Genomic DNA, 134,749 nt, shown 5'->3' with positions numbered 1-134,749 from the left:
ATGGTCAGAGGGGGGTGAATGGAAACCTGCCTGAGGACCCAAGTGTCAAAAGGATGGGGGTGGGGTAGGCAAAGGCAAGAAAGTCCCCTGAATACTGTGTTGGAAACTCTTGTGTCGTGACTCATCCTGCAGGACAAATAAAACCTCACCCATCGCTCTGTCTTCCTTGTCTGTAGCAGAGGAGCAAACAGTGGGGCCCTGGAAAAACATCAGCAACTTCTTGTAGCATCTGTAGGTGGGGAAGGTTTCCAAGCCACAGAGAGGGCTGTGAACACAGTTAGTTACTGGGGCTCCAGTTTTTCTCAGCCAAATAGGAAGGACCTCCAAACTGACCTTGGAAAAACATACTCACAGAAGGAAAAAATATTGTAATCTCCCCCTGTGTGTTTGTAGTAAGAGATTAAAAAGAAAAAAAAAAGAAAAAGAAATACATTGCTTTCCAGTTTTCCATGAAGAGGCTGAATGTTTTTGGATCACAGTGGTAGAGCCCTTAGTGTGGGGGCTGCAAAGGACTCAAGCTTAGCCATCTCTTAATGAATACAAGGTCACCTACACAGCACAACCATATTCATATTAAAACGCCTGAGGGGAAAAGCATTCTCACCACCGCTTTCAGCAGAGACTGCAATTAGCATTTTTATGAAGAACATAAACTCCGCGTATCAAAGATGCACTTTTATTGCTCTGAAACTGGCTTGAATAAGCATCCCGCAAACATTTGGCCCTTCTGCTTCTAGGAGGAGGCCAATTAAAACATGGTTTGTCTAACTGCCAGTCCCTACCCACCCCTCAGTGAGGCAACAACAATACTGAGGCAGTGGCATTGGCGCCCTCAAAAGTGGCTTTTCAGCTATTGGGCACCTGGAAGGAAAATAAGGATTTCTTGGCTCTCTTTGAAAAAACACAAATATAAAAAGAAAATTTTAAAAAACCCAAAAAACTCAAGGTTTATTTTGCTTGCTCCTCCCCACTCCAGTTTAAGAATTGCATGGTTCAGACAGATGACTTCACTTGCTACCAATCATGTCAGCTGCTGTTTTGGGTCAGCCACACACTGGTCGCAACAAGGCTCAAGGAGAGGAAGCAGTGGCCTGTGGCTCAGTGGTACCAGAGAGCTTTCCTATGTTGTGGTGACCAGCCAGAAAGTGGCTGGTGCCAGCATGCAGCGCTCCCAGAGACAGATAGTCTTGACAACTAGAGTTGTCATGTCCTGATTTTTCGTCAAGTGCTGCATACTAATATAGACTCTCTATCATGGAGAGCTGAAAGGACGCTGTCTCGGCTCTCTTGGCACTGAGCAACAGGATTTAATTCATTGGTTCTACCATGAGGGGAATGAATGAATGCAGTCTGTATTTTACAATAAGTAATCACGCTCAAGACTCGGGTTCATGACTCTGTTTTCCATTTCATGGCAAGGGCCCTGGCTGAAATATAAACTGTGTCGATAAATGTTTGTTGACTAAAGAAATTCATATGCCTCAACATGGGGAGGGAGAACACTTTTCTACTGGATGACTTTAGGTACCATCTAATATGCCCCCACCCCTACTCCATTTACCATCATCCCACTCTTTTAAGATTTCTCATAGGCATAAATGTATTTGTGTGATTGCTACAGTCATGACTTAAAACGAATCTTCCATATTCCAGACAAAGAAGGGGACCAACCTCCCAGGAGAAGAATGAGTGGGATTCTTAGAGGGGCAGCAGTTTTGATGTTGCTAGCTGTGATAAGAGGGCACACAAGAAGAAGGCTAAGACGGGATAATTCTGGGGTTGGGTTAGTAGTAACTTGTTGCAGTCAAAAGTTAAAGCTAAGGTTCCTAAGACTTTCGTTTTTGTTCTTTCAAATTTCAGTGTCTGTAGATCCAGACATCACGTCTTCATAAAATAATATGTACAGCAAAAAAGAAGAGGCAATTTTTTAAAGGACAAAAGGCTCCCCGTGTACCTCGCTCTCTTTAATAGGCAAAAAAGAAAACGCTGAAAGAACAAAATTGCCATGGTTGATTAGAGCCATTGTCTAAGTTTGCTTAGGACCGCTGTAACATGCATAACAAAATGTGAGCTTTTAATAACAGTTTCTTCCTTTGATTCCGGATGCTAGGAGAGTGAGATTCAGAGGCTGCTACGGTTGACTTCTGAGACCCTCTGTAAGTGGCTGTCTTCTTTGTCTCTTCATATGCTCTTTTCTCTGTGTAAGTCTGTGTCTTACTCTCTTACTCTTAAATCGATATCAGTCCTATTGGATGAAAGCACACCCTAGGGACTCCATTATGCTATTTTGAGATAGTAGGGCCTAGGATTTGACCTGAGTTTTAGAGAGTAAGATCACAATATAGTTTCCTCTGTAATAGGCACCATGAGCAGTCCATTGACACTTGGAATATTGCTGCTTAGACATTGGTGGGTAACAAGAAAGGTGGAGAGTGAGTGTCTTTCATACCTACTGAAGATGGTGATATTTTGAAGAATAGATATTGAGATATTTTTATTTTCCCCTAATGTGACCCCTTTCAAGAGAACAATATTAGAGGTGATTCTGAAAAATCAAAATATCAGAACAGTTTATTAGCTCAGTCTCTAGACTCGGCTCTTGACATATACAGCTTTCTCAAGTGGGTGGATATTGTTTTGTAGCAAGACAAAAAAAAGCGAGTTTTGTTGACAAATGGCACAACTACTTTAACAACTTTATTTTTCAGGAAGGAAACTTATTTGTTCATTAAGATCCTTATCATCTTATTGGAATAATTATGTTCAAGGTCGGAGGCTACCAGGAGGAGAGGTGACGAGAGAAGGCTAAACTTCCCTGAGTCATGAGGATGAATTTGGTATGTGAAGAGAAAAAGCATGTATGTAAGGCTGGGGTGGGGTAGAGGTTAGAAAGAGGAAAGGCTAAGAAATTAAAGACCTTGGAACAGAAAAAAAAGACTGTGATAATATTGGCTGGAGTAGGGTTGGCAGGTGGAGATCAAAGTGCTCTTTAGAATCTGGTGCTCAAGATGGATGGATATATATATGTGGATATATGGACATATGGATATAATATATATATATCTGTATATATATATATATTCCTGATGTGATGGAGTGTTCTCCTCACACAGCCTCTTTTGATCATCCATTCGATGGCACACATCTTTCTCTAGAAAATAGAGTGCTGGACATCTACTGGTGAGAAGAGCTAGCAGATAATCCATCCATGGAAGGCATGCCACTGAAGCAGCATTGCAGAAACAGGCAAGCTGTGATCAGTCTCTCCTCCAGATACAGGCAGACACTGGAGTGGTCTGAATCTTCATGGGATGTTGAGAAGTTGAAGGAGAATATATTTCACTCAAATTTTACAAGATTTGAAGGAGCCATAGATATTGTCTAAGTTGCATACACATTGTAATGTCAATGCTAAGATTATAAGAAGTTTAAAATCACTTTTCATATAATGCTCTTTATTTTCTGAGCTTTACATTCTTGTCACCATTGTACTTGGGAAATACTTTTATTTGATTAAACTGAGATAGGGTCTTGCTCTGTACCTGAGGTTGTCCTTGAACTCATAATCTTCCTGTGCCAAGGTCTTGAGTAGCTTGGACTGTAGTCATGTGCCCTCATGTCTAACTTTTCTACTTCGCAGCCAAAATTAGTGGCACATGTCTCTAAGTCTAGCACTTGGATGATTGAGACAGGAAGTTTACAAGTTCAAGGCCAGCCTGGGCTAGACAACACAACTTCCTAGTCAAAAACCCAAACAACAAAAGTCCTAAAAATTTTTTTAATTAGCAGTATCACAGGGGCTCTTTATTCAGTTTCTACCTATGCAAAGCTATAGTGTAAGACTACCCAGGGTATTAACTCTTATAAAGGTACAGGGCATTTCAGGCCCACAATGACTCCCCATGTTGCCTTTACATCCATACCCATTTTCATCCCACTTCATTCCCCCCAAACCCTGGTCACTACTAGTTTGTACTCTATTTCTAAAATTCCATCTTGTCCAGGACGTTGCATCACAAAAGCAGTGGGTTGGAGCTTCTGGGTAAGACGGCAGATAAGAAGCATCACCACTAAGACTCAATTAAAGGCAACAGACAATGATAACAGACATCAAACTCTTTTTCAGCAAGAGACAGGAGTTGTAAATGAACTTCTAAGCCAGTATAGATCTCTATGGGAAAGCGGGCAGGGCAGGATCACTGATAATTAGTGCCTGATGTAAGTTTCCTTGAAGTCAGCATTCCCCTGGGACATCGAGCTTCAAGGGACAAACTGCAAAGGGAGTGCTGCCCCTCACATACACCAGATCTGCAGGGTCAGAGGAAACCGAGGTGGAGTCCAGATGTACCAGAGAACCACTAGGAATAGACTTCCACTCTCCCCATTCCCCACACCAGAAAATGGATGGTACACAGACCAATTCTTCCCAAGGCCCCTTCCCCGTCAAATCACCAAGTGGAATACTATAGAGCCAGAGGGATCTGGAGAGCTGGACCTTTCCACTCAGCGTGGCTGTGATGTAATTATTCTTTTTTGTGTCTTATTTTCTATTATTTAATCTCCACTCACATGTATGTCACATTGTGGTTTTGCTTTTGTTTCCATGTTGCTCAGCTAAGTTTTAAGGGCTGTCCTGAATGTTTCTCCTCCCAACCTACTGTAAAGCACTCTGCTGTACTCTACATCCACAGCTCACGGTCTTCCCATCTCCTTCCTATGTCTTTTCCTCACTGCTGAATCCTTACTCTCTCTTCTTTGTACTTCTTGATTACAACTGTCCATAATTTTACCAGTCTCTGAAGTTCTGTGAACCTGGACAGAACTGGACCTTAACCTTCCCCTCCCAGCTATTTTTCCATGTAGAATTTTTATTTTAAAAGGAAATAATTAATAAGCCCTTAGCTTTACCTACTCTACTTCCCTCCCATGCCTAACCTTAGTAACCAAGATCCAGATTTCATATATATATATATTTGAAAACAAATATATATACATATATATGTATATGTATACATATATATATGTATATATATATATATATATGTACACACACACACACCTTTTAAAAAGGAAAACAAAACCAAGTAAAACCATAAGGTCCTGTATGAGAACACAAACAATTGAATCAAATAAGTAATATGATGCAAGATACAAAAGAGGAATTCAATAAAGAGATAGAAAAACTAAAGGAAAACAAATCTGAACTACCAGGAGTAAAAAACACAGTTACGTCTGAGGGGCAGTGGATCATTCCACCAGACAGAAAACCTGGTAAAATTGAGAGGATTCAGGAACCCTGAACTTCTCATAGTTGAGAATGGTAAGCATTTGAATCTATTCCAGACCAGGTTCCTATTGTGGAATATATGACCACGAAATCCCTTGGGGAGGACTGTGGCAATCAATCATGTACAGACAATATCTGAAGGCCCTCCACATGCAGATGAGACATCCCTAACGTCTCAGACCAAGCCAATAGAAAGCATCTACCTCTAGCCCCACCCTACCTCAGACTGTTTACAAGGTCATATCCACAAGGAATAGAGTGCATGAGTGATTTCACCAAGGATTGTCCACAAGTGCCTGTCTTATTGACCTGTAGCCCTCCAGGGAAGATTCTCCTAAGGATTTCATTGTTGAAGCTGCCTGAGTCTACTACAGCCACTTCCTGCTCAGTGGCCCTAACCTTGGCCCCTACTCACTCACTGCATCCTGCTACCTGCTACCAACTCCAGAAAGACGTCTGGCAGCCTACCTTGCTCTGATGTAGATGATACACGGTCTGGCATACATCAAATAAAAATCCTCGATGGACAGTCACAGCAGTCAAATGGACAGAAGAACAGAGATGGAGACATTGTGGAGGAGTTGAAATAATGACACAAAAGACAAAGGTATGACAGTGAAAAAAAAAAACAGAAGGAACAAATGATTCCAAAATATACAGAACACAAAGAAGGATGAGCACAAAGGAAAGAGAACAATCGAGTTTTACAGACATATAAAATATTTTAGAAAGAATCATAAAAAGTTCTCACAGGAAGGAAGAATGCATCAATTTAGCTGTACGAGATATGTATGATACCCAGCAAGCAGGCCAGGAAAGAGCTCCCCTCATCATACTTAAATACATCATAACTAAATCAGTCAATGTGTGGAAGAAGGAAAGAATGTTGAAAGTGGAACGGAATCCTAAGTAAGAGCAGGCCTATGAGAGCAGCAGCAGACTTGTCCGACACAGAAGCAATTTGTGACCTCTAGTCCAGTTCTCCAGAATGTATGTGAAGGAATTCTTCAGAATGAAGTGAGAAAGGATCTAGACAAGAGGCCAGAAGAAAGATAAACCAGGGCGTGATAACAATTAGGCAAGGGAAGAAGAGGTAAACAGCAGATGATGTTAAGAAAAGGAGAAGAATCAACGCACACCTTTCAGTAATGACTCTGAATATTAATCATCTTAACTTTCTAATCAAAATAGATTTTGAATAGAAATTCGAGCTAATATAGATGGTAGCTCCATGTTGAATAGAAGAACAATTCCCCGAGTGAGGATTCTAAGTCTCAGTGAGCACACATCAAACACAGGTGCCTCCAACTTCACGTAACAAATACTATTAGACGTAAAAATCAGTTTACCCCAGAACAGTAGCAGTGATAACTTCCACCCCAGACTCTCATCAACTGTCAGATCATCCAGACTAAAACTAAACAGAAAAATATCTGAATGAACTTAACCACAGATCGAATGGTCTTAGGAGACATTTCGAAAACACTCCATCCAACATCATACAGCATCTTCCCAGCCGCCTACGTGACCTTCTTCAAAATAGATAGTCTATGAGGGTACACAAAAAGGTTTGACAAGTATAGCAAAGAAAGCACTGTGCTTCTTGGGGTCTCTTTGATAGGGTTCTTTGTGTTCTATCTGGTCACAAGGGAATAACACTGTAAGCCAACAGCGAGGGAAAATGTCAAACATACATAAGCCAAACGCATTGGAATAGACCACTGAAAGAAATCAAGGTTGAAATAAAAAAAAAATCCATAAACTCAAAAGATAATGACAACACAACATACAATCCCTCTTAGGAGAGAAGTGTATATGAACCCCTTTGGGGGTTGAACAGCTCTTTCACGGGTTTTTCCTAAGACCATCAGAAAACATAGATATTCACATTACAATTCATAACACTATCAAAGTTGCAGTTATGAAATAACATCGAAAATAAATTTATGGTTGGCAGACACTGCAACATGAGGAATGGAATTAAAGGGTCATGGCATTAGGAAGGTTGAGAATTCCTAGTATATATTAAGAAATCAGAGTTTTCTGTTACAAATAACTTCAGGATACAAATTAGGGTCTTGGAACAATAAGAACAAGGCAAGCTCCAAATCAGTTGACAGGAAGAAACTGTTAAGATCGTGGCAGAAACAAATGAAATGGGAAAAACAAAACAAAACAAAGCAACAAGACAGAGTCTTTTCTTTGAAAAGATGAAGAAGATTGTCAAACCCTTAGCCAAAGTAATCAAAAGAAAGGAAAAAAAAAAGAATCAAGCAAATAAAATTAGAGATAAAAGAGGAGATATTATGACAGCTGCCCAGTAAAGTTTAAAAAACCATTAGGTCATGCCTTTAAAACATATACTCCACTAAATTGGAAAATCTAAACAAAATGTGTAAGTTCCTAGATGCGCATAATGTACCAAAGCTAATATAAACAATTTAAACAGGTGCATGACGAGTAGTAAGATTAAAGCTGTAATTATAGCTCTCGCAGCTAAAACGTCCAGACCCAGCTGGATTCATTGGTGAACGTTACCAGGCCTTCAAAGAAGAATTAGTGCTGATGCTTCTCCAAGTATCCACAAGTATCCCACAAAGCCAGACATACTACTAAACTCTTTTTATGAAGTTGGTATTATCCTGATACCAAAACCACATAAATAAACGAACATAAAAGCAGAATCACAGACCAATCTTCTTTATGAACAGACATGCTAAGATGCTCTATAAAATACCTGCAAACCAACTTCAGGAGCACACCAAAAAGATCATCTGACTCGTTCAAACTGGCTTTATTCTAGACTGTGAGGAACGGTGGAGTATGTACACATCAATAAATGGTACATAAATTATATCAGTGCACCAAAGGACCAGGAATCACATAGTCATCTCCAGACACACAGAGAAGGCTTTCAACAAATCTACATCTTCATGATAAAAAGCATGAAGAAATTTGGGACAGGGGGAAAATGTCTCAACATAATAAAGGCTATATATGAAAATCTTCCAGCCAATATTATATTACAAGGGGGAAAATGTCAAAGCATTTCTACTAAATTCAGAATAATATAAAGTGACACTTTACCCATTCTTATTCACTGTGGTACTTAAAGCCCTAGCCAGCACAATAAACTGAGAAGGAAATAAAAGGCAACATGAGGTTCCTTACTTGCTGACGATATGGTTTGATGCAGAGTAAATCCTAAGGCATCCACCAGAAAACTCTTAAAACTCAAAACTTTTTTTGTCTAAGTTGCGGGATACAAAACTAGCATTCAAAAGATGGTGGATTTTTGGTACACCAAGAATAAATACATAGGAAGAAGATATCAGGGAAACAATTCCACTCGCCATTAGCCTGAAAACTACATTGGACTAAATTTACTCAAACATATGAATGATTTCTACAATGAAAAATGTAACACACTATAGAAAGAAATTGAGGAGCGCTGTAGAAGATGGAAAGACCTGTAATTATGGATTGGAAGATTTAATATTTTGAATACGACTCTCCTACCAAAAGCAAGTTCTGGATTCAGTGAAACCCAAATAAAATTCCCAATGCTTTTTCTCATAGAAATTGGAAAAAATTCCCCACGAATTCATATGCAAGCACAAAAGATCTTGGATTGCCAAAACAATTTTGAACAGAAAGACTATGCTGGAAATATTGCTGTAACCGATGTTGCTATTCTTCCATGTCGTGTAATGAAAAGAGTATAATACAGACGTGCAGACTAATGCAATAGAATAGAGGAGCAAGATATAAACCCATGCAGCCATGGCAACCTAAATTTTGAAAACAATAACAAGCAAGGTTGGAAAAAGGCACTTTCAACAAATGGTTCTGAACCAAATGGACAGCTATAAGTAGAAAAACTAAAGTATATCTTTCCCCTTTGCTTTGCACAAAACTTAACTCCAAATGAATGAAAGACCTGACTGTAGAACTTGGAACTCAGAAACAGAGGGACAGTAGGAGAGTACTTCAGGATCTAGGCGTTAGCCGTGACGAGTTTACTAGACTTCAGTTACTCAGGAAATGAGAGCAACAATTGACAAATGGACTTCATAAAATTAAAATGCTTCTGTGCAGCAAAGAAAGCTGTCCATGGAGTGCAGCGGCAGCAAACAGAGTAGGAGAAACAACTGTGCACTTGCATAACTGACAGAGGATTAATGTCTGGAATACGTACAAAATTAAAGAAAAACCCTAAATTTTACGAAAACAAACAATAGGCTAAGAAACCAAATAATAGGCTATGGAACTGAGCAAATAGTTCTCAAAAGTAGAAATATGTGTATATATACATATATTAATATATGTATTTCATTTATTTTAGAGCGTATAATAACACTTCCACCTTCCTTTTCATCCCTCCAAATTCTCTTATATATCCTTTCTTGCTGTTTGGAACTCGTGGCCTTTTTTTTTCATTAACTGTTGTTTTGTGAGTGTTCATGCATGCATGCACACACACATGTATGTATAATATGACTTGTAGGTATGTTTTTGGGGCTGGCCATTTGGTATTTTTAAAGTGTTCAGTGTTCTTACATTTATAGACCCACCTAGGGACTATAAACTAAAATTACTTTGAGATTCCATGTCACTTCAGTCAGAATGGCTGTCATCTGAAAACATATGACAAGAAATGTTGGCTAGAATATGAGAAAAGAGGGAGTCTTATTTACAGTTTGGGAACTATAAATCAGTGAAACCACAATGAAAATCAGTGTGGAAATTTATCAAAAGGCTAAAACCAGAACGAATGCATAGCCTTTCTGTGTTCCTGGAAACAGACCCCAAAGACTTGTCTATCCACGTCCGTTTTCATCATGTCTGTTCCGTACTTGCAATGAAATTCTATTCATCAGTAACAAAAAGTGACGCTGTGAGAAATTCAGAAACATGCATGGAACTGGAAAGGGAGATCAAGAAGGAGGCTGAACAAGAGAAAGCGCCATTATTTCTCATCAGATGCTAGCTTTGAATTGTTAAACTAGTGTGCTTAACTTAGATGTCTACTGATGCCAAGAAGCTGGAAAGGGTCCATGATGGAGGTGGTGGTGATGGAGTCTTGCAAGAGGGTGGATAGTAGACTACATGTGACATAAAAGTAGAGGGGGAAGGATTTGATGGGTAGGGATGAGGGGGATGACAAAACTCAAAGAAATGTCATGAAGCCATAGGGAAATCTACTGTAGTGTAAACGAATTAAAATGTAATTCTTTTCTTCATTAACTTGAGTATTTCTTATTTATATTTCGATTGTTATGCCCCTTCTGGGTTTCCAGGCCAACATCCCCCTAACCCCTCCCCCTCCCCTTCTATGTGGGCTTCCCCTCCCCATCCTCCCCCCATTACCACCCTTCCCCCAACAATCACGTTCACTGGGGGTTCAGTCTTAGCAGGACCCAGGGCTTCCCCTTCCACTGGTGCTCTTACTAGGATATTCATTGCTACCTATGAGGTCAGAGTCCAGGGTCAGTCCATGTATAGTCTTTGGGTAGTGGCTTAGTCCCTGGAAGCTGTGGTTGGTTAGCATTATTGTTCATATGGGGTCTCGAGCTTCTTCAATTTTAAAAGAAGGGTTTAAATGGAGGGAACTTGCCTGGGTATCTAAGGTGGCTTTCAGTAGCCATTGACTATTAAATGAAAATTCCAGTGCTAGATATGGGTATTTCCTTATGAGGGGTTGGCCAGGAATTTCAGAGGCCCCTCAAAGAAGGAAAGATATTGCCGTTGCTCTTTGTTGTCAACCCTAAGTAGATGGTTGCTAAAGATAGTAAAAGAGTGCAGAAATGTCGAGTTGAAACTGAATTGAAAGCATCCATCATGATGAATTACTTTCAGGGTTGTAAAAGATGCTATGCAATCCTTTGGGAGTGGGGAGAGGGGATCTTTCCACAGTCTAATTCAGGTATGGTTAGGCTGCATGCTACAATAGCATCCTGCCAGGCAGGAGATGACTATGCCGCAATAGTGGTATGAGTATTACAGGAATCACTAACCATTTTCTGATCAGATTTGAGATTTGCTCCACAGGAGGAAATTCATGCCTGGTATTGTAAACCTGTTCAAAAGCTGATGGCTGGGAAGTCAGGGGTTCTGGGGAATACATGATTATATTATCAAACTGACTTCTAAATATTTATGTTTCTTCCCATACACTACTGCTGCTCTCAGCCTTGGTCAAAGAAGTAAATTACCTCTGCTCTAGGAAATAACCCTATACTTATGCTCATACAAGCAACTCTAATGAAAACCACTAGATCACAATAAAAGCAAAAGGCACAGGAAAGCAGATGGGAGACTTGATGGGAAGATGAAGAGGTTTAGTGGGAGTGGAATAAGTCAGGGTTTGGGGGTCTGAAATGTAGTCCAGTGGATAAAGAAGTTGCATAGCATCCATGAAGCTCCCTGATCTCCAGCCTTCTAAAAACTCAGTGTCGTGGCACATGTCGGCAATCCCAGATTTGGGATATAAAGGCACATGAGAATTTCAAGGTCATCTTTGACTACACAGTGAGTTTTGGACAATCCTGGCCTACATGACACCCTGTTTCAAACAATCCAAGCTCCAATCCCCCAAAACAAAGAAATGATAACAGGAGATAATAATGTATAAGCATTTGAAATTTTCAAAAGAATAATTAAAATCCTTTAAAAAAGAATGTTGGTAGTGCCAATTCTAGGAATGTTAATGAAACTATATGCAAGATACTTAAGGTTATTAATGATAATTTGGACATTTTATGGTGTTGAGGTGAACCTCAAGCTCCTGACCTGTTTTGAATTAATTTATACACAGGGCCTAAAGATTAAGTTGAGGTTCACTTTCTGTCTTTGGATATCCAACTATTCCCACACTTGTTTGAAAAGACTTCCTTTTCTTTATTGAATGCATTTTTTAAAAAAAATAATAAACTCTTGTGTTTGTGATTCTTGGTTTCTGTAGCTAGCTAACTCATCAGTCCGGGAGCCTACTCCTTTGCTAGCATTACATTATCTTGATTAATGTAAACATAAAACATGGGTCTTAGAATCAGGGAGAATGATTCTTTTCATGTTTCCTTTTTATTTGTGAAGATTCGATTTTTAAATTGACATTTTTTAGACCATTTATATTTAGGGTGATAACCTCAGAGGATTAAGTTTGTGGTTTTAGTTTATTGTAGTTAATTCTATTTTTTTATTCCTACTATCCTATCGATTTCTTAAACTTCGTATGGAATTCTGCTTTGTCCTTTCCTTATCCTTTATACAGCTGTAGTGGCTGCTCTAAGTTGTACACTGTATGTGTAGAACTTATTGTTGATTCCTGGTGCTAGTACTTTGCTAGCTCAGATGAGGGCTATAAACTATGGTTTCATTAACATTTACTGTTATTACTGAGTTATAATTTAAAAAATATATTCTATCAACATTTAGGTTCACATCAGATACTGACTGCTATAATATTTTATATTTCATCAATAAACTACATGGGATATAAAAATCTATTTAATGTAGGCATAGTTTCCCACATTTATATACTTTTCTTTTCTGTTGTTCAAATATCCTTTCTTTAGTGACTCCCTTAGCTATTCTGCCATGGTTTTCTTTGGCAAGTTCTGTTAATTTTCTTGCATCATTGTGAAAAATATTTTCACTGAATATTGGATTTGAGGTTGACAATTTTCTGTAAGCCTTTGAAAACTGTCATTTTCTTATGGCCTCTGAGTTCTGATGAGCAGTTTACTACCACTAGAATGTTTTTCTTTCTTGTGGATTTGGCATTGTTGTTCCTTCTTAGCTGTCAATAGTTTGTAGCTTTAATTTCATAAATGTTTAAATTAGTTTTATATTTCTTGGTGGGACTTCATTCTTTTTCTCATTTGCCTGCCAGGCAATGTTCGTAATTGTTCACTGAAGCACCTTCAGACTGCCTCATACAGTGTCAAATTATTTTGACAACAGTTCCACATTGGTGATGATGTTTATTAATTGTCCTTTTCCCCATTTTTAAGATCTCTTGGCACTTGGCATGAGCATCCCCATAATCGAGTTTTGGACACTTAGAGGGTTAAGCAATGAGGAGTGATATCTGAAACCAATTCCTGCCTCCTTTTGAGATTTACTTTGGTGGGAAAATGAGAGCTGTTGCTTCACTACCAGGCCGACGCCCATTGAAACATGACAGGGTGAGTGGGCACATCTTTCTGCATAGGTTGAGCTGAGGAGCCCAGTTCTCTTGTGGTACTCTTCGATGCTACCTGCTTGGATATGTGAGGCAAGTGTGCCTGCCATATTACTTGTCTCACTGGCTAATGGTGAGGATGATAATGTTCTCAGCACCAGGGTCAATGATATTAGTTCTCTCGGGCAGACATTTTGTGATTTGATCACAGAGGAGAATAAGAGAAGTCCAGCATTTCTACTGAGTAGGCATGGAAGCCTAACCTTTTTCTGAACATTTTGTTCATACTGAAGTTACGGAATGTACTGGGTAGCCAGGGAGACATTAAAGTTCCAGCCCCAAGCTAACCTTGTCAGGTGTTAATTAGGCGGGCGGCTCCAGGCACCTCATTAGAGCCAGGTGAAGGCAGAATGGGGCATGGGTTGTTTTCTATGACATTTAAATGAATGTAACTAGAATAGCTAGCACCATGAACATTCTGTCTTCTATCTAGACCCATGGCTAGCTAGAAAAAGCTTTGATGAGGCTGCATATATATTTCATCTGTGTTCCCCTGACATTTCTGGACTTTCATCTTCTACACAATATAGCTGAATGATATGAGGGAAATAGAGACTTAAAAAAAATTACCACTGTAGTCACTTTAGAGTAGTGATTCTGAACCTTCCTGATACTGTGACATTTACTGCGACCTTTTAATACAGTTCTCATGTTGTGGTGACCCTCAACCATAAAATTATTTTCGTTGCTACTTTATAAATGTAATTTTGCTACTGTAAGGAATCATAATGCAAATATCTGTGCTTTCTGATGATCTCAGGCAACCCCTTGAAAGGGTCACTCAACCCCACAGGAGTCAAGAGCCACGGGTTGAGATATGGTACTCTAGGATACCTGCCTTCCTCCTCCTTTCACATGTGCTTGCTTTATGGATAGTGTGCTGGAGCTTTGCTTGACCTTAGCAGAATGAAAAGGGAAGCATTGAATCTGTCCTGGAAGTGAAGGTTTTATCCTTCTGTTATCTTCCCCTCCTTCCTTCTGTCCTGTGTTCCATCTCTTTGCCCTCTCTTAAGTTCTAATCTCTTTTAATTATCTGAGGCTGAGTTGCAAATCCTAACTTTGATGTGGACACTCTAAAAATAAGAATCATCTTTTAATGGTAAAGCCCAACATAAGGAGGCAAGCTATACCCTAGAAGAAGCAAGAAACTAATCGTCTTGGGAACAAAACAAAGACAAGAAAAGCACACAAACATAACCTCATATCCAAATATGAATATAACAGGAAGCAATAATCACTATTCCTTAATATCTCTCAACATCAATGGCCTCAACTCCCCAATAAAAAGACAAAGATTAACAAACTGGATACGCAACGAGGACCCTACATTCTGCTGCCTACAGGAAACACACCTCAGAGACAAAGACAGACACTACCTCAGAGTGAAAGGCTGGAAAACAACTTTCCAAGCAAATGGTCGGAAGAAGCAAGCTGGAGTAGCCATTCTAATATCAAATAAAATCAATTTTCAACTAAAAGTCATCAAAAAAGATAAGGAAGGACACTTCATATTCATCAAAGGAAAAATCCATCAAGATGAACTCTCAATCCTAAATATCTATGCCCCAAATACAAGGGCACCTACATACGTAAAAGAAACCTTACTAAAGCTCAAAACACACATTGCACCTCACACAATAATAGTAGGAGATTTCAACACCCCACTCTCATCAATGGACAGATCATGGAAACAGAAATTAAACAAAGACGTAGACAGACTAAGAGAAGTCATGAGCCAAATGGACTTAACATATTTATATATATTTGGTTGTGAGCCTAGCCTTTAACGGCTGAGCCATCTCTCCAGCCCTTAACATATTTATAGAACATTCTATCCTAAAGCAAAAGGATATACCTTCTTCTCAGCTCCTCATGGTACTCCAAAATTGACCATATAATTGGTCAAAAAACGGGCCTCAACAAGTACAGAAAGATAGAAATAATCCCATGCGTGCTATCAGACCACCATGGCCTAAAACTGGTCTTCAATAATAATAAGGTAAGAATGCCCACATATACGTGGAAATTGAACAATGCTCTACTCAATGATAACCTGGTCAAGGAAGAAATAAAGAAAGAAATTAAAGACTTTTTAGAATTTAATGAAAATGAAGGTACAACATACCCAAACTTATGGGACACAATGAAAGCTGTGCTAAGAGGAAAACTCATAGTGCTGAGTGCCTGCAGAAAGAAACAGGAAAGAGCATATGTCAGCGGCTTGACAGCACACCTAAAAGCTCTAGAACAAAAAGAAGCAAATATACCCAGGAGGAGTAGAAGGCAGGAAATAATCAAACTCAGAGCTGAAATCAACCAAGTAGAAACAAAAAGGACCATAGAAAGAATCAACAGAACCAAAAGTTGGTTCTTTGAGAAAATCAACAAGATAGATAAACCCTTAGCCAGACTAATGAGAGGACACAGAGAGTGTGTCCAAATTAACAAAATCAGAAATGAAAAGGGAGACATAACTACAGATTCAGAGGAAATTCAAAAAAATCATCAGATCTTACTATAAAAGCCTATATTCAACAAAACTTGAAAATCTGCAGGAAATGGACAATTTCCTAGACAGATACCAGGTACCGAAGTTAAATCAGGAACAGATAAACCAGTTAAACAACCCCATAACTGCTAAGGAAATAGAAGCAGTCATTAAAGGTCTCCCAACCAAAAAGAGCCCAGGTCCAGACGGGTTTAGTGCAGAATTCTATCAAACCTTCATAGAAGACCTCATACCAATATTATCCAAACTATTCCACAAAATTGAAACAGATGGATCACTACCGAATACCTTCTACGAAGCCACAATTACTCTTATACCTAAACCACACAAAGACACAAGAAAGAAAGAGAACTTCAGACCAATTTCCCTTATGAATATCGACGCAAAAATACTCAATAAAATTCTGGCAAACCGAATCCAAGAGCACATCAAAACAATCATCCACCATGATCAAGTAGGCTTCATCCCAGGCATGCAGGGATGGTTTAATATACGGAAAACCATCAACGTGATCCATTATATAAACAAACTGAAAGAACAAAACCACATGATCATTTCATTAGATGCTGAGAAAGCATTTGACAAAATTCAACACCCCTTCATGATAAAAGTCCTGGAAAGAATAGGAATTCAAGGCCCATACCTAAACATAGTAAAAGCCAACCAGTTGCTAACATTAAACTAAATGGAGAGAAACTTGAAGCAATCCCACTAAAATCAGGGACTAGACAAGGCTGCCCACTCTCTCCCTATTTATTCAATATCGTTCTTGAAGTTCTAGCCAGAGCAATCAGACAACAAAAGGAGGTCAAGGGGATACAGATCGGAAAAGAAGAAGTCAAAATATCACTATTTGCAGATGATATGATAGTATATTTAAGTGATCCCAAAAGTTCCACCAGAGAACTACTAAAGCTGATAAACAACTTCAGCAAAGTGGCCGGGTATAAAATTAACTCAAATAAATCAGTAGCCTTCCTCTACACAAAAGAGAAACAAGCCGAGAAAGAAAGTAGGGAAATGACACCCTTCATAATAGACCCAAATAATATAAAGTACCTCGGTGTGACTTTAACCAAGCAAGTAAAAGATTTGTACAATAAGAACTTCAAGACTCTGAAGAAAGAAATTGAAGAAGACCGCAGAAGATGGAAAGATCTCCCATGCTCATGGATTGGAGGATTAATATAGTAAAAATGGCCATTTTACCAAAAGCGATCTACAGATTCAATGCAAACCCCATCAAAATACCAATCCAATTCTTCAAAGAGTTAGACAGAACAATTTGTAAATTCATCTGGAATAACAAAAAACCCAGAATAGCTAAAACTATCCTCAACAATAAAAGGACTTCAGGGGGAATCACTATCCCTGAACTCAAGCAGTATTACAGAGCAATAGTGATAAAAACTGCGTGGTATTGGTACAGAGACAGACAGATAGACCAATGGAACAGAATTGAAGACCCAGAAATGAACCCACACACCCATGGGCACTTGATTTTTGACAAAGGAGCCAAAACCATCAAATGGAAAGAAGACAGCATTTTCAGCAAATGGTGCTGGTTCAACTGGAGGTCAACATGTAGAAGAATGCAGATCGATCCATGCTTATCACCCTGTACAAAGCTTAAGTCCAAGTGGATCAAGGACCTCCACATCAAACCAGATACACTCAAACTAATAGAAGAAAAACTAGGGAAGCATCTGGAACACATGGGCACTGGAAAAAATTTCCTGAACAAAACAGCAATGGCTTATGCTCTAAGATCAAGAATCGATAAATGGGATCTCATAAAACTGCAAAGCTTCTGTAAGGCAAAGGACACTGTGGTTAGGACAAAACGGCAACCAACAGATTGGGAAAAGATCTTTACTAATCCTACAACAGGTAGAGGCATTATATCCAAAATATACAAAGAACTCAAGAAGTTAAACCGCAGGGAGACAAATAACCCTATTAAAAAATGGGGTTCAGAGCTAAACAAAGAATTCACAGCTGAGGAATGCCGAATGGCCGAGAAACACCTAAAGAAATGTTCAACATCTTTAGTCATAAGGGAAATGCAAATCAAAACAACCCTGAGATTTCACCTCACACCAGTGAGAATGGCTAAGATCAAAAACTCAGGTGACAGCAGATGCTGGCGAGGATGTGGAGAAAGAGGAACACTCCTCCATTGTTGGTGGGATTGCAGACTGGTACAACCATTCTGGAAATCAATCTGGAGGTTCCTCAGAAAATTGGACATTGAACTGCCTGAGGATCCAGCTATACCTCTCTTGGGCATATACCCAAAAGATGCCCCAACATATAAAAAAGACACGTGCTCCACTATGTTCATCGCAGCCTTATTTATAATAGCCAGAAGCTGGAAAGAACCCAGATGCCCTTCAACAGAGGAATGGATACAGAAAATGTGGTACATCTACACAATGGAATATTACTCAGCTATCAAAAACAATGACTTTATGAAATTCGTAGGCAAATGGTTGGAACTGGAAAATATCATCCTGAGTGAGGTAACCCAATCACAGAAAAACACACATGGTATGCACTCATTGATAAGTGTCTATTAGCCCAAATGCTTGAATTACCCTAGATGCCTAGAACAAATGAAACTCAAGATGGATGATCAAAATGTGAATGCTTCACTCCTTCTTTAAAAGGGGAACAAGAATACCCTTGGCAGGGAATAGAGAGACAAAGATTAAAACAGACACAGAAGGAACACCCATTCAGAGCCTGCCCCACATGTGGCCCATACATATACAGCCATCCAATTAGACAAGATGGATGAAGCAAAGAAGTGCAGGCCGACAGGAGTCGGATGTAGATCGCTCCTGAGAGACACAGCCAGAATACAGCAAACACAGAGGCAAATGCCAGCAGCAAACCACTGAACTGAGAATAGGTCCCCCGTTGAAGGAATCAGAAAAAGAACTGGAAGAGCTTGAAGGGGCTCGAGACCCCATATGTACAACAATGCCAAGCAACCAGAGCTTCCAGGGACTAAGCCACTACCTAAAGACTATACATGGACTGACCCTGGACTCTGACCCCATAGGTAGCAATGAATATCCTAGTAAGAGCACCAGTGGAAGGGGAAGCCCTGGGTCCTGCTAAGACTGAACCCCCAGTGAACTAGATTGTTGGGGGGAGTGCGGCAATGGGGGGAGGGTGGGGAGGGGAACACCCAAAAGGAAGGGGAGGGGGGAGAGGGATGTTTGCCCGGAAACCCGGGAAAGGGAATAACACTCGAAATGTATATAAGAAATACTCAAGTTAATAAAAAAAAAAAAGAATCATCTTTTATATAAATAAGACACAATTATCAAAATTGGAGAATTAACTTCGATGCAATATTTTTTGCATAATCAGAGTAGTATTAGTCTTTCAGATGCTGTTCTAATCACGTTGAAAGTACTCTATAGCCAGCCAATAAACCTGTTTCTACCTATCACAGGTCTCCGCTGTGCAAATCTTTCTTAGAACAGAAAACAGCGCTATTCTAAGTAACACAGAAGCATTAAAATTTAATGTAGGTATAAGGGAGCCAAGGGAGATCAGAGAAGGTACATTCAAAATAATACAACTGTATTATAATAGTAACCAGTATAAATTTCACTAGAAAACTGCTGCAATTTTTGAGTCTCAGAAAAAATACCTACTTACTTTCTTGCTTTGCTATGCAATAAGTCTCTGGCCACTATGTAGTTGCCTTGCTTTTACAAATTACCTCTGTTTTCTAAAAATTTCACTAGAGTTCTTATTTTTCACACTTATCCATTGGTCTGTCTATCTGCTTATCTATTTGTCTGTCTATCTATCTATCTATTTATCTATCTATCTATCTATCTATCTATCTATCTATCTATCTATCTATCTATCTATCTATCATCTATCATTCTATCATCTTCCCCTCGCCCACGCCCCCCCCCCCCGCTCTCATCCAGTGGTTCTCAACCTTCCTAATGCTGTGAACCTTTAATACAGTTCCTAATGTGGTGATTCCCCAACCATAAAATTATTTTTGCTGCTATTTCATAAATATAATTTTGCTATTGTTATGAATTGTAATGCAAATATCTGCTTTTCAAGATATATGCAAACACCCAAGCAGTCATGACTCACAGGTTGAGAACTGCTGATCTATAATCTATCTAGTGTTTATAGTATGAGTGTGAGTGTGTGTGTGAGTGTGTGTGTGAGTGTGTGTGAGTGTGTGTGAGTGTGTGTGTGTGAGTGTGTGTGTGTGTGAGTGTGTGTGTATGTGTGTGAGTGTTGTGTGTGTGTGTAAGTTGAAAGAAAACTTAGATGACAACTGCGGGAGTTGGTTCTCTCCTTCTCCTCTTGGGGGCTGAAAGACTGAACTCAGGTCGTCTGGGTCAGCTCCAAGTCCTTTACTTGCTGAGTCCTCTCACTGGCCCCTCACCTGGGCTATTACTGGCAGAGTCTAACCAAGAAATGTATAGCAAAGGGGATTCTTAGAAATCTATTCAGAAGTTACCAGGTTTATTCTTTTTTACCTTTAAAGAGTGGGGCCTTTTGAGAGGTAACGGGAAGGAAAATATCCAGCTTGCCCAGGAATCTGTGTTTATGGAAAGTTAATCAAACAATGAGAAATGCACTGAGGAATTAGATCATAGGGCCTTAGATAGAGAAAGCTGGAAATCCACCAGGCATCTGATTCCTCTCACAATACTGAGTTCATTTTTATCCCTGCTTTTCCAGATAGACTTACCCTAGTATCTTGCTTAAAGAGAACACCTACCTGGTCTATGACTGATATATTTTTTTTCTTTTTTCTTTTTTCTTTTTTTTCTTTCTTTTTTTTTTTTTCGGAGCTGGGGACCAAACCCAGGACCTTGCGGTTACTAGGCAAGCACTCTACCACTGAGCTAAGTCCCCAACCCTATATTTTTTTTCTTGAAGGAAGTTCTTTCTCTCCTCATTCTAACCAACTGGTTACTAGTTGAGGAAACCATGATCTCCCGTGTCTTCTCTGGCCATGGTTTATTGTTCCATGATTATCACCCTCTGTAGGTTGTATTGGAGTTCTGTTGTGGTTTGCCCTGAAACTATCTGTATTTTGATGCTAATTCCACTGCCCCAAGGACAGCTGCCTAGTCCTGTACTCAGGAATCAGGTGACTTCACCAGAACCTTTTCCCCATTGAATTTGTAAAGTACAGGTGAGGGGCAGGTACAGGATAGAAGGAGGCCTATCATTGGAGAAGGAAGGATGGGCGGGAGAGAAGTTTGAAGGAAGAGGAGAAGACTAGGACAGAAGGAAAGAGAGAGAGAGAGAGAGAGAGAGAGAGAGAGAGAGGACAAGATGGCAGGTGATGTTAAGATTCTGCTCTGTGTATTTACAGGCTGTTATTAATGTTCTCAAGGGATGGATGGTACTGGGCTATTGTATGTTTAGGTGGGCAATTATATCTTACCAATTGGGTCAAAGATTATTGAGTTGTGTGTTCTTTAATGTGTAGATTTAAGTAATGTAATGGAGTGTGGGGTGACTGCTCTGGGCCGCTGCAGATTTAGGATGTGTTTCCACCAAGATATCTAGCAGATACCTTGGGCACTGCAGTGCGGACCCAGCAGGATAAAAGACAACCATACTTTTTTATTTATATATTTTTACAACAACAGAGTTCTATCTCCATTTTCTCATTGCTGTGATCAAATACCCAAGAAGAAGCAATTTAAGGGATGAAGGCTTTATCCTTACCTAAAGTTCAAGGGGATTATCTTATGTTGGGGAAGGCATGGAGAAGAAGCAGGAGGAGGGAGTCAGATTGTGTCACTCGTGAGAGCAAGAAGTGGGGTCATCCTCAATGGTCCACTTCCTCCAGGAAAAGGTGTCACCTCCTGAGATCCCATAAGCTTCTCCAGAACAATATCACCAGCTGTGGACCTAGTGCTCAAGCATGTGAAGCTACTGGAACAGATCACGAACTTCAACATTGACTGTCCATTCTGAAATCATTTCAGGATTCCTACAAATGTGAGAAAAATAGCTAGTCTTTTCTTACTGGTGAAAAACCACAGAAACTCTTTGTAGCTATCTATGGACTAGAAGGAGCTAATTTACAATAAAAGGAAAGGAAGGTGATTACAGAGAGAAAACTCAGAAAAAGAAAACCAAAGGGAAAAGGAGGTGTGTGGCTAGTTGGCCAAAGTCAAGCTCCATCCCTCATCTTAAAGCTTGCTAGCTCAGTCCTTGCTTCTTTGTGGGAGCCTATTGTCATTCAAGAGTTTAAGCCTCTATGTTTCTGTCGGTTTCTCTCTCATAGAACTAATTCCAATCATTTTTTTCTTGTTATTTGAGAATATATATATGCATATATATATAATGCATAATATAGGTGAACTTTGGAGTGTTTTTAAGCTACTTATTTTGAAACAACATCATTTGTACTACTCACAAACAACATACATATTTCCTGGTGGTATCTTTCAACAGTCAAGAATGACCTTTCTTTCGCAGACAGAATCATATCTAGTTGCTCTGTTTGGCCTGTAACTCTTAATTCTCCTGTCCCAAGCTCCCAAGTGCTGAAATTCTAGGTGGATATAACTACACTATGTTTCAAGCTTCCTTCTTTATGGCTGAGAACTTTATATGTTGCAAATAATATGGGTACATTATAATGTATCTTTAAAGATACAGACCTTTCAGCAGTCGGTCTGCTAATGAATTTTGCCCAGGTTTTATGTCCAAATAAGAGAGAAACTTTAGAGAAGCTACAAGCCTTTTATAGGTCATAGAAAAATGTATCATTAGAATTCATGGTTTTTGCCTGCTCATTGAGAATTTTTGAATAAATAATCAAGAGGCATAGTTCTGAATGGGCCTAGTTCTGAACCAGGTTGCACACAGCTTGATAATCAAAGAATATAGTATATTTTAAATTCCACTGGCCTTTAAGACCAAATGGCTTTCTTTGTGTAGAAAAATACCCTTTTCCACCATTGCCTGGCATCTAAAAGAACTCATGTCTTTGGATGGTTATGAACTTTTGGATGGAATTTCAATATATTTTATTTCATTTTTCCTGGGTACATCTAGTTTTCATTTCTAAAAATGCTTCAAATTTAATATATGTGAGCAAATAAAGGCTAGATGAATCAAGGTAATTCAGGTCATGGTGGCTTTTAAAATCCTATATCATCTCAGTGATATTTTATGATAAAATTTATATCTAGAATCAATTCAAAGAAGTCTAGATCTTTTTCCAGGGCAATGTAGATTGGGGTCTTAGGTTGTATAGATATTCTGGTCTCTATGGATATATACATATGTGTGACAAGGGAAGAGGCAAACTAGAGATTCACATGTCTGTAGTGATGTGCTTCCAACGTACCTCATGCAAATGAACTCACAAAGTCTTGTCCACCTTCATGAAATTCATTTGTAGAATCCTTCAAGAACTCAGAAATGAAGTTTGTCTAGACATCGTTATGCAATAGAAGTGCTCACCAAGGGGGCCAGCAGGGAAACTCAAAAGATAAAGATGTTTGTTATGTAAGTCTAGCTTATGGAGTTCTATCTCTGAAAGTCATGCAAAGGTGAAAAGAAGGAACCAACTCCATAAGGTTGTCCCTCTGACCTCCACATGTGTACCATGGCACACACATGCTTGTCACAGACACACACACTATAATTTAAAAACATACTCAGCATAGGGACCCAAAGCCTTGGAATTTGGACTATTTAGTTGGATTTAATTGAAGATAAAGATTTAATGCACTAATTATAAAATCTTTGATGGAAAAATGTCCCCTCACTTTTTACTATTCCACCATTCTCACTCAGTTTGAGAATCTCAAATACGCTTTGTCCAACATCATAGAGAAGTTATTTGTATTTTTCTGTAATACCATCTCTCAGAGGAAAAGTTAGTGTTCAAGCTAATAGTTGTTTACTGCTTGTTGCCTACCATGGTTTTCTGTGATTCTCAAGTGGAATACCGGCTTCCAAGGGGCTAGGCATAGTTAACGAAGTCTGCAAATACTTTGCTCTTGGAAGTTCTACTAGGAGCAATTCTGGATGACTCTTCAGCTGGAAATGGATTGTTTGACTCTTCAAGGAGCATTGAGCTCCCATTTTGAGAAAACCCAAAGGCTTCTCAGCGTCCTTTAGCACACATTTATCAGATGTAAGGCTTGATGAGTGTTACAGGGAGGAAGAGGGCTCGGGTAGAAGGTAAGAGAGTGCTTGCAGCAAGTCCACAATAAGAATGTGACTCAGACAGAAAAATAAGGGGGCCGGTAACATGAATGCGAGGTCTGCTCTGTGATTCTCTTTAATAACGGAGTAGAGATGTGTTAATGAGTGTGACACAGGGCACACAGCCATCAAGTGAATTAGTCATAGCTTGATTCCTTTATGTGCCCTGCCTAATGGCAAACATTACCCAGCAGTCACAGCCGCAGCATTCTCAAATGGAGCAGAATGTGTGGAGGGAGTAATGAGGCTGCCGAAAACGGTTTTCCAGAGCCCTGCACCAATTCACAACAGATAATAGAACTCAGAGCCAGACAGATGATAGAAGCGACAGCCATTTACTGCTAAGAGACTGTCTGAATATTTGTGCATAAAACATCCCTACTCTAAGTTCTTTAATCACATTTGCTGAGAGGGGGGAGGGGCAAAAAGGAAAGCCATGTGGCAGGCTAGTTTCATTAGTGTGGTCTGAATGAGAGCGGAGAAGCAGAAGCGAGTAGACAGGAAGAAAAGAATACTTACAGAGCCTGCAGATTAAAAGATATTAGAGAACTGGGAGACCTCCTTGTGACTAGGATGAGGCATGGGGAAATGGTTTCATCCTGTAGTTAGTTGCTATTCGGGGTTGTGGAAAAGTGACTGAGATATGATTCCTCCTTGACTCCTAAAAGAGGGGGTGAGCGCTCAGTCCTATCGCTCAAATTTTATGCCTAGACTTTGGCACACTGTAACTGTTGTGGAAGAGGACATGTGTTCTATAACACTCTATCCCTTGATGACTTGGCTAAACTCTAGCAGAAGGCTACACATTATACAAGTATATAAGGAGCACAAGCTCCACACAGGCTCAATGAAAAAGAGGCCATTTATTGGGAAGGGGGCTAGATCTGAGAGGAGCTGGGAAGTGTGGTGAACCTGCTAAAGAGTGTTGCATGAAATTCCAAAGAACTAGCAAAATTTAAAATAAAAGGTTAGAGGACGAATTTGTATATTCTCATACATGTTTATAAAAGCCAACAGTCTTGCCAAAAAGGCTCAAGAGAAGGCCAGGAAGGAGATGGCACAACATATAATGATTCCTAGGTGGAATCCAGAAACCTTGCTTTTCATATATTTTTCTCTTCACCAGACATTCATTTCTCTTATGTTGCCACATTTTAAGAGGAATAAGAGTGGGGTCAAGTACCTTCAAGGTGTCCCACCCATTACCAGGATGACCATATCATTAAAAAAATGATCAGAGGGCCTGAAAACAATTTAACATAGAGTATAGCCATTGATAACACTGTCCAAAGTCAGTGACTCCTCCTGTGCAGAGGAAGGAGGTATATTCTACAGGATTTACATTCAAAGAACAAAGAAAGCAAAGCAGATGGATATTAACCTCCTTGTAAGAATGGCTCAGTGGTTGATCATAGCTATCTAGGAACAGAATAGCTCAAGAAGAGGAGGAGTAGTGAGCTCCCAATAGGTGGGTGTTCGAGCAAAAGTCAAGCCATGACTTGCCAGGAATATTGTAGCGAAGATTTGAGCTTAGATTCGTCTTAGTTGGTGTGATGTACACATGACCCTAACGTGTCTGTGTTATGACCCTCATTATTAGTTTCTTGATACATCTGGATCCTAGGGAATGATATTGAAAACATGGGACGTAAGTGGCTGTATATGAAATGGTCTGTCTTCTGAACTCGGAAAGATTATGTTATTTAGACTCTGATGATAAAGGTGAAACTTACAGTTGAGATAATATGTACTTTCTTATTTCCTGAATTACTGTTCAGACTTGTTTTCCAGAAATCCAATAGCTGTCTTATTTGTTAATTTACCTTAAATAACCAATTACCTGGATGCTTCAACAGTTGCATAGTTATTTTCTTAGTAATTCATGCACAGTGAAGTACACCAGGTCATCTACCAGATATGCACGTGACATTCTACTAGCCAACCATGCAAGCTATAGCCCCCCAAATCCATTATTCTCTTCTGCTTTTGCTAATCAAAGCCTGATATTTCCCAAGCCAACACTATGTCTATGATTGATAGTTAAATTATTAGCATTTTATTTAGCAACTTATTTTATTTAGAAAAAACTATTGTTTATGAAACAGCATCCGAACAAGAAAATGTGTGTACCTATGTGCTGGGGATTTATTTACTGTGTCTTCAGGATGCTGCGTCCATTCTTCCCAACCCCTCAAACCACCTCCTCCTCCTCTTCCCCCAGCCCCTCCTCCTCCCCATTTTTCATTCTTTCCCCATTGTGTCGTTGCTATCTTCTTCTTCATCATCTGAATCTGTGGAGTTTATGTGAGAGGCTCAAGTAGTTTTTATACAAGCTTGGTTGATGATAAGGAAGACATACGGCTCAGAAAATCAGAATCTGGGATGGTCCTAACCTTGCAAAACCTCGTTTGGAACTTTTAAATCTTCAAACCAGTGCTTAAATATAGAAGGACAAAAACCCACTTGATTAAATAACTTTGTTAATGTGTCTAAGATATTCAGGCAAGTATATCCCTAATTGATACCGATGACATTTTAATCTAGTAAATTTCTCAATCAATTATATTCAGACATGTGCCTAGCTGTTTGTGGGGAAAAATGTGGAACATTTGCCTCAATTAATTTTTACCAAACTCAATTCCAGATGGACCAACGGAATCAATGTAAAAAATAGACTATTAAAATTTTAGAAAACCATACGTTTAATAAAATATAATCTTGATTTGAGAATGTTTGTCTATTATGAAAACATCCAAAATAAAACAATCTCTACAATTAACCATATAGAAATTGCTTTTTTTCTACACATCTCTCTAGACAATTGGTTTTTTAATAGGAAGAGAATTGTGATGGCAAAGCAGAGAACTCATTTTCTTTTTTCTCTTTTTCTCACTTCATTTTATTTTTATTCACTTTACATCCCAATCGCTGTCCCCTCTCCCTCTCCCCGCTCCCACAGTCCCTCCCCCACCCCCTCTCCTCTTCACCTTTGAGAGAGTGGAGGTCCCCCTGGGTATTTTCCAACTCTGGCAAATGAAGCCTCTGCAGGTCTAGGCGCTTCTTCTCCCACTGAGGCCAGACAAGACAGCCGAGTTAGGGGAACGGATTCCAGACACAGGCAACAGCTTTAGGGACAGCCCCACTCCAGTTGTTCAGGACCCAAATGAAGACTGATCTGCACAACTGCTAAGCCGGGAGGGCCTAGGTCCAGCCTGTGTTTGCTCTTTGGTTGATGGTTCAGTCTCTTAGAGCTCCCAAAAGTCCAGGTTACCTGATTCTGTTGGTCTTCCTGTGGAGTTTCTATCCCTTTTGTGGTCCTCAATCCTTCGTCCTAGTCTTCCATAAAAGTCCCAAGCTCCATCCACTGTTTGACTATAGTTCTCTGCACCTGTCTGAGCCAGCTGCTGGGTTGAGCCTTTCAAAAGACAGCCATGCTAGGCTCCTGTCTGTAAGCATAACAAGATTATCAATAGTAGTGTTAAGGATTGGAGCTTGCCCATGAGATGGGTCTTATTGATTGGTCATTTCTTCAGTCTCTGCTTCATTTGTACCCTTGCATTTCTTATAGGCAGGGTTAACTTGGAGTCAAAAGTTTTGTAGATGTCCGTATTGCTCCACTACGGTTCCTTCCAGGCTACAGGAGGTGTCCTCTTCAAGTTCCATAATTGTACTGCTGTGTGTTTTCACCTAAGGTCACTCCCATTGGTTCTTGGGATCTTTCCCTATCCCAGGTCTCTAGCATGTTCTCAAGATGTTCCCTACCCTCTCACTTGATCATAGCAGATGATATTTTTGATATATTCCTGGATTCGTCTTGTGAGTATTTTATTGGGTATTTTTGCATCAATGTTCATAAGGAAGATTGGTCTGAAATTCTCTTTCTTTGTTGCGTCTTTATGTGGTTTAGGTATCTGGGTGACTGTGGCCTCATAGAATGAGTTTGGCAGTGTTCCTTCTGCTTCTATTTTGTGAAATAAATTGAGGAATATTAGTGCTAGTTCTGAATGTCTGGTACAATTCTGCCTGAAAACCATCTGGCTCTGGGCTTGTTTTGGTTGGGAAACTTTTAATGACTGCTTCTATTTCCTTAAGGGTTACAAGGCTGTTTAAATAGTTCACCTGATCTTGATTTAACTTTAGGAAGTGGTATCTGTCTAGAAAGCCAGCCATTTCCTTAAGATTTTCCAGTTTTGTGGAGTACATGGTTTTGAAGTAAGACCTAATGATTCTTCAAATTTCCTTGTTGTTTATTGTTGTATCTTCCTTTTCATTTCTGATTTTGTTTATTTGGATATTGTCTCACTGTCTTTTGGTTAGTTTGGCTAAGGGTTTGTCTATCTTGTTGATTTTCTCAAAGAAAATCAGCTCTTGGTTCCATTGATTGTTTGTATTGTTTTGTCTCTAATTGATTGTTTTCAACCCCGATTTGCATTATTTCCTGCATTCTCCTCCTCTTCGGTGTGTGTGTGTGTGTGTGTGTGTGTGTGTGTGTGTGTGTGTGTGTATGTGTGTGTGTGTATGTGAATGTGTGTGTGTGTGTGTGTGTGTGTGTGTGTGTTTACCAGAGCTTTCAGGTGTACTTTTAAATAACTGGTATGATAATTTTTCTAATTTCTTTATTGAGTTACTTAGTTCCATGAACTTTCCTCTTAGCATGACTTTGACTCTCATTGTGTCCCATAAATTTGGGTATGTTGTGCCTTCATTTTCATTGAATTCTAGAAAGTCTTTAATTTCTTCATTTATTTCTTCCATGACCCAGAGTAGGTAGTTGTTCAGTTTTCATGAGTGAATAGGCTTTCTAGATGTTTGTGTTGTTACTGAAGTCCAGTTTTAATCCATGGTGGTATGATAAGATATAAGGTGTAATTTCAATTTTCCTGTATCTCTTAAGGCTTGCTTTGTGACCAATTTTTGAGAAGGAAGCATGACGTGCTGAGAAGAAGGTGTTTTGTGTGTGTATGTGTGTGTGTGTGTGTGTGTGTGTGTGTGTGTGTGTGTGTGTGTGTCTGTGTTTGGGTGAAATATTCTGGAGATGTCTGTTAGGGCCCTTTGATTAATAATGTCAGTTACATTATTTCTCTGCTTAGTTTTTGTCTGGATACCTTGTGAATTGGTAGAATGGGATGATGAAATCTCCCACTATTAATGTGTGGTATTTAATGTGTAATATAAGCTTTATCAATGTTTCTTTTACAAATGCGGGTGCACTTGTGTTTGGGATATAGGTATTTAGAATTGAGATATCTTAGTAGATATTTCCTTTGATGAGCATGAAGTATCCTTCCCTGTCTCTTTTGATTAATTTTGGGTACAAGTCTATTTTATTAGATATTAGAGTGGCTACTCTAGCTAGCTGCTTGGGTCTGTTTGCTTAGAAAACTTTTCTAGCCCTTTACTCTGAGGAAATGTCTGTAATTATTGCTCATGTGTGTTTTCTTGTTTGCAGCAGAATGATGAATCCTGTTTTCACATCCAGTCTGGTAGTCTGTGTCTTTTAACTGGGGAATTGAATCCATTAATGTTGAGAGAAATTAATGACCAATGATTGTTAGTTCCTGGTAATTTGATGTTGGTGGTGTTAGTGCTCTCTCTCTCTCTCTCTCTCTCTCTCTCTCTCTCTCTCTCTCTCTCTCTCGGTGTGTGTGTTTCTCTTGTTTTTGCTGGTATGGGATTACTTATTTCCTTGTTTTCTTGGATTTTGTAATCCTCCTTGAGTTGAAAATTTTCTTGTAGTATTTTATGTGTGCCTGGTTTTATGGAAAAATGTTTAAATTTGAATTTGTCTTGAAATATCTATTTTCTTCATCTATGGTGACTGAGAGTTTTGCTCTGTAGAATAGTGTAGGTTGCCATCTGTGTTTGTTTTAGAAGTTGCAAGATATCTTTCCAGGCCTTTCTAGCTTTCAGAGTCTCTGTTGAAAAGTTGAGTGTCATTCTGATAGGTCTGACTTTGTATGTTACCTGGTCTTTTCCCCTTGCTGCTTTTAATATTCTTTCTTTGTTCTGTAGATTTTGTCGTTTGATCATTATGTGGTGGGTGAATTTTCTTTTCTGGTCCAATCTAACTGGTGTTCTATAAGCTTCTTGTATATTTATAGGCATCTCTTTCATTAACTTGGGAGAGTTTTCTTCTATGATTTTGCTGAAAATATATTCTGTTCCTTGGAGTTGGGACTCTCTACCTTCTTCTCTTCTTATTATTGTTAGGTAAGGCCTTTTCATGGTGTTCCAGATTTCCTGGATGTTGTCAGGAATTTTTTAGATTTAACATTTCCTTTGACTGATGTATCAATTTCTTCTACTGTGTCTTCTACACCTGAGAGTCTTTCATTTCTTATATTCTGTTGGTGACTTTTGCATCTGTTGGTCCTCTTCTCTTCCTTTTCAGTGCAGCTGGGGGTGCCCCAGAAGACTCAGTGGGCAAGGAAGATCCATGTGGGAAAAGATCTCATCTTCTTTTTTTTTTTTTCTTTTTTCTTTTTTTCGGAGCTGGGGACTGAACCCAGGGCCTTGTGCTTGCTAGGCAAGTGAGATCTCATCTTCTTAATGAGGTAAGAAACTATTTAATATCAAGAAGAAAAACTCTTTCATACTAAAAACAAAACAAAAACTGGCAAAAGAAACCTCCAAACTCAACTGGGGAACGAAGAGGTTAACGAAACCCTACCCCCAAACAGAACCTATTTATCAAATAAAGAAGTTATATAAACTAGACCTTGGGAAAAACAAACATAACAGAGGCCAATTTAAACATTATAAATAGCATCCTTAGAGATAAGAAAATATTAAACAAAGTGGGAGTAAGAATATGGTGCTTCTGTATTAAAAAACAAAGCAAATGAAAACAACCATAGGATAAAAATCCTTTGGAACCTAAAGGCTCTCCCACACCACATCTAAACGCTCTGCTCGTCCAAGTTTGTACACCTTTTGTCAGTGTTAAGCCTAGTGAATCTGGCTGATCCTTTCTTCCATGCAATCGCCTGATATAGACAGGGCTACACATCCCATTTCTGGAATAGTCCTATCACCTCTACTAGTATTACCCTAAAATAGTATTTTTATTCACATGGTGTAATTGTTGCATCTCCAAGGTTTATTGCCTCTGCTATCCTAGGCCGAGTTCTGGAAGCTTCTAGCTTTGTGTCTTAGGGCTTTACTGCTGAGAACAGACACCATGACGAAGGCAACTGCTATAAGGGCAACATTTAATTGGGGCTGGCTTCCAGGTTTAGAGGGTCAGTCAATTACCTTCAAAACAGGAGCATGGCAGGATACAGGCCAGCATGGTGCAGACTGGTGCAGACGGAGCTGAGGGTTTAACATCTTCATCTGAAGGCTGCTTGTAGAATACTCACTTCCACGCAGCTAGGAGTAGGCTCTTAAAGCCCACACCCATAGTGACACACCTACTCCAAAAGGCCACACCTCCAAATAGTGCCACTCCCTGGGCCAAGCATATATAAACCATCACACCTCAGTACAATGTTATGTAGGCCTAGAATGCTTTCAGCCTCTGAGACTTACTGCTGAATGAACTCACCCTCTCTAGATCTTTATGAACTCTGGCTGTGGTCAACTCAGCTCTTCTGGCCCAAACTCTTCTCTAAGCTGGCTGATTCAGTTCAGCTTCATTCTCTCAGCCTCTGACTGGATTGCCCTTCCTCTCAAACTAAATCTAAAATTCTGTCCTGATCTTGCTCTTTCTCATTCTCTAGCTCATTCTGTCTTCACCTGTGTCTAACTTGTTCTCTCTTCAACCTGTCTGGAAAACTCTCTGAGTAAAACTGCCTCCTCCCTTGACACTGCTCTCTCTTGAGTCATCTATCTTTCCTCTCTGTTGTTATGAGAGTTAGGTATAGCCTATTCTCTCAAATATTTTTCTGATTCATCACTTTTGTCTGCCACTCAATTAGTCAGTACTTTCAAACATGGATGCTTCCTTCTATGAACTAAATTTACCTTCATTGTTTGGGATTAAAGGTGTGTACTAAGGGCATGTCTGTATTTCAGCCAGAGGGATTAAAGAGAGGGATTAAAGATGTGTGCTAAGGCTGAGTCACACCAAACACAACTAGATACTTTTTTTTAGTAAACAACACAATATCAAGGGTTGCAGTATGATCAATATCTTGCAACATCATCCCAATTTCCAGGTTTTGTCCAGGATCCTGTCATTTGCCCACAACTTAAAAGCACCTCTTGTGCCACATCTAATCTCTCTGCCAACACAGGTCCTGAATATCTTGTGCCAGAATCTAGCAAGGTGAGTTGATCCTCCCTATTCCCAGACAAACCCTTAAACCCCACATTCTAGCCCAGCTCATGTGTCTACCTCATTTCTTTCCACCTAAGCCATATATAGCCTTCAGGTCCAACCCAGTTCTCACATCCTTTTCTCTGTTTCAAAGTGCTTTGTCCTTAGACTTAGAACTAACAAAAGTGGCTCACATGTTCAGTCCAGATTGCATATGAATATATCTGGTATGAAAGATCAGCAGTGTTTCCTACTTTCAGTTCTGCTAGTCCTGTAGAAATGTTCTCTAGCAAATATTATCTAGACAAAAAACAGGACACAAGTTTAAAATAACAACCATAAACTCCATCAAAGATGTCAAGGAGCTTAAGACACAAAGAAACATCTTAATGAACTTTGGAAAGAATGAAGTTAAGCACTATAATTGCCCAAATGATGCCCAAGAAAATACAAATATAAAGGAGATGGAAATGATAAAGGCAATTTAAGATTTGAAAACTGAATTCAGCAAAGAGATAGAAAAATTGAAGAGCTATTAACCCAAGAAGAAGATGTAATTACACGCCTTAATATGCCAAGTGGAACGTATAAAGCATCAAGCAGATGATAGAACAGAATAACAAGCAAAGGAAAGGAAATATTTTTTAAAAGTGAAAACAGAAAAGAGAAATGCATAAAATGTGGTGCACCATCTAAAGTTCAAACCTTCAAATTCTAGGGATAAATGAGGGAGCATCTCAGGTCATTGGCATAGAACAGATCATCAACAAGATCATAGAAGAAAAATGAATGCTATAACCATGCAGGTATGAAAAGCACATAAAACATCAAATAGACAAAAGCCGGAAAGAGCATCACCATGGATGGCATGGCATAGGTAACACACTAAGTATACAGAACAAAGAAAGAGTAGTGAAAGCTGTGCGAGAAAAACCAAAAACCAAAACAAGTCCTACATAAAGGAAAACTGTCAAACTAAGAGCAGTGGACATGTTGGAATTGAGAAAAGCCTGAAGCAATGCATCCGAAGCCCTAAAATCATGACTGCCAACCTGGACTGCTGTAGCCAGGAAAACTATCTGACACACTTTGCATGATATGAATAACTAAAACAAACAAACAAACAAACAATCAAACAAACAAACCCCAATTTCTACCCAGCAGACCAAACCTTAGCAGAACACAGGAAGCCTGCCTCAGGTTGCTGAGAGGAATAAACATAGACAAGAGACTGCAGAATGAAAACAAATGAACCTATAATTACTGAAACACAAAATACCATTGAAAACAAACAATTTTAACAAACCACAAAGTCTGCAGATGACCGCACCTTTCAATTGAAATATAAATATTGGCCGCCTTAATTCTCCAACCAAAGGACTTAGGCTGTTTTAGTGGATCAAGAAATAAAATCTACCTTTCTGTTGTCTACATGAGAGGATGAAGAAGAGATTCTAATTAAATGGGACTAGGAAGCAAGCAAATGTTGCTACCTAATATATGAAAACAAACGATCTTAAAACTAAAACTAATCAAGAAAGATAAAGACACTTCATTATAATCAAGGGAACAATTAATTAAGGAGATATTTCTATCCTAAATATATATGCACCAAAGTCTGGTGCACCCAGTTTTATTAAAAAGTATGTTGCTGGAATTAAAGACACTTATAATAGGTGATTTCAATACCACACTTTCTGCAATTTACATGTTATTCAAACAAGAATTAAGCAAAGAAACATCATATTTAATTGCCATCATATATCAAATGTACTTAACAGATAACAGAGACCACCCAAACTCTCACAAACATGTATTCTACTGAGTTCCCAATGAAAGTTTCTCTAAACAAGACCACATCACGGAACACAAAACAAATCTCAAATTTAGAACAACTAAAATTACTGTGTTTATCCTATGTGACCATAATGCAATAACCCTTACAATGGACAACAAACAAATCTTTATTAAGTATACAGACCCCTGGGCATGAAACAATTCATCACTGAATCATGAATGGATCAAAGAGGAAATCAGGAAAGAAACAAAAAATTCTCAGAACTCATTGAGAATGAAAAGACAACACAGCAAAATCTCTGGGATGAATGAAAAGCAGGTCTTTAAACTTAAAACTTTAAATGCCTGCATTAGAAAATCAAAATGAGAACAAGTAAATGACTTAATGTTGCAATTCAATAAGTTGGAGAAATAAGAAGAAATCAAACTCAAATCCAGTAGATGGCAAGTGATCATATAAATCAGATCCGTAATTAATGGCAGAAGCAAAAGACACAATACAAGGAGCCAAGGATCAATGGATCTGAGATCTGGTTCACCGTGAAGACAAACATAATCTGAAGACACATTAGGATCATGGGCTGTGGATCCAGCCAGAGATTTCGCAAAAGAAGACATAAAAGTGGCTAAGAACTATCTCACAAAATGTTTATCATCACCTGAGCAGTTAGGAATATGAAATCAAACATCTTTGAGATTTCATTTTATTCCAGTCAGAATGGTAACAATCAAGAATACAAAACAAACAGAGCAAACAAACAAAAAACCACTACTACCACCACCACCACCAATAAAAAATAACCAACCAACCAACCAACCAACCAAACAAACAAACAAACAAAAAACAAAACAAAACAAAACAAAAAAACCCCAAACAAACAGGAAAGCCTCATTCACTGTTGGTAGCAGAGAAACTGGTCCAGTCACTTTGGAAATCAATGTGCAGAAGACTCAAAAACTAAAACTAAATCCACTATATGACTCAGCTATATCTCTCCTTATATGGTATATGGCCAAGGAACTGGATCTTACTCCACAGGTGCCTGCTATCTATGTTCATTGCTGCTCTATTCACAATAGCTAAGGAAAGATAGCCTGAATGTCCTTCAACCAACGAACAGATAACAAAAACATGCTAGTTTACATTATAGAATACTATTCAATGATAACGAAGATCAGATCATGATCCTTGCAGGTAAATGAATTAGAACTAGAAAGGATCCTATTGAGTGCTATAATCCAAACCTAGAAAGACAAATGTCACTTGCTGTCTCTTTTTGGTGCTTCATAACTCTGAATCTCTAGGTATGAATATACAACTTAGAGCAACAGCATAAACCAGGACAGTAAAAAGGGACCATGACAGCAGCTCATGGGAGGAGCAATAGAAAGGGTACAAATGACTTGAAGGGGGAAATGGAAAAATGGCCTTTAATTAGGGAAGGAGGGCAAAATAGAAGGAGACACATGGAGGAGGATAAGATAACAATGAGGATGTGCAAAGAAGTCATAAGTAGTCATGTTGCTACCAACTTAAAATTACAGATAATACCTATGAATCTATGTGCATACATATATATTATAAATTATATTTTTCCACCTTGGCTGACAATGCTACCCACATGTAGACTTCCTTTACAGGTACCAAGCATAGAGATTCCCATTTTAAGTTGTTGGTGAGGGGAGTCTAAACAATTCTGAAAACATTACAAACTGTTTCAGTTGTCACTGCTACCTTTCATGGTACCAAAAGGTGCCATGTATGCTTCCAAGGGAGGGAAGCAACCAATAGTACTACCTAGCTATGATTCTGTCTTAGGGTTTCACTGCTGTGAACAGACACTACGACCAAGGCAACTCCTATAAGGACAGCATTTAATTAGAGCTGGCTTACAGGTTCAGAGGTTCAGTCCCTCATCATCAAGGCTAGAACATGGCAGCATCCAGGCAGGCATGGTACAGGAGGAGCTGAGAGTTCTACATCTTCATCTGATGGCTGTTAGCAGAAAACTGACTTCCAGGAATCGAGGATGAGGGTCCTAGAGCCCACACTTATAATGACACACTTACTCCAACAAGGCTACACCTCCAAATAGTGCCACTCCCTGGGCCAAGCATATTCTAACCATGACAGGTGCCTTTGAACTACAATAATGAGGACCATGTACAATATTCCTAAGGGTACACTAGTGGCATGTATACATTGGCAGTAACTAATAATTCTCTAATTGGACTGAAGGCCAACTCAGCAGGAGGGGGAAATCATTCCTGGTATATAGGGGCCCTTGCCAACTACACAAGGCTAGTGAGGTCATGGATCTCAAAGAACTTACAACTGCCTCTTTACTAAATAAGCATCATTCTTAAATGCATTCTAAATATTTGTCCTCATACCCACAGACACACGATTTATTCCTCTTAGGAGAAACTTCCCTTTGGAACAAATGGAGACCATTATAGAAAACAGATCAAAATTCAGAGAACAAGCAATTGTGTGCTGCGGAGCCCCCAGCTGTTACATCCACAGGACAACCCTTGGGGAACATTCTGGAAGAAGGGGTGGAGATCCTGTAATAACTAGAGAAGTAGGAAGTCTATAGTGATGTTGTGCCTCCTATTAATGTTAGGGAACCCATTAAGGTTCAACAACATGGTTGCCTAAGCACGAACCAAACAAAGATGTCACCAGTTGTTGGTAGCCGCCCATACCAGCTGTTGTCTGTTAGTCCACACCGAAGGACGCAGTGCGCATGAGCCAAGCACGTCACAGCCCACTCTCGGGGCATGCAAATTGGGCATTGGGGCTTGCACCAATCAGGTAGTGACACGAGTCTCCTAAGCATATATAAGCAGTGCCTTTTCCTCCCTCGGGGTCCCCTGTCCGTGTTCAAGAGAGCTGTACAGTAAAGGCTTGTTCGCAGAAGAATCCTGTTGCTGTGCGTCTTTCTTGCTGGCGAGACGTTGGGCGCGCGACAACCAGTAGACACGAGAACATGGCTGGGGGAAATTTTGTGAGGCTCCAACCCCAGGCAAAGAACTACAGGCAACTATAGACTGTTGAGAGCAGGAGAAAGAGTGTTCCCAAGGAAGAGGTCTGTGAGTGGTCAGCCCCAAATTCACATACATACAGGTAATGTCTTAAGGACTCAGCTCCAGTAATCATTCCTTTTGCTTCCTGGCTATGCATATAATGCTGTCAGCTGCTGTAAGCCCTTGTCACCCAGCATGACTTTGCTGTGAGAGACTGTACCTTTAAACTGTAAGCCAAAACGAATTCTTTCTTAAATTGCCTTTGACAGGGTCTTTTATCACAGTGAGAGGAAAAGTAATCAAGACACTCATATTCCTAGTCTTTTTAAAGGGTTGTTGACTTTTTTTTGCCCCTGAGTTTCTTTATATAATGTATATTATTGATTTGGGTATATTGTCCCATTCTTGCATCTTTGGAAGAAAGTCATCTTGATTCTGGTGAATGATCCTATCTTTGAAGTGTCTTGGATTCAGTTTGCAAGTATTTTATTGAGAGTTTTCTCACCTATGTTCATCAAATTTGCCTAAAATTTTCTTTCTGTTGTTACTGTACCATTACCTAGTTTTTGCACTATTGGTTTTATACAAAGAGTTTTGTAGGCTCTTCTGTCTAGTTAACAAAATACTGGTGTTAGTTCTTTAAAAGCCTGGTGAAATTCAGAAGTAGATACATCTGAGTTAGACTTTCATTAGTTGGAAGACTCTTGATAGTCTTTTATTATTCAATTTCATTGTTCATTATATAGTGATTTAAATTGCTTGCAACCTCTTGTTTTAATTTTGTTAGGCCACATATCTTGAATTTGTGCACTTCTTTTCAATTTTTCAGTTTATTGGGATGTAAGTTTTAAAGGAATTTCCTGAAGATATCTAAATTTTGTTGCTATGGTGTCTCCATTTTTTCCTCCTAATTTTTTAAATTTTGGGTTTTCTCATTTTCCTTTGGCTAGTTCGGTTGTGCATTTGTGGATTCTGTTCTTCTTTTCAAAAAACAACTCTTTGTTCAGTCGATTCTTAACATGTTTTTATTTCTATGACATTCATTTATGCCCTGATGGGTGAGTATTAAATTTTTACAAGGCCGATTTTAAGTTTGACTCGTTCTTGGTTTTTCATGGTCCTACAGTGCAATGTTATTTCTTCAAAGTCTCTGGATTGTGATATAGGCTCTTATAACTATAAACTTTCATAGGATTGTTCTCATTACATCATATAGGTTTGGGTATGTTGTGATTTTTATTTTCATTACGTTTTAGGAAGTTTTTTTTTTTTTAGAAATTTCTTTCTCGCATTTTTCAATGACTTGTTTATAATTCAACTGTGTTTTATTTGATATTCACAAGTCTTTCGTTTTCTGTCATTTCTCTTGCTACTGATTTCTAGTTTCATTCTATTATGAACATACCTTCCAGAACATGAATGCTAACTTTAACCTTTTATTTCTCTATAGAGGGCAATAGACTTGTTTCTTTTTTCCTTTTCTAGAAGGAAAACTCTGTGGGTTTGGAAAGAGCTGGCATATCTATAAATTTCACACAGGCATTCTGATGTATCTGCTCTTGTGAGATGTGAAATGTAAATTGTGGACCAGAAATACGATGACTTGAGAGGCAATGTTTTAGACAGGGTAGACTGACTTTTCAGTCCATACTGTTTCTGTGGAAAGTACCTATCCTGCCAGGCTATTGCACATATTTTATGCAACAGAGAAGCATCCTCACCTGCAACGTCTCCGTTTCATAGCTATGGAGTGGATGCCTGAAGGGGCGAATCTAAGGCCGATCTATACATGTGACTTTATTTTATTGAACAATGATAAAGAAAAGCTCAGAACCTCAAGGGCAGAAAGTGGTATGAAGTTCACTGGAAAGATGTTGACTAGGGAGTAGCTTTCCGGTGGATGCCTATGGGAGGAATAAGGCAGGCACAGAAGTGCAAAGAGAAAGAACCGAAGCTACATTAAGGAAATATGTGCCTGGTATCTTTGACCAATAGTTAAGAAGTTCTGGAAACACAATGGTCCAAATGATTCATCAGATTTTTCCCAGTTCATGAGATCCAAGCCAGGATAATTTTATAGCAGAGTGTCTATTGCTCCTTTAAGCGAGTTACACCAAGAAGAAAGTCCCTTAGGACAGGAGCTCTGAATCCAAGGCACATGATGACTCAAAGCCATCTATGAAATAAATCTCAGCATGTGGATCATTAAGATCTTTCTCAGAGAATCATGGCTATGGCTCCACACATCCTTCCTGTCAGGCTTTCTGAATACTGTGTCCATGGGATGTCAACTTCAAGTGGCAAGACGTGAACTTGAAGCTGCAAATCTCTGGCTTTCATGCCTTGTTATTATCTGTGCTGTTGTTGCTGTTTGCTTGTTTTTTGGCTTAATTTTTAATGTCTTTCTTAAGAGTTGATGATTGAAGTTGTTGTGTTCAGCTATGAGCCGTTGAACTGCGAAGAGTATTGCTTTTATCTTTAACTTCAGTCACTAAAACTAATAATGTTAGATGTGTCCTTAAAAAGGGTAACGTCCTAGCTTAGGAATGGAATAGTTAATGTCAGCCTTTCCTAGTATATCTGTAAATTCCATAACTTTAAAGAAAGTCTGCTTACTCTGTTCTCCCTGGAGCTGTGTGTTGATAAATGACTGTCCCAGGGACATTTAGGAATCCTCATCTTTCATGTCTACAGACACTGCCTTTCATCTGATGAGCTTGAGCCAGAATTCTCCAAAATAATGGAGTACTTGAAGACATTATGAAGACCTTGTTATCAAACCTCACCAGCATTATCAGGGACCTGGGTGTGGGTGTTGTCTTCTACCCTATTCACTTCACTGACGTGTAGTGTGTTACCTCATTGCACTTACTTAAAGGACACCCTTTTTGGGAAGATAAAGTAGTTTAATACACAGAAAACATTTGGCCATACTTAGCAAATATACGTTCAGAGCTCAATAAGTATTAGATATTATTTTTAAGGCTATCGATTCTTCAAGATGAAATATGCATCCTACAGTTTATAGGTGTTTAAAAAGCACAGTGACACCACCACCACCATGTGCCACTGTTGACTGCAGCTGGGGTTTCTGAGAAAAGTTATGTTTCTAGACTTCTTAATACTCGTCCCGTACCATGTCTTCTGAACTAGTGTTCAAGGGACAAAGATGGTGAGAACGAAAGAGTACCAAAGTCACTCATGTAGCACCAAGTCACCAGGCTTGAAGATGGAAAAGGACTTAAAGAACAGCTTCCTGTGGCATCTCCAATAAGGGCAAATTCAGGACTCTGTGGCATTCCCTCCTCAAAACAGCAAATCAATCACGCTCATAGGCAATTGTGCCGACACCCTAATTTAGGACAGAATTCAACTTCAGAATATCTACCTGGCATTCCAATTGTGTTTTCTGAGACCATACAGAACAAGTTTAACTTCTTTGATATCCTGCTTCAGCTTCCTAAAGTCCTCCTGTAGCTGACTTCAGGAACTCCAGTGTGCAGTTGTAGAGCTCTGTGACTTCAATTGGCTCACTTCAAAGGTTGAGTTGTGATCCATAGTCTCTTGCTTCACTGTTGATGGCCAGATACGTGGATTAGTTTTACTATTAAGTGGACTGAATTACAGATCTCTTATAGATTTGTATTGGAAGTCACTCCTTTTTCTATCTCCTTATCCACTGCATTTGTGAGAGTCTTTGTGTGTGTGTGTGTGAATATATATATATATATATATATATATATATATATATATATATATATATATATATGCTAGAACGTTCCATGCCTCACTATATATATAGTTCATCCTAAACTTGTTGTCCAGATTGGTTTTTGTCAACTTTTCACAAATCTAGACATATCTGAAAAGAAGAAATCTTAGTTGAGAAAATGTTTCTGTAAGATTGGCCTAAAAGCAAATCTATGGTGTGCTTTCTTAGTTAGAGATTAATGTGAGAGGACCCAGCCCATTTTGGGCACTGTCCACATTGATCCTGGGTGGTGTAAAAAAAAACAGTTCAAGGAAGCCATGGAGAACAAACCATTAAGCAGTATTCCTCCATAGCCTCTGCTTCAGTTTGTGCCTCTAGCTTCCTGACTGAGCTCCTGCCCTGACTTCCTTCAGTGAGAGAGTGACTTGAGAGTTGTAAGACGGAATTCGTTTTTTCCTTTCCAAGTTGCTTGGTCATGATATTTCATCACAGCGATAGAAATTCTCACTAAGACAGTCATCTTTGCCTTGATAATCTTGTCGTCTACTCTCCGAGACCAGAGGAAACTTAAACATTGGGATTAAGATACAGGGTTGATTTTGATCGCATGACTACTAACTGCTTAAAACTGACAACACTTTTATCAGAACAAAATTTGGGGAAAACCGACATTGTGAGAAAAAAAAACCCAGAAAACAACTAATGCTACTGAAGAGACAAAAGAAGCTAGGGTGTTTAAATGTGTGAGTATTAACTTTTCCTCACCTCCTGTCAATAGTTGCTATGTCTTGGTCATGGGAAATGGCAGTGTGTATGTATGTTATAAATAACCAGTACTGATTGACATGAACCGAAGATTCAGATCCCACCCCCTTTCCCATCCACTCTGATTTTCTTTCTTCTTTATGTTTGTTTCCTGTGTTCCCTCTCTTCACCTCTACAGTGGAAATTGAATCCAGGTCGTTACATATAAGAAAAGTGCACTAGGAAAGGGCTTTACGGCTGAGCTACATCTCCAGCCCTCTGTCTTGACAGACAAATAACAACACACGTTCTTAACTTTCCCATGATTGCGTAGTGGGTATTTAAGTGGGACCTAGCTGGGCTCACTGATATGCTAGCTTTCATTTACAAAGTGGACACTTAGCTGACAAAACAAGTAGATAGGTCACTACTCAGTAATAGCTAAGTGCACTTAACTGTCAAAAAGACCTTGATCCAGATTTAACATGATGCTGTATTTTCTTTGAGCTTCATATCTCCGCTACAGGATATTGGCACAGAACTTGGAGTGTACCAGAAGGGTATGGTATTAACCTGGGATACAAACAGAGAAGATAGGGACAAAAGAAGACCTAAGAGCAGTAGTAGCAGCAGCATTGAGTTAACTGATGTCCCTTTCCTCAACCCCTTTACTATGAGGCCTTCAAAACACACGTTAAGAAAGGATATAGACTGATCACTTCTGTTTACCTCTCATTTTCTCCTTCTCCAGTTGGTATTTCTGCTTTGGATAGAATTTACTTATTTCACAACAATGTAATATACATATATGTTATAGTATACAATAATATATAAATACAAAGATATAATTATAAATATAATTGTATATTTAAATATATATCTTTAGATTAATGTTACAGTTGGGCTTAAGGCCAACTTTCCTCACATTAGAATCACCTAAATGGGGAACTTCATCTGGTGAATTGTGCTGATTGATATGAGAGGCCCACTAGGCTAGTGGGTGGCAGCTTCTGGTAGCAGCCCAGGTAAAAAGGCTATTTCAGAAGAAAGTTAACCTTTCCTTCTAGTGACTTGGTTTTCCCTGTTGCCCTGCTGCTGCTGCTGCTGCTGCTGCTGCTGCTGCTGCTGCTGCTGCTGCTGAGGATGATGATGATGATGATGATGATGATGATGATGATGATGATGATGATGATTAGGATGCTGACCATGATGATGATGATGATTAGGATGCTGGCCATGATGATGATGATTTCTTTGCTAATTGCAGAACTAGTGTCTTCCTTCTTCCATCATTGGAATATGGATCAGTGACTCTTCAGGAACTTCCTGGGCTCCCAGAGGCAGACTGAGACTGGTGAGGCATCAATAACTACTGGTCATTGTTTCCACCCTTAATCCTGCTGTGCCTGACCCACTCCAGTGAGAGGCAGCTCTTCTGATGCTCTAGCTGTTGAGATACCCAGCTTTACTGTGTACCAGCTTCTCAACATCTCAGATATGGCTTGGCGGCTATTATTATTTTGAAGGTCAGTTAGTAAGCGCTCTCTCTCTCTCTCTCTCTCTCTCTCTCTCTCTCTTCCTCTCTCCCCTCTCCCCTCTCTTCCCCCTCTCCCCTCTCTCCCCTCTCTGTCACACATGCACATGCACATACACACATATCCTCTTGATTCTTTTCATCTAGAGAACCCAATGGAAACAAACTGGTAGATGTTACATGGACCTGCTGGGCTTTGAGTTTAATACAATAATTAGATAGTATTTTGTTATATTATTAACAAACATTCTGAAAAAAAATGGCGAATTTGCTGAAGATGAAAATACCTCAGCATAGTAAGACCTTGGAGTGTTCCTTTTAATTTAAATTACTTTACATTTTCTGAGTAAACAGCCAAACCAATATTTTTATTTTATATAGTTAAAAGGTTATCACATGGCTAAATTATGGCCAAAGAAGTAAGAACTGAAGTACTATGCCTTCTTCTAGGCATGGTCTGTGATACCATTCTTCACACAATCCCTTTCTTTCTTAGTACCTACTGCCTGTATGTAGAGTGTTCCAGGGACTGTCATAAGATGGGCTGGGCAACAAACTTCTCAAACTTACTTTAATGACTTCCTTTTTCATGAGTAAAGTTTCCTTTTCTTTTAGCATCCATTAGCTTCCTTTTCTTCTATACCTATTTGGCCACTGGTGCTCAATACAATTGCATGGGTCACTCAAAATTGAGAGCTGAGATTTACCTAGGAAGCATTCTATCCTAAGAGTAATTCATAGTAGTTGCTTTGAGGCTGACTCCTAAGTTTTTTCTTTGTTATTCTTTAAAAGTTTCCTACCTGTGTACAGTAAGATATGATCATGTACACTAAGAAATGATCATGCACAGTAAGATATGATCATGTACAGTAAGGTATGATTGTGCACAGTAAGATATTATTGTGCACAGTAAGAGATGATTGTGTACAGTAAGATATGATCATGCATAGTAAGATATGATCGTGTACAATAAGGTATGATTGTGCACAGTAAGATATTATTGTGCACAGTAAGAGATGATCATGTACAGTAAGATATGATCATGCACAGTAAGATATGATCGTGTACAGTGAGATGATTGTGCTCAGTAAGATATTATTGTGCACAGTAAGATATGATCATATATCGTAAGATATGATCAGGTACAGTAAGATATGACCATATACAGTAAGACATGATCATGTACAGTAAGATATGATGCTGTACAGTGAGATATGATCACATATAGTAAGATACAATCATGTACAGCACCTTTCCATTTCCTTTCTTCCAGCTCTCCTCATCTCTCTCTCTTTTAACTTCACCTCCTCCTCCTCCTCTTCTTCCTCACTAGGTCTAATGAGTGATATACAGATGAACCTGGGTATTGGGCTGTCCACTGGAACACACTCTCAAGTTTAATTTGTTTTCTCATCCTCAGCAGCTGTCAACTCAGTAAGGGGTGGGACTAAAGATCTTTTGGCCGATCTACACTGGAATTTTGGCTGTCTCAATATTGGGCAGGTTTTATGCGGTTGACAATGGCTGCATGAGTGTGGAAGCCATGTTACAACCAGAAGGCAGCTCTTCACAGCACTCCTCTTCCTCCTCCTCGTCCTCCTCTTACTCCTCCCCTTCCCTCTCCTCCTCTTCCTCCTCTTGTGATTTCCTGATGTTTCCTAAGTCTTGGTAGGTCTGGGCAGTTGATAAAGTTGTTCCATGTAAGGTTGAGCACCCAGTCCCATATTTTTGTTGTCCCAATTGTCTTGACAAGTTATATGGATGTCTCAACAGTTAAGGGTACTTTCTGCTCTTACAGAGGACCCCAGTTCAGTTTACTGCACCCCTATGGCTGTTCCTAACCCTCTGTGACTCTAGTTCAATGGGATCCAAAACACTCTTTTGACTCTGTAAATACCAGGCATACATGTGATATGATAATTGCAGGCAAGCTCTCAAACTCATAAAATTAGAAAATAAAAATAAATAAATAGAGAAAGCCTTTAAATAGCATCTAGAAACAGTATGTACAGAGGCAAATTTTAAAATGTGTCCATTTAGAGAAATTATAACAGCAGGTTTCACCCTAGGGCTATGACTTATAGAGAGGGACATTTTATTGGGTTTATAGTATAGGGCATGGCTTTCCCTCCTGTGCAGTGGGGCTCAAATCCAATCAGAAAGCAGTTATTTACCCCATAATGATTATTATATCAGTGGGTACTTAATTGACTGCAAAGTTGGTATTGTAGCATGGTCCATTGCTGGGTAAAACCATTGATGTTTTTTCTCAGTAGGTCACATAGCACTTATGTCCCTGTGTGGGCTCTCTAGGAGAAAGGAAACTTCCCTGGTAGCGTGAGATTGGTTTTACCACATTCTGCAAACAAAATGTGTGGTGCCTTCAGCAATAGGATCTCATCATGCAGTTATTGTGGGAACTAAGGGGAATGATGATAGTCTGCACTGTTGCGGGGACCTCCAAGGTCTTCCTTGCCAATAGATTGTAGGACAGTCCCAGCCCTTGCACTGTGATTTCTGTTTAACAATTCATGTCTTCTTGGGCTGACACTGTCCACCCATGCAGGGGACCTCTCTTACAACTTACTTTTGAAAAGTCATATCCCGAAATTAGCTTGCTAATTAATGGGTTTCCATACTGGCCCCCCATATATCTATGGTGTATCACCTAACATATTTCAAAGTGCATTTTAACATTCCACATCTGTCCCTCTCAAAAATCAGCTCCACGAACTCAGAGAGCATGGTTTCGCCTCTTTTATCACTTCAGTGCCCAGTAAAGTCCAACACGTCCTGGGTGTATAATGTATCTTCATTTAGCACGCCATCAGTTTCCTAGTGGAGCAGATGAGAAGCCAGCAGCTGTGAGTAGTACTTCCTATTACAAGCGAGCAAATTCATTCTGAGGTCGGGGTCTTGTATAGCATGTATATCACTGTGGACGAGTCTATTAGCATTTGAGGTGCCTTTTAAGAAGAACTTAAAGTAAGGAAAAAATTATGGTTTATTTCGGATGTTTCAAGCAATGCCAAACACAATAAAAACCACAATGACGTTGTAGCTTTTTTGGGATTATATTGATTATTAATTTTAATTAATTTCTGGAGACGTATTCCAATTTAGCCCAGGCTGACCTCAGGATCATTATGTAGCTTAGGATAGCTTTGAATTATTTTTTTATTTTTTTTATTAACTTGAGTATTTCTTATATACATTTCGAGTGTTATTCCCTTTCCCAGTTTCCGGGCAAACATCCCCCTCCCCGCTCCCCTTCCGTATGGGTGTTCCCCTCCCCACCCTCCCCCCATTGCCGCCCTCCCCCCAACAGTCTAGTTCACTGGGGGTTCAGTCTTAGCAGGACCCAGGGCTTCCCCTTCCACTGGTGCTCTTACTAGGATATTCATTGCTACCTATGAGGTCAGAGTCCAGGGTCAGTCCATGTATAGTCTTTAGGTAGTGGCTTAGTCCCTGGAAGCTCTGGTTGCGTAGCATTGTTGTACATATGGGGTCTCGAGCCCCTTCAAGCTCTTCCAGTTCTTTCTCTGATTCCTTCAACGGGGGTCCTATTCTCAGTTCAGTGGTTTGCTGCTGGCATTTGCCTCTGTGTTTGCTGTATTCTGGCTGTGTCTCTCAGGAGCGATCTACATCCAGCTCCTGTCAGTCTGCACTTCTTTGCTTCATCCATCTTGTCTAATTGGGTGGCTGTATATGTATGGGCCACATGTGGGGCAGGCTCTGAATGGGTGTTCCTTCAGTCTCTGTTTTAATCTTTGCCTCTCTCTTCCCTGCCAAGGGTATTCTTGTTCCTCTTTTAAAGAAGGAGTGAAGCATTCACATTTTGATCATCCGTCTTGAGTTTCATTTGTTCTAGGCATCTAGGGTAATTCAAGCATTTGGGCTAATAGCCACTTATCAATGAGTGCATACCATGTATGTCTTTCTGTGATTGGGTTAGCTCACTCAGGATGATATTTTCCAGTTCCAACCATTTGCCCACGAATTTCATAAAGTCATTGTTTTTGATAGCTGAGTAATATTCCATTGTGTAGATGTACCACATTTTCTGTATCCATTCCTCTGTTGAAGGGCATCTGGGTTCTTTCCAGCTTCTGGCTATTATAAATAAGGCTGCGATGAACATAGTGGAGCATGTGTCTTTTTTATATGTTGGGGCATCTTTTGGGTATATGCCCAAGAGAGGTATAGCTGGATCCTCAGGCAGTTCAATGTCCAATTTTCTGAGGAACCTCCAGACTGATTTCCAGAATGGTTGTACCAGTCTGCAACCCCACCAACAATGGAGGAGTGTTCCTCTTTCTCCACATCCTCGCCAGCATCTGCTGTCACCTGAGTTTTTGATCTTAGCCATTCTCACTGGTGTGAGGTGAAATCTCAGGGTTGTTTTGATTTGCATTTCCCTTATGACTAAAGATGTTGAACATTTCTTTAGGTGTTTCTCAGCCATTCGGCATTCCTCAGCTGTGAATTGTTTGTTTAGCTCTGAACCCCATTTTTTAATAGGGTTATTTGTCTCCCTGCGGTCTAACTTCTTGAGTTCTTTTTATATTTTGGATATAAGGCCTCTATCTGTTGTAGGATTGGTAAAGATCTTTCCCCAATCTGTTGGTTGCCGTTTTGTCCTAACCACAGTGTCCTTTGCCTTACAGAAGCTTTGCAGTTTTATGAGATCCCTTTTGTCGATTCTTGATCTTAGAGCATAAGCCATTGATGTTTTGTTCAGGAAATTTTTTCCAGTGCCCATGTGTTCCAGATGCTTCCCTAGTTTTTCTTCTATTAGTTTGAGTGTGTCTGGTTTGATGTGGAGGTCCTTGATCCACTTGGACCTAAGCTTTGTACAGGGTGATAAGCATGGATCGATCTGCATTCTTCTACATGTTGACCTCCAGTTGAACCAGCACCATTTGCTGAAAATGCTATCTTTTTTCCATTGGATGGTTTTGGCTCCTTTGTCAAAAATCAAGTGACCATAGGTGTGTGGGTTCATTTCTGGGTCTTCAATTCTATTCCTTTGGTCTATCTGTCTGTCTCTGTACCAATACCATGCAGTTTTTATCACTATTGTTCTGTAATAGTGCTTGAGTTCAGGGATAGTGATTCCCCCTGAAGTCCTTTTATTGTTGAGGATAGTTTTAGCTATCCTGGGTTTTTTGTTATTCCAGATGAATTTGCAAATTGTTCTGTCTAACTCTTTGAAGAATTGGATTGGTATTTTGATGGGGATTGCATTGAATGTGTAGATCGCTTTTGGTAAAATGGCCATTTTTACTATATTAATCCTCTAATCCATGAGCATGGGAGATCTTTCAATCTTCTGAGGTCTTCTTCAATTTCTTTCTTCAGTGTCTTGAAGTTCTTATTGTACAAATCTTTTACTTGCTTGGTTAAAGTCACACCGAGGTACTTTATATTATTTGAGTCTATTATGAAGGGTGTCGTTTCCCTAATTTCTTTCTCGGCTTGTTTCTCTTTTGTGTAGAGGAAGGCTACTGATTTATTTGAGTTAATTTTATACCCAGCCACTTTGCTGAAGTTGTTTATCATCTTCAGTAGTTCTCTGGTGGAACTTTTGGGATCACTTAAATATACTATCATATCATCTGCAAATAGTGATATTTTGACTTCTTCTTTTCCGATCTGTATCCCCTTGACCTCCTTTTGTTGTCTGATTGCTCTGGCTAGAACTTCAAGAACTATATTGAATAAGTAGGGAGAGAGTGGGCAGCCTTGTCTAGTCCCTGATTTTAGTGCGATTGCTTCAAGTTTCTCTCCATTTAGTTTAATGTTAGCAACTGGTTTGCTGTATATGGCTTTTACTATGTTTAGGTATGGGCCTTGAATTCCTATTCTTTCCAGGACTTTTATCATGAAGGGGTGTTGAATTTTGTCAAATGCTTTCTCAGCATCTAATGAAATGATCATGTGGTTTTGTTCTTTCAGTTTGTTTATATAATGGATCACGTTGATGGTTTTCCGTATATTAAACCATCCCTGCATGCCTGGGATGAACCCTACTTGATCATGGTGGATGATTGTTTTGATGTGCTCTTGGATTCGGTTTGCCAGAATTTTGGTGAGTATTTTTGCGTCAATATTCATAAGGGAAATTGGTCTGAAGTTCTCTTTCTTTGTTGGGTCTTTGTGTGGTTTAGGTATAAGAGTAATTGTGGCTTCATAGAAGGTATTCGGTAGGGCTCCATCTGTTTCAATTTTGTGGAATAGTTTGGATAGTATTGGTATGAGATCTTCTATGAAGGTCTGATAGAATTCTGCACTAAACCCGTCTGGTCCTGAGCTCTTTTTGGTTGGGAGACCTATAGTGACTGCTTCTATTTCCTTAGGAGTTATGGGGTTGTTTAACTGGTTTATCTGTTCCTGATTTAACTTCGGTACCTGGTATCTGTCTAGGAAATTGTCCATTTCCTGCAGATTTTCAAGTTTTGTTGAATATAGGCTTTTATATTAAGATCTGATGATTTTTTTGAATTTCCTTTGGATCTGTAGTTATGTCTCCCTTTTCTTTTCTGATTTTGTTAATTTGGACACACTCTCTGTGTCCTCTCATTAGTCTGGCTAAGGGTTTATCTATCTTGTTGATTTTCTCAAAGAACCAACTTTTGGTTCTGTTGATTCTTTCTATGGTCCTTTTCGTTTCTACTTGGTTGATTTCAGCTCTGAGTTTGATTATTTCCTGCCTTCTACTCCTCCTGGGTATATTTGCTTCTTTTTGTTCTAGAGCTTTTAGGTGTGCTGTCAAGCTGCTGACATATGCTATTTCCTGTTTCTTTCTGCAGGCACTCAGCGCTATGAGTTTTCCTCTTAGCACAACTTTCATTGTGTCCCATAAGTTTGGGTATGTTGTACCTTCATTTTCATTAAATTCTAAAAAGTCTTTAATTTCTTCTTTATTTCTTCCTTGACCAGGTTATCATTGAGTAGAGCATTGTTCAATTTCCACGTATATGTGGGCATTCTTCCCTTATTGTTATTGAAGACAAGTTTTAGGCCGTGGTAGTCTGATAGCACGCATGGGATTATTTCTGTCTTTCTGTACCTGTTGAGGCCCGTTTTCTGACCAATTATATGGTCAATTTTGGAGAAAGTACCATGAGGAGCTGAGAAGAAGTTTTATCCTTTTGCTTTAGGATAGAATGTTCTATAAATATCTGTTAAGTCCATTTGGCTCATGACTTCTCTTAGTCTGTGTACGTCTCTGTTTAATTTCTGTTTCCATGATCTGTCCATTGATGAGAGTGGGGTGTTGAAATCTCCTACTATTATTGTATGAGGTGCAATGTGTGTTTTGAGCTTTAGTAAGGTTTCTTTTACATATGTAGGTGCCCTTGTATTTGGGGCATAGATATTTAGGATTGAGAGTTCATCTTGGTGGATTTTTCCTTTGACGAATATGAAGTGTCCTTCCTTATCTTTTTTGATGACTTTTAGTTGAAAATTGATTTTATTTGATATTAGAATGGCTACTCCAGCTTGCTTCTTCCGACCATTTGCTTGGAAAGTTGTTTTCCAGACTTTCACTCTGAGGTAGTGTCTGTCTTTGTCTCTGAGGTGTGTTTCCTGTAGGCAGCAGAATGCAGGGTCCTCGTTGCGTATCCAGTTTGTTAATCTATGTCTTTTTATTGGGGAGTTGAGGCCATTGATGTTGAGAGATATTAAGGAATAGTGACTATTGCTTCCTGTTATATTCATATTTGGATGTGAGGTTATGTTTGTGTGCTTTTCTTCTCTTTGTTTTATTGCCAAGACGATTAGTTTCTTGCTTCTTCTAGGGTATAGCTTGCCTCCTTATGTTGGGCTTTACCATTTATTATCCTTTGTAGTGCTGGATTTGTAGAAAGATATTGTGTAAATTTGGTTTTGTCATGGAATATCTTGGTTTCTCCATCTATGTTAATTGAGAGTTTTGCAGGATACAGTAACCTGGGCTGGCATTTGTGTTCTCTTAGGGTCTGTATGACATCAGTCCAGGATCTTCTGGCCTTCATAGTTTCTGGCGAAAAGTCTGGTGTGATTCTGATAGGTCTGTCTTTATATGTTACTTGACCTTTTTCCCTTACTGCTTTTAATATTCTTTCTTTATTTTGTGCGTTTGGTGTTTTGACAATTATGTGACGGGAGGTGTTTCTTTTCTGGTCCAATCTATTTGGAGTTCTGTAGGCTTCTTGTATGCCTATGGGTATCTCTTTTTTTAGGTTAGGGAAGTTTTCTTCTATGATTTTGTTGAAGATATTTACTGGTCCTTTGAGCTGGGAGTCTTCACTCTCTTCTATACCTATTATCCTTAGGTTTGATCTTCTCATTGAGTCCTGGATTTCCTGTATGTTTTGGACCAGTAGTTTTTTCCGCTTTACATTATCTTTGACAGTTGAGTCAATGATTTCTATGGAATCTTCTGCTCCTGAGATTCTCTCTTCCAACTCTTGTATTCTGTTGGTGAAGCTCGTATCTACAGCTCCTTGTCTCTTCTTTTGGCTTTCTATATCCAGGGTTGTTTCCATGTGTTCTTTCTTGATTGCTTCTATTTCCATTTTTAATTCCTTCAACTGTTTGATTGTGTTTTCCTGGAATTCTTTCAGGGATTTTTGTGACTCCTCTCTATGGGCTTCTACTTGTTTATTTATGATTTCCTGGAATTCTTTCAGGGATTTTTGTGACTCCTCTCTATGGGCTTCTACTTGTTTATTTATGATTTCCTGGAATTCTTTCAGGGATTTTTGCGATTCCTCTCTGTAGGCTTCTACTTGTTCTCTAAGGGAGTTCTTCACGTCTTTCTTGAAGTCCTCCAGCATCATGATGAAATATGATTTTGAAACTAGATCTTGCTTTTCTGGTGTGTTTGGATATTCCATGTTTGTTTTGATGGGAGAATTGGGCTCCGATGCTGCCATGTAGTCTTGGTTTCTGTTGCTTGGGTTCCTGTGCTTGCCTCTCGCCATCAGATTATCTCTAGTGTTACTTTGTTCTGCTATTTCTGACAGTGGCTAGACTGCCCTATAAGCCTGTGTGTCAGGAGTGCTGTAGACCTGTTTTCCTGTTTTCTTTCAGCCAGTTATGGGGACAGAGTGTTCTGCTTTTGCGCGTGTAGTTTTTCCTCTCTACAGGTCTTCAGCTGTTCCTGTGGGCCTGTGTCTTGAGTTCACCAGGCAGGTCACTTGCAGCAGAAAAGTTGGTCTTACCTGTCGTCCCGAGGCTCAAGTTTGCTCACGGGGTGCTGCCCTCGAGCTCTCTGCGGCGGCAGCAACCAGGAAGATCTGTGCCACTGTTTCCGGGAGCTTCAGTGCACCAGGGTTTCAGATGGCGTTTGGTGTTTTCCTCTGGCGTCCGAGATATGTGCAGAGTGCAGTCTCTTCTGGTTTCCCAGGCGTGTCTGCCTCTCTGAAGGTTTAGGTCTCCCTCCCACGGGATTTGGGTGCAGAGAACTGTTTATCTGGTCTGTTCCTTCAGGTTCTGGCGGTGTCTCAGGTGCAGGGGTCCTGCCGCTCCTGGGCCCTCCCCCACGGGAACCCAGAGGCCTTATACAGTTTCCTCTTGGGCCAGGATGTGGGCAGGGGTGGGCAGTGTTGGTGGTCTCTTCCGCTCTGCAGCCTCAGGAGTGCCCACCTGACCAGGCGGTCGGGTCTCTCTCCCACGGGGTCTGGGAGCAGAGAGCTGCTGCAGGCCGGGATCTGCGGGTGTTGGACTCCCGGTAAACACAGGGAGTGCCTGGTCCTAGAGGAATTCTGCCTCTGTGTGTCCTGAGTTCACCAGGCAGGTCACTTGCAGCAGAAAAGTTGGTCTTACCTGTGGTCCCGAGGCTCAAGTTTGCTCACGGGGTGCTGCCCACGAGGTCTCTGCAGCGGCAGCAACCAGGAAGATCTGCGCTGCCGTTTCCGGGAGCTTCAGTGCACCCAGCTTTGAATTCTTGATCCCTCTGCCTCTACTTCCCAGTTGTTGGATTACAGTGAGTGGCCACTACGGCCAGCTCTTTGATTTTAAGCAATGATGCTTTTATTAGGAAGATATATCACCTAGGTGTTATATTCTTTCTTCCTGTCACAACCTTTTAGGAATTTGGAAGGGACACATGAATCTCACTGTGAAGTGGAAATCAAATAGACATTGCAGGTGGGTGGGGGAGAGGTCTGGATGGGGGTGGCTAGGATGGGAACAGGAGGGATCAGGTGGGAAGAGGAGAGGGGTTAGAACAGTACTTGGAGAGACAGCTGGAATCTGGGGACGTCTCTGGGACAAGCTAGAAACCCTGTGCAGTGGAAACCACCAGGACTCTATGGGGGTGACCCTAGTTAAGACTCTTAGCAATGGAGGATACGGAACCTAAACTGGTCATCTCCTATAACCAGGCCAGACTTCCAGGGAAGGGATTTTGACAGCAATGCAGCCACAAAATGTTCCATCTACAATCTGTCCTGCCTACAAGATGTGTTGGGTAAAAGTGGCATGGAAATTGTGGGAGTGGCCATGACTGAGATCCATGCCATGAGAGGGAGCCCACCTATGACATTGCCTGGAGAGCCAGGATCCAGAGTCTGGATAGCCCAAAGATCTAGGAGAGAAAATGATTCCTAATGATCTTCTGCTATGTTCAGAGATTGGTGCCTAGCTCAATTGTCATCATAATGGCTTCACCCAGAAAGTGATGGAAACAAACCTTTGGTAGAGCCTGGACAAACCTGTGGAAGAAGGGGAGGAAGGATTAAAGGAGTGAGGGGGGTTAAGGACACCACAAGAAAACCCACAGAATCAACTTACTTGCGCTTATAGCGGCTCACAGAGACTGAATCCCTGATGTGGAGGGAAGCTGAACAGGACTGTCCTAGGTAGGCTATCTGCACAACTCAGTTGTGTAGCTTTGCTGTCTCATGGGACTCCTAACAGTGGGAGCAGGAGTTGTCTCTGACTCTGTTGCCTGCCTTTTGGACCCTTTTCCCATTAGGGGTTACCTCATCTAGCCTTACTAAGTCAGGAAGTACCTAGTCTTACTGCAGCTTGATACCTATGACTGGTTGATATCCACGGGAGGCCTGCCCTTTCCTGAAGAGAAACTATGGAGGAGGAGATGGGGATGGTGTGGAGAAGAAGTGCGGGGAGAAGCTGGGATGAGAGGAGAGAAAACTGTAGTAGAGATGTAATATAAATATATAGTACACACATACACACATACATACATACATACATATATACATATATACATACGTACGTACGTACATACATAAGACTGTGGCAAAAGAAACTTCTAAATGCAGATCATTAAATTAATTCAACATTAATTGAATACCCGTGCTGTGATAGAAGAATGAAGCATGTGATAGAAAAAAGAATCACAGCAGAAAGGAAGCGCATAGGAAATGGAGAGAGTCCTGGAGACACTGCCACAGCAGCTTTAACAGAAGTGAGCACAGCTGCCATGATTGAGCGTTATTGCCATTAATGTCTAGAACATTAACTCTATTATATCCAATGGTCGAAATAACCCTGAAAACGAACCATTTTCGGACACTTTTACAGTTACAGAAATAAAATTTCTGAGCTATCGAATGACTTGCTCAAGACTTTAGGACAGGCTGCAGTGTGATTTGAATATTTGCTTTCTCTGGATTCATACACAGATCCCTACCTCTGGACACTTGGGCATTGCAGGGTGTCGGCAAGAGTCTAGAATATGCTCTGTGGTGTTTGCTGAGTCCCAGTGCTTTCCACCTGAACATGTAGGGGATTATCACAGTCGGAGTGCCAGGCAAAGACTAGGTGACAACGGACATCCCTGAGCCGAGGAACTCAGGGGAAAGACATCAGTCCTGAGAACATAGGACAGAACTAAACGTCTGTGGAAATGGACCTGGAGAGTATCCAGAAAAAGTATTCCGCTTGTGCTGATGGGCAAACTGTCTAGTGACATTTTCAAGATGACTGAACCAGATGATGCCCAGTTTACAAATCTAGCTTTATGTGCTTTAGTGAATCGATACTGGAGGTGAGAAAATGTAAGCCTTTAAGCCAGTGGTTCTCCACCTTCCTACCTCTTCAACCTTTTAATGCCTCATGTGTGGTGACCCCCCAACCATAAAATTATTCTTGTTGCTACTTACTAACTGTAATATTTCTACTGTTATGAATTTAATGTAAATATATGATATGTGAACCCTGTGAAAAAAATCATTCAAACCCTTAAAGGGTTACAACCCACAGTCTGAGTGTAGTTGAGTGTTTTTTAAAAATAATACCTTATTGACCTGAAGCCAAAAACATTGTTTTCACATTTTCAATAGTTTCTTTTCTGCCACAACAGAAACTGAATACTCACGACCGACTGCATGGTTTAACTCCCTCCAATCTTTACCCCCTCTGATTTATGAACATGCTTTAGAACATGGTCTTGTTACTTTAACGTGAGTGCTGCTGCTGTTTACCCAGGATCCTCTGCATCTGTGCATGTGTGTACTGATGATTCTTTCCAACGCCATGTCTACTCCTTGTTACATACTTCATCATATTGCATAGAGCCTTTAATTTAATAGGCACTGGATTAAAATTGAGTAAATTTAATGAACTGGCTGGTTTGGTATGTTTTTAGTAATGAAATTATCTCCAAAGGTAGAGGAAAATTAGATTAGATAATTCCTTTAAAAAGATAATTCATGAAAAGAAATTCTCAATTATTCCCTAATCACTTCTAAAAATAATGCTGTATCATTAGTGAAAATTTGAGAAAGCAGAAAAAATATCTTTTAATGGAATAACTAATTTAAAACCACTGGAGTCTTTTACTCTTAGTATTACTTCTCCCTAGTCCCTGTGTGTGTGTGTGTGTGTGTGTGCCTGTGTGTGAGTGTGTGTGTGTGTGTGTGTGTGTGTGTGTGTGTGTGTGTGTGTGCATGTATGAATGCTAGAGTGCAAGGTCAGAAGACAACTTTGAGAAGCTGTTTCTCTTTTACCTTTACTAAAAGTTAATGGCTTGAGCTTCCATTCCTTTTTAATGCACACTTCTTTGTTAACAGACAAGCATTTAATGGTTAATTTTAATATTAAAAACGTTATGCTATTCTCCTCAACTGTTTGCAACTGGCTACATAGCAATTGTGTTGAGTTTACATTACCGTATGTGTAGGTTGGGGACAGGAGGCCATCTACTCTCTCCCTCACTGTTGGTAGAGTCTTACTTGTTGCCACTACTCACTAGGAAATGAGGCAGCATAACAGGATCAACAGTGGGCCACTTGGCTGTGTTTTAAAAATCACTGGACAATCTTTCAAAAACTCTTCATGTCCAGGAAATACCCAACTCATTAAATAAAAATCTGTGGGTACGACTAGATGTTACAGGACATTAGTAATTACTAAGGTGCTACCGGTGATCTCAAATAAGTAGTGGAAAGAACCCAGACGTGGTAGTTTGAAATATAATTGCAAACTCAAGTTCTGGCACTATTGAAGTAAATGCTGGAATGTTTCAATGAGCAATCATTGGTGCTGTCTGTTTTCTGCATTTGTGTCCTGGGGAAGGAATGGCTGAAGGGTTCTAAAGTAATTGCATTCTAATTTGGATTTTCTCTTTGCATAGGAGACTGCTATAGGAGACTCTATTTACAGTAATTATACAGTGTGTGAACTTGAGAAAACAGAAAGATGCCAAAAAGAAAATAGCTGTGGTTCATTTACACAATGGAATACTACTCAGCTATTAAGAATGAGGACATCCTGGTTTTGCTGGCAAATGGATGGAAATAGAAACTATCAAATTCTGAGTGAGGTAAATCAGACCCAAAAGGACATGCACGGTATGTTCTCACTAATAAGTGAATATTAGCCAATAAAAAGTACAGAATATCCAAGATAGAGTCCATAGAACTCAAAAAGATCAACAAGCTGAAGGGCCTAAGTGAGGACGCCTCAGTCCCACTTGGGAGGGAGAAGAATGCAACCACAAGGGGGGAGGGTGAGAAAGGGGATGGTGGAGGGGGAGAGGGGAACGTGATGTGGTATTGTGTGTGTGTGGGGGGGAAGAACTGAAGTCCTGAGGGCCAGCAGAACGAATGAAAACAGGCAACCTCAGGAGGAAGGAGGTTGGGAGGACGCTCTAGAATGTACCAGAGACCTGGGAAGTGAGAGAATCTCAGGACTCAAAGTGTGTGTGTGTGGGGACCTTAGATGAAATGCCCTACATTGGGGTGAGGGAACTTATTGAACCCACCTCCATCAGAAAGACAGGGCATAAAGTGAGGGATAGGGTTGCTATTCCACAATCAAAGCTCCGACCCATAATTCTTTCTGTTTGAAAGAAATGGAGGGATGGAAATGGAGAAGAGCCTGAGGAAAAGAAGGTCCAGTGACAGGCCCAAAGTGGGATCCAGCTCAAGGGGAGACCTGATTCCAAGACCTGACACCATTACTGAGGCTATGAGGTGTTCACAAAAAGGGACCTATCATGACCGCTCTCCAAAAGACCCAACAAGCAGCTGGCTGAAAGACTCAGATGCAGATATGTGCATTCAACCAATGAACAGAAGCTGCTGACCTGTCTGGTTAAATTAGGGAAAAGTTGGAAGAAGTTGAGGAGGAGGGAGACCCTGTAGGAGGACCAGCAGTCTCACTTAATCTGGACCTTCGAGATCTCTCAGACACTGGATCACCAACCAGGCAGCATACACCAGATGAGCTGAGGCCTCCAACACATTTACAGCAGAGGACTCCTGGGTCTGGGTTCAGTCAGAGAAGATGCACCTAACCCTCAAGAGACTGGAGGCCCCAGGGAGATTAGAGGTCTGGTGGGGTGGGTGAGGTGGGGATATCCTTGTAGAGACAGGGGGTGTGGGGCAGGGAGGAAATATGGGATGTGGAACTGTCTGGGGTGGGGTGGACAGGGAGGGGGATAAAATCTGTAGTGTAAAAATAAATAAATAAAAAATAGGCATAGGGCAAGTCCATTTAGGACTTAATGTGTTCAAAGGAAAACCAAATGAAACAAGTCAAAACACCAGGTATGTCTGAGTTGTGTCCTCAGACATTACTGCCCACTGTCCCCTGACACCCCTGCTATGATCAGCTTGTATTGTAGAGGATTAGAGAATGAAAGTGGTTAAGAGAGGAGTGTAGAAATAAATGAAGCTGTTGTCATTTGGTTTTGAACTATGGATTTCCAGCATGTTGTGTAAGGCCACCCAGTCAACAATGGCATTTAGGATAGAAACTGGAAGGCTAGTCTGGCCTGTTATCTTTCATTGCCTGTTGGCTAGTTACCAATGTTGAAGAATCCAAAATATTTCAGGTTTTCTGACTGCTTGGTTAAAATCCAAGAATGCTGTTGTACAATTAAAGAGTAAATAACACTGTTAGCTTATTAGCTTCTATTAATATGCTTACTTTATTTGGCTCCTTAAAGGAAAGAGACATTGAAATGTATATTTCAATGATGCTTAGGAGGAAGTGGGTGCTCGATGAAGGAAGATAACAAGACGGATGTTAGCAGAAGAAGGTAACCTATTACAATCTTCTTCTTCTTCTTCTTCTTCTTCTTCTTCTTCTTCTTCTTCTTCTTCTTCTTCTTCTTCTTCTTCTTCCTCCTCCTCCTCCTCCTCCTCCTCCTCCTCCTCCTCCTCCTCTTCTTCTTTCCTCTTCCTCCTCTTCCACTTCTTCCTCTTCTGCTTCTTATTTTATCAATTAATTTATTTACTTTACATGCTTATCATAGCTTCCCCTCCCTCCTCTTCTCTGAGTTTCTTCTTCTTGCCTTCCCATTCCACCATCCTCCCATTCTGTATTTTGCTTCAGAAAAGGCTCAGATTGCAAACTGGTACAACCACTCTGGAAATCAGTCTGGAGTTTCCTCAGAAAATTGGACATTGTACTTCCCGAGGACCCAGCTCTACCTCTCCTGAGCATATAGCCAAAAGATGCTTCAACATATAACAAAGACACATGTTCCATTATGTTCATAGCAATCTTATTTATAATAGCCAGAAGCTGGAAAGAACCCAGATGCCCTTCAACAGAGGAACGGATACAGAAAATGTGGTACGTCTACACGGTAGAGTACTACTCAGCTATCAAAAACACTGACTTCATGAAATTCATAGGCAAATGGACTGAACTAGAAAATATCATCCTGAGTGAGGAAACCCAATCACAGAAAAACACAATGGTATGCACTCACTGATAAGTGAATATTAGCCCAAAAGCTTGAACTACCCAAGATACAATCCATAGACCACATGAAACTCAAGAAGGATGACCAAAGTGCAGATGCTTCATTCCTTCTTAAGGGGGAACAAACATATTCATAGGAGGGGATATGGAGACAGAGTTTGGAGCAGAGACTGAAGGAATGGCCATTCAGAACCTGCCCCACATGTGACCCATATATACACAGCCACCAAGACCAGATAAGATTGATGAGGCTAAGAAAGGAATGCTGACAGGAACTGGATATAGATGTCTCCTGAGAGATACAGCCAAAGCATGTCAAATACAGAGGTGAATGCTAGCAGCAAACCACTTAACTGAGAACGGGACCCCCATGGGAGAAATTAGAGAAAGGATTGAAAGAGCTGAAGGGGCTTGAAACCCCATAAGAACAACAATGTCAACCAACCAGAGCTCCCAGGGACTAAACCACTACCCAAAGACTATATACATGGACTGATCCAGGGCTCCAACTGCATATGTAGCAGAGGAAGGCCTTGTTGGGCACCAATGGAAAGAGAAGTCTTTGGTCATGACAAGGTTGGACCCCCAGTGTAGGAGAATGTCGTCAGGGGTGGTTGGGAGAGAGAGTGGATGTGGAGGGGAACACCCTTATAGAAAAAGGAGAGGGAGATAGGATAGGGGGCTTATGTCCAGGAAACCGGGAAAGGGAATAACATTTAAAATGTAAATAAAAAAAATAAAAAAAAAATTAGTTTATCTCTCAACTCTCATCAGTGAAGCTTCTGCAGTAGATGGTGAATGTAATCTTTCCTCTTAATATTAATACTTCCTTGTTCTTTATCTGTCATTTAAAAAGCCAGGGATGTTTGTTGATAGGAATATATTTAGCTCTTATTTCTTTCTTTTTTTTTTTTTTTCTTTTTTTCGGAGCTGGGGACCGAACCCAGGGCCTTGCGCTTTCTAGGCAAGCGCTCTACCACTGAACTAAATCCCCAGCCCCTTAGCTCTTATTTCTATTATTCACCTATAATACTATCCTGTTGCTCTTGGATTGCCAACACCAAAATGGGTACCTGCTGTTCGCTCTCTGTTTTTCAGAGGAAGCTGAAGACTATCATGATGGACTGTGGTGTGGCTATGCATTCCATGCATTAATTGATACGTCTTATGAACAAAGGAGAAAAGCAAGGGATAGCTTGCTGACCTGTGAGAAGAGACATTAAACAGACAAGCATATGCTCTTTTTCTGGAGTGTGAACTATACCTTTAAATATTAGTAACAGCCCTGTTGGCTGTATATATCTCTGTACCTACACCTAAAAAGATAATAACATGTTAAACAAACAGCAAAATGTAATGGTTAAGTGATTTTGAAATATAATGTTTTCCTTTAAAAAGGCTCATCAGAAGTCGTGTGGTTTTGTCATTGTTTGTTTTTTAGTTCTGTGCTTCACCAAAATCTATTGGGCCCCCAATAGTCATTAAACATAAGACTGAGAAGTCCTACACCAAACAGCAAAGGAGGGTGTGTCAGTCAGCTGTCATAAAATACCAGATAAGATGACTGGCATAACTGTGATTAATTTCCTCAGACTTTGGAACCTGGAAGTGAAGGCTTAGTGCTGAATGAGTTGGCTTCTAGTGAGGCCTGCTATTCTGGCTTGTGGACTTCCATCCCCTTATGGGGCCCTCCTTGGCTTTCCTCTCTTCTTCAAGGGGTGGTTCATTTACTTACAAGGACAACAGTCTGATCAGAATGACAGACTCTCTTTCAGACCTCATTCAATGTTAAATTCCTTAAAAGGTAAACTCCAGCTATAAAAGCATTGATATTGAGTTTTGACATATAAATTTTGGGAGCATATGTTTGAATTTTTAATAAGGAGCAAATGTTGCCCTTTGGAGGCAAGCGTGGTTTATACTGCTATACACCACACTTGCCTGCGCTCTACTATCAGGAAAAAAAATTTCAGACCATGTGGACAATACCATGGGGACAAGAAAGTCAAAACCATGTTTTGGGAAGGGCGAGTAGTGTTTAAGGTCTGCCAGAGCAGAAGATTCATGGAGAGATTTAGGAAGCCAAAGTGGAGAAGAGAAATTAAGACACAGCTGATGGCTAAAGAAGTGGAATGATGCCGTATCGCCTGACGTGCAAGCAAATTAAGAGATGGTCGAGGGCATGGCATGGGCCAAAGCTGCCCTATGGATAGGCCATGAGTGTGAAGGATGTGATGGCGGGTGTGTCAAGATGAGAGGCAAGGCGTCCTGTGAGGAAGTCACCAAGCAATGATGTGTTCTCCAGAGGCAGAGGCTGTGGTCCCTGAGTGCATTGTCTTTAGGTCCAGGTTGTGTGAGTTTAAACATGACTCGTGTCACTCGTATCCACAAATAAGTTTAGGAGAATGATTATCTCTCTGGCTTTTGAATCTGTTAGAGTCATATGGGCTGGTGAATGTTTTACGACTGAGTATCAAGCGAGCAAAAATACTAAGGTATTTAGAAAATAGTGGACATGCAGCAGAGTGGATTTCTTTGTTTCTAGAGTAAAGGTGAAAAAAAAAAAACAAGAGAGAAAAGTGCTAAATCCACATGTTCCTTTTGTCTGGACAAACTTGAAAATAAATGGTTTTACGAATGATTCCTGCGGGTTTGACTGTATTTCTGTCTTTCATACACCCGCTTCTTGTCAGCAATTTGATTTCCAGAGTCTGCCCTGCTATGATATTTTTCGACCATGCCAAGAGAAACCAGAATATCCCTCCAGTATTGAAAATGCCTATAGGTAATCAATAAAATATTTTTGAGTAGGGCATGCAGCTGTTCAACACATTTGCATCTATACTATAGGTATTTTAAATAGAAAGCTGAAACTATACCAAAAGTCTCATTTTGTATATCCCCATGAACAACTAGACTATAATGAACCAGAACACTATAAAATCTGAGCATGAACATAAACACATGCATGGTGAATTCAAGACAAGCCACTGGAGGTGTTATTACTGTGATTGAAAATATTGTCAAGTTGAAGTTTTTCGCTAGGCTTTCAATGTAGACTCACATTTCTATATAATCACTGAAGCGATCCATGCTTTTGGTGGATGCTGTTTGGACTCAGTTTGAGTTAGTCTGTGTTTAGATGAATTATGTAAAATCCCCAAATCGTGTGTTTTGTAAACATGAAAAAAGAAAGTGATTCCAATGGATGGGAAAAGTTGTTCCAAATTGGGAAAATGGAAAATCAGGGCCAGATGGATGTGTGTTGGAAAGCTTAAAATGCTAGCATTGTGAACAGCGAGCTTGCATCCTCTCTCCTGTCTTAAAGTGAAGGATTACCTTTTTCTGGCTCCTGGGGACTGGAGAAAGGGCCATTTAATTTTTGTTTATTCATCATTTTATTAAATATTTATAACTAAGGACCTGATGGATGCCGATTCTGCAGAATCTTAAGAACATCACGTATCACAGTGGAGAGGTTTGCTTATAAACCTCAACCCCATGTCTTTACATGTCCAAAGTCAGGAAGTCAAGGCATCAGCACCAGACTCTAACATCCCTTCCTCAATATACAGAGGTGGGAAAAGCCACAGACGGGCACTAGTTAAGCCCTCGGAGGTGTGGCTTAAGCAGGAGAAAAAGTTATGACTGTGGTTTTGTTGTATTTGAGACCTTCACAATTATAACTAACACCTAAGGGCCCAATATCTAGTGTCCACTTTCTCTAGCCACTCCCAACTATTTGTGATTATAGACTCTGGCCCCTGAAAGTTTCATTCGTGTTTGTGCTCTACCCACACATGAGGTATGCTAAGATGTCTTACACAGCATGATTGATGTCATGTAGCGAAGTGTGGTGCTGAGCACATTGCCTGAAGAAGGACAAGCCCAGCAAATGGTAGCATGATCAATAGCATCTGTAGGCAGGGAAACACCAGATGAATGGTAGTCATTTATTATGACTTCCTTAGCCACGGTACAACATTGGGCCCACCCTCAAGGAATCCTGGGACCAGCAGGCTGTGCTGGAGATTCATAAACACCTGGCCCCCAGTGAAGATTATGCTAAGCATAATAATAATGAATGAACCAAGTGTGTGGGATCAGAGGAGCCAGCCTGGGACAGACCTACCTTTCTCCCCGTCTCAGGTCATGGTCTATTTCTTACTGAAGGTGGAACGTAGTAAACATATTCCCCTGCAGTTTGTGAGCTGGATGAGGGGATTTGTAAGCGAAGTAAAACATATGAGAATAAGCATAACGAAAACTGAGCTTTTTTATTTACTCTACAACTATTAATAGGATCATTTCTACTCCCCATAATAAGAGACGCAGAGAAACAATATCCCTGCCACTACTACCGCCACTTTGGAAATTTAAATTGATTCAAAGGGGTTAAAAAAGATCAGCCCAGCAGGCGAGATGTTATGACCAACACAGGCACCTGGAAATGTGGGACAGTGTGAGATGTGATGGTTCATGCCGCTGTTGCTGCTGAGCAGAACAGTGGATGAACCGCATAGGATGTTGATATCAGAAAGCAGCCAATATGAGCTGACATCAACAGAGACTAACAAGGCCTCAACATAATTAATAACAACCTGTCTCCCTGATGGTGTTTATTGCAGAACAGACAAAAGCAATTCTATATCTTTTCCTGACAGGCGTACACCACCTTAATTAAGGGGTTAATGGTTTTCAGATGAGAGACAAAAAGGCAACGAAGAGCTGTATAAATGAATTGGAAGCTCCAAGCAAAATTTGGGGAAGTTTCATTTCTTTCTTTGCTTGGTTTTGTACTAGGTACAGGAGAAGAAACCAAAGGCATTTCCATTCTTGTCCTATTTTTATTATTATTATTATTATTATTATTATTATTATTATTATTATTATTATTATTACTTTATCTGATGCTCCTGATGTGTTCTATGCTTCACCCAAGAAAAGAAGTCAATCCCAAGTCTTGTTTTCTAAATGAGGGAGACTATATGCCATCATTTATTTCAGTTTCCCACCATTAGGTGAATTAGATGAAAGAATTATTCAGACTTCTTCCAAATTTAGTGAAAGAAAACTAAACTAAACATAACTACATTGAAAGACTCTGTTAAAGACACTTTTTAATTCAACTTGTGCAATGGCCCACATTTAGAATCACTTAGTAACCAAATCTCATTGGGTGGGCAATTTTCTAGATCAGATTGGTCTGAGGCCAAGTTTGTGGAGACTTATCTTGATTACAACTGCTGAAGAGGAAACGAGGTCCATCCACAGTGGGCGGCACTATTCCACAGCTGGAGGCTCTTTAACTGGAAAATGGAGACATTTTAGCACAAGCATACATGCCAATAATTTATTGCTCTCTGTTGCTAATTAGGGATGTGATGTAACAAGTCACTGAACCTTTTGATGCTTTGACTTTCTTGCTATGGAAATTTCAAGCTAAAATATCCCTATATCCACTAAACTGCATTTATTATGGTATTTTATCACAACAAGAGAAAATAAAACTAAGGTAGAAATCAGTACCAAGAAAAGAGCCATTATAGTGATGAACCTGATCATGTTTCCTCCACTATTTTCGGAAATGTTTCAGAGTTGGTAGCAAAACTTTGCAATCTCACAACCTTCACATGGCACTGATTTTGAAGACAGAGAAGCAAGATCAAGGGGGGTTAGGCCACGTACTGTGCAGAAGGCTTTGGGCCCTCGAAAAGACTCTGGGAGGTCATTGTATTAGGCTACAAAGATGAAGCTTCAGTTGCAATGGAGATTCCAGGATACTGGAGATGTTAGGGCCATGAGTAATCTTTCAAGGAGAGCTGTAGAAGTGGATCGAAGCCAGCCTAAACCAGAGAGAAGAGCTGTGTGTACCCCACAGGGAAGCTAGAGAGGTGAAGCTATTCAAGTCCTTTCGAGCACAGCCTCTTTAATTATGAGCACCAGGATCTAGACATGGAACTGTAGTATTTTGTATTTTCACTGCTGGGTTTTGATTTTGCATTGTTGTGATTTGTGTGTGTGTGTGTGTGTGTGTGTGTGTGTGTGTGTGTGTGTCCTGATTCTTCCTTTTTGAAATAGTAATGTCTAATTTGTTATTATATGTTGGAAGTATGTAATTTATTTTTGATTTTATAGGATCTCACAATTAAAAGATTTTGAACTTTTTAAGTGTTGGAGTAGAAAAGGCAAGCATTATGTTTAAGTGTGTGTTTCTGCTTGTCAGTATGTGCAATACTGACATGGAGTCTGTGAAGGCAAGAAGAAGGCACTAGACACCTTGGAACTGGAGTTACTGTGAGCCACCATGTAGATGCTGGGAACTGAACCCAGGCCCTTTGTAAGAATAATAAGCACTATTAACTATTGAGCCATAGAAAACATAGTAAACCCTCGAGGGTTAGGTTTTTCAAGATGATAATGGCTTTTAAAGTTATACTATGTTTTATATTATGAGATAAATATGAGGCTTGGGAAACAAGAGATGGAACATTATAGTGTAGAAGTGATGTGCTTATGTGTTTTGTTGGCAAGAGGTAGAGTTTAGCTTGGGGTAGTGTTGCCTTATTTTACATTGTTGTCACAACCTAGAATCACTGGCAAAAGGAGTTTCAGTGAGGAATTGTACATTAGGGTAACTTGAGGACATGTCTATACAAGATTTTCTTGGGATTTTATTGCTGTGAAGAAACATCATGACATAGGCAAATATTACAAAGGCAAATATTTAATTGGGGTTGGCTTATTGATTAGAGGACAGCATGTAGGCAGACAAGGTACAGGAGGAATAGTGAGTTCTATATTTTGATCTGATGGCAACAGAAGGAGACTGGACTTCCACACTGGGCACAACTTTTGTAGAGGAGACCTCAAAGCCCACCCCCACAGTGTTACACATCTTCCAACAAGGCCACGCCTTCTAATAGTGTTGTTTTCTGTGAGGCAAGCAAAACACAGACTTGGCTTGGAGAGGAGTGTTTAACAGCAGCAAGGGAGTGGGGGGGAGAAAAAAGACTCAAAGTCAATCGTGGGGTACATGCTGATGACCTGAATTCTGCTTGAGATAGCTTTCTAGATTGCCCCCTGTTTGAGACAGCTCTCTCTTGCCAGAAAATCAATTTTAAAAACCCTCTGGATATCTCATCCCTTGCAGACCAAAACTTTTATTTACACATTAATTCAGTCATTTACTCCAGGTTACCTTTTGATTATCCCACAATCAGCATTTCATAACCTCAGCTACTTGATCCTTAGAAAGAAAGCGTAATCACATTTTTTTAAAACATTGCAAATGAATTAAGAGATCTGCCTGCCTTTGTAAGCAAAGACAATAAGCTAGCTGGGTGGGATCCTGTCCTGAGATTACCATTCCCACTCTGCCTAGTCCCAAAGTAGTTCTGTCCCAGGCTGACCTTAAACTCAGGAATCTACCTGCCTCTGTATGCACAAACAATAAACTTAGCAGGGTGGGATCTTGCCCTGTCATCAACATTCCTCCAAATCTCTTTATCTTTCTTCTCTATTATCTTTCTCACAAGTTGGTTCATAGGGCCTTTGTTCTTTTAGGTCCATGAGGCTTCTTTTACAATTTGTATTGTATCTTTCTATTTTAAATAGTTGAGAAATTATATATTCTTGAACTCAAATTTTCCGACTTCATTCCTACATCCTTAAGGGTTGTCTTAAAGATCATGGTTTTTACCATATTTGCTAAAGACATAGATACACCCTCACCTCCAAGGTTTTTAATGTTTTTAGTAATCATAGAGTCATTAAGGTTTGCAGGGAGAGATTATCAGAGAACATTCTCTGATAATCTTGGCAGGGAGAATATTTCCTATTTCCTGAAGGAGGAACATGTAATATATTTATATATTACAACAAGCCTGACACTTAGCAACCATCAACACTTACGGAGGCCCATGCTCTGCTGATTTTGCTCCAGGGATGTAAAACCATGTCATACCCTCCTTCCCACATGGCCATTCGGACTCAGCAAGGATCATATCTATTCAAACCACCATAAGAATCATCTTGATTAAATTAATTGAGATAGAAAGACCTGTCCACCATAATCTGTAGATTCAAGAATCAAAATAACAAACCTTACAGCCCAGTTAATAAAGATCAGGTATTAATTTGCTTTTAGGTAAATCCAAATTCACTTTCCCATTCTTCCCAGCATTACTTCCAATGGAGTTGACTATAAGCAAAGTTGTAGGTAATCAATTCAGAGAGAAAAAAATCCATGGAAAATTTTACTCTCTATCTATCTATTCTCAAAGAGGGAGAAGACATTCCTTCTTAGAACCGAGAAAGAGTCAGTCTCAGGTTACCATCAGTCACCTTTCTCTGGAGCAATGCCAGGTCTCTCATCATTGATGGTTCTCTAAAAGCAATGCCAGGCTTCCATCATTGGTGACCCTCTTTGTTAGGGAAGAATATATTTACTCTTTCTGCTGCTTATATACACATTATAGTAACGTAAAGGAAAATAATATTTAATTAATTATTTAATACTGGTTTCTAGCCTTTAGAAATTAAGTTTGTTTTACATAATAGGTAGTACATATACAGTTTTCCAATTACCGGATATCATTTATGTATTTTATTTTAATAAATCATTTCTCCTACTTATTAGTCTTCTGAACAGCCTATATTATCATCATATTATTTTACAGATAGGAAATGAAGGCATAGACCTATTTAATACTTTGTGTAAGATCATGTAGCCTTATAAAGAGCAAAACCAGCACCAAAAGACCAACTGTCAAGCTGCAGTGTGTGTGCTTTACCACAGTATTGAAAGGGTTTGGTCCCAGTGTCAAGATTTTTCAGCAATGCCTGGAAGAAATATTCAATAAGCACTCAAAAGGAACTATCAAAACTGTAAAGTTGAAAACTGGATACAATTACTCCTATGTATCTTGTAGAATATTTGCCACATCCGCATATGATATATGTGTGACAGATGTTATATATGTTTGTTTATAAATGTTACAAATTTAGGACAAACTTAAAAAGATGTGGACATCTCTGGAGGCAAGACTTGCAACACTATATTGTAGGTTGAGCAGTTTGTTTAGTTCTCTTTTTCTCCATACCCTTCCCTGGTTGGTGGAACTATTTTTATTGTAAGAGTCATACAAATGTCAATGGAGGGCTTCTTTGGGCCCACTTCTGATGAATGACCACTGTGTTCCAGGTACCGTGCTGGATGTATGTGGAAGAGTCTGTGAAAACAAGAAAAGGAATCCAACATAACCCTTATTTGCAAACCAAGAAGGCAGAGAATACATACAGCATTTTAACATGTTTTCCAAGTAAAGACTTTCTTTGAAAACTCTCTTCAAAGAAGTGTATTAATGAGAACAGCAGCAATAACACTAATAAGATGAGCAATGAAAAAACGGCCTATGGGAAACAGGGGAATTTTATTGTGTTAGGAATAGCTACTAATAAGATTGACTGAAAGGAAGAGTGAGGTAAACATTACTTAAACAAGGTGTGGTAAGTAGAATAAAGCCACTCTTCCCCCAGACCATCTGGAACCTAGAAATATGTGACCTTACATGTCAAGAAGAAATTTGCTTATGTGATTAAATTTTATGTATACAAGGAATGCAGGCACAGAGAATGGAGCAGGGACTGAGGGAACGGCCAACCAATAACCGGCCCAACCTGAGACCCATCCCATGAGCAAGCACCAGTCACTGACACTATTAATTATATTCTGTTATGTTTGAAGAGAGCAGCAAGTTGTCTTCTGAAATGCTCCACCCAGCAGCTGACTCAGACAGATGCAGACATCCACAGGCAAACAGTGGGTGGAGCTTGGGGACTCTTATGGAAGAACAGGAAGAAGAATTGCCAGCCCAGAAGAAGATAGGAACTCCATAGGAAGAGCAACAATGTCAACTAACGTGGACTCTTGAAGGCTCTCAGAGTCTGAATCACCAACCAAAGAGCATACATGGGCTGGACTTAGGCCTTCCTGCTCATATGTAGCAGATATGCAGCTTAGTGTTCAAGTGGGTCCTGAACTACTGGAATGGGGGCTATCCCAGTAGCTGTTGCCTGTACATGGAATATGTACTAGCTAGGCTGCCTTGCCTGCCCTCAGTGGGAGAGAAGAAACCTAGCTTCCCAGAGACTTGAAGTGCCAGGGTGGAGGTGATACCCGAGGCGAGTCCCACCTGCTCAGAGGAAAAGAGGAAGTAGTTGGGGAAGGATTGTGGGAGGGGATGACCAGGAGCTGGATAATGAATAGGATGTAAAGAGAATAAGTAAAACAAAATCATATTAAATTTTAAAAAGCACATTATTTAATACAAATAATTAAAGAATGTTAAGATAGGAAATTTGCAATGGGCATAATGTAGTCACAGTGGTATTTAGGATGGAGGGAACAATCAGAGTCCAAAATGGAGTCCTGATGCTGAATAGAGGTTGATGATATGCCAGGAAGGATAAAGGTGACTCTTGTATGCCATAAAAAGAGGAAGAAATTCTTCCCTGGGAACTGGGAATAAATGAAATCTTACTTACCACCTTGAATTTAAGACTCCTCTCCTCTCAAACTGTGTAAAACTAATTTAGGTTGGCTTAGGCCACTAATATTAAGCTGTTACAAAAACATGGAAATCAAATATGCACGGGATGGTGTGTTTCTCTCTTACCTGTGAATGAAATTGTAGGTGGTCCTTGACTAGTGAGAGGGCTTGATTCACTCAGTGCCAAGAATCCTGACTGTTTGTATTTTGGCAGACTCCCCTGGAAAGGTGTTGCTTTCGTCTGTGGTCCATAACGTCTCACAAGCACACATGTTTCTAGCAGATGGATGGAGGAAGACAAAAAGAAAAGTTTGATCCCTTCTCTTTAGGAAATATTCTAGAGATCACACATCACTTCTCTCTCTCTCTCTCTCTCTCTCTCTCTCTCTCTCTCTCTCTCACTGACATTAAATATATATTAATATTGGCCAGAATTTTTTTCACATGGTCATGCCACAGTAGAGGTTGGAAAATTTTACCTTTGGGTGGCATTCTGCCAAACTAAAAGGTAGGAGTTCTTTGCTCAATGAAAGATTGAGAGGCAATACTGGAGACAGCTTAGCAATTATCCTAACGACTTGTTACTCGTGTCACTGGAAACTAAAGGTACAGCTCTGATGCTTTATGCTATAGAGTACTGATAGTGCAGGGGCCTGGAAGATAAAAGGGATGATAAAAGTGACACAATAACACAAGTCAGGTTTACAAAAGGCAGAGACATTTATTTGCTTTTAAATTTTCAGTGATTTAATTATAGACATGAATATTAATAATGTTAGAATCACCATAAGATATTAATGACAGAATGAATGATTTCCAAATAGCTAGAGAATATTTACTTTTTTTGTTTTCAAACAAAAGCTGTACTGGGATTTTAAAAAGCAGAAGCTTTATGAACAGGAAACACAATATATGTTGGTAGAAATAAGTTCTAATGAGATCTAGGGAATAGCTTAATAGTAAAGTCACTGGCTGGCATGTGAGATGCCCTGAATTCTATCCAAACACCACAATAAAGTTCTAGCAAGCTAGTCATTACTGCAAACACAAATAAAGTAAACACCAATAAAGCTGGGAGTGAAGAAACCAGACAGTAAAACACTCTCAAAGTTGACAAGATTATACGTCACATCATTAGGAACAAAGATCAAGGCTATTTGCATTTACTTCTTTAAAAGAATGTGTAACAACACACCAACTATGTTGGACAATCACAAATGTTTTTTCCAACACATCAACATATATTCAAAATATACAAAATATCAACCAACAGAATTGTGATAAAAATAAGTCAGTAAGTAAAGTTGAGGAGTCTTGAAAACTATTAATTCAAATAAATACAAAAGAGCAAAGACATTAAAGATTTGAATAAAAATATTTAGAAGGGTGTTTAGGGCTTTAAATGCATCTTCAATAATAATAGTGAAGGACCTTCCAGTGGAAGACTTTATAAGATATCAGCAGTTCAGCACTATCTCAGACAGTTTAGGGAAAAATAAAAGCAATGAGAGGAGATGAAAAAAAAAGACAATTTGGAGAAAGATAGCATGTCGTATAATGGAATAGACAGGAAGGAGATGACTCTGATGGAGTGATACCCAATGATGCTGGCAGCAATAGTCAAGAAAGAAAACCAAAAGAGAAATCAAGAACAACGTTTAAAATGTAAATAAATAAAATGCTTAATAAAAAATACTTGGACTTTGGGAAAAAAATGAGCAAGCAAGCGACCAGTCAACAGATACAAGAGAAGGAGTAACGATAGGTAACATTTACAGGTGAGGTAGGCACAGTGCATGCCATTACTAACATCTATTAGCCAATAAAACTAGATGGAATACATCATTAGTCATAAGAAATTCTACATTTAACAGAATATGGCAAAATTTAAAGTTTAAAAAGTGTAAAATAAATTGAGATAGTTATCAGGGAAGACAATTTTATTTCTTGTATCCCAAACCTTTCCAAGCCCATCTTGAAAACATTACAGGTTGCTTTTGAAAACCAAAATGAGCCAGCCTTTTTACTATTGTACACTAATTGTGCAAGTCACTGGGATTCATCTTGGCAGTGTCATGCATACATATGATATGTATCCTTCATGTTTACCTCAGTGATCCTTTTCTTGTTGTCCTAGGCAGATGTAATGGCTATTCCTGGTTGTCCACTTGACTATATCTGGAATGATACAGTCCAGAATTGGAGGGCTCACCTGTGATACAGATCTTTAGGCTGGAAGACACAAGTTTCTGACCTGGATCTTGGCATGGAAATCTTGAGGCATGGTGTCTATGAAAATCTTAGGCCCAGGCAAGGTAGTACACACCTTTAATCCCAGGAGACAAGGCAAGGAGATCGCTGAGTTCGAGGTCATCCTGGTACAAAACAAGTGCCAGATTCAGGCATGGTGGTACACCTTTAATCTGGGTCACACCTTCTGCTGGAGACCTACATTCATTGGAAGGAGGAAGATTAGCTCTTCATCACTGCTTGCATTTACTTGCCAGCACATCTGTTGGAATCTACTTCTACAGAAGACCAGCTGAAACAACTAGCTTTGTGGGATTGAGCAATTACTAGATTCTTGGACTTCCAATTCATAGGTGATCATTGTTGGGTGGTTGGATCACAGACTGTAAGTCATCATAATAAAGTCTCTCAATATAGAAAGACATTCCATATGTTCTGTGACTCTAGAAAACCCTAATAGCAGTGGAAAATTGAACATACCTAAACATAACTTTATCACATTGGTATTTTAAAAAACTATACAAAGTAGTCTCTCTGAAGAAAATGACAGGATTATATTATGTATTATGTACCAATGTACTTATGAAAATCTTAAGGAAGTCAGTGGCAGAAAACTATAATCATGTATGAGTCAGTTCCTCCTGTTACACAGAAGGTTTCCCTATCAGACAATCTATAATTTAACAGTGTTAATTCATCAAGGAAATAAATCCTGTGCTTAAGTTTATAGAGGGAGGAATTTGTTGGATAAAATTTTATTACGTTTATACAAATATCCACCAAACCAGACTTAGGAGAGAATCTCATTAACTAAAAGATATGTGTAAAACACTTCCAAGCATTATTTTAAAAGAAGAAATGTAAGTATATTTCACATAAGACAAGAAACCTGGTATCAGTACTACTAATTAACCTAATAGAAAACATAAATGCTATAATTAAGAAATACAATGTGATATTAACATTGGAAGGGAAAAGTGAAATGATATAATCATTTATGGAAATGAATACAATCTTCTATGCAATGTCATATAAAATAAGTGTAATTTCTCTTTTTTTCTTTACAATTGCATATATTTATACAGTGTAAAATTTTCTGACAGTTACCTCCCATTACTCCAATAATTCCCCATCCCACTTCTGATGATGACCTTCCCAACAAGTCCCCTTGTATGTGTGTGTGTGTGTGTGTGTGTGCGTGTGTGTGTGTGTGTGTGTGTGCGTGTGCGTGTGCCTGTGCCTGTGCCTGCGTCTGCGTCTGCGTCTGTGCCTGTGCCTGTGCCTGTGCCTTGCCTGTGTCTGTGTCTGTGTCTGTGTCTGTGTCTGTGTCTGTGTCTGTGTCTGTGTCTGTGTCTGTGTCTGTGTCTGTGTCTGTGTCTGTGTCTGTGTCTGTGTCTGTGCCTGTGCCTGTGCCTGTGTCTGTGACTGTGCCTTGCCTGTGTCTGTGTCTGTGTCTGTGTCTGTGTCTGTGTCTGTGTCTGTGTCTGTGTCTGTGTCTGAGTCTGTGCCTGTGCCTGTGCCTGTGCCTGTGCCTTGCCTGCGTCTGTGTCTGCGTCTGTGTCTGTGCCTGTGCCTGTGCCTTGCCTGTGTCTGTGTCTGTGTCTGTGTCTGTGCCTGTGCCTGTGCCTGTGACTGTGCCTTGCCTGTGTCTGTGTCTGTGTCTGTGTCTGTGCCTGTGCCTGTGCCTTGCCTGTGTCTGTGTCTGTGTCTGTGCCTGTGCCTGTGCCTGTGCCTGTGCCTGTGCCTGTGTCTGTGTCTGTGTCTGTGTCTGTGCCTGTGCCTGTGTCTGTGTCTGTGCCTGTGCCTGTGCCTGTGCCTGTGCCTGTGCCTGTGCCTGTGCCTGTGTCTGTGTCTGTGTCTGTGCCTGTGCCTGTGCCTGTGCCTGTGCCTGTGCCTGTGTCTGTGTCTGTGCCTGTGCCTGTGCCTGTGCCTGTGCCTGTGCCTGTGCCTGTGCCTGTGCCTGTGCCTGTGCCTGTGCCTGTGTCTGTGTCTGTGTCTGTGCCTGTGCCTGTGCCTGTGCCTGTGCCTGTGCCTGTGCCTGTGCCTGTGTCTGAGTCTGTGTCTGTGTCTGTGTCTGTGCCTGTGCCTGTGCCTGTGCCTGTGCCTGTGCCTGTGCCTGTGCCTGTGCCTGTGTCTGTGTCTGTGTCTGTGCCTGTGTCTGTGTCTGTGTCTGTGTCTGTGCCTGTGCCTGTGCCTGTGCCTGTGCCTGTGCCTGTGCCTGTGTCTGTGCCTGTGCCTGTGCCTGTGCCTGTGTCTGTGTCTGTGTCTGTGTCTGTGTCTGTGTCTGTGTCTGTGCCTTTGCCTGTGCCTGTGTCTGTGCCTGTGCCTGTGCCTTGCCTGTGCCTGTGCCTGTGTCTGTGTCTGTGTCTGTGTCTGTGCCTGTGCCTGTGCCTGTGTCTGTGTCTGTGACTGTGCCTGTGCCTGTGCCTGTGTCTGTGTCTGTGTCTGTGTCTGTGTCTGTGTCTGTGCCTGTGCCTGTGCCTGTGTCTGTGTCTGTGTGTTCGGTTTTTGGGCAGTTAGCCACTGTTACTATGAGTTCATGATTGCAATATCCCGATTGGATCAGGAAGACTTCATTTTATATCCATGCTTCCATTCTCCAGCTCCTATGACTTTTCTGCCATCTCTACTCAGTGCTGTGAGAAAGATAGCATCATTCTTCTTCTTCCCCAGCGGTTGACCTGGCTTGCTGCAGCACTAACCTGCCAGGAATGATATGCCTACCGGTGTAATAGTGGTACGTCTGTTTGGGAGATAACCAACCACTTCCTGACTGGGTTTGAGGCCTTCTCTATAGGGAGGAATATACACTTGCTACACCAAACTTGGTCAGAAACATACGGCTGGGGGAGTCTACTATTGAAGTTTTGCTAAATGGAATGCTTCCTGTCTTTTGAGAGCACTAATCTCAGCCTTAGTCACAGATAATCCTCTGATGGTGGTAGGTAATGGAGATACAATTGATTAGAATGATGACAATCCCTGCCTATATTCAGCTCTAAATAAATCAAAGTGCAAATCAACAAGAAGAGGGCAACTTGTAAAGATTATGAATAAGAAGTTCCAAGATGGAGAACCTCACTTTTTAGATACTCATGGAAAGATCCTCAACATTAAATAATTAGCTAGATACAGCCTAAAACTAAATGAGACTCAGTTTACACCTACAAGATTAGTAAAGATCAAAAAGTCAGACCGTACCATATTGGCAGAGGGATGGAGGAATGAGTCTGCTTATGCACTGCTGGGAAAATGCAAAGTGGTGAGCTCTTCTGGAGGTCAACAAACCACTTCTTTAGGTCTTGGAAGGGCTTGCCCGGGGCCTGGTGTAGTAAAATTGAAGAGAATCAGAGTATTTGCATTCAGACATTCAGACAGAGAGGGATTGCCCCATGGAAATAGTCAGAGAACTGCAGTGCTGAGCAAAGCCACAGCTAGCTCTCTATGTTTTCAGGAAAGGATTCTTCCCTGATTCTTAAGTGAGAGCCATGGTTGCACATGATACTATAATGCAAGTATGTTGTAAAGTCCTAGGGGTATTTCTATAACAAGTAGAGCCACATGTCATGAGTGATGTCCTAAAACTGGAAAGATGAATGTATGCCACACAGAAAGAAAATGGGTTCCTAACACTTTAAAGAGTAGATATTACTGGAGTAGACACAATGCTTAATTATTTGTAGAATATATAGATTAATTTTATAAAATTTGTCTATTGTATGTTCTTATCATGAAGGAAGCACATTTTAATGAAAATGATTTAATTTCAATGAAAATTAAATTGGCTCTTTTCTTTTACCAAAAATTCAACAACACAGTAAAATCTTGAATAGTTATCCCACAAAATTCTCCAGGGATTTTTTTCAGGTATTCAGAGCAAACTGTCTTGGTGTGGGCTGCTAAAAGTGTTGTTGTCCTGGGACTTTCGTCTATGTCACTGCAAACTGGTGTTCCCAGCAACTTCCTTAGAAAGCTGTGCTAAGATTATCATTTAATTCTTAGACCAGTGGTTCTCAGCCTGTGAGTGGAGACCCCTAGGGTCACATATCCTGCATATCAGGTATTACATTTGATCAATAACAGTATAAAATTACATTTATGAAATAGAAAACAGAAAAATTTGTTGTTGAAGATCACTGCAGCATGAGGAACTGTATTAAAGAGACCACAGCGTTGGGAAGGTTGAGCAACATTGCCTTATGTTATAAGACCTTCTCAGGCCATTGCTCTGCTTCCTGTTGTGACAATGGCTCTTGTCCCTTGTCATTACAGTCACATTTTGACTAGCTTTATACTTCTATAATGGTCTAATTCTCTTGCAAAGAATATTTTTGATGAGGGTTAAAGTTAAATTTATCTGAGGGCATAAGTATAGGTATTTTTTCAAGTTATATGGGGATGGTCCAGTATATATAAATCAGCAGATATATGTAATAAATCATATAAATTGACTTAAAGACAAAAATCATACACTCATCTCAATACATACACAAACGGACTTTGACAAAACCCATTATGCTTTTATGATAGAAGTCCAAAAGAATAGGAGTAGAGGGAGCATACCTTAATAAAACAAAGCAGTACATGACAAAGCCTCAGCCCATGTTATTCTAAACAGAGAGAAACTCAAAACAATGCCATTAAAATTTGCAAATGATACCTAGTTACAGTCGCCTTCTATTCCCACTCACTTTCAATAGAATGCTTGAAACACCAGCAATGAGACAAGAGAAAGAAATAGATGGGATACAAACAGGAAAACCAGAAGTCAAATTATCCCTATTTCCAGATCATATTATAGCATGTTATCCCAAAAATTCTACCGGAAAACTTTTGAAGTGATCACCACATTTAGTAAAGAAGCATGCTATAAAATCAACTTATAAAAATCAGTAATCTCTCTATATATCAATAACATACAAGCTTACAGTTCATGGGAACACTTCCATTTACAATGGCAAAAAAATCTAGGAATAAATCTAACCAAGTGTTAAGATACCCTGGAGTAGCTGTGAAACCCAGTAAGGTAAAAAGGGAGTGTGTGTAAAGTCAGGGAAAAGAAGCTGTAGAAAGGGCAACGTGGGGCACAGGCACTATGAAAGCATAAATGGGAAATTTGGGGGGTGGGATTTCAACTGGGGAGGCAGGTGGGTAACAGGAGGAGGGAGGAAGAAAGGGTAACTCTAAGGATGTTTGAAAAACTCATAGTATAGCATATATTATGTTTATTTAATTATATGTTGTATGCATGTTTCAGTGATGTTTTGGTCTAGGAGCCATAGACTATCTTAGAAAATTCCCACTTCCAGTCATGGGAAACCTTTTATGTTTCTGGTCAGGGAATTCTAGGAGACTCCTCCACAGTATAGACTATTACCACTGCCTTTGCTTGCCTATAATAACTTGAAAGTAGGACTATTTCCAAACCCACCACATACTTAGGAATAGGACTTGGAGGATCCAAGCTGGAACTGAGCTGAAAACCTTTTCCCCATGGAGTGGCTTTCATGATTATTTGAAAGTGTCAAGAATGGAAAAAGCAATCAATAGTCCTATCTAGCCATAAAAGCTAGGAACCACAATAATCGGCCCTTCAAGATCTCCCTAAAGGTGCAAGTCTTTATAATGACGTAACTGACAAATGTTTAATTGTGCTTAAGACCACTCAATAGGAAGAGTTTCATACCTAATCCTGTAAAACTTGCAACTCCCTGTGGTCATTGGCCCCAGAGGAACACACCACTGCCTCCTTATAACACCAGGACAATATGTGTCTGCATAGTAAGTGTCAACAACTTTTGTTTGACCTGGTTGCCAGGTCCTCTGGTGGCAGTAGAGTATAGTTTTTTTTCTGAGAAATCTGTTAGAGGAAAGAAACCCTGACAGATTCCACAGTTCTCCCTCAGGGAGGTCACAGATTCACATGCTAAGCACTCTGAGACTGTAGGTCCATGTCTTTCTGAGGATGCCCAGTGTGAATATCAGAACCGACACAGGACTTGACTGTCACCTAGGATTTTGAGGCAATAATCAACTTTCCTTCCTTATTGGCATCCTGGATGGTTAGCATTAACTTCTGAGGCTCTTTCTGAACCAAGGGAGAACTCTACACACAAATATTAAAGTGAATTATCTACTGGATATCAAGGCTTTCTCAATCCACAAGAAGGCAAAAATATTGAAAAATTAAAATAGCATCCTTAGAAATTGAAAAAAATGCTAAGTTATTAAATTAGTATCAGAAAAAATGGTGGGTATTTCCTTATGGTGATAAAAGTACTATATTTTAATAATTTTTAATGGTCATAAATAAAGATCTTTCTCATTTTCCCTTCTGATTTGTACTATTTTCTACTTCATTAGAATGTGTTTTATTCCTTCGGATGCATATAGATTTATCCTACTTAGTTTTACCTGTCAGCACAACCTTGAGTCACCTGAGAAGGGCACCCAGATCAGATTGGCCTCTGGGCATATCTGTGAGGGATTGTCATGGTTTTATTTATATCGGAGGGCCCAGTCTAAAGGTGGCACTGTTCGTAAGTGAAGTGGCATACATGTTCATACAAGGAAGCTAGCTAGTAAAGAACATTCTTACATAGTTTCTGCCTCAAACTCCTGCTTGAGTTCCTGCACAGATTTCCCTCAATGATGGATTGTAGTCTGTAAGCTGGAATGAATGCCTCCCCCACAAACTTTCTTTTGGTCAGTGTTTTATCACAGTAACAGAGAAGAATTGCATACAAGACCTATTTGATATATAAGAAATTTTAGGTCAGAGGTGGATAAAAGTGTTTCTATTATTTTCCATGTGCAAGGGATTTTATAATTTGTGGACATCTGTCACATTTTACAAACCTCATACCATCCTGACTCTATTATAGATTTACAGAAGGAGTCTTGAATGAAGAGATGAATGTGCTCTGTTCTGCCTGCAGATGAAATATAGTCATGGGGCAGCTACATAGCCCCAAGGCTAGCCAATATCAGGACTGGTGCTCACACCCATGCATTTTCTAATATTTCTTTATATTGTGTGCTTGGGTCTGAAGGATAGTCCTATTGTGGTTACATTACATGGTAAGAATGGAAGAGGAAAGAAAATACAAATAATTGCCTAATATATGCATATATGTGTACTCTTAACAAAATAGAGAAGAAATATTCATGATAATCAAATTTTCATTTTTGTAAATGAATGGCCACACGGCCACTGCTAGTATTTATAGCTGCCTTCTTACACTACCCATTCTGCATATATAGTGGAAGAAGGTAATTCTATCTTTACCTTGTCTTCAATAACCAGTGAGGCAGATCTGGGTACTTTACCTAGAGAGTGACTCACATCTTCAGTCCTGAACTGTCTGGGTCATGTATCATTGTTCCTGGATTAGGTTGTAGTTTTCCATTGACCATCATCACAAAATATGTTAATTCTGAGGTAGTATAAAAGATTTGCTTACTCCAGACACCCTCATTTTACCTCACTGGGAAGCAGTACTCCAATTTTCATGGAAATCATGATCAAGAACCCACTCTTTAACTCTTTACTTATTTTTTTATAAGCTGGGTTATTTAAGGACATTAGAAGCCCAGTGTAGCCAAGAAGAACCTTAGGTGACAGCTTAATGGAAGGTTTGCTGTGCTTTGTGGCAGGAACACTTTCCCCTCTGGAACCAAAGCTACACAAAGAGCATAAACCAGAGCATAAATGTAATAGGAAGCAAATATTGTGCTAGTGGGTTACTAGGGATGATAGTACCACTTACTTTTCTTGTCTTTAATTCTTAGACCTGTGGGTTTGAATATTGGCATTAAATGCTGATCTAGAATATATAACGATTTCTGGAAAATTCTCTCTGAGTATTTCAGGCCGTCACCACCCACTTGGCTCTGTAATTGTGTATTCAAATCAGGATGCTTCTGGATGGTGAGGAACATGGTAAGACAAGTGAGTCTCATGATCATGAGCCCACTGCCACATGCCTTTGGCTTTCAGATGATTTCCTTGGTCAGAAGAAATGCTTTCTGGAACAAATAGTAGTAATAAGGCATTCTGTAAATTCATGAATGGTAGTTTGGCCAGAATACTATATGCAGGAGAAGTAAACTCAAAACCCAGAAGTATTTATCCTAGTAAGGATAAAAAAATTCACTCTTTTCACAATAAAAGTAATCTAATATAGTCAATTTGTCACTAGATCATTGACTGTCTCCCTAGAGAATGATGTCATATCAGGGACTAGTGTTGGTCTGTACTGCAGGCAGATTTGGAACTCAGCAGCAGCAAGTCGGCTCCATATTGGTGAGTGGAAGTTTATGTTATTGAACCCACATATAACTTCCATCCCTAGCATCATGGCCTCTTTGTTTATGGTCTCAGTTGTCAATGACAGGCATGGCTGGCAAAGAATGAATAATAGAATGAGAGAGCCATTCTTCTGTCTTGATAATTGAAATCTTTAACTGAGGTCACTTTTTTTTGTGACTATTAACATGAAACATCATTGCTTCACAACCTTTACTCATTTGCAGAAATCTATAAAATACCCTTTTCCAATGTTGTTCTAATTAATTTTCCAATCATGCTTTATACGACTCTGGCCACTGATAGAAACCATTGGCTATACCTATGAAGTAGTATGTAACTGCGAGAAATATAATCCTTAAAACAAACGTAGAACAGTGTGCTCTCCCCAAGTTCTGCACATAGCAAAGATTTCTACTTGTCTTCACCAAGGTTATTCTAGAAAAGGACTCTCCTTCAGGAACTCTCCTCTCCTGGGTAGTCTTTGCACACATAAAGAACCATCAGTAAAGCAAATCATAATATTCTTTTTTTTTGCCTAGTCATTCTTCTATAGGGCCCACTCCATTAGGCCTCAAGTACATTCTTGGAGACAGCATTGTAGCAGGTGTAGGAACGATAAACACCTGGGTTTCTTCTTCATACAACATATTTGTGTCTTCAGAACTCATTTGAGCCCTGTCTTCTCTCTCTCTCTCTCTCTCTCTCTCTCTCTCTCTCTCTCTCTCTCCCTTCTCTCTTTCTTTCTTTTTGCTGTGATATGATACCATTTCCAAGGTAACTTATATATAGAAGAAAACATCTACCGTGTGCTTACAGTTGCAGAAGGTCATAGCCCATGACCATTCTGGTAATGAGCATGGAGGTCGACTGACAGGCATGATTTTGGATTACTAGTGGAGAGCTGACATCTTGAGCTACAAGTGTGAGACAAGAAGAGCTAACTGGGAGTAGCAAGTGCTTTTGAAATCTCATACACTTCCTCTAATGATACATTATACAGCATCAAGTCAAGAGCTGTTTCTCAAATGGAGAATGACTGTCTTGAGATGAGAAGGACCTTGCTCCAAAATGCCAAGATTCCCTCTGTGCTTCATCTATGGGGGTGAACCAAAGGACTTAAACAAACCATACCTGCTAATCCTGCTCAAACAGCTTCACCAACTGGGACTAAGTATTTGAATAGATTTGCCTATGGAGGCCATTCTCATTCAAACCATAACAGGCCCAGTTACACATATAACCACTTCCACTTGATGATGGCTTGCTGCTGGGTAAGTCCAAAGCTATGACTGATATCTCATGTCACGTGGCAACTTGTTGGGGCATTCTCAAGCATTCAGTTTTCATTTAGTCCTGCAGCAGGTCAAGAGCTGTTTATCAAGTGGAGAATGATTGTCTTGAGATGAGAAGGACCTTGCTCCAAAATGCCAAGACTCAATCCTGTGGGAGTGGACCATGGGACTCAAACAGCATCTCTAATTGCCCCTTACACCTTGAGTGCCTTTGGGTCTGTTGGATCATCTCCAAGTATCAGCATAATGTCATCAATGTAGTAGAGCAGTGTAGTACCTTGTGGAAGGTATAGATCGTCAAAATCCCTGTGGACTAATTATGACACAGGGCTTGAGAGTTAACATACCCTTAGGGTGGATCAATAAGGGTATACTGATGGCCTTGCCAGCTGAAAGCAAATTATTCCTCACGGTCCTTATGGGCAGGTATAGATACAAAAGCATTTGTAAGATCAATGATTGCATACAATTACCAGGAGACATGTTAAGCTGCTCAAAGAAACCACGTCTGCTACAGCTGCTGCAATTAGAGTGTCTACTTGACTAAGCCTACAATAATCAGCTCTCATTTCCATGATCCATCTGTTTTCCTCACAGGCTGCACAGGAACATAAAGGCAGATGTGTTAAGAATCCCAACCTCTGTACCAGTCAAGTCCTCAACAGCAGCACTAATGTGTCTAATTCTTCCAGGGGTGATGACGTTTCTGGTTCATTTTCCCTTACCCAAGTTAGCTCTAATGACTCTTATTTGACTTTTCAGCCATAGTAGCCCCATTCTACAGGAGAAAGAAGCAATACAGGGATTCCACTGAACCCATAAGTATATCTATCACAATTATATATTTCAAGACCAGAGTACCGTAAGATAAGTTCAGGGGCCCACTGGAGCCAATATGAATTGAACTTTTTATAAAAAATGCATTGATCACTTAACCTCACCTCTTTTCTATAAACCCTATAACTGCAGGTCTTCAATGCTGTTTGGAATTTCCTAGAATGAATGCCAATTGGAATCTATTATTGAATAGACCCTTAAGGTCAGTTGTTCCTTTTTCCCTAGTGTTTAGTTATTCTGGTAAAAAAAATGTTGGTGGCTTTGAGGATGGGTGAGAGAAGCATTAATATCAAAGCTCTTTGGTACTATAGCAAGGTCTTTCCGCAAGGGGACTTGGCCTTGCTTTCATTCAAGGGGTTCTGGTCCTAAAATATAGCACAAGTCTGGATTATGTTTGAGAGTTGTGATTTTCTGCTGTTATGATTTAAGGTAGCCTAGTTCATGCATTCTGGAATTTCTGCTTATACACATTAAGTATGGATTCAGTAAGTTTCTTGTCTACTTCACTTCTGAGGATGCTATGACTGATTAGCCAGTATCCTGGGCCAACATGAGTCATACCATTGTAGCCTTCATTTAGCCTTGGCTGTCCACCATAGTCAGTATGCTCATCTTGCCTTCTGTGATTCGGTGCTGAACTCATTTCTTTGGGTACATTGTCTGGAGGTGTTACATTACAAATCTGTTCTACCATTCCAGTTTCTACCATTCCAGTTTCCCCTGAGCCTTTAAATGTCTTCATCAACATTAAGCCAAGAGATATGAGCCCTTCCCTGCTTCTTCCTAGAATGCCATTTTTTAGTCCATACTTCAGCCAAGCAGTCAACTAAATAGTTAATATCCATTGAAACAGTGTGAACTGCAAGTAAATCAAGAATCTCTTATTAATGCATCAATATTGTAATAGTTTTATGTTCTTTCTACCATTAATTGCATTTCCACATGTATTCTCCAAACATCTGCTTCTGTGAATTAGAAAACTAAGTTCTTTAGAGGTCTAACATGCCTCACTGGTGACTTCCTACAGAGGTTTAAGCCTGGCTGTAAGTCTGGATGGGCAGAGAGTGTGCTTCTGAGGGACATCTATTGTCTTGCATGCCATGTTTTTCAAATAATGTCACTGTCAGTTATATTGACAATGCTGAATTAATTCTCCCAACCAAGAAAGGACAGGGCAATACTGCAAGGGGCCGGCATTGAGAGACATCTGCCATTATGGGTGGGGAGACTCCTTATTAAAGTTAAATAAAGCTATTAGAGTCTGAGAGTTCAGTCTTGTCTATCTTATTAGGGTTCCCCCAATCTCCACCCCCAAGACACAGGATCACATCCTTTAGTATTCAGTGCCCTCTTTTCATTGTCTGGAGAAACTTCGTGAAGCTGAAACTTAAACTTGTGTTGTAAGTAACTCAGACTTCTGCTATGGGGTCAAATTTGCTTTTCTGGAAAGTTGAGCCTTACAGCTTCTGAAGGGATTGCCTTCTAGGGCACACTTTGAAAGCTTAGATTGTTTGCATGAATCTGGACCTGGGAAATTTCTTCTTTGAGCTCATTCTTTTTTTTTATTACTTTTCCTAGAGAAGCTAGAAACATTCAGCATTATTATATTCCTTAGTTTTCCAGAAATGTTTAAAAGGGTTGCTAAGTTTCATAGGTCAGGGAAAATAAAGAAAATTAAATGCACTCAACTTGAATAATTCTTTAAAGCAGTTGTTTGTTCTCAATTCTTTCTTACAGTTCCCTATGTTGTGTTGACCCCAACTATAAAATCATTTTGTTGCTACTTCATAACTGTAATTTTGTTACTGTTATGAATTATAATGTGAAAGGGTGACCCCTGTGAAAGGGTCATGATCCACAGGATGAGAGTCAATTGCTGTCCAGGGTTACACTATGGAATACATGCTCTCATGCCATCACGAAACTCTTTAGCAATTTTAAGTAGAGTCAAATTGAAAAACCAGATACAGATACCACCAAGCCCAACACAGAAATTCAGCCTTATAATTCAGTTTCTCTAGAACTGTCCCTGGTATTGGGCAGAGTTACATAGAGGAAGATAACTGATAGAATGTGTATATATTATATAGATTGGCTTACAGGATAGAGGCTGGGTAGTCCAACAGTGACAACCTGCATGCTGGAGCAGGCTAGAACCCAGTAGTTTCCCCAGTCCTTGAAGCTGGATACTTTAGTAGTTCCAATCTGGTGATGAAGAAAGACCTAGAAGATTCTTTGAGAGGTTTTTTTTTTTTTTTTTTTTTTTTTTTTTGCTTCAGTCCACATTGGATGGTTCTAATCACTTGTAACAACATTTCTATGAGAACTAGCTACCTCTTTTAGACTCTCTATGCACTTGCCCTCAACAACACACATCCAGTTTCCACCATACACAAATGCACATAGTTAAAAATAAAAATCAAAAACAGAAATGGAAGATAATGAAATCAGTGGTGAACAGCAAGAAGTCTCTTCCTCACACAGGCAATTCTTTCTGGAAACTCCCTTACCCTGAGGCGTCTCTTAGTTGATTCCAGACATCATCAAGTTGATGATCAAGATTAACTCTCACAGAGTCCAAACCAAGCATCAACTAAATCTGATGCACAAAATATTGACTTAAAAACTGGTTCCAATGTTATCTGAGTATTTATCAAAATACAAGTATTTCTTTTGGGAAATGATGCAGAGGGAGTACTAAAGAGTGCAGAGCCATAAATAAGGTCCGAATATTGAGAATCAGGATTGGGAGCACCAGCTTGTAAGAAAATTTCCAACACTTCTACAGATTTCTTTTGTGATCACAAGCAAAAAAAAATCTTTATTTCTATCTGCAAAATTTGTAAGACTGAAACAGACTTGGATGCCCACGCCTATTATCCAAGTACTTGAGAAGTAGATGTAGGAAGATTATGAGTTTGAGCCCAGCTTCAACTACACAGAAAGTTTCAGGGCAATGTGAGCTACACAAAATACACTACCTGGGAAAATCTTAGCAAAGTCAGAATCCAGATTATGTAGGCTTTTTCATAGCATTCAGATTCCCATGACTGAGTGTTCTTTTTCTGATTATCACCCTAGGGTAGAATAATTTTATGATTTCCTAGGAAGCAGACTGTGACCAAAGTCAATCTTCTAGTTAATTCTGTTGAATGTTTTGGGTGACAACTGCCCCCAGGGTCTGGCTTGTAGAGAGCACACTTTTCAACGCCTCAGCTTGTACACTGTGATGTGCCGAAATGCTTTGACTCTTGGTCTTTGAACTGATTGAGGGCATGGTGACACTGACATTTTTGCCTAAGGCTAGTGGTCAAGTCACCCTTTGAAACTAGCAGTTGGATTATGATCCAAAGATGTCAACTGGCTGGTCTCAAAAGTTTCCACAAGGATGTCATTAGAAGTGACTTTTATTACTGGGTCTGGTGGGAAGTTGAGGCTTTGGAATCAAGAGTACTGTTTACAACAGTTGAGCTCTGCCTGGGATGGAGACACAGAGCTTAACATTTCCCACTTTTCATTTTTTCTATCATTTTCCACATTTCATTTTTCTATCTAGTAATTTGATATGAATTCTTAAGTACAAGTAGGGAGAGAGAGAGGAAGAAGGAGAAGGAAGATGCACAGAGAACAGGGGGTTGTATTAGTAAACGCAATATAGACTGTGACCTGTATTATGCCAGAGGATAGATGCCCTAGGGACTTAGGGGATCTCCAGGTCAGACAGGTCATCATGAACAAAGAAGAGTTTCAGCAATGTCTCCAAGACAGCTGTCTTTAATATTACTGTTGAAGAATGGGAGGATGGGAAGGTTAAGAAGCACATTAGCAAATGCAGGCAGGCAAAAATTTGCCTTGAAAAGAGGAATGGTCTAGGATGTAGAAAGTGGGGGAGAAATTTGGAAAAAAGAACATTCTCAGGAAAACATTTAACTTTCAGAATGTTTGATAAATACAGAAAATAGACAACCACTGAAGTTTCTGAGGGTCATGCTATGGTAAGGGAAAGGGACTGATATTGATTTACTCAACCTGTGACAGTACAATGTGAAAGGGATGCTGGATCCTAGTTTAGAGGCAGCGGTTCTCAACCCATGGGTTGTGAACCCTTTAGAGGTCACCTAAGATCATCAGAAAATACAGATGTTTATATTATGATTCATAACAGTAGCAAAATTACAGTTATGATGTAGTAACAAAAATAATTTTATGGTTGGGGTCAGCACATGAGAAACTCTATTAAAGGGTCGCAGCATCAGGAAGGTTGAGAACTACTAGTTTAGATTAATGAGTGATTAGCTGTTTTGGCAATGTACTGCTTATCCTGGGGGAAAGAAAATGAAAAATCAGGTGACCAGACAGAGTATTTATTATTATTCCTGGAAAACATCCTGACAAAACTTTTCTATTTTTCAAGAGCTCATTGATCTAGGACAAGCAGAGGTTATTTGTGGAATTTCTTTAACCTTGGTCTCCATTGGCAAAACTATATTTTAAACCAGTACATTCAACCCCTTCTTCCTGCACTGCAAACTGGGGATGTATTTAAATTCTATATGTAATAGAAGCCAGCATATAAAAAGTCTATAAAATGTTTATATTTTAATAATTCCTATTATTAATGTTATACATTCTATATATATTGCATACCTATACACTACCTTTTATTTATTTATATATCATCTATCTATCTATCTCTCCCTAGCCCCCTCTCTCTTGCTCTGTCATTTTCATTATAGCTGAAAAAATATTGGGTTCTTATGTTTCCTTAGATGGAGTTGACACAGACTGAAGTAGAGAAGAAAAGTCTGGAGTGACTAGGCTAGAGGTTTAGGTGGCTTGCTGTAGCTTGTGGTATTTATACATGTGGTACTCTGATTTTTGAGGGTACAATATCTATTTCAAACTCTTAATGGGGCTAGAGCTAGAAAGGAAAGTCTGAGTAGGAAGGTGGGGGAGGGAAAGATAAGGAAGGCCTCATCAAGGAAGAGGCAGGATCCTGTTGCAGGGCCATAGTGATGGACCAGTTCTAGGAGTAAGAGTGGACGTGCTCAGAAAACTTGCTATCTCAGCTAAGAGGGAGGGCAGGGGGACCAGGGAGTTGAGAAAACCAAGAGAAAGCCCTGATATAGGTTATGTTCCAAGTATCTCCCAATGGCTCATGCAACACCAGCTTGGACTCATGGTGGTGCTATTGGAAGACTGTGGAACCTTGAAGAAATGAATACTTAAGAGGTTATTAGGTATATACCCAAAAGATGCCCCAACATATAAAAAAGACACGTGCTCCTCTATGTTCATTGCAGCCTTATTTATAATAGCCAGAAGCTGGAAAGAACCCAGATGCCCTTCAACAGAGGAATGGATACAGAAAATGTGGTACATCTACACAATGGAATATTACTCAGCTATCAAAAACAACGAGTTTATGAAATTCGTAGGCAAATGGTTGGAACTGGAAAACATCATCCTGAGTGAGCTAACCCAATCACAGAAAGACATACATGGTATGCACTCATTGATGAGTGGCTATTAGCCCAAATGCTTGAATTACCCTAGATGCTTAGAACAAATGAAACTCAAGACGGATGATCAAAACATGAATGCTTCACTCCTTCTTTAAAAGGGGAACAAAAATACCCTTGGCAGGGAAGAGAGAGGCAAAGATTAAAACAGAGACTGAAGGAACACCCATTCAGAGCCTGCCCCACATGTGGCCCATACATATACAGCCACCCAATTAGACAAGATGGATGAAGCAAAGAAGTGCAGACCGACAGGAGCCAGATGTAGATCGCTCCTGAGAGACACAGCCAGAATACAGCAAATACAGAGACGAATACCAGCAGCAAACCACTGAACTGAGAATAGAACCCCCGTTGAAGGAATCAGAGAAAGAACTGGGAGAGCTTGAAGGGGCTCGAGACCCCATATGTACAACAATGTCAAGCAACCAGAGCTTCCAGGGACTAAGCCACTACCTAAAGACTATACATGGACTGACCCTGGACTCTGACCCCATAGGTAGCAATGAATATCCTAGTAAGAGCACCAGTGGAAGGGGAAGCCCTGGGTCCTGCTAAGACTGAACCCCCAGTGAACTAGACTGGTGGGGGGAGGGCGGCAGTGGGGGGAGGGTTGGGAGGGGAACACCCATAATGAAGGGGAGGGGGGAGGGGGATGTTTGCCCGGATACCGGGAAAGGGAATAACACTCGAAATGTATATAAGAAATACTCAAGTTAATAAAAAAAAAAAAAGAGGTTATTAGGACTTTGAAACGCTAACATTGATTAGAATGTGGGACCACTCCTGCACAAACATCATGACCAAGAAGCAAGTTGGAGAGGAAAGGGTTTATTCAGCTTACACTTTCACATTACTGTTCATCCCTAAAGGAAGTCAGGACTGGAATTCAAGTAGGTCAGGAAGCAGGAGCTGATGCAGAGGCCATGGAGGGATGTGTCTTACTGGCTTGTTTCCGCCGGCTTGCTCAGCTTGCTTTCTTATAGAACCCAAGACCCCCAGCCCAGGCATGGTACCACTCACAAGGGGCCCTTCTCCTTGATGAATAATTGAGAAAATGCGTTACATCTGGTTCTCATGGAGGCAATTCCTCAAGGGAGTCTCCTTTCTCCATGATAACTCCAGCTTGTGTCAATTTGACACATAAAACCAGCCAGTACAGAGTGTGACCCCACTGAGGGTCAAACGAACCTTTCACAGGGGTCACATATGAGATATCTTATATATCAGTTATTTACATTATGAATCATAACAGTAGTGAAATTACAGTTATGACGTAATAACTAAAAATTTTATGACTTGGTGTAATCCCAACATGAAGAACTGTATTAAAATGTTGAGAACCAATTCTGATGAACCAAGTCATGAGCCAAAATGGGCCTCCTTTCATTAGAAGTTGATGAGCTCGGGTGCTTGTCACAGTGTCAGAAAGCTGATTAAGCCCAGTTGAGTACTGGCTGAAGGTTCAATGGTTTTCATATGCACAGTGAACTTTAAGGTCAGTCACGGCAGGGTTTGCCTTCAAAGTTCTCTGATTGCTGGACAAAGATTCTTGGTAAATTCTCTTCTCCTCTTGGATGATCCTCTGAGATAAGCCCTGCTTGTCCGGTCTCAGAGAACAAGAGGCCACATCAAGTAGTTCTAGTCATCAGATGTGCTCCTTCCTTCCTTCCTTCCTTCCTTCCTTCCTTCCTTCCTTCCTTCCTTCCTTCCTCTTCCTTCCTTCCTTTCTTTCTTTCTCTCTCTCTCTCTCTCTTTCTTTCTTTCTTTCTTTCTTTCTTTCTTTCTTTCTTCCTTCCTTCCTTTCTTTCTTTCTTTCCTTTTATTGGATGTTTTATTTATTTTCATTTCAACTGTATCCCCTTTCCTGGTTTCCCTCCAGGAAACTTCCTATCCCATCCTTTTGCCCCCTGCTTCTATGAAGGGGACCCCCCACCCACCCACTCACTCCTGCCTCATCACATTTCCCTACATTGGGGCATCCAGTCTTCCCAGAATCAAGGGCCTCTCCTCCCATTGATGTCCAACAAGGCCATCCTCTGCTACATATGTATCTGGAACCATGGCTCCCTCCGTGTGTACTCTTTGGTTGGTGTTTTAGTCCCTGGGAGCTCTGGAGGATCTGGTGGGTTGGTATTGTTCTTCCTACGGGGTTGCAAACCCCTTCAGATCCTTCAGTCCTTTCTCTAACTTCCCTATTGGGGATCCTGTGCTCAGTCCAATGGTTGGCTGTGAGTATCCATTTCCATATTTGTCAGAATCTGGAAGAACCTCTCAGGAGACAGCTATATCAGGCTCCTGTCAGCAGGCACTTCTTGGCGTCCACAATAGGTCTGGGTTTGATTACTGTATATGGGATGGATCCCCAGGTGGGGCAGTCTCTGGATGGCCTTTCCTTCAGTCTCTGCTCCACACTTCATCTCTGTATTTCCTCTTAAGAGTATTTTATTCCTCCTCCTAAGAAGGACTGAAGCATCCACACCTTGGACTTCCTTCTTCTTGAGCTTCCTGTGGTCTGTAATTGTATCTTGGATATTCTGAGCTTTTGGGCTAATGTTCACTTATCAGTGAGTATATAACATGTATATTCTTTTGTGACTGGGTTACCTCACTCAGGATGATATTTTTTAGTTCCATCCATTTGCCTGTGAATTTCATGAAGTCATTGTTTTTAATAGTACTCCATTGTGTAAATGTACCACATTTTCTGTATTTATTCCTCTGTTGAAGGAAATGTGGGTTCTTTCCAGCTTCTGGCTATTATAAATAAGGCTACTATAATCATAGTGGACCATGTATCCTTGTCATATGTTGGAGCATCTTTTGGGCTTATGTCCAGGAGTGGTATAGCTGGGTCCTCAGGTAGTACTATGTTCAATTTTCTGAGGAACCACCAGAGTGATTTCCACAGTGGTTGTACCAGCTTGCAACCCCGCCAACAATGTGGTTTCTCTACATCCTTACCAGATCTGTTATCACGTGAGTTTTTGATCTTAGACGTTCTGACTGGTGTGAGGTAGAATCTCAGGATTGTTTTGACTTGCATTTCTTTAACTGCTTTATGGCCATTCAATATTCCTCAGACAAGAATTCTTTGTTTAGTTCTGTACTCCATTTTTAATAGAGTTGATTTTCTGGAGTCTAACTTCTTGAGTTCTTTGTATATTTTGGATATTAGCCCTCTATTGGATGTAGGATTAGTAAAGTCTTTTCCCAATTGGTTGGTTGCTATTTTGTCCTAATGACAGTGTCCTTTGCCTTACAGAAGCTTTGCAATTTTTTTTTTGGTTTTTTTTTTTTTTTTTTTTTTTTTGGAGCTGGGGACCGAACCCAGGGCCTTGCGCTTCCTAGGCAAGCGGTCTACCACTGAGCTAAATCCCCAGTCCCGAAGCTTTGCAATTTTATGAGGTACCATTTGTCTATTGTTGATCTTAGAGTATAAGCCATTGGCATTCTGTTTAAGAAATTTTCCCCTGTGCTCATGTGTTCGAGGTTCTTCACCACTTTCTCTTCTATTAGTTTTAGTGTATCTAGTTGTATATGGAGGACTTTGATTCACTTGACTTGATCTTTATACAAGGTGATAAGAATGGATCAATTTGCATTCATCTACATGCCAGTTAAAAGAGCACCATTTGTTGAAAATGCTGTCTTTTTTCTACTGGATGATTTAGGCTCCTTTGTCAAAGATCAAGTATGTGGGTTCATTTCTGGTTCTTCAATTCTATTCAATTGATCTACCTTCCTGTCTCTATACCAATACCATACAGTTTTTATTGCTATTGCTCTGTGATACAGCTGGAGGTTAGGGGTGGTGATTCCCCCAGAAGTTCTTTTATTGTTAAAAATAGTTTTTTCTATCCTTGGGTTTTTGTTATTCAAATGAGTTTGCAAATTTCTCTTTCTAACTTTATGAAGAATTGAGTTGGAATTTTGGTGGGGATTGCACTGAATCTGTAGATCACTTTCAGCAAGATGGCGATTTTTACTATATTAATCCTGCCAATCCACCAGCATGTGAGATCTTTCCATCTTCTGAGATCTTCTTTGATTTCTTTCTTCTGAAACGTGAAGTTCTTGTCAGGCAGATCTTTTTTTTTTTTTTTTTATTAACTTGAGTATTTCTTATATACATTTCGAGTGTTATTCCCTTTCCCAGTTTCCGGGCAAACATCCCCCTCCCCCCTCCCCTTTCTTATCGGTGTTCCCCTCCCCACCCTCCCCCCTTGTCCCCCTCCCCCCAACAGTCTAGTTCACTGGGGGTTCAGTCTTAGCAGGACCCAGGGCTTCCCCTTCCACTGGTGCTCTTACTAGGATATTCATTGCTACCTATGAGGTCAGAGTCCAGGGTCAGTCCATGTATAGTCTTTAGGTAGTGGCTTAGTCCCTGGAAGCTCTGGTTGCTTGGCATTGTTGTACATATGGGGTCTCGAGCCCCTTCAAGCTCTTCCAGTTCTTTCTCTGATTCCTTCAACGGGGGTCCTATTCTCAGTTCAGTGGTTTGCTGCTGGTATTCGTCTCTGTATTTGCTGTATTCTGGCTGTGTCTCTCAGGAGCGATCTACATCTGGCTCCTGTCGGTCTGCACTTCTTTGCTTCATCCATCTTGTCTAATTGGGTGGCTGTATATGTATGGGCCACATGTGGGGCAGGCTCTGAATGGGTGTTCCTTCAGTCTCTGTTTTAATCTTTCAGGCAGATCTTTTACTCCTTTTGTTATAATTATACCGAGGTATTTTATGTTATTGGTGACTATTGTGAAGGGAGTCATTTCCCTAATTTCTTTCTCAGCCTATTTATCCTTTGAGTAGAAGGAAGCTAATGATTCGAATTAATTTTATATCCATATACTTCTCACCAGAGACAATGAAAATCAGAAGATCCTGGGCAGATGTCATACAGACATAAGAGAACACAAATTTCAGCCCAGGCTACTATACCCAGCAAAACTCTGAATTAACATAGATGGAGAAAGGAAGATATTTCATGCCAAAACCAGATTTACACAATGTCTTTTCACAAATCCTGTCTTACAAAGGATAATAGATGTGAAACTCCAATGCAAGGAGGCAGATTACACCCTAGAAAAAGCAAGACAGACAAACCCAAAAGAAAATAATCACACAAACATCTAACAACAAAAATGACAGGAAGAAACTATCACTTTTTCTTAGAATCTCTTAACATCAGTGAACTCAATTCCCAATAAAAAGATAAAGAATAACAGACTGAATACATAAACAGGACCCAGCATTTTGCTGCATACAGGAAATGCACCTCAGTGACAAAGACAGACACCATCTCAGAGTGAAAGGCTACAAAAAACCTTCCAAGCTAATGGTCCCAAGAAACAAGCTGGAGTAGCCATTCTAATATGGAATAAAATTGACTTTCAACCAAAAGTTATAAAAAACATAAGGAAGGACACCTCATTCTCATCAAAGGAAAAATCTAACAAGTTTTAATTCTGAACATTTATGATACAAATGCAAGGGCACCCACATTCATGAAAGAAACTTTACTAAAGCTCAAAGCATATATTGCACCACACACAATAATAGTAGGAGACTTCAACACACCTCTCTCATCAATGGACAGATCATGAAAACAGAAACTAAACAGAGACACAGTGGAACTAAGAGGTTATGACCAAGTGGCGTTAACAGACATCTATAACATTTCATCTTAAAGCAAAATATGGGTATATCTTCACCCATCACTCATTTCTTTTTTTTTTTTTTTTGGTTCTTTTTTTCGGAGCTGGGGACCGAACCCAGGGCCTTGCGCTTCCTAGGTAAGCGCTCTACCACTGAGCTAAATCCCCAGCCCCCCATCACTCATTTCTTAAAGGCAATCCTCACCTCCCAACCAGAGGCAATGTGGACAGAGGATGGTCATGCTTGGCACATCTAATTTATCCCATAGCCCACAATTTCTTACTATTTTCTGCAGGAAAACAGTTCTACCAAGAGAGATGGCAGGTGGTATCGTGGCTATCAGGAAGCTTGAGTTCATGAAGTTGGAGAGATTGAAAGAGGATATGTGTAATGTCTTGATATTGTCCAGTGGTGAAATAAAGCCTCTATGACTTGCCCAACATCTACTCTACTACTCTGTTGAATTCTTGCCTGCCTGACTCCTGCTCCACAGGAGTTGTTTTATCTATGTGCAATGGGTTCCTTTCTCTTCATAGTGCCCTTCATTTCTTGGTTTGCTCAGTACTACCTTTTATGTGAGAGCATCTCCACTATGACTTTTCCTTCATCCGTTGGCTCTCTGAACTTCCCACACCTATGTTTATTATGCTATTGACAGGGGTGTTCTTGCTGTTTATGATCTCTCTCCTAGTCATGTCTGACTCCTCCCAGTCAGAACACTGGGCCCATTAAACAGGCTGTAGTTAGTATTGATTGAGTGAATGAAAAGAACTTCAAGGCTCCATCCCTGTTTCCTCAATTCTATCATTTCCCTTGAATCACAATTACTTACATGAATGTGATAATTCTCTTGATCAATCCTTGGCTCTGTAAAGTCAAGAATAATGTTAGATTAACCATTATGGGATGAGTGTGAGCTTTGAGCCTGTATGTGGTCTCAGGTGATGATGCTAACTGCAATTTGTGAGACAGATTTTCAATACTGACCTATCAGCTGCTTGATTATGCAGTACTGGTGTATGGTCGGGTTTTAAGTTCCTCCTCTTGTTCACAGCTACTCCATTGTGGGGTGTGGCTTCATTATTTTATAATACTCATTCAATGATGCCTAAAACTTTAGGAGGCCCCAGGACTACATGAATATATAATCCCAAGTTTCTTTTTGTTTTTATTCCTCTAAATGTATCTTGAGATTTCCCTTCATTGCTGGGGGTAAAATCTTGACATGAAAGAATTAATCAATTCCCCTTGAAGCACCCCTAGACTAATAGCTTGACATCACATCTATCATGCTTTTTCTAAGCTTTCTAAGGCCCATTAAGATTGGGGAGTTGCTGAAAGAACAGTACAGGCTGAGAAAGAAAATCTTCCTTGGGACTCACTGGGTGTATCCAAAAATATTTCATACACGGCAGCACTTGAGGCCCTGGGCTTATTCCTGTTCATTTTGCTAGCACATGATGTATGCTTCAGCCACGAAACGCCTGCTTGCATCTATATTGGTACCCAATCTCTTCAGGTCTAAATCACTAAAGTGGAAAATAGCCCCTCTGGGCTGTAACATGCAGAAGATTTTTGGATTGAAAATCATTTCGTAAGCCCTCAGAAATTTTACTTTGTCTAGACACAAGGCAATAAAAGGGAGAAGACTCATAAGACATGATAATAAGAAAGCACGTGCTAAGGATGTTCTTCCTGCAGAGCCATGATTGCTTTTTAGAAACACATTCAAGCCTGATTTCTCTAACCCCATCATCTTCTGTAAACTCTTTTCCCAGGCTTCTGTTTATAACTGGCCCAGGGTAGAAAGTATTGACAGTTGTGAACAAAGTTATCACTGAGGCAAAATAGTAAATAAACTATCAGAAGAAAATACCCTGCTCAAGAAAGACACAAGGGAGGTGCAATACATATCCCTAAAATATACTTTGTATGCTTCTCTATATATTTTAACATGTCAATGTATGAATATTAGGAATATTTTTGCCAGGTCTTCACAATATTCCTGAAGTCAGTTTGGGCTGTGCTACCTTTCCTGCATAGTAAGTTATTTACCTGTCATTTATTGTACAATAAGAGAAAAGATTTCAGAGCATGATTCTTATATGCTTACCACATGCCCAGGAAGAAAAAGTGGCTCAAAGATGACAAGTAATTAAATACTTGTACAGACTGCTCTTTAGGTCCTTGTTTCATCTTATTCTGCTCTTGTAATGCTATCTTCTACAAATTTATCCTTTTATGTGATTAAGGACTATATTGGGTACATAGTAAATCCTCATAATATAGTTTTGTCTTAAGTGACTCTGTAATGGACAGAATTTTTTTTTATAAAAGGAGGTATCTTAGTTACTATTCTTTTTTTTAGTTACTATTCTATTACTGTGATAAAACACCAGGACACCATGATCAAAGCAACTTCTAAAAGAAAGAATTTCAATGAATCTTGCTTATAGTTTCAGAGGGTTAGTCTATGACCATAATGGCAGGAAGGGTGGTGGCAGGCAGGCAGGCAGGCAGGCAGGGTGCTGGAACAGGAGCTGAGAGCTAACATTCTGATCTGCAGGAAGCAGGCAAAGCGCATAATAGACTTGGCTTGGGCCTTTGAAATCTCAGAGTGACTACTCTCAGTGACTCACCTTTTTCAACAAGACCACACCTCCTAACCTAATCCTTCTTAAACAGTTCCGCCAACTAAGAGTCAAACATTCAAATATATGACCATCTGGGAACTATTCTCATTCAAACCACTACAGTTGGTTTTTGTAACATGTCCCTGATAAAAGTTTACTGATTATCCCTTATTCTTTAAACTCTGTATCACATTTATTTATTTACTTATTTATTTATTTATATGTATTTATTTAGTGTACGTATGTGTACACACATGTGCATTTGTATGGAGTTCATGGAGGTCAGAGGACAATTTGTAGGTTCTCTCCTCCCACCATGTGGGTTGTAGAGATCCAACTCAGGTTAACAAGATTGGTAGGAAGCACCCTTTACGCACTAAGCCACGTTTCTGACCCTCTTTTTTTCTACGACCATGTGCTGTCTCTTTATGGGGAGAGGCTCCCACAGAGGGATCAATGCATTTAGAAGGGCTAAGCACATTCAGGACTAATATAGTCTCTGTAAATAAGGTCCCTACCCAAGAGGCTTGTGTTGACAATGTGTTTAAGACAAATGATCCTTAGTATTGGTTTTAATGCTGCTCCTATGGGGAAGTAGTAGGTTGTTTGTTGAGGATCAAGAAACTGATCAAGAAGAAAACTGTGTTCAATGTACATATTGGTAATTATTCTGGAAGCTGGGGAGATGTGTGATTTATGCTTTTGCTATTCATGTTTAACTGATAAAATATAGCTCAAATATACTGACTAGAATTCATCCTCAGAAGGATAAGGAAGCCCATGGTATTCAGAACTAGCTTCTCAAGGAAGATTAAGCAACCTTAACCTGAGGGCATGCCATTCAACGTTCGTTTGGTAAGTATTTCTTGTTTTGTGCCCTGAAGTACTAGCAGAAAGTCTCCAATAGTCATTAGTATGTCTCATGACAAATATGTGAGAGAGTTTTGTTTCTGTTACTTATTAGTTCAGTGATCTTGGACAAGTTATTTAATCTTTGAAATTTGTTTCCTAGCTTTGTATATATAGACAATGATATGTAATTCATAGGATTGTTGTGAGGTTTATGTGAGTTAATAAGTAGTCTCAAGTGTCCAGTCATATGAAAGCATATAAACAGTATTAATAACAACAAATACTCACTTTGTACTTTCTATTTACCAGCATAGTTTTCAATAATCCATATATATTAACTCAATTTAATAGCAATACCTGTAAGACACACAGAACTTTTGTTTTAATATTCAAGGTGAAGAATTCAAGACAAAAAGGGACTTTAGTAATTTGCCTAAATTCCTATAAGCCAGTAGTTTTATACATGGGACTCAAACTTTGAAGTATGCTTTAGAGGACATAGCTTTTACTATAATGAAATTCTTAGGAAAAAAGTCAAAGAGAAAACTGAGAAACATAAATTTCTTACTTAGGAGATAATAATAAATATTCATTGATGACAGGAAGTCTCATTTATATTTAGAAGAAAAGTGATGTTAGATGAATATGTGAAGGGGACATCTTGTTCTAGGGTCAGGATCTTTATATATTTAGAGACCAGGATGTGAAGTCAGAGTCACAAAGTGTAGAAGATGAAACTAGAAAAGTGTTTATCCTACTGACTGATGATGAGTTAAGGAGAGGCTAGAGATGAGAACAGGGCTAGGTCCCAGGCACACCACATGAAGATCTAGATCTAGCAACTTCAGTTGCTTTGTGGTCTAAGTTAGTGGCTTCTTTTGTTTATACTGAGTTGAGTTGGGATACTATGACTGCCCATGGAAAGTTGACAGTTAACATTGAACCAAACATACTTTAGGTATGAGAAGGTGAAGGTGTGACTCAGAGTAGGGGAAGTATAGACGAAGACTGCAAGATAAGAGCACTGAGAAATTATTTTTGAGAATTAGATCGTCAACATTTACAGTCTTCTGAAGGTCATCAATCAAAGAGCCATTCCTTCTTTTGGTTGAGAAGAGCATTCTTGATGAATGAAAATCTCATTCTTCTGGTAATTTGAGTTTTAGTATGACTCAAGAATGGAAAAACTGTTTCTCCTCTATTCATTTCAGGGGCAGGACTAATATATCTCTTATCACAGTTTAGACTTCCGGAATTCTTTGTTTAACACACCCCTCTTCAAGTCTGTTAGTAATCCCTTTCGTTATAATAAGATTTTTAATAATAAGTTAATTATTATAATTACAGTCAATAATCTTAGAGGATATTGAGGGAATTAGATGTTGCAAGTGGCCTACCACAATGCCTAACTAGTAGCTTTCATAAAAGGCAGAGAGGGTTCTTTTACTGTTTTGAGATATTTACAATACTTGAATAAATCAGGTTCTTTCACGTGGCCTCTGACCAGGCTCAGTAAGAAAGAAAAGCAGCTAAGTTAAAACTGGTTGAAATGAGAATGATGCCTGGACACTTTAAGGTTAGCTATAGATCACATGGATAAGACAAGAGAGGCAAGGAAGAGCTCTAAAAAGCAGAAAAATATTGACTATCTGAAATGTTCATTATGTTAAATGAAATAAGCAAGACTTAGAAGTAAAATAGTTCGTGTGTCCTTCCATTCAAGGAGGAATCTGGATTTAAAAAATGTTAAGACATGAAAATAGAAGCTGAGGTACATGAGGGAGAAGGGGACTGAGAGAGGATGATGGGCAAATAAGAAGGCAAACATTATATTTAGTCTGATGAGAGGATGCTAGACCTAAGTACATATTTGAATATGTGTAATATGAAATCAGGAGGCTTATGATATGCAGGGAGGGCCTGGCTAGAGGGGAAGTGGAGATATGAGAGAGTTAGGGGAGTGGGTGTGAGCAAAGAACAATTAAATACACATAAGAAAATGTCACAAGGAAACCCACTATTCCATACACTAGATACAAAACTTAATAAAAGAACAGGAGGAGGAAGGAGGAGGAAGAAATTGACAGGACAGACTGGTGGCCACTAGACCCAGACCTAGTGGGATGGCACTTTGGAAAAGTGCCTTTTGCAAGTACCTCCCACAGAAAACTGAAACCTATACCCAGAGAGTCTATTTCTTTACCTCAAACTTAGGGGATAATTCTCCTTAAAAGAGAATTATTCTGATGACGTTTGGACAATGGCTATCCATGGGAAAAGAGGCCTGATCTGGAGCCCCTTTAACATGAAGAGGCTGGAGATGTGTTTTTCTCCGTAGCTGCATTCATGCATTTTCATTCTTACTCTGAGGGACAGGTGGATGGGACAGCAAGAACAACTGATGTAAAAAGGAAACCCAGCTTAGGAAGCTTCTCTGGTGTTTCTGAAGCCTGCAAGCGAGCTACGTAGTGCTAATGAGGAAGGGTACCATATCACAACTACTCCCAGCTTGTCAAGCACTTTCTACATCCTAGAAAAATAGTGGATTCATTGCAAGTCTCTGCCTAGGAGTGTTTCTCTGTGCGCACAGGCCCACAACTGACTCCTCTCTCCAACTGAGAGGCTCATAATCTCAAGTGGCAGCAGCAGGGACAGGTGAGAGCCTTGGTAACTTCACATAAACCAAACTGGTGAACATAATCCTGCAAGGCTCAGAACATTAACCTGCTACTGAATCAGAGCTCAGAATAAAAATCTGTGAGCATGCTAAATCCAAACAAAGTCATAAAACAAGACACAGATTCTCCTAACACAATGGAGAAATGCCTAGGGTATGACAATAAATCAGTTATACCAAGAATTAAAAAAATCACAACATGTATGAGAAAAGATAGTTAATTCTCAATGACAATGAGATGAATCACATTTGGAATATCTGTCAAGGGTTTTACAGAAGCCATATAAAAATGATTCAACAACCAGCCACAAATTCTTTTGAAACAAATTTAAAAAAAAATTCTTCAGGAAGCAAAATTTCTTACAGAATTTTCAGAAAAGAAATGAAATAGTTATAAAACTCAAAAGTAGAACATCAGATATAGACACTTTAAAATTTGTATTTACTTTTAGATGTATGGGTTTTTTGCCTGCCTATGTGTGCTTGATACCCATAAAGACCAGAAAAAGTGTGTCAGATGCCCTAGGACTTGGAGTACAGACACAACATCGCAAGATGCCATGTGGGTGCTAGGAATTAAACCCTAGTTCTCTGCAAGATAAGCTAGCATTCTTAACTACTGAGCCTTCTCATCAGTCCACATAAACCCTTAGAAAACAACACCATCAAATTCAAGATAAGGATTTGGAGTTTAAGATCATTGTCCTGTACATAGCAAGTTGGAGTCCAATCTACAGAATATCAGAATATTTTCCAATACACAAACCAAACGAAAATCCAAGGTAGCTAAATGAACATGTGCTTGATAAATAGTCTGTGCTAGGTGCTTTCTCATGTGTATCTGAGCGTTTGTACATGCACGTGTGTGTGTGTGTGTGTGTGTGTGTGTGTGTGTGTGTGTTCAACACTTTTGTCAAACTCAGGGTTTTGCATTGGTAGGTAAGTCCTCTAATGTTAAGGTGCAATCCTACTTAGAGCCCAAAGAAAGGTCTTGGAAGCAGTAAGAATGAAATTGAGTATTTCTCATAGGGACATAGTAATTTGAATGGCAGTAAATTGTCCATCTGAGCTAAAAAGAGGCATTAAGTCCTTCAAATTAAAAAAAAAAAAAGAACACCTGTCAAGTGCTCATGTCATTATAACCTCTAAGGATAAGTTCTGCAGGGAAGGATAAGACCCCAGGGCATCTTCTGATGGAAGGAATTGGGAGTAATTTTTAAATGGATCTATCATTAAATACCAGCTAAATATTATTCTCAATTCACAGGAAAATGTTTTTAAAAATTTTGTAATGATAAGAGAAAAAACAGTAGGAATCAGAAGCGTGAGGACACATAGCACACTAGCCTCATTGTGAGTCTAACAGATTGGACACAGTCAAAGCAATGGTTCTCTTGCTCTGAACACAGGAAACAAAGGCAAAGCTCTGCAGAGTAGAAAATAAAATGCTACGCAGAGATGCCGTTTAGAAGAAATCCATTTCAAACTCAATGATATATTATTTTAAAAGTGTAAGAATGGGAAAGGTTTCTGTGTAAACATTAAATTTAAAAAGTGAATGGATGTATTGATGTCTAATAACAGGCTTCAGAGCTAGAAACATTGCTAGGGAAAAAGATTCACTACTTCATGATAAAATTGATCAATTCACTAGGAAGATGTCATAACTTTCAATGTGTATACAATGCACACCAGATCTTCAAAATACATGGTATAGAGTTGGAAGAAGAAATAGACAAGCACTAAATTATAGTCCAAGACCTTAGCATCTGCTCTTGGCAATGAGGGAAATGTATTGATAGAAAGACATAGAGCAAAAGAAAAGACATAGAGTACACAACTAACCAATGGCATGAATTTATGTATCATCTATCCATCTATCTATCTATCTATCTATCTATCTATCTATCTATCTATCTATCTATCTATCTATCTATCTATCTATCTGTCTGTCTATCTTTCTATCTATTTCTCTGTCTATAATCTCTCTATATTCATAAATAGATGATATATGCAGCTGGTCAGTATGCTACAGTAAACCTATAAAGTGAAATCTAACATATTTTAAGAATTGAAATCGTCCAAGGTATGTTCATAGTCCACAGCGGAATTCTATTAGGGATACACAATAGATAATCGATAGAAAAATCATTAAATATGGGACAAGTACTTGACACTTTTCTAAATTCTTCATTCTTCAAAAAGGAAGCTTTCAAGGAAATATAGAATATATTAAACTAAATTAGATAGAAACATTATAATATCCTGTATAATACTATGTAGTACATAATGATATATGTACACATATATGGTGCATCAGATTTATATGCTTTTGTATTACATATCCAAAGGAATTTTGAGAAGTAAATCTAGTTAAAAGCAATGAAACAACATATATTGGTGGTCCTTGTGTGTATGTTTGATTTAGTGATTTATTAGAAAGTCTCATAAAAATTATGTGCATAGTCATGGTTTAGTATGATGAAAAGGTCTTAAGCAAGATCAGTAACTAGAAAAGAATGAATGGATGAATGTCTAGAGGAATGAGACCCAAGCTTCAAGGACATGCTTATGACTAGAGAGACACAGCATGTACTTAATTTATCCAGCAACAAACTTTGACATGTAGTCAAGTATTATCTTGCCTAAGCCCAGGAGTGCAAGGCTTTCTTGAATTATAGTCATGGAGCTATCTCCACAGCCCCAGGAGAGACAGTGGTTCATCACAAATGGCACTGTTTGCACAAAATGACTCGATAAACTGGCATAGTGTACTTCAAAGTCCCAAGAGCTCAGAACATTCTTAACAGTTATTACAAACTCAACCCCCAAGAGCTGGTGACAGCCATACCACAATAGGGGTTTTTAAATGAAGTGTGTGAAGTTTAAGCAACTCAAGCTTGTTCAGTTAACTCTTCCCTGCAAGTAGGGAAAGATTTTGAATCAGTATTGTAAATTCCCATGTAAAGAGATTGGGAAACAACAGTAAAATAAAATAGAAGAAAGGAAATAGAGAACACAGTAGAGTCCATTGAAATTTAAAACAAGATGTGAGGGCCAGGTGTGGCTCAGTGGTAGGTTAAGGCTAACATCTGCAAGGCCTGCCTGATCCTCAGTAGCACAAAATAAAAATGGATGAAGGTATTGGAAGCCACAAACAAAGAAACAAACAAAAAGATCCACAATGGACTAAAATCAGATTCTCCAAAAAAGTCAACAGAACTAAGGAATCCCTAAAAATATTGAAGAAACATTTAAAAGGAGTAGGTATTGCTGACATCAGAGGAGGCCCCAGGACAGGCCAGTCAGTTATTAAGTTGTTAAGCAGGACATCAGAAGAAGCCTTACAATCCTAAGTTGTTCGACAGCTAAAAAAAAAGAACCCAGTTCCCAAAACCTTTGACACTGACAGAACTTAGTCAAAATGAAGTGGTCAATCTGCTTTCAAATCACTGAAAAATTGAATATCTAGTAAAGACTAAAGATAAAGAAATCTTTAAGCCAGAGCGATTTCAGTCCAAGAAAATATAAAACACTGAAAGGGGGATTAACACCAATTTAAGTATTTTATTAAGTTTTTAGAATCTTATACAATAATTTCGGTAATTTTCACCCTCTAATGCCTCCTCTTATCTACTCCCAGATCCACATACCTCCTGCTAACCCCTAACTCCGTCTATTACCTTTTGAAAAAGATACCTACTTATCTGAGTGGGGGTCACCCACTGAAGTATGTTTGATCTAGCCTGCTCCATATCCTAAAATAAAACCAACTCTCCCTTCGCCTGAAGCCACAAACTGTCATATCCCCTGTGACCTCTAAATATTACAGTCTTGGCACATCCTCTTCTGTGCTAATCCAGGAGCCTTGGGGAAGGCTGCGATATAGAGAGTGCATTTGCGGCTGGGTACTTCAAAGTTGCCTTTCTCTTCAGTTTGAGCAGCTGTGAGTTTTTTCTGTGTTCCCCACCACCCACTGCACAAGGAAACTTCTCTGATATGGTCTGAAAAGTGGACCAATCTATAGACAGAAAGACAGAAATTCAGAGTAGTTTGATACTGTGTTGATTTAACAAAATAATAGTAGCAAGTTCCCCTTTTAGCCTGCGAGCTCTCTCACCATGAATTATTGGCCACATTTTCAGACTCAGTGCACACTCATAAGTGTGCATTAAATCCAACCAGAACGTGGCTATAACCTGCTTAAGATTCACACCACAATTGTGCCCATGAACACACTTGGTCATGGTGGTCCTTAGTGCAGTTCTCAGACTGTTGATCACCCCATAATCCTACCACCAATAGTCTGCATATTACCTTCTAGTACAAGGGGACCTAGCAGGGAAGAAGCTTTCTGGTCAGTACCTTCTTAAACTTTCCATGTCTTGTGACCAATGTGTCGGCCATCTTTAACAATAGGGTATTACCACCAAGTTCTGTGGCCAATGAAGAGCAATGACAATAGCCTGTATAGTGCTTTCCAAGTCTCTGGGACACATCTGATTAACAACTCTAGGGAGTATCCCATACCTTGAAGTAAGTCTTTTATTTGGCAACCAAGGGCTTATGGGATAAGTATAAGCTTGAATAAGGTAACTATAATAAAGTATTTTACATGAGGACCATATAAATGTGCATTAAGAAAGCTAATAAAATAATAGGCTTCCATATGACGTTTTTTACACATCCTTAGCATGTTATGCGTTTTCTATCAGTTCCTCCTGTGCCCTCTTTTCCTCTCCATTCTTCTTCCTGTTTAAGTCTCCCTCCCTGTCATTCCCCTCTCCACCTTCGTTCCAGCTGTGTTCTACTGTCCTTCCTTCTTGAAGATGGCACCACATCTACGTAAAAAGTCACAGGGTATTTGCTTATTTAGAATATAATTACATCATTTTCCTCATTCTTGTCCCTATTCCAACCTATTCTAATCTCTTCCATGTAACTCTCTCCACTCTCTGCAGAATTCATAGCCTTTTTTCTTTAATTGTTACTATTGCACACATCATATATTGCAATACTTACATATGTGTGTATCGCATACATAGACATATATGGGAATAATATAAATTTACAAACATGTTTATTTTGTGTTGCTTGCATGTTTGTGTTTTCAGTGCTAACTACTTTGTAGCACTGAACTATTCCTCTCTCAGCAGTAAACTTCATTTAAGGGTGAGGAGAGGACAGGAAGGGTAGACTCAATAGGCCAGGCAAGAATACAAGATGTGTAGGCGTGGCTGGGTCTGAAGGATGGATTTTTATATGCAGCTGTGGAGATTAGAGTTGGGAGGGGTTGTTACTTAGAAACAGAGGTAGTTTACTTGTGTTCCTATGTTACAAGGCTAATGGGTCCCCAGGAGGGAAGGGCCTGAATCTGATAAGTCCCTAAAAGAGTGGGAGCATCCAAAAGATGTGTTATGCATATGTGTGAACTTTCTTTTTTTTTTTTTTTGGTTCTTTTTTTCGGAGCTGGGGACTGAACCCAGGGCCTTGCGCTTCCTAGGCAAGCGCTTTACCACTGAGCTAAATCCCCAACCCCATGTGTGAACTTTCATGTGTGTGGATGTGTCTACTTATGCATACATGGAACTTTCAGATGTCTTTTTCTATCACTCTACACTTGATTTTATGTATGTATTAATTTTTTTTTTACTTTTTCATGTGTGCGGTATGTCTACATGTATGTGTGGGTGCTCATATGTGAGGGGTACATGTATATTTGTGTCCGTATGTGTATGGATGCCTGCATTGGCTAGGTTTTGTCAATTTGAGACAATCTATGGTCACCAGGGAATAGGAAACTTCAACTGAGAAAATGCCTACATCACATTGTCCTATGGGCAAGTCTGTGTGGGAACTTTCTTGATTAATGATTACTATAGGAGCCCAGCTCCCTGTGGGCGGTGCTTCCCTTGACAGCAAGCATCCTTCAATGATGGGCTCTGATTGAGATTTGCAAACCAAACAAACCCTTTTCTTCCCCAAATTTCTTCTGGTTGTGGGTTTCATAATTATCTGAAAAAGCAAAGTAGGACAGGATGTGAAGTTGATGTTAGGAATCTTCCTCAATCATTCTTTCATAGTTTTCCAACCAAGCTCTCTCACTGAACGCAGAGCTCTATGATTTGACTAGTCTTACTAGCCAGATTGCTCTGGAAATCCTGCTGTCTCTGACACCCAATGCAACAGCTATGTCATATCCAGAAGACGTTTCTTCTTCAGGCTTCCAGCATGCTAAGGAACCCAGTTCACCCCAGTACATCTGTAGACTTAGTATTATTTCTATCAGTATCTCAGAAATTACCATGTGGACACGGATACACTCCTTATACAAGTAATATGAGAAATAAGAAACTTGAGAGACTCTTCACATTCACCCATTTCCTAAATTCTGAAGACCAGAATTCAAGTCCTCATACATGTACAGTGGGCACTTTAAACGTGGAGTCATCTACCCATCCCCATAATAGTATTTCTTTGAGACAAAGTCTCTCACTATTGAACTTGAGTCTCTCACTATTGAGGTTGAAGAGCTTGCCCTTTCAACCTCAGCGTGAGGATTGCAGGTGAGACACTACCCGACTTGGCATTGGTTTCTGTGTTGGGATTTCAAATTCAGGGCTGCATGCATACACAAGCATCTTGTAAACCATGCATTTTTTTCAATTACATTTGTAAAAGTATTTTAATATATATGTTAAGAGCATATTAAAGATTTTACGACACATTAAAATTTTGAACATTTCTACACTCCTATAGTAAATTTTAATTGTTATCATAACCCAACACCAATGCAGCCCTTCCTCTCAACAAGCCTTCCTCCTATTATCATGTGTCCTTTTTGGATGTGGTCTACCGAGTTAAAGTTTCATGCCTGAGTGTGTTGGAAGGCTACTTCCTGGAAAAAGAGCAACTTATCTACCAATGGCCACACCATAGAGAATAGAACACTTCCTCCCCTATCAATTGTTATCTGCAAATAGTCTTTCAGGGACAGGTAGGGTTCATGAAGGCCCACTTCTTCCCAAGAGTTGCTTTATGGACACAGATAAGCCCATTCTAGAAGTTATATGGAAAATAATGGACCTGTGAAATTGAGAATAAGAAACTAACGGCAATCACAGATCTATTAATTTTTATGGGCTCTAGTAATCAAGGTCATGTGGAATTGGTGATGATGATCAGAATAAAAGAGGGAAGAGAGAAACAACCTACTAAGTAGAGCAAAAGTGAGGAGAATTCCTACATTTCTTCCTCCTGACTCATGCATGTAGACTACGCAAAACTCAGCCTTCCAGATCACTGTGGCGCATTGACTTTTATCAATGCCATTAAATGACCAGTGTAACCCGACACATTCTTACCATTGAATATATATAGTTTATGGTAGGGAGCTGTCTAGGAGTTTTCCTTTTAAGTCTCTACAGGCATATTATAATGAATAGTTTACTGCTATGGAACATCCTTTGGGCAGGACTGATCTTTCAATCTTTGCCACACTGCTGTCTATCTGGAATTAGGGAACTCGGTGTTTCACAGCGATGGCTTCTTTCACTTACTAGAATGCACCAGGTTTTCTCCCCTTCTCATGGCTCAGTTGTTAATTTCGTTGTAACCTGTGCGATATTCCTTTGCATGGAGTAGCATGGTTTATCGTTGATCCACCTACTGTAGAATGTCTCCTTTGCTTCCAAGGGTTGGCAATGATGACTAAAGCTATTATGAACATTTGTGTGCAGGCATTCATATGCACATATGTTTTCAACTCATTTGAGAAAGTGCCAAGGAGGATGCCCGGCTGGATCTAATGGTAGAGTACATTTCGTGTTGTAAAGGAAGTGCCAAGCTGTCTTTCAGAGCATCTGCGCCATTTTGTTTTCCTACAAGCAACAAATGAGAATCCCTGTGGCTCGACATCCCCACCAGTATGTCTTGTCAGCATTCTGGAGCTCAGTCATTATAGTAGATGTATAGTGGCTTTTTGTAACTCACAAATAATGTATGATATTGAATGCTTTTTTAGTAGGCATCCTGGCCAGATATGTGCCTTTGTGTTTTGGAACCTGTTCAAATATGTTTTCCCATTTTAAAGTTATTTTTTCATTTTTACTATGGGATTTTAAGCATTCTTTATATATATATTGCATAATAATGTTGTATGATTTTCACAAATAATCTGTCCTAGCCTAGTCTTGATTTTATATTCTCCTGACAGAGTCTTCCATCATTGTAACTTTTCAAATTTAAGATATCCCTATAATATTATGGACTTATATAGCTTTACATTTATCATTTAAGCTTATTATCTACTTTGAGTTAATATAAATGACAATGCAAGGTTTGCTCACTTTCCTTCCATCCCCTTTATTTCCTGTCAGCGTTTGATGTCTAGTCATTACAATGTATTGAGAGGACAGCATTCCTGTTTATATTCCTTTGCCATTTTCCCAAACACTAGTTGAACACATTTGAGTGGGTCTACTTTGCAACTCTTCACCAAGATCACCCACTCATGTTTTCTCTCTTACTACTATCTATCTCCCTCTTGATTACTATAGCTTTTTGATAAGCCTTGAAGCCAGGCAACATCACCTCTCCAACTTCATCGTACAAGACTATGCTGGGCAGTGTAAAGCCACTGAATTTGTGTATGCAGTAGCACAGCAGCTGAGGGGGGTTTGTTCACAGAGTTTACAGGGGGGTCTACATACCTCAGAGGCCCAAACTCATACCTATGAACACCAGGATAAATCTATGCTTACATGAGATACACAGGAGTGGGGGCGGGGGGGGGATTGCTTATAGAAAACTCCTTACAAGGCCTATGCATAATCACGGAGAATCTGTTGAACAGATCCTGTGACTGACACCTTTGGTGTACAGTGTGGCCTGAGGCTATTCAAAGGCAGAAGTGACAGGTTTCTTGAAAAACTGACGAACAGAGCTAAATTTTCTGATGTTAGAAGATGATGTAGGGTTGTAACATAATGGAGGACTCTAAAGTTCAGAACCCACTTATGGGCTTCTCTGTTCAGCTCCATGCTGTTGCCGTTCCCAGGAACAGTCTGTTTCTAGGTCTCTGTAAAGGAGTCCATAGAACTGGGTTCCACAGGCTTCAGGCTGTTAGAGACCCATTCTTCTCCCCCTCGGTATATGCCTGGAGGAGGATGCTAAGACTCAGTTATTTGAGGAGTGGTGTCAAACAGTGATGGGGAAACATTTAATAGTCTTGCTTAATCCCAACACAAGGAGGAAGTGCCTCTCTCAAGGTTTTTCTTTATCTCATCATGTCTTGGGGAAAGATAACACCATCACAATACAGATTATCATTCACAGTGGCCACCTTCCTAGCAATGGTCACACAGACCCTCCCCACTACTCCGTCTCACATCCAGTCGTAGCTCATGAACTGAATTCAGCAGTCACTTCTCCTCACTGTCTTTTCACAGCTAGACTCACTCTTTTTTCATGTCACTAGTAATTTTAGAAAATGAACATCTCCCCTTTTAGATAGCTTTTAGATTAATTTATAAACTACCACACAGAGTGGTGGGCTTGTGACTATGTTTTCATAGATATGCCATGTATATAATGTATTCATCTTCTCCCTCCACAGTTTCCCACTTGCTGGGCCTCCTCCCCTCTGCAAGTAGTCCTCTTTGCTACATTAACCTCTTCTCTCCTTTCCCCTCGCTTAAGATTTCTTCCTTCTTTCCCATCTCCTATCCCCATATCTAATATCATGACACACACACTTGCATACATACAGGTGCACACATGCATGCATACACATCCACATAAATAAAAAACACAGTATTTATCTTTCCTAGTCTTGGTTATTTCACTTAGCCTAATGAGTCATGATTTCCCTGCAAATGTCATGCTTTCTTTCCAGCTGCTTTAAATTCCTTTGTTCAGATGTAACCCATTTCCTTTAACTGTTTATCAGCTGCTGGGCATCTAGGTTGGCTCCATTTCTTAGCCACTGTGAACAACGCAAGCAATCCAAGTGAATTGACAAGGATCCCTATGGTTTGCAGACAAGAGACTGTCAGGAAAATATCCAAGAATGGTATAGATGGTTCTCATGGGAGTTCTATATTTAGTGTTTTAAGGAACACTCACATTGTCTTACATACCAAAGCCAGCTACAGTAAATATTGTTTCTTTTGTTGATATTTTCTAATGATAAAAATGCATATTGTTCCTTTATGGGTTATATATTCCACTAAGGGATAATATATATTTTAGGGGTACCGTATCCTGAGACGTATAATGCTCACATTTGTTCTTTACTTGCACAATTTACTTTTTTTGGTCTCCAATATCTTTCCTTTTAAACTTAGCAGATATTCTTCTCATTCCATTATTTATCATGAAATTGTATCCCACTATGATCTTTTTTTTCCACTAAGATCTTTTGAACCATGTCTGTTTGTCTGTCTGTCTACCCACCTACCTATCACCTATCTTCTTTCTTTTTCTTTATTTAATTCTCTTTCTTTCTCTCTCTCTTTCTTCCCTCTCTTCTTTCTTTTTTTTATAATAGAGACTCAGAAATTTATACTGTGTTATATTTAGCAACTGTACTTGGTAATTTTGACACACAAATTGTTCCATACATCAAAGTGTGTGTCCTTTCAAGTATTTTACATTGTGTATTTTACATGTTGTCAAGGATGTAAAGAATTTTTTAAAATTTTATTTATGCATTTTACATACGAGTGACCTGTGTACATGTATGCCAGCAGGCCAAAAGAGAGCATCGTATCCCATTACAGATGGTTGTGACCTGTCATGTGGTTGCTGGGAATTGACCTCAGGACCTCTGAAAGAGCAGCCAGTACTCTGAACTGCTGAGCCATCTCTCCAGTCCAGGATGTAAAGAATTTTTGTTATTCTCTGGCACAAAAGGATGCTGTCCCATATTCTTCTTTTACTGTCCAGTTTTCTTGGAGAGATGCCTACTTCTTAGCAGTGCCATCAATTTCATGAGCTTTTAGTAGACAGTCCTAGGAAACAGGTACCTAAGTGGAACCATGAGTTTACACTGTTTCCCTGAACTGAATCCTAACCTTATAGGCTCTTTCCTTGCTTTGCCCCATTTCTTGTAGCGTTCCTTTCCTGCAAGAGCCCACTTCCCAGCAAGCATTAGTCCAGTGACTCAACACCTGGCAGTAGAGCAGTAAAGAAGCATCGGGATCGCTCCCTACTCTTACAGTTTTCTCTAAGTGAAGAGTACACAGAGAAAAATAGAATCAGGGCTTACTGGAGGAGTGCTTCACAGTGGGTTACATCAGACAATGGAGACTATTTTCAGTTGTTTCTGTTTGTACTCAGCCGTGATGTTTGTGTTCTCCTTCTTATCTAGCTGATTTAATGTTGTGTTTTGAACGCACAGATCATTAACATGTTTCTACATGTCAAAACATTCAAAAAGAGTGTGGTTCTGGAACTGTCATATTCCAGCACGCCTTCCACTCTCGACAGGTATGCAGTTTCAGGGTTTTTTTGTTTTTTTTTAAATACTTCCTATTAGGGAAATAATACAAATGTGTTCTTTTTCTTTCTTTTTAATCCCAAGTGTACACAAAACAAAGCACAATGCGTGTGTGTGTGTGTGTGTGTGTGTGTGTGTGTGTGTTTGAATATATATGGTTGCAATACTCTTTTGTAATTTTTTTTATAATTTTGTTGTTGTTTATCAGTGCATTTCTCCTTTTTTTTTCCCCCATGGACTTTGTTCTTTTTGAAGTTCTGGGAATTAAACTCAGGAAGAGGTTGGGACACATTCTGCCACAGAGCCACCTCTGCAAGCCTTCCCATTAATATTAATGATAGCTTGTTGTGTTTCAAATTGTGAATTGGGCTTTCTTTAGTGCTTTAACCATACGGCCTATTATTTTTGAACCAATTAATGCTGCTGATAATTTAAATATTTTTTTAATTTGTAGAATTTCACCTTCTTCTAGAATCCTGTCTTCTTACTTTTAAAATTTATTATTTAAAAAGTTTTATGTGTGTCTGTGTCTGTGGTGTCAGTGTGCTTTGTGTGTGTGTGTGTGTGTGTGTGTGTGTGTGTGTACACTGGGGCTCATGCTTCACTCCACAAACAGTGAATTTATGCTCTGCCCATGGCAATGGTGGCCTTCTTACACTCTCGGTTTCCTCATGAGCTTTTACACTTTGGCACATGGGTCCTTTGGGAGTAAGGGTTACATTTGTCTCTCTGGAGTCCGGGACTTTTGTAGTCATTTTGCTCCCTATGCAAAAAGTCCTGAGCTCGACTTTATAGGAAACACAATGATTTTAGAGGTAGTCAGTTGCCTGGCTCAGTTCTGTGCCAGGCTGTTTTGGGCATCCTCGTTCTTTGGGACCACAGCAAACCAGAGGTGAACTACAAAGATGAGAGTAGAAGCCTTTTCGTTGTCTATAACGTCTCCTTTTGTGGGGATTTTGCCATATGTTGAAATCCCTAACTCAAGCAGTGGCCACAGTTTGCTCACCTACCTGGCAAGCAGTACCCTTTCTTCTTAGATTGTCACTGACATTCTTGACCTCTGTCCCTGGAGCCTAGTAGGCCTATCTCTATTCCTTTCTTAGTGTACATGTGTATTCCGTCTCTGAATATATAGACATAGTTTTCATCCTAATTATCAGGCAAGGATATTACATATTAAGATTGAATCGTTTGTCTGAAACTGCACGGTACGGGCAGGTTTTCTTGTCTTCAGCTTCTGTAGCTCTCCCACGCCTCTGGGGTGCCTTCCTGTTGTGTTCCATTTACCTGCTCAGCACTTCTACAGACAAGTACTATGTGTGAACTTTCTCTTTCAATTTAGGTTTTAAGCCAGAACACTCTTCTTTCTAAATGAATAGTGCTACAAAAAGAGGTTCTGAGCTCTAAGTAAAATGACCTGTACTCTGATCATGGGTTGGAAAGTTTTAATTTTTATTTTGTTTTATTTCTGGGCTGCAGGTTTTTTCCTTCGTTGTGTAGCATTTTCCTGAGATCGAAACATTCCACCCTGCAGGACAGCACCTTAAGCAGGCAGATAAGCAACTCAAAAGTGCTTCAGGAAATCCCTGAAACTAACAAGATTCACTAAGGCCCCTTCATGTCACTGTAAACATAAAAAGTTGTGACTCTTTCTCAGACAGAAGGAAGTTGAGCTGCACCGAAGACTCTCAGAGTAGACCTGAACAAAGTCTCTGAGATCAAACCAGCTGCCTAGAAGTAGCAGAAACCAGTTGAGTTTGCCTAAAAGAAGTTTAGACCATAGTCACTTGGAAAAGACTCACCTCAATGTGTTGAACTGCCTGCAGGATGTGTAGTGTGCTCCAGGTTTCCAGCTTTTGTGAACTTCAGTGGACCTAGGTAAAGCAGCTATCATTAAGTCATTTCTTCTCAGTAAGTAACTCAAATAAAATTTATTGGTTCACCTTGTTGGACTTTTGTAGGATTTGTACTTTGGTTTGTCACAGAGTCCCTATCAGGGGTGAGTAAACATGCATGCTATTATCTCCCCAGAAAAAGTTCCATCACACATCTCCGTAGAATATTATTACACTGTGTGCTTTGATGGGTATTAAGATCCTTTTCAGCTCTGACTGTCTAAGAGCAACTTCTGTTTGCCCCATTATCATGAAGCTGTTGGTTATTGATTAAACACTGTATTTTAAATATTTGCAAGACCAGTATTAATCCTACAAATACAAAGAGAAAATGCTTATTGCCATGAGCAGATGGTTAGCAAGTTTAATGACTTTGGGATCCATACATGATGTTGTTAGTCTCTGGTTTCATAGTCTCTTCGTCCACCCTTTTGAAATGTGTGAACTATGGCTGTGAAGGGTAAGGCCCTGTAACTCAGGAAAATATGCCCCTGAACATTCAGGAATAAAGCATTGGACCATCTTGCCAAATCCACCACAGTTATTACTGGGTCTGATGACTAAATACCTGGATTCTCAAATAGGAAGCTGAACATAGTCACTTCGTGAGCTTATTTGAGAATAAATTATAGTATGGTATGCAAAAGTGGACAAATTCTTTCATAAACGAATATGTACAAATAGCGACTGCTCCTGAGAGAATACATGCTGGAAATAAAGTCTGCAATGGGAGCGTAAACTATAAATAATAGAAATCAGCAAGATTGACAGCAGCAAATGCTGGTGGTGACGTGGAGCAACTGGAAGCACCACACAGTGGTGGGAGGGGTGCGAAGCGGCACAGTCACAAGGGCTCTGCCGTCTCTTACACACACATGTGTTCACGACCAAGCAACTCTCCTGTGTACTCGGGATGTACGAAAGACCTACAAGGCCCAAAATGTTTCTAGCAGTCTTCTTAATAAAAATTAAAGCCTAGAAACAATGTAAATGTCCATAGGATAAGGGATTCAAAAATATCCACACAGAAGTAGATGCAATGGAAATATATATTGTGAATCTATTCATTTAAAAGTCCAAGAGTAAGGAAGACAGCTAAAGGCCTGTTAGGAAATTCCTGCCTCTGTGGTAAAGAAGTATGGGCCTACAGATTGGTGGATCTCAAACCTGGGACAAATGGCTAAGTGTGGTGCCCATTTAACATATCAAAGCAGACCTGACAGCCTGGTTCTCCTGGCATCCTTCAGTCCCTAACTGTTACAGGCTTTACCCTGTAACAGGAAGGGACTTCTCCAGCCCAGGGGCTGGACTGCCCTTCCCCCAGATGCCATTCCCTATGTAATTCAGCCATTTTGGTTACATGGACCTTGGAGTCTACCCTTTATTATCTTGGCAAGTCTTTTGGTACAAATCACTGTCTGTCTGTCTCCATATCCATATCCATATCATATCCATATCTATATATTTGGAGTACTGAGAAATCATATGTTAACTTTGCATATAAACAAACCCCAGGGTGTTGTGGTTTGCCTTGGAGTTATCTGTATTTTGATGCTAATTCTGCTGCCTATAGGACAGCTGCCTAGTCACATACTCAGGTGACTTCACCAGAACCTACTCTCCATTGAATTTGTAAAATACAGATGAGGGGCAGGTACAGGATAAAAGGAGGCCTGTCATTGGAGGAGAAGGAAGGATGGGCATGAGAGAAGTTTGAAGGAAGAGGAGGAGACTGGAACAGAAAGGAGGAAGAAACAGGAGGGAGAGGGAGAGAAGCCATGGCAGGTGATGTTAAGATTCTGCTCTGTGTACTTACAGGTTGTTATTAATGTTCTTAAGGGATGGATGGTACTGGGCTTTGTATGTTTAGGTGGGCAATTATATCGGCAGACAGGGCTGCCACGGAGTTGGGATGTGTTTCCACCAAGATACCTAGCAGATATCTTGGGGCACCGTGGTGCTGGTCCTAGCGGGATAAAAGACAATCCTTTTTTTATTTTTATATTTTTACAGCAACACCAGGGCATGTTGGTTCAATCAAGCTGTGCCTGAGGTAAACCCACGGGCTGTTCCCAGCAGAGTTACAGATTTGAGCACTAAGCATTCTGCTTTTTAAGAGTTCTGTTTGAGAGATGTAAAGTAAATGAATTAATTAATTAGTGATAAAAAGAGCTCTGTTGGTCTCAGGAACACGTTGCCTAAAATCTTTTGATTCAGTGGCTAAGAGCACTGGCTGCTCTCACAGAGGACCCAAGATCAACTCTTAGCACCCACATCACAGCTCATGATTGTCTGAAACCCATAAAGCTCCAAGTGATCTGACACTATCCTACTGATGTATGTGTCTGTAATCCATCTAGCTTGACGCGATCTGATACTCTCACATAGACACGCATGCAGGCAAAACACAATTGCATATAAAATAAAAATAAATTAAACCAGTTTTTAAAGAAAATGTGCTTTGTTAGGATATCCTGAAAATGCATTCTGATTGTTTGTTTGTTTGTTAGTTTTTATGTAGTGCCTTTTGAAAGCAGGAGGAGTAGAATGCTGTGACTGACAACTCAAATTCCTAGCAACAATTTCTACTTCTGGCTGTGGCTTTGTGTGCATTGTATAGCAAAGAAGATGCCTGTTGAATTAATGAGTGAATGAAAAAAAGTCATTCCACACTTGCAACCAGTGTGTAATAAAGGTGAGGTAACAAAGACCAGAGCCAGAAAAGACTCAAAAGCTGTCAGCGCCAAACTCTTTAAGTCTGAACAGGGAAACAGAAACTATGACAGACTTTAAATAGAGATAACCTCAAGATGCTCATAACTGTGAAAAAAGAGCCGAGAAACCCAAAAGGGAGCTTTAACTGAAGCAACTAAGGAAACAGGAACTACATTTAGGCTAAAGAAAATATGCAGAGAGCTCAGAAGCCAAACTTACTCTTCCAGTATCCTGTAACATGAAGGAGATGTAACCATTGCTGCAAACACCACAACCAGGCAACACACACACACACACACACACACACGCACACGCACACAGAGAGAGAGAGACACACACACACAAACATATACACAGAGACACACACAGAAACATGCACACACACAGACATGCACACACACAGACATGTATACACACAGAGACACCTGCACACACACAGACACACTCTGAGACATGTACACACACATATACCCACACACACATGCAGGCACACACTTCATGGCATGCACATGAGTTCCCCCTTCTCTTCCCCTTGAGACTTCCCCATGTTGCTCTAGAGCACACAGAGGCTTCTTTCCCTGGTGGTTCTGTAGAAGGGGGGGAAGGGGAGCAAACCGGAGATGGGCAGTGTGGGCTCCTAAAACGGACAACGGACTAAGCCTTGAAGGAAACCTTGAATTCTGAGATTTGAAGGAGGAAGATAAAGTTTTGGGAAAAAAAAAAAACAACACGTGAACATAATCAGAAATCTGCCTAAGGACATTAGTGAAAATTAAATTTTTAGGGTTCTACTTGGTTTTAATTCTGATGAGTCTCCTTCTGCAGTGTCTGTTGGAATTTGCCTGGAATTTCACAGGCTCACCTTCAATTTGTTTTAAGAGTGAAGAAGAATTTAGGGGAGGTAAACCTCCCAGTAAAGACTTGGCGACTGTTTGGTATTAAGTGACATGATATGCCTCTGCTAAGTGGGCCATAATGGGTGAGTGACAGAAGGGGACACACAGGTAAACACGTGAAGGATGCATTCAAGCATCTGTTCTAGAGAGCCGTGCTGTTTGGTTTAGCAGACCTGGTCCTTGCTTGACTTTCTCCTACCCTGGCAGTGTGATTTTGGACAGAGCATTAATTAATCCTTCTTGTTTTGAGGAAGATTAACCAAGAGAAAAAGAAAGTGTGCACATACGAGCTGGCCTCAGGACAGGAGTACTTGGTTTAAATTTTTTTTTTTTTTTGGTCTTTTTTTCGGAGCTGGGGACCGAACCCAGGGCCTTGTGCTTCCTAGGCAAGCGCTCTACCACTGAGCTAAATCCCCAGCCCCAAATTTTAAAGTGTGCTTTATCCAGGGGGGGATGGAAACCTAGAACTATGACCTTGTCAGGGCGCCAGAAAACTGGTGGTGCAACCTGCCCCTAACTCTCTAAGTCTGTATGCGCCATTGCAGTTTTCATCTGAGCCTATTTGCAAGTGACTTCCTGTCCAAGATGAGAATGGTAAAATCTTAGACCCAAGCAGTAGAAATGTCCCCTCTATCATGTTCTGCTACTCCCTGCACTTCAAACAGATTTATTGCATTTCAAACATTACAGTTTATCTTGAATTTCTTAAGCCCAGAGAGGCGGATTCCAGTGGTTAGTATTTTACAAATGCAGCTGTATCGGTCATAAACTGACTGGCATTTGAAAAGTCCAGAGAACCCATTCTAAGCCGAGCAGAATAATTGACTGTTTAGTACTTCCCTGCCGTATCTTCACATGAGCCAGCACATGTGTGCCCATGCACTCTTGAACAGCAGATATCTATATTTGTGTCAGTTTGCATTCATTGGAGGTTTTGCACATGTGGGACAAAGATAAGGTTTGGATTGACGCTAAGCATACGAGAAAGAGTGAGGAACGAGAGCAAGAGTGAGAGCGTCGTCATCCTGTCCACAGTTGGGGTGTGACTGTCTGTTTGTAGCAGGCATGGTGCAGGTACGCAGGCCTGTTTAAAAATATTTTGTCAGCTCTTTGGCATTGCATAATCACTGGGGCCCAGGTGACCAAGGATGACCCTAGTCGGGGAGGGAAAGTGTTCCCCACTGCAGCATCATGGACCAGCACGGCCTTGGTGCCTGAGTCCTGGAGAGTTTGAAACTTTATCCTGAATGTTGCCTTCTACCCATGGACAGGACAGCAGTGGGGAGGAGAGCCTTCTCCTAAGGGTGTGTGGGCCAGAGGGAAGACCTAACAGAAGCAGAGGAGAGAGAGACAGTGAGGGTAGGAGCTTTGTCATTACAGCAGCTGACTTACAAGTTTGTTCTCCGTGTGCATGGCCTTGCTTTGGGACCAGCTGAGCGGGGAGAGCCTTGGTGCTTTTGTTGTAGACCCATAACAGTGATTCTCCTTTTCTAGGTCGATATTTTCCATTGGGGGAAATGAGAGAATTTCGCATCTGGTTCCTCCTAAGTCTAATATTATTAAACTTCTACACTTACTACTTCTTTTCCAACCAATTAAATATTTTTCAAGAGTTTATATCTAATCTCTATGACTAACCTCTAGACGTGAAAAGGTAAGTTGCTTCTGCAATATCTGGGGTTCTTGGCAGGTTCAAGCCCAAATGTTCATTTTGTTACTGAAGAGATGAGTGGGTTGCGGTGCTTCTCCATGTGCTCCTCAGCTTCATGACTGAGTGGTGGGCACAGAAACTCTCCCATCAGGTTAAGAACACGGGAGGAAGGTAATGGATGGCATCAAGTCTCACTGTGGCTCTAACGGAGGACGCCAGCTACTCATGCCTAAAATGTGACTCGATAAAATGCCCAAATAGAAACACAAAGAAACGCCCACTGCACTTGTCAAAAGGATGGGAAACCAATTCTCCTCAAGGTATCTGCTGTCGTAAAACCAGTAGCCACCTGAAAACACGATGTTCCAGAGACGCTGTGCTCTTTCTACTGCCCATTCCCACTTGCACCCTCTTTCCTTTTACTTCAGACAGGAATCTGAAGAAAGTCCAAGGGTCTTCTCTACCTTTGCAACTCAAAAATTCCAACCTAATTAACAGCTTTTGCTTAATTTTAGTTAGGCTAAATATAACTTTTTTCATTCCTAATCAGCCCCTAGAGAATGCTATTCCTTAACTAAACTTTCTGTGTCTCTCAGAACTGTCATCCCTCCCCCAGATGTGGGTCTTCTAACTCTGTTTTCTCTGTCATGCTTTTTAAAATTTTTATTAAATTTTTTCAAATTATATATGTATATATTTTGTTGTACTCTTTTCCCTCCCTCAGCTCCTCTCTGATCCTTTCTCTCTCCCTACTGACCCAACTTTACCCCCCTTCTCTGTTAAACACACACACACACACACACACACACACACACACACACACACACACACTCACACTCAGAACAAAGAAACTTAAAAAAGAAGAAGAAAAAGCAGGGGATCCTTTTTGTGTTGGTTAACAACTGGGTATAGGGCCTGTCCTGCACTGTGGTTGATAAACCCAAAGCCACTCCATTGGAGAAAATTGGTTTTCCCTTCCCAGCAGGAATCAACTACAAATTTCTTCTTGGGGTGGGACTCTGCCTGCTTTCCCTTCTCAGAGCTGAGATTGTGTCTGGTTTGACCTTTGCTGGGATTTCACATGGTATCACAGTCTTTGCAAGTTCATATACGTATCTGCCCGGATGTTCCTAGAGATTCTGTGTCCTTGGTGTCACCTACCATGTCTAGCTTTTTACAAGCCTTCCACCTCTTGTTGTATTTAAATGCATGGCATTATCTGAAGCCAATCAGCAGGAGTTGGTTCTAACCCATTACTATGAAGAGCTGAAAAGCGTGATCTTACGGAATTTAATTTATATACCTAATGGTTTTAATAAAACATATAATGTAGGTATTAGACTTAGGTACTGTTTCCTGTGGCCACATGTTCAAAGGAGTGATTTAGAGGCACATGCTTAGATGTGCCATCTCACTTGATCTCAGGATTCGCTTCTGTTGTAGAATCAAACCAGAGACTGTCTACGGAAAACTGCTTTCAGGTGGGGATGTGGCTCCGTGGGAGAATACTTGTTGATCATGTCCAAGAACCTGTGTCAGTTCTCATCACCAGAACAAACAAGGAAGAATGAGAAAACTTCCTCAAGGTTTTGGATAAGTCATCTGTAAAATTGCATGAAATTGATTTAATGGAAGGAATTTTCATTGTCTATATATCTTTGGAATATTATACATTGTGTCCAGAGTTCCAAATCTATTGGTAGAACTTATAGATAGTTTTCTCTTAACATTTTGGCAAATCTCATTCCTGATGGAAATAAGAATCCATTGCTTTTCATGTGATTTCACCTACTCTCCTTTTCTTCATAAAATTTCCAACTTATTAGTCTTTTTAAAGAAATTCTTGTTAAGATTTCTGTTTTATTATTTTGCATTTAAATCCATTTGTTATGCATTCAGCAATTTAGTTTTTCATTGTGATTTTAAAGCATTTTAAGTTAAATTAATAGCTAATTTATGATCAGTATGCTCATGTAACACTGTTTACTTTTAAGGACAAACAAAGCCCCTCCCATTTTATTTAACATTGGCTCCAACCTACAATTTCTTGTGTTGGAACCAATATAATTCTTGATGTCAGTCATTAATAAGTGACTTTTGGTTATAGGTATTACTTAGAAAAATGCCTTCATATTTCCAAGCAGATTAGCTTGAAGGTGACAACTATTCTTTGTTACTAATTACTAACAGTATTAAAGCAATTCTGAGCATTATATAATTTTCTGTTTTGCATTAATAAAATATACTACCATTTCTTTATAGCTCAACAAAAGGTCAATTTTTTGTGACAAGCACTTAGACATACATATATATATATATACATATATGTATACATATATATATATATACATACAATATACACATATAACTAAATATATTATAACTATATACATAACTTTAATTATAACTATATATGTATATATAGAAAACTATATACCTAAAATGCCTTAATATTTCCAACCAGATTAGCTTGAGGTGACTGTATAAAACTATATAGTTAGTTAGTTAGTTAGTTATATTTTCCAGGCACTTATTTGCTTTGGGACTCATCAAATGTCAATGAGGAATGAATTAAAAATTTTAATCTCTTTGTTTCTCTGTCTAGGATCTGTTTTAATTAGGAATGTACATTAATGACAATTTTATTTTCTTTGTTAATTATGTTGTCAGTTTAAATCATTCCTCCTTGATACTTTTCACCATGAAGTCAGATTTATGTGCTAATATTAATATATCTGCCATTTTTAACATTAACGAGGCTTAGGTTTAAAATGTTTTCAGTTTTCACCTTTTCTGGGTCTTTTTGCCATATGTATATCTTTTGTAAATAACATGTAACTAAACTTTGCTTTTCAATAATACATTTTTAGTCTCTGGTTTATTATAGGATTATGTATTCAGATCTCTTTTCTTTTGCAGTTGTGTCTCTAAATTACTTGATGCTTATGATAAGAGGTAGAAGAGTGCATTGTGGCCTGGCTTGGAGCCCTCACTCTGTCTTGCCTGCTGCTCTGTATTGCTAAGTTGTGTTAATTCTCTGACTCCAGTTTGTTCATCAACGAAATAAGAATGACTATAGTGATTTTCTTAACTCATTTCTTAACTCGGGATTTTGAAGATTATTCATTCAAAATATTCAGAATGCTGGGAAAAGAGTGAGTCAAGCAAGCTATGATGGCGATATGGTAATGGAAATGGTATATCATTCTTTTTCTAGCAGTTCCCTGTGTACATGACATACATTTTTTTCTGTTATTGAAGATAGACTTTTTTCATAGAGTTTATTCTGATTAGTTTCCCCTCTCTCTACTTCTCCTAGGTCCTTCCCACTGTCCCTCCCACCCAGATCCACCCCCTTTCTTTCACTTCTTAGAAGATTAACAGGCATATAAGGGATACTAATAAAATATAATAAGAAAACAAAAACAGAAGGAAAAGAGCACAAGAAACGAAGCAATAAACAGACATAGATGCAGAGAGACACTCCTCTTTACACTCAGGAATCCTATAAAAACACAAATCTGGAAGCTATAATATATACACAAAACCTGTTAGGCAAAATAAAAATCAAGTAAAATAAATAGTGTTCCATTAACAAAAGAAAAAGCCCTGACTCAACATTATGAGGCAAGGAACTTCCAAAGATGCCATTCAGTGTGTTTTCTCTTGGCCATGTACAGTGGGGCATGATGTCTAATTTAGAGTAGTTTATTTCCCCAGTGCGACTTCCTTAGAGATCCAGTCTGGGCCAGGGATGAGGACATGTGGCCACTTTTCCTTTCATCTCTAGGGCACCATCTGGTGCAGATGCATGCAGGCCCAGTGCATGCTGCCCCAGTGCATCATTAAGTACAGCAGAATGTCATCAGGAGTCATTTTACTGCTACATTCCTTTTGTAGAACAGTAGTATTTGGATTTCCTCTAGGTTCAGGGCTATCTAGTCTCAAGTTTTTGGTCACTTAGGTAGTGTGAGATATGGGTCACATACCAAGGAGCCTTAAGTCAAATCAGACACTGGTTGATTACTCCCACAGCCTTTGTGTTGCCATAGCACCAGCACATTTATCTGGCAGGCAGATCATCATGGTAGATATAAAGGTTTGTGCCCAGGTTGGAGTTTATGGTTCTCCTTTGATAGCGTACACAGTACCTTCTAGTACCAAGAGTCCATATGGGTGAAGGTCTAGGAGGCTCCAGGTCTTGACTCCTCTGTGTTCAATGAGTTGTATATTAGTTTGAGCAATAGTGCCTTGCCACAGGTATGTAAAGAGCTAAGGTATGCTATAGCTATTGAAACAGCTGGGGCTGCTTGCTGGTTCACACGGAACCCCTTTGGCCCACAACTCAATTAAATTAGATGTCATCCAGTGCTGGAACCGAAGCCTCATTTGATGTTGAGAGGGGTCCAATTGTGGCTCTGTCTTCTGCATTATTTGACATTCCATTTAGATTGTCTTCACACATGTATACACTTTAAGAAGTTTCTATTGTATTGGGTTTTCCTATACCCCCTCAAATGGTCCTTAAATTTAGCTTTCCCTCTCCATATACCCTTCCTCTTCATTTGATCCTCTCAATACAGTCCTTGCTCCCATCTAGCTACAAGGATTTTACTTCCCCTTCCTACAGACATCTGTCTCTCACCTGGAGTCCCTTACTCTACACTTATCTCCACACTTCTGTGAAGCCTAGCTTGCTTATCTTTGACTTAAATACTAGCATCCACATAGAAGCAAATGCAAACCACATTTATCTTTCTGGGTCTGTCTAACCTCACTCAGGATGACGTTTTCTACTTCCACCCATTTCATGATTTCATTTTTTTTAACAGCTGAGTAACATTCCATTGTGTAAGTGTACCCCATTATTTTTTTTAATCTGTTTCTCTGTTGAGAGACATCTAGGCTCTTTCCCATTTTGGCCATTGTGAATAGAGCAGCAATAAATGTGACTAAGGATCTCTGTAGTTGGATGGAGCATGGCATGTACCCAAGAGTGGATAGCTGGGTCTTGAGGTAAGTTGATTCCTAGCTTTTTAAAGAAACGCTATACTGATTTCCATAGTGGCTGCATGGGTTTTCACTCTCACAAGCAATGGAAGAGTTCCTCCCTTGCCCAACGTCCTCACCAGCATGAACTGTCACTGTTTTATTGATCTTGGCTCTTTTCACTGGTGCTAGATGGAAATCTCAAAGTAGTTTTATTTGCATTTCTACCATAGCTAAGGATTTTGAACACTTTTTTCAGTGTTTCTCAGTCATTCGAGTTTTCTCTTTTGAGAAATTTCTGTTTATAGCTGAACCTCGCTTTAAAATAGGACAATATGGGTTTGTTGGGGGGGGGTTGTCCAATTTTTGTGTTCTTTATATATTTGGGATATTTTCTCTCTCTTGGATGCACAGTTGGTAAAACTCTTTCCCCATTCTGTAGAATGCTTCTTTGTCCTACTGGTGATGCTCTTTGCTTGGGAACAACTTTCAGTTTCATGAGGTTCAATGTGTTAATTGTTGATTTTAGTGTATGTTCTATCCATGTTCTGTCCAGAAAAGGATTTCCTGTGCCAATTAATTCAAGGCTATTTCCCACCTTCTTTTCTACCATATTCAGTGTATCTGATGTTCTGTGGAGGTTGATTCATTTAGAGTTGAGTTTTTTTCAGAATTCAGTTTTACCAGAACCATTTGCCAAAGATGTTGTCATTTTTTGAGCATGTATTTATGAATTTATAAAAACTCTGTATCCATTCCTCCATTGAGGGACATCTGGGTTCTTTCCAGTTTCTGGCTATTATAAATAAGGCTGCTACAAACATAGTGGAGCATGTGTCCTTGTTATATGTTTGAGAATCTTTCGGATATATGCCCAGGAATGGTATAGCTGGGTCCTCAGGTAGTACTATGTCCAATATTCTGAGGAACTTCCAGACTGATTTCCAGAGTGGTTGTACCAGCTTCCTAGCCCACCAACAATGGAGAAGTGTACCTCTTTCTCCACATCCTTGCCAGCATCTACTGTCACCTGAGTTTTTGATCTTAGCCATTCTGACTGGTATGAAGTGGAATTTCAGGGTTGTTTTGATTTGCATTTCCCTGATGACTAAGGATGTTGAACATTTCCCTAGATGCTTCTCTGCCATTCAATATTCCTCAGTTGAGAATTCTTTGTTTAGCTCTGTAACCCATTTTTGATAGGGTTATTTTGTTTTCTGGAGTCTAACTTCTTGAGTTCGCTGTATATACTGAGGATGCCAAGAAGTGCTTGCTGACAGGAGCCTGATATAGCTATCTCCTGAGAGACTCTGCCAGACTTTGACAAATACAGAGACAGATGCTCACAGCCAGCCATTGGACTGAGCATGGGGTCCCCAATGGAGGAGTTAGAGAAAGGACTGAAAGAGCTGAAAGGGTTTGCAACGCTATAGGAAGAACAACAATATCAATCAACCAGACACCACAAAGTCCTAGGGACTAAACTGCCAACCAAAGAGTACACACGGAGGAACCCTTGATCCAGCTACATATGTAGTGTATGATGGCCTTGTACATCAGTGGGAGGAGAGACCCTTGGCCCTGTGATGACTTGATGACTCAGTGTAGGGGAATGTCAGAGTGGGGAGGTGGGAGTGGGTAGATGGGGGAGCACCCTCATAGTAGCAGGAGGAGGGAGGATGGGATAGGGGGTTTCCAGAGGGGAAACTGGGAAAGGGGATAACATTTGAAATGTAAATAAATAAAATATCCAATAAAAAATAAAAAAACAAAAAATTTAAAAAATTCTGGGGCTAATAGCTATCTGGATTTATTCCTAGGTATTAATCAGTGTCTGTTTTCAAGCTAATACCATGCTCTTTTTATTGCAATAGTTCTGTAGTAAAATTTAAGATCAGAGATGGTGATAACTCAGCAATTATTATTATTGCTATTATTATTATTCAGGATTGTTTTAGCTTTATTGGGTGTTTTGTGTTTCCATATGAAGCTCAAAATGGTTCTTTCAGGATCTGTGACTAGTCATGCTGGAATTTTGATTGAGATTTCATTGAATCTGTAGAATAATTTTGTTAGGAAGAAAATTTTTACCCTATTACTCCTACCAATCCATGAGCATGGGAGATCTTTTCATCTCCTGATAGCTCCTTCAATTTCTTCTTAAATCTTAAAGAACTTTTTATCATATAAATCTTTCACTTCCTTGGTTAGAGTTACCCCAATATATTTTTGATTATTGGTGACTCTCATGAAGTTGTTTCCCTGATTTCTTTTGCACCCCATTTGTTACTTGTTTCTAGGAAGGCTACTGATTATTGTGAGTTCATTTTGCATCCTGCTATTTTGCTGAATGTGTTGCAGTTGTGATTGAATTGCTTATCTGATCTTGATTTAACTCTGGTAGGTGATATGTATTAAGAAAACCAATAATTTCTTGTAGATTTTCCAATTCTGTGGAATGTAGGTTTTCAATATACATTCTTAGGATTATCTGACCTTGCTCAGTGTCTCTTAATACGCCCCCCTTTTTATCTCTAACTTTGTTAATTTGGGTCTTCTCTTTCCTCCCCTTTGTTAGTTTGGATAAGGGTTTTTCAATCTTAAATGTACTGACGCACATTTCAACAAACACCTTTGTATTATCATTTGTACATAACATTCACATATCATTTAAAATAATATACTTTAATACATTCTGCTGCTAATTACTGAGCCCTATGATTGAAGCAGAGAACATTTCCAGCATCCAGAATCCCACATACCATGTCCTATTCAATAACACCTCTCTCCTCACATCCCACCTTTCTCCAGCATTGCCAGGGAGAAGCCTGTCAATATGGTTTAGAACTGATGTCTCTGAAATCACAGTTTCGTGTGGCCAGAATACCAGAGCTTTCGGCCTTTTGGGATATATTTGCCACATCTACATTTATCCAATTGTTCTAATCCTTATTAAGTGAAATAAAACTAGCCTAATTTTCCCCCTTTCCCTTATCTCTTTCCTCTTTGAAGGCTTCACTTTGAAAAACCTGGGATTTTAGGTATAAATATGTAAGGATTACATATTAGGGGTTATACGTAATCTACCTATTTCTACTTCATCTATTTACCTGCAATCTTGTCTCTTACATATTATTTACCTTTTGACTCATTTTCTTACTGCTTCATACAACTATTTGAGGTACCTTCAAGTGTGTCTTTGTGTGTAAATATTTTCTCTAGGGGTTATAAAGGTTGAGTTTTCTGAAACTACTTAACGTTGACATGACTTTGCCTAGCTTCTCAGTGGATGCTGATGCTGGGGGTTAGCCTAGATGCTGAACATAGGGTTCTAAGGAAAACATTTCTTCTGACTTCTTTTTCATTTGCTGCCATGAGCTCAGATGGACTACAAGGAGAAACACACCCACTGAGTCTTCTATCGCTCAGATATTCAGTTCAGCACCATCTGCTTCTGCATCGCTGATTATCAGCATTTTAAATTGGCTGTCAAAGCCAGAGCCTCTGTTCAGTTCTTTGTGAGAGCGAATGGGTTCTGCTCACCTGGGAGTCTTCTGGAAAGGGGCGTTTGTTATGTTTTAGACCTTGGTGGTAGCACACTGCTGGTATGTAGACTGCAGACTGAGAAGCATGGTCCCTCTTCTCTTCCTTACACCTCAGACACTTTTTAATCTTCCTCAGTACAGTGATCTTTGTTTTCAGTGTTTTCTTTTTTAAATCTTCTATTAGCACTATCTGCATGTTTATTTAAAAATAAAAACATTGTAATGTGTGTGTGTGTGTGTGTGTGTGTGTGTGTGTGTGTTTCAGAGGACAACTTTCCTTTCTATGGATCCAACTCAGGTCTTCAAGTTTGGCAGCCTGCACTGTGACCCACTGACCCACCTTAGCAGCCATTTCCTGAGCTCTTAAAGGCTGTATTTGTTGAGTCCATGCTTCCCATTTGTGGTATAATTCCATGTTTTTCTTTTCTTCTCCATTTTTGGTTTCCAGACTTGCTTGGTGACTTACATAGAAACATTAGAGAACTGACATTCTTGTAGCCAATATTCCCAATTACTCCACATTTACAGTGAGGATAGAGATCAGAGCTGGCTTGTCACTCTTGCTCTGCTAGGCTGCCTGTTTGAGCTTGTATTTTCCTGCAGATGAGGGCAAGGGCTTTGTGCTGTGTGGTGATCCTCTAGTTGTTGTTAACTTCATAGCCAATCCTGCTTTTGCTTGAGGCAATTATAACCAAGGTGGAGGGCAAGCAGCAAAGAGCATAAGGATTAATATAAAAATACCAAAATTACTATTCCACAGACACTTCATGCAAGGGCACACTTTACATGTGTCACCATAATTTATTTAAGGGTGATCTTTGTCAGTTACTTTTTTTTAACTCTAACTTCTATTTACTCTTTCTCTAAGCTGTCAGTTACTTCTGCCAAACACAGGAAGAGAATTCAGGTTTATTCACTGCTCTCTCTCCTTTACATCTCTGAGTAAGTTGGATGATGGGGTCACAGATATCTGTCTACAGTATCTGTAAACACGCAGTACCATAGAGCCAAAGTGTGCATACTGGAGGAGAAGGAATTCGGGAGAGAGAGAGGGAGATGGGAGTGTGGAGTTGGTGAAGGCAAGTTGAGTAGAGAGACAATGGGAAAATGAATGAAGGTAAAAGTTGAAGATAAGATAAACCAGTTAAACAACCCCATAACTCCTAAGGAAATAGAAGCAGTCATTAAAGGTCTCTCAACCAAAAAGAGCCCAGGTCCAGACGGGTTTAGTGCAGAATTCTATCAAACCTTCATAGAAGACCTCATACCAATATTATCCAAACTATTCCACAAAATTGAAACAGATGGAGCCCTACCGAATTCCTTGTACGAAGCCACAATTACTCTTATACCTAAACCACACAAAGACACAACAAAGAAAGAGAACTTCAGACCAATTTCCCTTATGAATATCGACGCAAAAATACTCAATAAAATTCTGGCAAACCGAATTCAAGAGCACATCAAAACAATCATCCACCATGATCAAGTAGGCTTCATCCCAGGCATGCAGGGATGGTTTAATATACGGAAAACCATCAACGTGATCCATTATATAAACAAAGTGAAAGAACAGAACCACATGATCATTTCATTAGATGCTGAGAAAGCATTTGACAAAATTCAACACCCCTTCATGATAAAAGTCCTGGAAAGAATAGGAATTCAAGGCCCATACCTAAACATAGTAAAAGCCATATATAGCAAACCAGTTGCTAACATTAAACTAAATGGAGAGAAACTTGAAGCAATCCCACTAAAATCAGGGACTAGACAAGGCTGCCCACTCTCTCCCTACTTATTCAATATAGTTCTTGAAGTTCTAGCCAGAGCAATCAGACAACAAAAGGAGATCAAAGGGATACAGATCGGAAAAGAAGAGGTCAAAATATCACTATTTGCAGATGACATGATAGTATATTTAAGTGATCCCAAAAGTTCCACCAGAGAACTACTAAAGCTGATAAACAACTTCAGCAAAGTGGCTGGGTATAAAATTAACTCAAATAAATCAGTTGCCTTCCTCTATACAAAAGAGAAACAAGCCGAGAAAGAAATTAGGGAAACGACACCCTTCATAATAGACCCAAATAATATAAAGTACCTCGGTGTGACTTTAACCAAGCAAGTAAAAGATCTGTACAATAAGAACTTCAAGACACTGAGGAAAGAAATTGAAGAACACCTCAGAAGATGGAAAGATCTCCCATGCTCATGGATTGGCAGGATTAATATAGTAAAAATGGCCATTTTACCAAAAGCAATCTACAGATTCAATGCAATCCCCATCAAAATACCAATCCAATTCTTCAAAGAGTTAGACAGAACAATTTGCAAATTCATCTGGAATAACAAAAAACCCAGGATAGCTAAAGCTATCCTCAACAATAAAAGGACTTCAGGGGGAATCACTATCCCTGAACTCAAGCAGTATTACAGAGCAATAGTGATAAAAACTGCATGGTATTGGTACAGAGACAGACAGATAGACCAATGGAATAGAATTGAAGACCCAGAAATGAACCCACACACCTATGGTCACTTGATTTTTGACAAAGGAGCCAAAACCATCCAATGGAAAAAAGATAGCATTTTCAGCAAATGGTGCTGGTTCAACTGGAGGGCAACATGTAGAAGAATGCAGATCGATCCATGCTTATCACCTTGTACAAAGCTTAAGTCCAAGTGGATTAAGGACCTCCACATCAAACCAGACACACTCAAACTAATAGAAGAAAAACTAGGGAAGCATCTGGAACACATGGGCACTGGAAAAAATTTCCTGAACAAAACACCAATGGCTTATGCTCTAAGATCAAGAATCGACAAATGGGATCTCATAAAACTGCAAAGCTTCTGTAAGGCAAAGGACACTGTGGTTAGGACAAAACGGCAACCAACAGATTGGGAAAAGATCTTTACCAATCCTACAACAGATAGAGGCCTTATATCCAAAATATACAAAGAACTCAAGAAGTTAGACCGCAGGGAAACAAATAACCCTATTAAAAAATGGGGTTCAGAGCTAAACAAAGAATTCACAGCTGAGGAATGCCGAATGGCTGAGAAACACCTAAAGAAATGTTCAACATCTTTAGTCATAAGGGAAATGCAAATCAAAACAACCCTGAGATTTCACCTCACACCAGAGCGATTGGCTAAGATCAAAAACTCAGGTGACAGCAGATGCTGGCGAGGATGTGGAGAAAGAGGAACACTCCTCCATTGTTGGTGGGATTGCAGACTGGTAAAACCATTCTGGAAATCAGTCTGGAGGTTCCTCAGAAAATTGGACATTGAACTGCCTGAGGATCCAGCTATACCTCTCTTGGGCATATACCCAAAAGATGCCTCAACATACAAAAGAGACACGTGCTCCACTATGTTCACCGCAGCCTTATTTATAATAGCCAGAAAATGGAAAGAACCCAGATGCCCTTCAACAGAGGAATGGATACAGAAAATGTGGTACATCTACACAATGGAATATTACTCAGCTATCAAAAACAACGAGTTTATGAAATTCGTAGGCAAATGGTTGGAACTGGAAAATATCATCCTGAGTGAGCTAACCCAATCACAGAAAGGCATTCATGGTATGCACTCATTGATAAGTGGCTATTAGCCCAAATGCTTGAATTACCCTAGATCCCTAGAACAAACGGATGATCAAAATGTGAATGCTTCACTCCTTCTTTAAATGAGGAAAAAGAATACCCTTGGCAGGGAAGGGAGAGGCAAAGATTAAAACAGAGACTGAAGGAACACCCATTCAGAGCCTGCCCCACATGTGGCCCATACATATACAGCCACCCAATTAGACAAGATGGATGAAGCAAAGAAGTGCAGACCGACAGGAGCCGGATGTAGATCGCTCCTGAGAGACACAGCCAGAATACAGCAAATATAGAGGCGAATGCCAGCAGCAAACCACTGAACTGAGAATAGGTCCCCTATTGAAGGAATCAGAGAAAGAACTGGAAGAGCTTGAAGGGGCTCGAGACCCCAAAAGTACAACAATGCCAAGCAACCAGAGCTTCCAGGGACTAAGCCACTACCTAAAGACTATACATGGACTGACCCTGGACTCTGACCCCATAGGTAGCAATGAATATCCTAGTAAGAGCACCAGTGGAAGGGGAAGCCCTGGGTCCTGCTAAGACTGAACCCCCAGTGAACTAGTCTATGGGGGGAGGGCGGCAATGGGGGGAGGGTTGGGAGGGGAACACCCATAAGGAAGGGGAGGGGGGAGGGGGATGTTTGCCCGGAAACCGGGAAAGGGAATAACACTCGAAATGTATATAAGAAATACTCAAGTTAATAAAAAAAAAAAAGAATTTAAAAAAAAAAAAAAAAGAAATTCAGCAAGCTTTTGACCCTCCTTAACATCTCTAAGAGCTCTGCAAACAAGATTAATTGAGTAGACTTCAACATTCAAGGAGCCCAGGCTGGGGTGACCTTACAGATAAGAACCAAGTGAACCATAAGAATATTAATTTTAGTTTTCAAAGAAGCGGATTTTCTTAAGTTTATGAAAGAAATAACATGTTCTCTGTTGCATGTATTGTTTCTGTGAGGTGAATAAAACTATCTCTTATTTTGTGGGTGTACAGGGATTTAATTAACGAGATTTATTTAGATGCCAAGAAACAGCCATTTAAATCCTGGAATCAGATGCAAACTTAATATGATCTCATACCCTGTGGATGAGAGTGAATGGTGGAAGGACAGGCAAAGCTCTCTCTGTCGAGGGTCAGGTTACTAATTTATAATAGTATAATATATTAAAACTTCTGGGGAAGCAGAAGCCCATAGTCACTCTCAAAAACAATTTCTTCTTCTTCTTTTGGTTTTTCTTTTTTTGAACAAAAGATGTTTGTTGAATAATTATCTCTGTAGCAGCTTTATTCATAATAGCCAGAAACTGGAAATAACCTAGATGTCCTAAAACTGAATAATGGATACAGAAAATGTGGTACATCTACACAATGGAATGCTATTCAGCTATTAAAATAAAGATAGCATGAATTTTGCAAGCAAATGGATGGAACTTGAAAATATCATCCGGAGTGAGGTAATCCAGTCCCCAAAGGACATGCATGGTATGTACTCGCTTATGAGTGGATATTAGTCGTAAAATACAGGGACCATTTATACTACACAGAGTCAAGGAAGGTAAGCAAGAAGGAAGGCTCAAACGAGGAAGCTTAAATCTCACTGAGAAGGGGGAATAAGATAGTTATAGGAGGCAGATGGAGGGAGGGAACTGGGAGAGAGGGGGAATGGAGAGGGAATGGGGGCTTCAGGATTAGGTGTGAGGAAGAACAGGAGAGATGGCTAGATGGCCATAAGAATGAATGGGAATCTGCAACTGGCAGGAGGGGCTGAGGGAGGGGTACCTCCAGGACAAGACAGACATGAGATAAGGATCACTCCCATTGATTCTCAGGTACCTTAAGTAGTGACCTTAGCTGTGACTAACTACATTTGGGGATATGGAACCTGAAGAGGCCACCTCCTACAACCAAATAGGAACCCCAGTGGAGCAATAGAGACACCAACCCACCTACAAAACTTTCAACCCCAAATTTATCCTGTCTACAAGAAATGCAGGCACTGGGTGGGGTGAATGGAGCAGAGATTGAGAGGACTGGTCAACCAGTAACCAGCCCAACTTGAAACCTATCCCATGGTAAGCACCAATCTCTAACACTATTAATGACACCTTGCTATGCTTGCAGACAGGAACCTAGAATCATTGTCCTCTGAGAGGCTCCACCCAGCAGCTGGCTCAGACAGATACAGACACTCACAGCCAAAGAGTGAATGGAGCTTGGGGACTCTTATGGAAAAACAGGAAAAAGGACAGCTGGCTTTGAAGGGAATAGGAACTACACAGGAAGACCAGCAGTGTCAACTAACATGGACCCTTGGAGCTCTAAGAGTCTGAACCATCAACCAAAGAGGAACATACATGACCTGGACTTAGACCTCCTCCATATAAGTGGTAGATGTGTAGCTTGATCTTCTTGTGGGTCCCAAACAACTGTAATGGAGGCTCTCCCAAAAGCTGTTGCCTGTATATGGGATATGTTCTTCTATCTGGGCTGCCTTGTCTGGACTCAATGGGAGAAGAAGGGCTTAGTCTCACAGAGACTTGACGTGCCAGATGGGGTGATACCCTGAGCGAGGTGAGGGTAAAGACAACCTTCAGAAGAAGGGGATGGGGAATGAGGGAAGGGCTGTGGGAGGGGATGACCAGAAGGAGGGCAGTGAGTGGGATGTAAAGGAAATAAGTAAAATTTAAATTAATAAAAAAAACCACCTCCCCAAAAAACCCAAAACCAAGAACAACAACAGAAAAACCCAGAAAAACAAAGAAAACAATCCTAATTTTCTAAACTTATCAAATTTATTACTGGAAAAGAAACAGAGAGAAAGTTTAGGGTCCCAACAGTTCTGGGATCCTAGCCCTAAGTCTCCTTCCAAATTTCGTCATTTGTTCATTTTTCAATTTACCACTTGAATCTTTCTAAAAACAAATAATAGCTTCTAAATGTGCTAAGCTCCTCCAATGGGCTTTGTGCTAGGCCTGATCCCTGGCCACAAAACCATCAGAGTAGTAGAGTGCTGCAGTTCATTGCATGGACTACAGTGGACTGTGAAATGGGTATTGGATGAGATTAGTGGAGGTGGGCCTCACTGGGCCTGAGCAAGCTGACACACAATTGTCTGGGCTCTATGGAGTCAGCAGCACTCCTCCCAGACCACTCGGGATAAAGAGTTATGTCCAGTAATATTTGGCCTTCCTTGGACTTCCTCAAGTATTCCATAACTACTTCCCTCTGTTCATTCCAGCCTCCTCTTTGAATCCCGTATTTAAAGCATTGTTTGCATTGCATGCGACAATCCTACCTGCTCTGTGATGAGGCACTAAATGGTGCCTCGGGAGATCTGAGGCTGACAAGGGTGCCCCAAGTCCTGAGCTTAGAGCAGGACTTCTAATTTGTCATCCTGAAGTCCACCCACCTTCCCAGCATCCTGTTAGCATCTTTGGTTGCATCATTTGTCTAGTGCAGCTATGTCCTCTGTGGCACAAACGATCATTCAGGCAGAATCAATTTTTCCTCAGTGTCACTGGTACCGGCAGCCAATCTCTCAAAGAGGAAGTGCTTTCAATGTGGGTGACTTCAGAGATGATAGGGGGATGGGAGGTGTGAGCACTGCTGAATACCCCTTGTGAAGGAAGAGAGTTCTCAGGCTGTCTCCCCTTGCAGTAGGAGGCAGGTGCAGCTGCATCCTTTCTTGCAGGGCAGGGGGTAGAAGCTCAGGAAATGACTGCCATGGGTGTGGACTCTTCCTCACTTCTCAGCCATCATATTAGTCCTGTCATGTGTAGTGATTGCAGCCCTCCCTCCAGAGAAACTGGCTCACAAGTAGGGT

At 39.9% G+C, this 134,749-nt stretch overlaps 1 long non-coding RNA gene across 13 annotated transcripts; it reads right to left on the bottom strand.

Moving 5' to 3' along the window:
- Nucleotides 1–68,012: 68,012 nt before the first annotated feature.
- LOC148002666 (uncharacterized) lies at nt 68,013–134,486 on the bottom strand. 13 transcript variants are annotated; one of them, XR_015633597.1, is made up of 7 exons: nt 134,336–134,486; nt 113,418–113,489; nt 72,412–72,460; nt 72,195–72,263; nt 70,565–70,738; nt 70,212–70,361; nt 68,013–68,765 (listed from the first exon to the last, which is right to left on the bottom strand). It is a non-coding gene; the product is annotated as an uncharacterized LOC148002666 (long non-coding RNA). The 13 variants fall into 13 exon arrangements; XR_015633594.1 differs by lacking the exon at nt 134,336–134,486 and adding an exon at nt 75,537–75,658 and having other exon boundaries at nt 113,418–113,545; XR_015633596.1 differs by lacking the exon at nt 72,195–72,263 and having other exon boundaries at nt 72,298–72,460.
- Nucleotides 134,487–134,749: the final 263 nt, after the last annotated feature.

This window comes from Rattus norvegicus, chromosome 11, assembly GCF_021556685.1.
Source record: "Rattus norvegicus strain SHRSP/BbbUtx chromosome 11, alternate assembly SHRSP_T2T, whole genome shotgun sequence".
Taxonomy (NCBI): Eukaryota; Metazoa; Chordata; class Mammalia; order Rodentia; family Muridae; genus Rattus; species Rattus norvegicus.
Note: the sequence above shows the minus strand (reverse complement) of the source record. Positions and strands in the feature narration are given on the sequence as shown.